Genomic DNA, 144,179 nt, shown 5'->3' on the forward strand with positions numbered 1-144,179 from the left:
ATTTCTCCAAAGACATACAGATTGCCAACAAACACATGAAAGGATGCTCAACATTGCTAATCAATTCAGAAATGCAAATCAAATCCACAATGAGGTATTACCTCACACCAGTCAGTATGGCCACCATCAAAAATTCTACAAACAATAAATGCTAGATAGGGTGTGGAGAAAAGGGAACCCTCTTGCACTGTTTGTGGGAATGTAAATTGATACAGCCACTATGGAGAACAGTATGGAGGTTCCTTAAAAAACTACAAATAGAACTACCATATCACCCAGCAATCCCACTACTGGGCATATACCCTGAAAAAAACATAATTTAAAAAGAGTCATGTTCCACAATGTTCACTGCAGCACTATTTACAATAACCAGGACATGGAAGCAACCTGTCTATTGACAGATGAATGGATAAAGAAGATGTGGCCCATATATGCAATGGAATATCATTCAGCCATAGAAAGAAACAAGACTGAGTTATTTGTAGTGAGGTGGATGGACCTAGAGTCTGTCAAACAGAGTGAAGTAAGTCAGAAAGAGAAAAACAAATACCATATGCTAACACATATATATGGTATCTAAGGGGAAAAAAAGGTTCTGAAGAACGTAGGGGCAGGACAGGAATAAAGATGCAGATGTAGAGAATGGACTTGAGGACATGGGCAGGTGGAAGTGTAATCTGGGACGAAGTGAGAGAGTGACATGGAGATATATACACTACCGTATGTATAATAGAGAGCTAGTGGGAAGCAGCTGCATCTCATGCAGATATGAGCTTGGTGCTTTGTGTCCACCTAGAAGGGTGGGATAGTGAGGGTGGGTGGGAGATGCAAGAGGGAGGAGATATGGGGATATATGTATATGTATAGCTGATTCACTTTGTTATAAATCAGAAAGTAACACAGCATTGTAAAGAATTATACTCCAATAAAGATGTTAAAAATGAATATAATGGATTAAAGAAAAATAAGACAACAGAATGTGATGAAAATTGAGCTGACAGAGTTCAGGAATCAAATAGAAGGGGGAAATTTCAGAAATGAAAGTCCTGTTAATAGCAGCAAAAAAGGGAATAGATACTCTGGAAACCACAGGAAAGGACATGGAGGACAGAACTGAAAAAAAGAAATACAAGTGAATGGAAATGAGTAAAAGGAAAATAATAGATATGGAATTTATATAAAGATTTAACAGGCACATCATTGGAATCAATTAGGAAGATAGTACAAATGAAACACTAAAAATTCCAAGTTATATAGAAAATATTCATGAAATAGATGAAATGATGGATTTACAGTGTGTCTAAAGATATACAATCATAAACACCAAGACACAGCTGGTAAAGTTATAGTACTTCCATGGCCAAGAGAGAATCCACTGATATAGGTACCACCCCCTCCTCAAAAAGCCAAGCCTCTTATTAAGAATCAGACTAGCATCATACTTAACCACAACAAATCCAGCATTAGAAGTCAATAGAATGCTGTCTATAGAGTTCTAAGGCAAAGAAAGCTTTATCAAGAAATTTTTAAAAGCCAGAACTCATTCCAATTAAGGCAAGAAATAGATATTTTACACATGAAAAAAGTCTAGAAATTAGCAATCATGAGCCTTTTAAAATGAACTTGAAAAAATTTCAGATACCTGGAAAATCAATAGGGAACTCCTGAAAATAGGTGAGGTGGTGAAAATTGTTCTAAATTAATACAGGCTAAGGCTAACCTATTGAGGGAATAATAATGTAGAAATAAAAATATAAGTAAATATCCCAAAATTTGAAGTAGTGAGGGATGAGGACAGAAGATAGTAGAAATGGGTAGATTTCCTCATCTTTCAGAGCAGAGGAGCTACATATACTGTTAAATGAGATACATCAAATAATCACTGTTTGAGTGTATTACTCTAATGTATAAAGGTAACCATTAGTAGAAATGAAATTGAGTGGAGGAAAAAAATGTAAGAAATGGGAGTGTCAGTGTACAAATCTCTTGTCTTCTATGTTTAAAGATTATAATTAAAGAAATACAGGTTTGAGGACATTATCCCAAGTTGTAGATATCATTACTAGAATTTATATAAAGAGACAAGAAATTTCTAAATTATCTGGAATAAACTCATAAACATGCAAATCATAATAAATATATACCACTTTGTGGGAAAGTAAGAACAAGGCTTAAGACTTTAAAACACAATGACAGAATTAAGACCAAACATATCTGTCATATACATAAATATTAACAGGATATACATATTAAAAATAAGTTGCTCTAGGGATTAATAAAGAAGGAATACCCAAGATATTATGTATAAAAGAGACATATCTAAAACAGTAATCTTGACCAAGTTAGGTTAATCCTATGAGCATATGGTTAGTTCCATGTTAGCAAATCTAACAATAAAAATACATGATGCTAAAAAAATATGGTCAATACCCATAGAAAACAAAACAAAAAAAAGCAATTGGTGAAATATCTCATTAAATATTGAAGACAATAATTTTAAAACTTTCTCTCCTTCTCCTTCCCTCTCTCTCTCTCAGTTATACATTTATATATCTTAATTAAAATCCAGCATTAGGTTTAATGAAAAAAAAGTCACATTTTCCTTAAAATTAGCCATACATAAGCCAACGGTGCCTACCATGCTTACTATAATTAAACGATGTCCCAAAATCTAGATGTACTTGCCAATAAATTAGACAAGAGAAAGAAATAAAAAGTATAAAACTTGAAGAAAGCAAAATTATTATGACATGAGGTAAAATTCTATATGTGAAGATTCAAAAGGAAAAAAATAACTATTAGAATTTATGAGAATTCAAAAAGTTGCAGATTACAAAATTAACACTTAAAAAAACTCTCTTGCACACTAGCAGTCAATTGAAAGAGAAGGCAGCATTGTCAATAACAACAAAAATGATAATATATTGAAAGTTTGGCTTGTTAAGGAATATTCAGAATCTATTAGAAGTCCCCCCATCTAGGAACATAAATTAATCTTGCATAAATAGAAATGTCCACTCTTTTCTATAGGGATACTTATTACTGTGAATATGTCAAGAGGAACTAAAAAAAATAATGTAATGAAAGTTAGGAAAAGAGATTTTTCACAAATAAAGGATGATCAAATACTGTCAAATACTGAGGAAGGACAAAATAAGATAAAAACTTTTTAAAATTCTTTAGATTTGAAAATTAGGTGGTTATTGGTGAACTTAACTTCAGTGAGAACAATGTAGAAGTGGGCAAGATCAATTTTAAAAGAGAGAGAGGAAGGATAACTGAAGAAGACAGGTGCAATCCTAATGGAAGAAGGTGAGAAACAAGAATCAGGGTGGAAGGATGCCTTGTCCTTTGAGCTAGAGGGAAAAATGGAAGAAGAATGAAAATATGGAAGTTCTCAACAGGTAGAACTGTGGCATGAAAACCAACAAAATAAAATTTTTAACAGGGCTAATGTCTGTATTTGGGATCAAAAATAAATTGACTAAAAAAGTTATGAGAGACAGAGTTAAATGAGAAACTCATTGCTTTTACTCAAATTGCAAACTCAAAGTGTGATAGTTGTTGGAAACATTTTTTTCCATTACATTTGTAAATGGAAGTCCATGTCTGAATCAAATATTAGGATGGTTTCATTGTATTGATACAATGACAAGTCATGCCACACTTGAATGTCTGGGTCTAGTTTGGAGCACTGCCCTTTACAAGTCTAAAATTGATGAACCTGTTCATCAGCTGTAAAGGCTGAAGCTTAGGCAAATGATGATTTGGGAAATTTGGAGAAAGGAACATTTTGAGAGAGGTATCCTGGAAGCCAATTTTAATATTTGAAGAGTTGTATGATTTCTTGTATCCTCTTTCCCCACCTCTGAGTACCAAGAGTTTTTTTTTTAAAGATTGAAGATATATATATATATATATATATATATATATACACACACACACACACACACACATATATGAATAAATCAATGTATTGTGGTCATGAGGTGTTGAGCTCCTGTCCACTGGGGCACTACTCCCAATTAGCCTATACTTTCAGGAAAAACAACAAATAGTCTATCATCTGGAAGTGAGCAGAGATTTCCACCATGCCCCTCCCCATCCTAGGCAACAAAAAAAGAGAATATTAACTCAGCAAAAGAAATCATTGAGTGGTTTCTATGTATCAGGCATTGTGCTCAGTGTTGGGTAGAATTATAGGGTGGTAAATTTCAAGTCTTATAAAGATGAAGCTTCTAATAATTAAGTCTGTTAATAATTGAGCTGCCTGCTTTAAAAAGTGATGTGATCTCTGTCACTGGAAACATTCCAAGAGGGAGCTGTGTGAGCATTTTCCAGGTGTGCTTGAGAAATCTTGTTTTAGGGAATGAATTATACAAAGTAGTATCTCAATTACCATCTAGTGGGTTAAGGGATGCTATGCTTTGAATGCTGTCATTGGGCAACGTACATGGACTGGGTTTCTGTAAACTCCTAATGGACTACTCCCTCCAGTCCATCTTTTCCTGTTTCATTACATCAGAATCTGAATTACTGTTCTCAATACTCAGCTTTTTGTGGTTGACCAGAAGTCATATTGTATGGCCACTAATTCCTTCCCTGTTCTCTGTAATCCTCCCCCAGCTAAATATTCACCTTTTTGTTTCTATTATTCCATTGGTACAGGTCTAGCATCTTTGTGCAGTGTTGGAAGGTAAGGTGAGTACGAAGTTACCTGGTGTCGAATTGTTAGCTCATAATTTATTTATTCAACACATATGTATTGATTACCCATGGCAGTACAGCCATGCTACTGGTATTTCTAGAGTTCAGTAACAGTGTTCACTTATTCTGCTTCATTTTTCCTCTGTGCTGGCATGTATGGATAGTTTTATTCACCCTTTATATCTCTTATTTCATGTCTTCTAGATCATCACTAGCAATCAGAGCCTTTTATTTTGATTTAAAAATAAGAGCTTTTGCTATTTTAGGACAGAATAGTTGTGTTATTATTAAGTGTGTATGTATGTATGTATTTTCCTAAGGTGAAAACTTAAGGTTTGGTTTTAATTTTATGAAAAGTACTTCTGGAGCACTCAGCTTTCTCTCTTATCACTGATTTCAGATAAAACCAAAAAAATCTTCATAAGCCCACTTTATTTACAGAGTTCCTTTCAGCTAACATACTTGAGCATTCACTCAATAAATACTTAACCAGTGCCATGCACTTTTCTAATTGTTATGGAAGCAAGAGTGAACAAGACAAAGTCCCTAACCCTCATGGAACCTTCATTACAATAAGGTTATCATTTATAGGAAAAATTCTGGGGTCATCTCCAAATTTTAAAGGATAAAAGATACAAAATATATTTATATCTGTATTTATGTTTATGTTTGTATCTACATATATATGTATAAATATCTATAGCCATCTACAGAGGAGGAAGAGGGGTGTGTGTGTGTGTGTGTGTGTGTGTGTGTGTGTGTGTGTGTTGCCTAGATGGTTTGAGACACTAAATCTAGGTGAGTTGAAGACTGTATTTTCTGTTGAGAAAATATGAAAACAAAGAAGAGGAGAAATACAAGAAGGAAGAAAAACTGAGTATTTTTTAGATAACTCTCCCTCATCATAAAGAAGTGAAATAGTATTACTAGTCTCCCAGAGGAGTTATCTTCATTCAAAGTCCACCTAGGCTTGGTGTCTTGAAATACACAGAGTGGGGAGAGAGGGAGAGAGAGAGAAAATCAGAAAATATCTGTGGTGGGGACTTCCCTGGTGGCCCAGTGGTAAAGAATCCACCTTACAATGCAGGGGACACTGGTTCAATCCCTGGTTGGGGAACTAAGATCCCACATGCCCTGGGACAACTAAGCGTGCGCACCACAACTATTGAGCAAGCTCGCCTCTACTAGAGAGAGAAAACCCACATGCCACAACTAGAGAGAAGCCCGCCCATCACAGCTAGAGAGAGCCCCGAGCGCTGCAACAAAGGGATCTTGCGCCGCCCCAACGAAAGATCCCGCATGCCAAAAAAAAAAAAAAAAAAAAAAGGCAACATTTTTAAAAATTTAAAAAAAAAATCTGTCATGAAGACTGGGTAGGAGAAGAGAGGACTTGGTAGTATAGAAAACATATTCTAACTGGAAAATTCCATTTGCTTTCTCCTCACCTATGTTCTTGAAACAAGACATGGAGGAAAGAAATGGCTAGTCCCCAAGAGCAACTGTACACCAGAGTATTGCTTTAGGAAGAGGAAGAGGAAGTGCAGGACCAAATGACTAGCCTGAGCTAGGCCTACTTAGATCTCTGTCGGGAATCACAGCTTGAGTTTTAGGCTGCCGAGGCTAAGGAGTTCTCTACTAGAATTCACAGGGTCCCTGAATATAAATAGGTAACTATTATATTTTCATTTTCACTAACTTCTAACCAGAATTTAGCATTTCCTTCTATTATAAATGTAGGAAAGAAATCACAATATGATTAGCAGAATTTATGGCCGTCATCAATAGAAATCACAGATACTTTTATACCACATTACAGTTGTTGCCGCTGTCTACAAATAACATTTGTGCTCATCACTACCTTGAGATTATGGTGGTTATTAGATCTACACTAGATCTTGTTATTTAATGTGTTAATAAGGACATATATGGTCTTATAGCACAATGTTTTCCTTAATTTGATAACTATCTCAATAAAACAAGTTTCCTTTGAAATTTACCCATTTTGGTTTTATATTTAAAAGCATTATTCTGAGAAGGGGTTTATAGGTTTCCCCAGACTGCCAGAGGGGTACATGGCACAGAAAAATTAAGATGCCTGTACTAGAGAGAAGAGGATACTACTAGAAATACCTGCACCAAAGAATGTACTACAGTCTGTCCAGTCATATTATTAACTCTTCATTTTTTAAAGGGAGGTAGAATAAGGAAGAGGTGGTAACATGAAGGAGAGGCTTTTTTTTTCCCCCTTCCACAGAATCGATACAATTTCTTTCTCTGAGAGTTTCAATCAATTATAGATCCACAGAATTAAGGAATGTCTTGGGAGAGCAGGCAGGGATATCAATGCTTAATTTCAATTTCATGTTGTGAGAGGGTTGGAATCAGCATCATGGCAATGGAAATGATGCAGAGGAGCCATTTTGTTCCTTGTCATTTTGGCACTTATATTTAAGCTCTCTTTTCTAAATACACAGTCATTCATTTGTTTATAATTAGTTTTTTTATTGAGGTATAGTTGATGTGCAATTATTATAGAAGTTTTAGGTGTCCAACATAGAGATTCATCATTTTTAAACATTATACTCCATTTATACTTATTATAAAACATTGGCTATATTCCCTGTGTTGTACAATATATCTCTGTAGCTTATTTATTTTATACCTAATAGTTTATACCTTAGTCCCCACCCCTATATTTCCCCTCCCCTCTTCCCTCTCCCCATTGGTAACTGCTAGTTTGTCCTCTATATCTGTGAGTCTGTTTCTTTTTTGTTATATTCACTAGTTTTATTTTTTAGATTCCACGTATAAGTAACATCATACAGTATTTGTCTTTCTCCGTCTGCCTTATTTCACTTAGCATAATACCATCCAAGTCCATCCGTGTTGTTGCAAAGGGCAAGACTTCATTCTTTTACACATTCATTTGTAAGGGTTTCAAAATTTTTAAAAGTGAGGTGAGACAAAAAGGTATAGTTCTACTAAACACTTCAAGAAAAGGAGTAGCTTTCTGGAGCATCCATGCTAAAGGAGCAATCCAAGTTTGATCAAGATAATAGACAGGATTATGCTGTGATGGTGGGTGGTGGTCAAAATGTAGCACAGGGCTTCCCTGGTGGCGCAGCGGTTGAGAATCCGCCTGCTGATGCAGGGGACACGGGTTCGTGCCCCAGTCCGGGAGGATCCCACATGCCGCGGAGCGGCTGGGCCCGTGCGCCATGGCCGCTGAGCCTGCGCGTCCAGAGCCTGTGCTCCACAACGGGAGAAACCACAACAGTGAGAGGCCCGCGTACCGCAAAAAAAAAAAAAAAAAAAGAAAAAATTGTAGCACAATACGAAGAGTTTTTGTCCCACCATAGAGCAAATTTAGGTTAGTATTTTAAAGGGGGAGGAAGAAAAAGAGAAAAGAGGGGCCTATAACTCAAAGGATCTCTGAACTAAATTAATGTGTCAAGTGTATTTGATTCATTTTGAGGCACACAGCATGTCAGACAAAGCTGGGAAGTCACACTAGCTTGTTTTAATAAGCTTTCCTTATTTGAAAAATGAAGGGAGTGGGACAGATAAGTTACGGAAGTCACTTCTGGTTCTAAGCTTTCTATGTTTAGAGCTTGTAAATTCTTTAAAAGTCAGATACAAGGCCTTATAACTCCTGTTCTCCAGCTATCCTCCACTTCCTGCCCATAGCATAGTGTGCTAAACACATTTCTCAGGTTGGTACTGAATGAGGGAAGCAGCACCACTGACTCTATAGATAACATGTATTGAACTACCATGTGCCTGGCATTGTGTCCAATGACTTTTTCTCGTGCCTCATTTAATCATCGTATGACACCCCTAATGGGTGGGTGCATTAATTTTAAAAACGAAGAATGAGACTCAAAGACACAGAGCTCTCAATAGCACAACCAGGATTTAAACTCATGTCAATCTGACTGCAGAACCTGTCTTAATCCCTATGTCCCCATGTTGGAGATGCTGTGAAAGGGGGCCACTTCTGAGACCAGTAGAAAAGAGTGGCCTCACTGGGTCCTTGCAGCCTGATGTTTGTGACTCCAGCCAGAACGAGACTCAGCTTAAAGCAGCTCTTGCCTGAGCCATCTAGTCCTCCTTGTGGACAAGTATTGGCTCAAGGTGACACTTCTAATGACTGTTCTGTACCCGGGAAGGCACCTGTTGTCCTGGGGTGGAAAATAATTTTGCCTAATAGATTATGGAGGCCCTGAGAATGAGGATGAGGAGGCTGATACTAAGAGTAGCCAGTTTCCTTGAAAAACTGCTAACATAAAGGAGATCTCTATTTATATGACAGCATGAATAAAATAGACTATTTTGCATTTATATAGTGTCTTTCCTCACAGAAGAGCCCAGGGGCTTCGCCAACACAGCCTTACAATGAAACACGGCCACCTCTGGGAGACCACCAGGCAGACAACTACAGCTGTGCAGACTTTAAGGCAGTGGGGGAGGTGAACCTGGAGCCGAAGGCCATCAGACGCCGTTCTGAGTTGCACTAAATTGAATGCTTTGATAACAATCTATGCTTTCAGAGCCTCATTATAGACACACCCTCATCAATTCTGAAACTTGCCAACAAGAAGTAGAGAAGTAGGTACTAAATGTTCTGTTTTGTAGATTAAACAAAGCAATTATTTTTTAAATTGCATTTTCAATTTAAGTTAAAATGGTATAATGTCACTTCTGAAATTATAGCTCATGTATATATCTGTATAAGTAGCTCTATATCTCTGCTTAATGTCTATATATGTGTGTGTGTGTGCTTGTGTGTTTGCATGTGTGCTTTTATGTGGTTGAGATTGTGTTGTGTATCATACATAAAAGACCTTCTTTCACTTGGCAGTCCATAAGCATTTCCGTGTATTTTGGAAATATCATAACTATAATGTAATGGCACACATTGTAGTTCATTTTCTACATGATAATCCCATAATTCACCTAACTGTTCCCTTTATGTTTTTTCTATATCCTCTTTATAAATAGTGCAATGTCTTTCTGTATAAAATTTTATATTTATTTCAGATTATTTTCCTGGAAGTGGAATGACTGCATGATGTGATGAGCATTTTTAAAGCTATTGATACACATTATCAAATCAACAAATTAATTTCCTGAAACTCGTACAAATTCATATTCTCAGGAGCAATGTATGTGCCCATCTTATTTTATCAATGCTGTATATTATCACTTAAAATTGTTTTCAAATGTGAAAAAATATATATCTATTTTAAAGTTGAGCAATTTTTAATGATAATTAACCATTTTTTACTGTTTGGTAAATTGTCCATGTTTCTATTGGAATACGGTGATCTCATATTGATTCAAGTTATCTTTTTCATATATTAAGGATATATTAACTTTTTCTCTCTTATTAGAAGTATAGCTTGTTGTTTTAGAGTACTATCTTTGGAATCATTCAACCTTGACTTCTAAGCTCAGCTAGCAGTTTACAAGCAATGTGATTATGGACAAGTTGCTTTCCCTTCCCAGCTTCGGTTTCCTAAATTGCAGGTGAGGATAATCAGAGGTAGATTTACCATAAAGCCAAGAAAGCACTTTAGAACTGTGTTCACATGGTTTTACATTTTTGAAAAATCTGCAAAAGTGAAATATTTGAACAATACTCATGTAAGACCACAATTTCATTCTATTCCAATTTCCCTTTATCACTCTTCCCCTCTATCGTACATTTCCTCTATTATACTTTGCCTTATGACACATTGCATTGTAGTAGCTGCAGGCATGTTGGGATCCAGCTAACAGGATATTGAGAGTCTGGGTTTGTGAGATATTTTTATATGGTTCACCACCACTTTCATGTATAGCTAGCCCTGCTAGTGGAGGAATGATTTCCAACAATTTTTTCTACTTGTGCCAACCTCCTGGTGTTTTGATACTAAGATGTATGGGTAGAATTTCTAATCCAATATGAATATGTTTTCTGGTGCTTACCACTGAAAGTGTGTGGTTAGTGGGGGAGCACCAAGATTTGAAATGTAGGAACCCAGAAATGAATCTGTGAAAATTTTCCAAATCTAATGGCTCATATATGAAAGAAACTTGATAGAGATTTTCCCAAAGTTGACAATAATCCTAGACACTTACATGACATTATCAAAAATGAGTTGAGACTCTGAAGAAATTTCTTTGAATTATCAATAATAAAAAATAAAATGGCTGTTTTTATGAAAAAGTAATCAAAGAGCATGCAGCCAGAACAGATATAGGGAGGAGTAGAAGTGTCAGACAATTTTTTAATTAATTTTTTTTCAGATTTCATATTTGAGGGCTCTATTAGCTTTTCTGAAGTTTGTATTTTGTTGTGATTTTCTTATCCTAAATTAATATTCCCTTTCATGACTAATTTTGTATTTGTAATATTGTATTCTTCTTGTTAAAGAGGACACTCACAATTGCGATAGCTGAAGTCCTTCAAAAATCTGGATCTGTAGGACTTCCCTGGTGGTGCAGTGGATAAGACTCCACGCTCCCAATGCATGGAACCTGAGTTTCATCCCTGGTCAGGGAACTAGATCTCACACGCATACCACAACTAAGGAGCCTACCTGCCACAAATAAGACCCAGTGCAACCAAATAAATAAAGATTTTTTCAAACTCCGGATATAGGCCTGCATATATACTTTGGGTAAGATAAAAATCCAATTTTTCTTTTTGACACATATCTAGTAAATTTCTGCAACACCATTCATTGACTATCACTCTTTCTAATTGATTTACAATGCTAATTTATTATTTGTTGATTATCTATATATCAGGAGCTGTTATTGGCCTATTTTGGTGCATTTTTAGTGCCAAGGCTTTAATAACTATATATTAACAGTGATATGATTTACTACCTCACAGGATAAGTTCTCCCATTCATGATAACTCTAGTTGTTATGAAAATGTCCATTCTTTCTTATGGATTATTCTGAATTAATTCTAACATCATTTTGTTTTTTCCTCCCAGTTTCTCTTAAAAACTCCATTGGCATTTTGATCAGAATTGCAAGAAACTTTTAAAATAATTTTTCTAGATTGATGTTTTTACAATATTATCTTTCCATCCGGGAACATCACATAGCTCCACAGTTACCCAAGTCTTCTTTTATACTTCTCAGTAATATTTTATAATTTCTTCAAAATATAGTTCTTTAAATACGAAAATTATCTTTCCTAGAAAGATCTGGATGACCTCAGAGTAATTCAGTTAGATCCAGCTGGACAGTTGCCTGGTTTATTTGGGGATTTGGGTTATTTTATAATTTTCTAGAGTAAATAAGGATCCAAAAATGACCTCTTAGGCCTAAAAAATGTCTTGCCAGTTATTCAAATTTATCAGGACTGCTTCATTTCACCAATTCATTTTTTCAATTATTCAATTATAATTTCGGTAGTAGTTTTAACATGTTTAACTGTGGGATTGAGAATCTGAACACCTTAATTTGAGTAAAATAATGCTGAATATTCCAGGATTGGAACTGTTCTTAAGGGTCTTTCAGGGCATCTTAGTTTTATAATATGTGTAAGATAACATCCTGCTCTGGATCTTTTGTACCTTTTTAAAAAACTTGTGATTATCTCATGAAATATAGTTATTCATGGGGAAGGAAAGAAGTCAAATGCAGACAAAGTCTCTTTGCTATGTTTGTGATAAAGGCTACAACACTGATTCTTTTCATTTACCGTGACCGTAGGTCATACTAATCATAGCATGAGGTCCTCATTACTGTTTTCATGACTGGATTATTTAGGCTATAAAGAGTGTGGCACTATCTTATCACACAGAATGACATAACCAATAGGTAAATTATTAAAACTTTCTAAAGATAACAAGAGTAATGTGTTAACCTTTGGAATACTTAACAGCTCATTTAAAATGTTATATAGCTGTTATTTCCATATTTTGACATCATTGGAAGATAGATGGAAAATTTATGACCTGTTACTTTTTATCCCTGGGAAAATAATAAGGTAATATAATCCACAAGCCACTTAATTACCATCTAAAATGAAATAGATAATGCAAAATGGGAAAGTAATACAAAATATTTCCTAAGTATATTTGTCTTTGAACACTACAGAAAGTTAAAATCATATAATGAAATCATATTAGGTACTCAGGGCCACACTCCTAATTAGTAGAAACATCTCACAAGTTATTGGGGTTTTTAATTGTATGTGTGGTTATATGTTGTAATTAATAAAATGTGCCTATATCAAATCACTAAATAATCACATGCTTCTTCAATTGTTTCTTTCTTTTTATGGCTTCTTTGCCATTTCTCTATTGATATTGCCAGGATCATTTGGTTTTTGCATCATGAGCTGTATCTATGCTTCTCTAGAAAAGAATTTGTCTCAATAAGCCATATTAGTTCATACTATCACAAAAGTAAGCATTATCTGTAAAAACTATTTTCCTAAAGAGTAAAGATCATTAAGTAGTGACTCAACAAGGACAGGGGAGAGGAGAGGAGCTAGGATGGATTAAGTCTTGGACAGAGATCTGTTATCAATGATAAGGCCATCACTTATGTTGGATCACTCAGAGGTTGCCACATATGGATAAGATGAACCAGCCACAGCAGTTGAAGAACTAGGAGTGTGGTGTGAAGGTCTGTGTATAAAGGTTGATAGTGGGGAACTTGTGGACCACTGGATCAATAATTTAGATACTATGGAGAAGCTGAAGAGCAAAGATGAGTAGTCAGACCTGGTTCTATAGAAAGAGGCAATAAAGATAAAATAGTGTACATTAGAGGACCCCAAAGTAGTTGAGATTAAAGTGTAAGTAAAGCATGTTCATGGCCAATGTTTTGGACAAGATTCTGTCAGACAAATGAATATTGATGCAATTGTCATGCTTGCCTCCAAAACTCCCCAAGGGCATCATGAGTGGCTTCTGATTCCAGGGATCTCAGGGAATCTCTGGAAGGCTTCAAGGACCTGTGAAAATTGTAAACTTGCTCTCATGCATGTCAATGAACTCACTAGAGGAACTTTTGCATCCCTTTCTAGCTCTGAGAGTCTACATTTCCCTTTTTCAGTCCAGCCCAGAGCTCTGTTGAAGTGGCAACCCAATGACAGGTAACACATAAACTCTTGGCTGGATAAACAGACAGATGATCCCTGCAACATGTTCTGTTCCAGTGATTTCATTTCCCTCAGATGGAACCTGGAGACAATCATTTTCACTGCTGAGTGGATGCACAAAAATACAAGACAAGGCAAGAAGAGGGCTGCAGCTTATAGGAAATGTTCACGTGTAAAATCTTTCTCCAAAGGCAGGTTTTTAATCATTGTTCTGGGAAATGAGAAAACAAACCCATGTAAATCTTCAAAATTTTAATTTTAATCCAGAGCATGTGGGGTTGGAGAAATTAAATTTTGCTCTACTTTTATTGATAAATTTGTTGCTAATAGGTAAAATGTAATATTGCCTTTAGAAAATTCAGGGATGTGGAATTTACTCTCTCTACTGAGAACATGGTGGGCACTTGTAACTTGTTATTAAAGCCGAAGCCTCAGGGTTGCTTGATCTTCCCTTTGTTTTCTTTGGTCCAAAGAAAATTTTAAAAATATCAGGAAATCAGAGAGCTCTCCAGCTGGGAAATTTTCATGTGGCTATATTATTATTGCCACAATTTCTTAGTATTTTCAAACATACTTTTAGGTTGAAAAGTGATAAAATAAAGCACTATAATATTAAAGTTCTTTGAGAGTATGTAGATTCTAAGTGACTCTTTACATATGAAGGTAAAATGAATGAATTAAATTCTTTTAATTTTATGAATAGATTATGTTTTTAAAACCCTGGTATATCCTTTGGCATATTAATTCATTGATCTGAGTGCTAACTTATTTATGTATCCACTCCACAATGTCTTCATTCTGACTGATTAAATTTGGAGAGAAGGGTAAAATTTTGAGAATAAACCCTAGATGTTTCATTTTGAGTCCCTGAATGGATCTTGTTGCCTTTAAGATGGAAAGCATAGGTGGATGAGCAGGTTTATGGCTAATTTGTATACTTAGCATATCTCAGTTCTGTCAGTAAATGCCATTACCCCACACTGTGCTCAATCCAGATCTCAGATGCATCCTTTATTCTTCATTCTTCTCCATTTGTCACCAGATCTAATCACAGAGCTCTGATGATTTGAACTCTCCAAAATCTTTTCTTTAAGTTGCGATTTTTTTAAAAACAACTTTACTAGGGCATAATGAACATATAATGAACTGCACATATTTAAAGTGTACAGTTTGATAAGTTTTGATGTATGTACACAGTCATGAACTTGTTATCACAGTTTTATGAAAGGACATATCCATTCCTCACAAAACATTCCTCTTGCGTCTTAGAAGTTCCTCCCTCCCATCCCTTCTTAACCCCTTTCCTTCCTCAGGTAACCACTGATCTGCTTTCTTTCACTATAGATTATCTCACACTTTATAGAATTTTATATGAAGGAAATCATACAGTATATTCTCTTTTTTCTGGCTGTTTTCACTCATTATGTTTATTTTGAGATTCATCTATGTTGCTGCGTGTATCAATAATTTATTTCTTTCTATTGCTGGGTCACATTCTGTTGTTTGGTTATACCACAATTTATTCATTTACCTACTGATACATTTATGTTGTTTTTAGTTTTGGGCTTTTAAAAATAAACATTGCTATGAACACAGTGTAAAATCTTTACGGACATATGTTTTATTTTCTCTCTGGCAAATACCCAAGAGTGGAATGGCTAGATCATTTGGTAGATATTTGCTTAACTATATTTACAATTTTTTTTTAAACTGCCAAATTATGTTCCAAAGCTGTGGCTGTGCAATTTTAGATTCTCATCAGCAGTGCATGAGAGTTCTAGTTCTTCTACTTCTTTGTCAACACTATTATTGACAAGTGTTTTTACTTTAAATTTTAATTTTAACAGACTTTATTTTTTAGAGCAGTTTTACATTCACAGCAAAATTGAGGGGAAAGATAGATATTTCCCAAATACTCTCTTCCCTGAATCATGCATAGCCTCCCTCATTATTCAGATCCCCTACCACAGTGGTCCATTTTTTACAGTTGATGAACCTACATTATCATCATCACCCATCATTATCACTCAAGTCCATAGTTTACATAGTTCACTCCTTGTGTTGTATATTCTATGGGTTTAGACAAATGTGTAAGGACATGTATCTATCATTATGGTATCATAAAGAGTATTTTTACTGCCCTAAAAATCCTCTGTGCTCTACGTGTTCATACTTCCCTCCACCATCCCCAATCCTTGGCAACTACCAATCTTTTTACTGTCTCCAGAGTTTTGCCTTTTCCAGAATGTCACATAGTTGGAGTCATATAGTATATAACCTTTTCAGATAGGCTTCTTTCACTTAGTAATATGCACTTAAAGTTCCTCTACCCATAGCTTTTCATTACTTGATAGTTTTGTTTTGTTTTTGTTGAATAATATACCATTGTCTGGATGTACCACACTTTATTTTTTCATTCACCTACTAAAGGTGAATGAAATTTGGTGCAATGCCAAATTCTAGATTTTGGAGATTATGAGTAAAGTTGCTATAAACACCCAGTTGCAGGTTTTTTTGTGGACATAAGTTTTCATCTCCTTTGGGTAAATACCAAGGAGCTTGATTGTTAGATTGTATGGTAACAGTATATTTAATTTTTGAAGCAACTGCCATACTTCCCTCCAAAGTTGATATAGCATTTTGCATTCCTACCAGTAATGAATGAGTATTCCTGTAGGTCTACAATGCTGCCAGCATTTGGTGTGGCCAGCATTTGGTGTGGTCAGCATTCTGGATTTTGGCCATTCTAATGAGCGTGTAGTAGCATTGTTGTTTTAATTTGCATTTCCCTAATGTCATACGACATGGAGCATCTTTTCATTTGCTTATTTGCCATCTAAGTATCTTTGGTGAGGTGTCTGTTAAGATCTTTGGTCCATGTTTTAATCAGGTTGTTTGTTTTCTTATTGTTGAGTTTTCAGAAAATTTGGCATGTTTTAGATAGCAGTCCCTTATCAGACGTGTCTTTTTCAAATATTTTCTCCCAGTCTGTGTCTTGTCTTCTCATTTTCTTGACATTGTCTTTCACAGAGCAAAACTTTTTAATTTTAATGAAGTCCAGCTTATCCTTTCTTTCTTTAATGGATCTTGCCTTTGGTGTTGTATCTAAAAAGTCTTCATCAGGACTTTCCTGGTGGAACAGTGGCTAAGAATCTTCCTGCCAATGCAGGGGACATGGGTTTGATCCCTGGTCCAGGAGGATCCCACATGCCACAGAGCAACTAGGGCCGTGCACCACAACTACTGAGCCTGCACTCTAGAGCCTGCTGCCTAGAGCCCGTGCTCTGCAACAAGAGAGGCCACTGCAATGAGAAATCCGTGCACCACAGTGAAGAGTAGCCCCCACTCACAGCAACTAGAGAAAGCCCATGTGCAGCAATGAAGACCCAACACAGTCAAAAATAAATAAATTTATTTTTTAAAGTTTATTTAAAAAAAATAAAAAAATAAAAAGTCATCACCATACCCAAGATCATTTAGGTTTTCTCCTGTTTGCTTTCTGGGAGTTTTAAACTTTTGCATTTTACATTTAGATTTGCAATTTTTTAGCGTTAGTTTTGTAAAGAGTGTAAGGTCTGTGTCTAGATCCTTTTTTTCCCCTGCAGTGGATGTCCAGTTGTTCTATCACCATTTGCTGAAAAGACTATCTTTGGTCCATTGTTCTGCCTTTGCTCCTTTGTCAAAAATCAGTTGACTATCTTTATGGAGATCTTAATGGGCTTTAGTTGCTATCCATGTCTTTTTTGGCAAAGTGTCCTTCAAACATTTTGCCCATTTTTATTAGTTTTTAAGTTTTTCTGATTATTCATTGTTAGTATTTATAAATACAATTGATTTTTGTATGTTGAACATAAAAATGCGATTTGCCTATCTCATTTATTAGTTCTAGCAGCTTTTTCGTAGAGTCTCTTGGTCATGTTGCTTGAAAGTAAAGAATTCTTTCTTTTTGATATTGATGCTTTTATTTAGTTAGTTATTTTTGTTTTCCTCATTGTACTTAGTAGAACCTATATGTTGCATAGACATGGTGAGATAGGTATCCTTATCTTTGACCTGATTTTTAGGGTGAAAACATTCAATCTTTCAACATTAATTATGATGTTAGCTGTAGGTTTTTTGTAAAGGTCTTTATCAGGTTGAAGGAGTTCACTTTTATCCCTAGTCTGCTGAGAAATTTTATCAGGAGTAGATGATGGATTTTGTCAAATGCTTTTTATGTGTTTATTGAGATGATAATTTCATTATTCTTTTTAAGTGTGTGAATATGATGAATTACATTATTTTATTTTTGAATATTCCTTTGCATTCTTAAGATAAACCCCCTCTGGTTATGATGTATTGTCTCTATATTTTTGGGTTTGATTTGCTAATATTTTATTTAAAATTTCTGCATCTATGAGCGATGTTGGTCCATAGTTTTTCTATCTTGTAATGACTTTGTCTTGTTTCAGTATCAGGGTAATGCTCATCCTATAAAATGAGTTGGAGACATATTCTCTTCTTTTCAGTTTTCTGGAAGAGTTTCTCTAGTGTTCCCAGATATTGTGAATTTTAGTTTGTTGGATATATAGGCACATACATATAAACATATATATCACACAACTTTATTAGTACTTGCTTTTGTTATCTTCAATTTTTTATATGAGAAATTTAAATTACAAAGAGGTTAGGGAATTGCCTAAAGCCATAAGCTGGTAAATGATGGGGCTGGGATGTGAAACAGGACTGACTCCAGAATTCATGTCCTTAACCAGTATATTCTCTCTCATTTACAACGAGATATTCTAGGTCTGTCTGATTCCTAAAGTTTATTTTATTTAATTTAAAATTTTTTTATTGTTTTACTTTAATTTAATTTATTTTTTTATACAGCAGGTTCTTATTAGTCATACATTTTATACACATCAGTGCATACATGTCAGTCCCAATCTCCAATTCATCCCACCACCACCCCCACCTCCCAACCACCGCTTTCCCCCCTTGGTGTCCATACATATTTTCTCTACTTCTGTGTCTCAAATTCTGCCCTGCAAACCGGTGCATCTGTACCATTTTCTAGGTTCCACACATATGCGTTAATATATGATATATGTTTTTCTCTTTCTGACTTACTTCATTCTGTATGACAGTCTCTAGATGCATCCACGTCTCTAGATATCACCAAATTTCGTTCCTTTTTATGGCTAAGTAATATTCCATTGTATATATGTACCACATCTTCTTTATCCATTTGTCTGTCGATGGGCATTTTGGTTGCTTCCATGACCTGGCTATTGTAAATAGTGCTGCAATGAACATTGGGGTGCATGTGTTTTTTTGAATTATGATTTTCTCTGGGTATATGCCCAGTAGTGGGATTGCTGGGTCATACAGTAATTCTATTTTTAGATTTTTAAGGAACCTCCATATTGTTCTCCATAGTGGCTGTTTCAATTTATATTCCCACCAACAGTGCAAATGGGTTCCCTTTTCTGCACACCCTCTCCAGCATTCGTTGTTTGTAGATTTTCTGATGATGCCCATTCTAACTGATGTGAGGTGATACCTCATTGTAGTTTTGATTTGCATTTCTCTAATAATTAGTGATGTTGAGCAGCTTTTCATGTGCTTCTTGGCCATCTGTATGTCTTCTTTGGAGAAATGTCTATTTAAGTCTTCTGCCCATTTTTGGATTGGGTTGTTTGTTTTTTTAATATTGAGCTGCATGAGCTGTTTATATATTTTGGAGATTAATCCTTTGTCCGATGATTCATTTGCAAATATTTTCTCCCATTCTAAGGGTTTTCTTTTCATCTTATTTATGGTTTCCTTTGCTGTGCAAAAGCTTTGAAGTTTCATTAGGTCCCATTTGTTTATTTTTGTTTTTATTTCCATTACTCTAAGAGGTGGATTAAAAAGATCTTGCTGTGATTTCTGTCAAAGAGTGTTCTTCCTATGTTTTCCTCTAAGAGTTTTATAGTGTCCAGTCTTACATTTAGGTCTCTAATCCATTTTGAGTTTATTATTGTATATGGTGTTAGGGAATGTTCTAATTTCATTCTTTTACATGTAGCTGTCCAGTTTTCTCAGCACCACTTATTGAAAAGATTGTCTTTTCTCCATTGTATATCCTTGCTTCCTTTGTCATAGATTAGTTGACCGTAGGTGCATGGGTTTATCTCTGGGCTTTCTATCTTGTTCCACTGATCTATGTTTCTGTTTTTGTGCCAGTACCATATTGTATTGATTACTGTAGCTTTGTAGTGTAGTCTGAAGTCTGGGAGTCTGATTCCTCCAGCTCCGTTTTTTTTTTTACCTCAGGACTGATTTGGCTCTTTGGGGTCTTTTGTTTCTCCATACAAATTTTAAGATTTTTGTTCTAGTTCTCTAAAAAATGCCATTGGTAATTTGATAGGGATTCCACTGAATCTGTAGATTGCTTTGGGTAGTATAGTCATTTTCACAATATTGATTCTTCCAAACAAAGAACATGGTATATCTCTCCATCTGTTGGTATCACCTTTAAATTCTTTCATCAGTGTCTTATAGTTTTCTGCATACAGCTCTTTTGTCTCCCTAGGTAGGTTTATACCTAGGTATTTTATTCTTTTAGTTGCAATAATAAATGGGAGTGTTTCCTTAATTTCTCTTTCAGATTTTTTATCACTAGTGTATAGGAATGCAAGAGATTTCTGTGCATTAATTTTGCATCCTGAAACTTTACCAAATTCATTGATTAGCTCTAGTAGTTTTCTGGTGGCATCTTTAGGATTCTCTATGTATAGTATCATGTCATCTGCAAACAGTGACAGTTTTCATTCTTCTTTTCCAATTTGGATTCCTTTTATTTCTTTTTCTTCTCTGATTGCCATGGCTAGGACTTCCAAAACTATGTTGAATAATAGTGTTGAGAGTGGGCAACCTTGTCTTGTTCCTGATCTTAGAGGAAACACTTTCAGTTTTTCACCATTGAGAATGATGTTTGCTGTGGGTTTGTCATATATGGCATTTATTATGTTGAAGTAGGCTCCCTCCATGCCTACTTTCTGGAGCGTTATTTTCATAAATGGGTGTTTTTAATAAATAAATAACCAAGAGATCACTGAAGAAATCAAAGAGGAAATCAAATTTTTAATATTGTCAAAAGCTTTTTCTACATCTACTGAGATGATCATATGGTTTTTATTCTTCAATTTGTTAACATGGTGTATCACATTGATTGATTTGCCTATATTGAAGAATCCTTGCATGTCTGGGATAAGTCCCACTTGATCATGGTGTATGATCCTTTTAATGTGTTGTTGGATTCTGTTTGCCAGTATTTTGTTGAGGATTTTTTTATCTATATTCATGAGTGATATTGGTCTGTAATTTTGTTTTTGTGTAGTATCTTTGTCTGGTTTTGGTATCAGGGTGATGGTGGCTTCATAGAATGAGTTTGGGAGTTTTCCTTCCTCTGCAATTTTTTGGAAGAATTTGAGAAGGACAGGTGTTAGCTCTTCTCTAAATGTTTGATAGAATTCACCTGTGAAGCCATCTGGTCCTGGACTTCTGTTGGAAGATTTTAAATCACAGTTTCAATTTCATTACTTGTGATTGGTCTGTTCGTATTTTCTATTTCTTCCTTATTCAGTCTTGGAAGGTTATACCTAAGAATTTGTACATTTATTCCCGGTTGTCCATTTTATTGGCATAGAGTTGTTTGTAGTAGTCTCTTAGGATGCTGTGTATTTCTGTTGTGTATTTCTGTTGTAACTTCGCCTTTTTCATTTCTAATTTTATTGATTTGAGTCATCTCCCTCTTTTTCTTGATGAGTCTGGCTAATGGCTTATCAACTTTGTTTATCTTCTCAAAAAACCAGCTTTTAGTTTTATTGATCTTTGCTATTGTTCTTTTTTTGTTTCTATTTCATTTATTTCTGCTCTGATCTTTATTATTTCTTTCCTTCTGCTAACTTTGGGTTTTGTTTGTTCTTCCAGTTCCTTAGGTGTAAGTTTAGATTGTTTTTTGAGATATTTCTTGTTTCTTGAGGTAGGCTTGTACAGCTATAAACTTCGGTCTTAGAACTGCTTTTGCTGCATCCCATAGATTTACATCATCGTGATTTCATTGCCATTTGTCTGTAGGTATTTTTTGATTTCCTCATTGATTTCTTCAGTGATCTCTTGGTTAGTTAGTAACGTATTGTTTAACCTCTAAGTGTTTGTGTTTTTTACATTTTTTTCCCTGTAATTCATTTCTAATCTCATAGTGTTGTGGTCAGAAAAGATGCTTGATATGATTTCAATTTTCTTAAATTTACTGAGGCTTGATTTGTGACCCAAGATGTGATCTATCCTGGAGAATGTTCCGTGTGCACTTGAGAAGAAGGTGTAATCTGCTGTTTTTGGATGGAATGTCCTATAATATCAATTAAATCAATCTGCTCTATCGTGTCATTTAAAGCTTGTATTTCCTTATTAATTTTCTGTTTGGGTGATCTGTCCATTGGTGTAAGTGAGGTGTTAAAGTCTCCCACTATTATTGTGTTACTGTCAATTTCCTCTTTTAGAGCTGTTAGCAGTTGCCTTATGTATTGAGGTGCTCCTATGTTGCGTGCTTATATATTTATAATTGTTACATCTTCTTCTTGGTTTGATCCCTTGATAATTATGTAGTGTCCTTCCTTGTCTCTTATAAGTTTCTTTATTTTAAAGTCTATTTTATCTGATATGAGTATTGCTACTCCAGCTTTCTTTTGATTTCCATTTGCATGGAATATATTTTTCCATCTCCTCACTTTCAGCCTGTATGTGTCCCTAGGTCTGAAGCAGATCTCTTGTAGACAGCATATGTATGGGTCACGTTTTTGTATCCATGCAGCAAGCTTATGTCTTTTGGTTGGAGCATTTAATCTATTCACGTTTAAGGTACTTACTGATATGTATGTTCCTATTACCATTTTGTTAATTGCTTTAGGTTTGTTTTTGTAGGTCCTTTTCTTCTCTTGTGTTTTCCACTTAGAGAAGCTCCTTTAGCATTTGTTTTAGAGCTGGTTTGGTGGTGCTGAATTCTCTTAGCTTTTGCTTGTCTGTAAAGCTTTTGATTTCCCCATCGAATCTGAATGAGATCTTTGCTGGGTAGAGTAATCTTGGTTGTAATTTCTTCTCTTTCATCACTTTAAGTATATGATGCCACTCCCTTCTGGGTTGTAGAGTTCCTGCTGAGAAATCAGTTGTTAACCTTATGGGAGTTCCCTTGTATGTTATTTGTCATTTTTCCCTTGCTGCTTTCAATAATTTTCCTTTGTCTTTAATTTTTACCAGTTAGATTACTATGTGTCTCATCATGTTTCTCCTTGGGTTTATCCTGTATGGTACTCTCAGTATGTCCTGGATTTGGGTGGTTATTTCTTTTCCCATGTTAGGGAAGTTTTCGACTATAATCTCTTCAAATATTTTCTTGGGTCCTTTCTTTCTCTCTTCTCCTTCTGGGACCACTGCAATGTGAATGTTGTTGTGTTTAACGTTGTCCCAGAGGTCTCTTAGACTGTCTTCATTTCTTTTCATTCTTTTTTCTTTTTTCTGTTCCGCAGCAGTGAATTCCACCATTCTGTCTTCCAGGTCACTTGTCCGTTCTTCTGCCTCAGTTATTCTGCTATTGATCATTTCTAGTGTATTTTTCATTTCAGTTATTGTATTGTTCATCTCTGTTTGTTCTTTAGTTCTTCTAGATCTTTGTTAAACATTTCTTGCATCTTCTTGAACTTTGCCTACATTCTTTTTCCAAGGTCCTGGATCATCTTCACTAGCATTACTCTGAATTCTTTTTCTGGAAGATTGCCTATCTCCACTTCATTTAGTTGTTTTCCCTGGATTTTATCTTGTTCCTTCATCTAGTACTTAGCCCTCTGCCTTTTCATCTTGTCTATATCTCTGTGAATGTGGTTTTTGTTCCACAGGCTGCAGAATTGTAATTCTTCTTGCTTCTGCTGTCTGCCCTCTGGTGGATGAGGCTATCTAAGAGGCTTGTGGAAATTTCTTGATGGGAGGGACTGGTGGTGGGTAGAGCTGGCTGTTGCTCTGGTGGGCAGAGCTCAGTAAAACTTTAATCCACTTGTCTGCTGGTGATTTGGTCTGGGTTCCCTCCCTGTTGGTTGTTTGGCCTGAGGCAACCCAACACTGGAGCCTACCCCAGCTCTTTGGTGGGGCTAATGACAGACTCTGGGATGGCTCATGCCAAGGAGTACTTCCCAGAACTTCTGCTGCCTGTGTCCTTGTCCTCATGGTGAGGCACAGCCACCCCCCACCTCTGCAGGTGACCCTCCATCACTAACAGATAGGTCTGGTTCTGTCTCCTATGGGGTCACTGCTCCTTCCCCTGGTTCCCGATGCCCACACTACTTCGTATGTTCCGTCCAAGAGTGGAGGAGTCTCTGTTTCCCACAGTCCTGTCAAAGTCCTGCGATAAAATCAAACTAGCCTTCAACGTCTGATTCTCTAGGAATTCTTCCTCCCTTTTCCAGACCCTCGGGTTCAGAAGCCTGACGTGGGTCTCAGAACCTTCACTCCAGTGGGTGTACTTCTGTGGTATAAGTGTTCTCCAGTTTGTGAGTCACCCACCCAGTGTTTATGGGATTTGATTTTATTGTGATTGCACCCCTCCTACCATCTCACTGTGGCTTCTCCTTTGTCTTTGTATGTAGGGTATCTTTTTTGGTGAATTCCAGTGTCTTCCTGTTGGTGATTGTTCAGCCATTCATTGTGACTCCAGTGTTCTTGAAAGAGTAAGTGAGAGCACATCTTTCTACTCCATCATGTTCTAAAGTTTTAAATAAAGCAATATCCCCCCCCCAACCCCAAATGAGTCAATGCTGTAATGATAGGCCACAGAAATATTCCTTTACTTCTTTTGGCTAGCTTCTCATCTCTTCCCGCATAAGTTTCCTTCACTCTACTGACATAAGTAATATCAGCTCTCAGCTTAACATAACACATAGACTTGAACATTAACTACTCTCTAAGCTTGCTGTGTCTGCCTCATAAATTGTTGGCAGGAGGATGCTGAAGTAATTAAGGTTTGCTTCCTTTATTTTTTCTATTTGATGAGAACCATTTTGGAGAGGGAAGCAGCTGTTGAGCTCAGTTTTTGTATGTTTCCTCTTCCCACAGCTGAAGATATTTGACTTCTCCCATTAGGCTCAGCACAACCCTGGTTTTTAGAAACACTTCTTGGAGTAAACAGTTAAAAAGACTCAGTATCATGTCACTCTTATTGTTATTCTGATGTATATTTCACAGTCCAGTTGTGGTGACTGAGCTCCTGCCATATTCCCACCTTATTCCTTCATCTGATAAGAACCTTATGTCCTATTCGTAAATGTATACCTGGTTGTGCCAATCTCATTCCACCTTTCTCAACCCCCTCTCCCCAATCTGCCCAATTCTAGAACCAGAAATAAATAACCACCTAGCTCAGAACCTGCCCTCCTGTTACAGAGAAGGCACTAGGTAACATTATGAATGGAGTCACAGTTCTGCCTGTGACTCTCAACCCTGTGTTGGTAATTCTACCACCTGCTGAGATATTTCCAGACGCCAAGTATTTGCTTGCTGCTTGACTCTCTGGCTTCATATGTCTAGCCCTCATGTAATTGTATGCCTGAATGAATACCTGCAGTCTCCTGCCAGGTTCTGTGAACATCATGCCCTGCTGGGAAGCTGTGTCTTCTTCAAATATGGGCAACTAAGTCTTTCTCCCTGGCATCTGTCTTGTCAAGTGGGTTGGTAGTTTTGGACCCTGGATTCCTTGATGCTCAAATTCTATTGTAGTAAACCTAGCCATATCAAGGCATGAATGGAATAAGAAACTCTCAGAGCAAAAATAGCACTTTTGAGTTTATGAGTACCTAACTCATTCAGCAATGTCCTCTATAACACTCCCAACAAGTCATTATCTCTGCTTGAAGACCTCTGAGGATGGAAAGCTGTCTTAGGAGCCACTCTTTTCTAGCAAGTTTACTTTGAAAAGTTATAATATTGAGCCAATTTTTTCTTTCTTTAGATTTTTATCTCTTATCAAAATCTCACCATCAGGCTTAAGGTCATTAGTTTTAACAAAAAAAACTAAACTCAGTGCAGTTAGATTTCAATACAATTACAAAGCAGAGGATGAGTAGAACTGGTAATACAGAAAACAACCTGCTTAAGCTTTAGGCATTAGTGGGCTGTTAATCACGGGCAAGTGTCTTAGCTCCATTTCTTTTTCTCATAAGATGAGAAGCTGAACTAGATCAGTCATTCCAAAATTGTTTACTGGCTTCCTTACATTTTGATAGACTTCCTAAAAAAAATTTTTTTTTAAAAAAAAGGTAAAAAGCACTCTTTCAAGTAACATTAGAAATTGCTGGGTTAAATAAATTAAATAGTTTTCTTCACTGGAAGATTTCTCAAAACCTTTAATAAATCAATGTGCTTTAGAGTCCAAGAAGGAAAAATAATAAAATAGTTTCCAAAACCACAACCTTAGTTCTTTTTTATTCTTCCATTAACAACCTATTAACAGAATTTCACTGGACACTTCAGGAAATGCTGTAACTAATTTCTAAGGCGTAAATAATGTGTGATTCTATAATGAAAAAATTGCCTTTGAATAGAAAGCTAATATATATATATATATATACACACACACACACACACACGTACACATGTACACATATATACGTATATATAAAAATAATTTGTATCTCAAGGTTTGAATATCAATTGTTTAATACACTTTTCAAATACCCCCTTTAAATCATAGTGTAAAACTTACTTCTTTTAAGAAGATTTCCTCAAGTAATACCTATGTATTCTGATCACTCCTGAACTCTGTGTATTCAACTGGAGAGAAATCTGTCTATGTTTATGACTCAGGCATACCCATGTGTATCCTTTTCTCCCTAACTAGACTCTTCAAAGGTATGAGTAATCTACTCAGCCTGTCTTCCTATTAGAGTGCCTAGAATAATGCTCTAAGCACAAGAGGACTGCACACGTAGACGGACTGTTTCATGATTTATTTATTTTCCAGTTTACTGATAAACCCATGTTTCTTCTCTTCAGAGCAATTTCTTTCCCAAGACTCTATTTAGTCTCATGATTTTTAGGAACCCATGTTTAGCAATTGCTTAAATAACTCCTGTCAATCTTTTAAGCTGCTCAAAAGATGAGTTGAACTTTAAGTGACATGATTTTCTGGAGAGATCTTTAGTCTCATTTAATACCATACCCCAAGAAAAATATGCCATGCCATTTCAGACAGATTTCAAACTTCCTGTTTATCCCTCGTCCAGTGTGCCAGTTCCTCTGCAGAATGAAATGTCTCCAAATTGCTGAGACTGTAATTTCCATGACAGTGTCGTCCATCTCATTTCTTGCCTGTCCTTTCAGTTTTATGAAGGTTAGAGACATTCTTCCTGGATGTTTGTTATATTGTTTATCTAGCCTGGAACCAGCTACCCATGCTCAGAATATTTTATGCAGATTCCCCTATCCCTTGTTGCTGGACGCCTCTGAAATCCAGCAGCCACCAAGCAGGAAGAGACACATCTTTGATGGCTGTTTCATGTTTAACCAAATTCATTCATGTCAGTTTATGCTGCTTACTCGTTGGGCTCAGAGTATGCTACATCAACAGACTAGGGCATTTCCTGTTTGGTCACAAGTCTGCTGTGTTTTCTGTCTCATTCCAGTTCAGTGCACACAGTGGATCTTTGGTTCCACTTCATCAAAATTCAAATCTGCAACAATCTTATGTTGTTCACATAAGAAAGACAAACATGTATATTGTCTCTCTCTCCTCCCTCGTTCTCTCCTATCTTTCTCGCTCTCATTTTGCAAGACATTTCATAAAAATGAAATACAGTTTCCCATACTGAACTTTTCCAAATATTTAGTGGAAAATGAATTTACATGGTCATTCACTGATTGATGCACTCCAGTTATTGAGCATGACCATGTACCTGGCATTTTGTTTGGTACCAGGAACAAAAAGACAAGATTCTTGCCTTTGAAGAGCTTACAAAATGTTTTGTTTGGGAGGCACCAACATGGTAGCAAGAAAAGGGGGTGGTCTAGTTAGTAATGGAACTCAATACTTCTTTGAAACCATTATGGCTAGAACGCCATAAATTTATATTCCAAAGCTGGTGGCAATTCTTTCATTCTATAGAGAAGATATTTGACTTTTTCTTTTAAGGTAAATTATCCTCTTGCATTTTGAGGAAATATACATTTTCGATGTGCAAAGGTGACTTTTTGATACTACTCCAGAATGGCAAGGATCCAGGCTATGAAAACCTAAAGCATTCTCATGGGAACATGGACAATTATTTTCTCTGTGGACAGCATCTCTGAAAATATACTGTTGGAAAGCCTGGCCTTAAACTTGGAATAAGAAGGAAACACATTTATTTCCTTCTGTTGGGTATCAGGAATGGACTTCCTTGAAGGAGACCATATATGCAAACAGTCATATTCAAGATGAAGATTTTTTGTTTTATTGCTTTTTTTTTCCCCAAAAAACTTTAGTTCTTCTCTTTTGCCCCAGGCTATTGGTCAAGTTTTGACTTTTGATAAAACTGGCCTTCATAGTGCTTTGGTGATTAGGGAGCAGGAATATATTCTCATTTAAAGTAAACTAGAATGTGAAGAGAAGCAGCAACTCTTTATGCAGTGGCAAGAGGTGATTATGGGAGCTGAGCAGAGAGGGTCATTAACAGTCTGTCCTACAAGATTATGAATGAAAACTAAGCTGGGTCTGTTTAACATGAAAATGTTCCTCACATTTGTCCAGAGATAGCTGGGGAAAGACATGATAAGGACTGGACTTCTTGTGGCCACATGGCATTAGTTCTCAGATTATTGCTGTTTGGGAAATGAAAGATTACCATTTCTGATAAGGGGGCCAGAGAAATTACAGATATTTTGCTATGATGCACTGAAGGGCCCTCCAGCTACATCCATAACTATACCTAAATATATTACAGCAAAACTACTTTTGATACATTTTTCAATGCTAGCACAAATAAAGGGAACTCCTAAGGGCCAAATAACCACAGTTTTGAAACACAGGGTGCTGAAACTACGGAGAGTAGCCATGAGGAGTAAGCAAGAACAAAAGCTAGGATTGCCCTGCAGTCATTGGAATAGGGAAGCTAAGTCTTGGACCCACCTCAAGATGAGGGAATTGAACCTGGTTCTAAAATTGTTTCCAGGTTAGTAAGTTCTCTACTGCCAGAAAAAGGAAATGCAATTCCTCTCTGTTAGAGGAAAGTATCTCCACCTTATACCCTCAGAATTTTCCCAGACTACAGTCAGTAACATGCAAGCACATAATAAAATTCTTTAAATATATAAAAAAAGATATCATGAGTAACACTCAGTAAAAAACAACAACAACAACAACAAAAAACCCACTAGATATACACCCTCTAAAACTTGAGAGTTAAATTATCAGGCACTTATTAATTAATACAATGTGTGAAATGTTTAAAGAAATAAAGAAGAAATTTAAAAAAGCAGGAAACAAGAGTATAGAAACAAAAATTTAAATATAGTCATTTTTAGAAATAAAAAGATAATTGTTAAATTAATATTAGTAGATGGTTTAAACAAGGATTCTAACTGGCTGAATAGAATGAACTAGAAAAGTACAGGGAAAATATACATAGAAATTATGAAAAATATGTCAAAATATGTAAAAATTGAATCAATAAGTTTAATATACATCTATTCTGAGACCAAAAGAAGAGACTAGAGGAAATGTAGAAAAGGAATATGAAAATAATACTTCAGAATTTTCCAGTTTTGAGTTTATGTGTACACACACCATACTCAAAACTACAGAACACCAAAGACAAAGAGATCATAAAAAGAGTCAGAAAGAAAAAAGATGTATCCTTTAAGGAATGACGATTAGATTGACAGCAGCTTTCTGAACAGAAACGTTTGGAAAATTCTCAGACATTTCTTAGAAAATGACTATGCTTACTCTCTCTCTCCTTTTCATCTGGAAATTTAATTAGACATGTGTTGAACTTCTCACTTTCTTTTCTATGGATCTTAAACTTTTATTCATATATTCTATATCTTTGTATTTCTTGCTGCATTCTGGATATTTTCTTCAAATGTATGATAGTTCATGAATTTTTCTTTACCTATATCATCTACTTTTAAACCTATCCATTCAGTTTTTCAAATTCAGTTTGGTTCTTTTCCAATCTATTTGAAGATTTTTATAGTCTCATATTTCTAACACATATATTCAATCACTTATTTTTTAAATAATTGAGTATACTTATTTTATAGTCTAGGTTTGATAACTTTAATATCTGAAGTTCTTAAGGTACAATTTTTATTTTTTCTGCTCATTTTTATTTTTGGTGCTATATTATTCTATATGTGTGTGGGGGTGTGTGTGCACGTGTGTGTGCATGTTACCATGAGGTCATATTTCTATAAAGCTAATCCATAGCGATACTTTTAAAATTTCATAGAAAGTAAATTCCTCCAGAAATAATTTTCATTATCTTCTACCAAACACCTATGGTATTATCAACTCATACAATTTTTAATTAAATTTTAAGATTGAGGCTTTTGAAAATACTTAGGTAGTAGGTATCAATGCCTCATATCTGTATGAAGGTCAACTTGTAGTTACAAATATTCAGAGTATTATTTTCTTCTCTTTTTTCAATGCTGATGTACCAGTGAACAATTTTCTTAAGAATCTTGGTAGGTTTGTTTCTTGTTTACCCTTACACAGAGCATCAAACACTGGAATCTTAATTTTATTATATATGATGTGGAGGTTGAAGTTCCTTTTAGATTTCATTTTGAGTGGATACTCAGATGGGGCTGGAAACTGGAAATTGAAGTTCATCCAAATTTGACAAATTCCTTCACTATGAAGCCAGGATTGGCTCTCTGCTTTCCTCTCTGGATTTCATTTAGTTTTTGGTCTCTAAGATTTTTTTCTACTTTATTACCAAATCAGTAATTCATTTATAAAAGATGTTAGTTGTGTGTTGCTCAGCACTTTAGTTGTTTTTAGGGGGTGCTTTATTTAGAGTATTAAGTTCACTTCAAAACAGGCAAAAAGGGAGAAAAAAATCAAATGTGATGAAGAGAAAAATACGGTAAAATAATTGTAAAAAGAACCAAATATTTTAATAACCATAATATATACAAATAGTCAGAATTGCCCATTAAAGACAGAGTGTCAATATTCATTTAATAAAAAGTCTATATATATTCTTTTCACTAGATACATATTTAAAACCTGAGGACAAAAAAAATAATGAAGTCAAGGAATGGTAAAAGATATGGCAGTTGAATACTAACCAAAAATTAATCTGGAAGTATACATCAACATACAAAAATAGGACAAATAACATTATTAAGGATAAAAATAGACACTACATAATGGTAAAAAGAGGTTCAAATCACTCAGAAAATACCATATATCTAACTTGTATGCCTTTAATAAAATAATCTCAAAATTTTATCAAAAAGTTGAGAAAAAACTATAGGGAGAAGTTGACTAATTTACTAGAGCTGATGTTTTCAATACACTTGTCTTAGTAAAAATGATATAAATTAGACAAAAGCTACCAAAATTATTGAAGATTTAAATAATAACATTAACAAGCCTGATTTAATGGGCATCTGTAACAATGCAAAAAACCACATTCTTCTCAAACATTTATAAAATGCATACAGTAGTTAAATAGGTATTAGACCATAAAGCAAATTTTGACAAATGTAAAAAAATTGTCTGTAGGTATCACATTCTCTGAAAATAATGAAATTAAGTTTGAAATTAGTAGCAAAAAGAAAGTAAAAACTCCAATTTTGGGATATTACAAAATCATTCTAATTAACTTGTGGGTTAAAGAAGAAATCATATTAGAATAAATTACAAAATTAAATAATAGTAAAAATACTATGTATATAAATGTAGGATGAAATAAAAGTGGCACTTCAAACTAAATTTATAAATTTCAATGCTTACTAATAAGGAACAAAGACAAAAAGTGAATGTTCTAAGTTTCTGATTTAAGGGTTAGGAAAAGAACAGCAGAATAAAGGACATCATAAAGTGCAGAAATCAAAAATATATATAATAGAGAGGCAAATAAGTAATAAAATAAGCTTCTGGCAATACTAGTTAAGAGAAAAAATTATTCTACCAAAAGTTCCACTAAATTTTCAAGTGTTTGGTAATTCCTGATTCATGCAGAGACTCTATTCAGAGGCTGGAATCAAATAGAGTATACCACAACTCATTTTAGTGAGACTAGAATAAGCCTGTTATAAAGGAGAGAGAGAGAGAAAAAGGGAGAGAAACAGAGAAACACAAATACAGAGACAGGGAAAGGAGGAAAGAGGAGAGAGATTGATTTATTATGAAGACATTGTTCATGTGATTAAGGAGGATGAAAAGTCCTACAATCTGCTGTCTGTAAGCTGGAGACCCAGGAAAACTTCTGTAGTGTAACTCAATCTGAATCCAAAGGCTGGAGAACTAGGGGAGGTGATGGTGTAAATCCCAGTCCCAGGGCAGAGAAGATGAGATGAGATGTCCTAGCTCAAATAGTGAGGCAGGAATAAAATGGGTGTATTTTTCCTTCGTCTAGTTTTTGTTCTATTCAGGGCTTCAAAGGATTGGATGTTGCCCACCCACACTGGGGACGGCAACCTACTTTACTGAGTTGACAGATTCAAATGATAATCTCATCCAGAAGCAACTTTACAGACACACTAGGAAGTAATGTTTAATTTGGGAACCCCATGGCCAATCAAACTGACACACAGAATTAAACACTACACTGGTTAAGAAAATCTGAAGTCTGTAGTGCAGACTATTAGGAAGGGAATAACTCAAGCAGGTTAGAACTCCATGGACGAAGGTTCAACTTGTTGTCTTTCTTTCTTTATCTTTACACACATTTATTGGCGTATGATTGCTTTACAATGTTGTGTTAGTTTCTGCTGTATAACAAAGTGATTCAGCTATATGTATATATTTATCCTTGTATCCCCTCCCTCTGGCGCCTCCCTCCCACCATCCCTATCCCACCCCTCTAGGTGGGCACAAAACACTGAGTTGATCACCCCATGCAATGCAGCTGCTTCCCACTAGCTATCTATTTTACATTTGGTAGTGTATATATGTCCAAGCCACTTTCTTACTTCGTCCCAGCTTACCTTTCCCCCTCCCCGTGTCCTCAAGTCCATTCTCTATGGCTGCTTCTTTACTCCTGTCCTGCCCCTAGGTTAATCAGAACCATTTTTTCTTTTTTTAGATTCCATATATATGTGTTAGCATATGGTATTTATTTTTCTCTTTCTGACTTAGTTCACTATGTATGAAAGACTCTATATCCATCCATCTCACTAAAAATAACTCAGTTTCATTTCTTTTTCATTTCACTTATTGTATTGTTCATCTCTGTTTGTTTGTTCTGTAAGTCTTCTAGGTCTTTGTTAAACATTTCTTGCAACTTCTCGATCTTTGCCTCCATTCTTTTCCCGAGGTCCTGGATCATCTTCACTATCATTATTCTGAATTCTTTTTCTGGAAGGTTGCCTATCTCCGCTTCATTTAGTTGTTTTTCTGGGGTTTTATCTTGTTACTTCATCTGGTACATAGCCCTCTGCCTTTTCATCTTGTCTATCTTTCTGTGAATGTCTCATTTCTTTCTATGGCTGAGTAATATTCAAGTCTATATATGAGCCACATCTTCTCTATCCATTCATCTTTCAATGGACACTTAGGTTGCTTCCATGTCCTGGCTATTGTAAATAGTGTGGCAGTGAACATTGTGGTACATGACACTTTTTGAATTATGGTTTTCTCAGGCTATATGCCCAGTAGTGGGATTGCTGGGTGATATGGTAGTTCTATTTTTAGTTTTTTAAGGAACCTCCATACTGTTCTCCATAGTAGCTGTATCAATCTACATTCTCACTAACAGTGCAAGAGGTTTCCCTTTTCTCCACACCCTCTCTAGCATTTTTTGTTTGTAGATTTTTTTTAATTTTTAAAGTGTTTTTAATTTTTTAACATCTTTATTGGAATACAATTGCTTTACAATGGTGTGTTAGTTTCTGCTTTATAACAAAGTAAATCAGCTATATATATATACATATATCCCTATATCTCTTACCTCTTACATCTCCCTCCCTCCCACCCTCCATATCCCACCGCTCTAGGTAGTCACAAAACACTGAGCCAATCTTCCTGTGCTATGCAACTGTTCACACTAGCTAGCTATTTTACATTTGGTAGTGTATATATGTCCATGCTACTCTCTCACTTTGTCCCAGCTTACCCTTCCCCCTCCCCGTGTCCTCAAGTCCATTCTCTGGTAGGTGTGCATCTTTATTCCCATCTTACCCCTAGATTCTTCATGAAATTTTTTTTCTTTTATATTCCATATATATGTGTTAGCATACGGTATTTGTTTTTCTCTTTCTGACTTACTTCACTCTGTATGACAGACTCTAGGTTCATCCACCTCACTACAAATAACTCAATTTCATTTCTTTTTATGACTGAGTAATATTCCATTGTATATATGTGCCATATCTTCTTTATCCATTCATCTGTCGATGGGCATTTAGGTTGCTTCCATGTTCTGGCTATTGTGAATAGAGCTGCAATGAACATTGTGGTGCTTGACTCTTTTTGAATTATGGTTTTCTCAGGGTATATGCCCAGTAGTGAGATTGCTGGGTCATATGGTAGTTCTATTTTTAGTTTTTAAGGAACCTCCATACTGTTCTCCATAGTGGTTGTATCAATTTACATTCCTGCCAACAGTGCAAGAGGTTTCCCTTTCCTCCACAACCTCTCCAGCGTTTATTGTTTGTAGATTTTTTTGTGATGACCATTTTGACCGGTGTGAGGTTACATCTCATTGTAGGTTTGATTTGCATTTCTCTAATGATTAGTGAGGTTGAACACCCTTTCATGTGTTTGTTGGCAATCTGTATATTTTCTTTGGAGAATTGCCTATTTATCTTCTGCCCATTTTTGGATTGGGTTGTTTGTTTTATTGATATTGAGCTGCATGAGCTGCTTGTATATTTTGGAGCTTAATCCTTTGGCAGTTTCTTTGTTTGCAAATATATTCTCCCATTCTGAGGGTTGGTTTTTTGTCTTGGTTATGGTTTCCTTTGCTATGCAAAAGCTTTTAAGTTTCATTATGTTCCATTTGTTTATTTTGGTTTTTATTTCCATTTCTCTAAGAGGTGGGTCAAAAAGGATGCTGCTGTGATTTATGTCATACAGTGTTCTGCCTATCTTTTCCTCTAAGAGTTCTATAGTGTCTGGCCTTACAATTAGGTCTTCAATCCATTTTGAGTTTGTTTTTGTGTATGGTGTTAGGAAGTGTTCTAATTTCATTCTTTTACATGTAGCTGTCCAGTTTTCCCAGCACCACTTATTGAAGAGGGTGTCTTTTCTCCATTGTATATTCTTGCCTCCTTTATCAAAGATAAGGTGACTATATGTGCAAGGGTTTATCTGTGGGCTTTTTATCCTGTTCCATTGATCTATATTTCAATTTTTGTGCCACTACCATACTGTCTTGAATACAACAGCTTTGTAGTATAGTCTGATGTCAGGGAGCCTGATTTCTCCAGCTCCATTTTTCTTTCTCAAGACTGCTTTGGCTATTCAGGGTCTTTTGTATTTCCATGCAAATTAGAAATTTTTTGTTCTAGTTCTGTGAGATATGCCATTGGTAGTTTGATAGGGATTGCAATGAATCTGTAGATTCCTTTGGGTAGTATAGTCATTTTCAAAATGTTGATTCTTCCAATCCAAGAACAGGGTATATCTCTCCATCTGTTTGTATCATCTTTAATTTCTTTCATCAGTGCCTCATAGTTTTCTGCATACAGGTCTTTTGTCTCCTTGGATAGATTTATTCCTAGTTTTTTTATTCTTTTTATTGCAATGATAAATGGAAGTGTTTCCCTAATTTCTCTTTCAGATTTTTCATCATTAGTGTATAGGAATGCAAGAGATTTCTGTGCATTACATTTGTATCCTGATACTCTACCAAATTCATTGATTAACTCTAGTAGTTTTCTGGCAGCATCTTTAGGGATCTCTATGTATATTATCATGTCTCCTGCAAAAATGACAATTTTACTTCTTCTTTTCCGACTTGGATTCTTTTTATTTCTTTTTCTTCTCTGATTGCTGTGGCTAAGACTTCCAAAACTATGTTGAATAATAGTGGTGAGAGTAGGCATCCTTGTCTTTTTCCTGATCTTAGAGGAAATGTTTTCAGTTTTTCACCATTGAGAATGATGTTGGCTGTGGGTTTGTCATATATGGCCTTTATTATGTTGAGGTAAGTTCCCTCTATGCCTGCTTTCTGGAGAGTTTTTATAACAAATCGGTGTTGAATTTTGTCAAAAGCTTTTTCTACATCTATTGAGATTATTATATGGTTTTTATCCTTTAGTTTGTTAATCTGGTGTATTACATTGATTGATTTGTGTATATTGAAGAATCCTGCATTCCTAGGATAAACCCCACTTGATAGTGGAGTAGGATGCTTTTAATGTGCTGTTGGATTCTGTTTGCTAGTATTTTGTTGAGGATTTTTGCATCTATGTTCATCAGTGATATTGGCCTGTAGTTCTCTTTTTTTGTGACATCTTTGTCTGGTTTGGGCATCAGGTGATGGTGGCCTCGTAGAAGGAGTTTGGGAGTGTTCCTCCCTCTGCTATATTTTGGAAGAGTTTGAGAAGGATAGGTGTTAGCTCTTCTCTAAATGTTTGATAGAATTTGCCTGTGAAGCCATCTGGTCCTGGGCTTTTGTTTGTTGGAAGACTTTCAATCACAGTTTTAATTTCAGTGCTTGTGATTAGTCTGTTTATATTTTCTATTTCTTTCTGGTTCAGCCTCGGAAGGTTGTGCTTTTCTTAAGAATTTGTCCATTTTTTCCAGGTTGTCCATTTTATTGGCATAGAGTTGCTTGTAGTAATCCCTCATGATCCTTTGTATTTCTGCAGTGTCAGTTGTTACTTCTCCTTTTTCATTTCTAATTCTGTTGATTTGAGTCTTCTCCCATTTTTTTCTTGATGAGTCTGGCTAATGGTTTATCTTTTTTTTTTATCTTCTCAAAGATCCAGGTTTTAGTTTTATTGATCTTTGTTATTGTTTCCTTCATTTCTTTCTGATCTGATCTTTCTGATTTCTTTCCTTCTGCTAACTTTGGGGTTTTTTTTCTTCTTCTTCTCTCTAATTGCTTCAGGTGTAAATTTAGGTTATTTATTTGAGATTTTTCTTGTTTCTTGAGGTAGGATTGTATTGCTATTAACATCCCTCTTAGAACTATTTCTGTGAATCCCATAGGTTTTGGGTTGTCATGTTTTTATTCTCATTTGTTTCTAGGCTTTTTTTGATTTCCTCTGGTTTCTTCAGTGATCTCTTGGTTATTTATTAGTGTATTGTTTAACCTCCATGTGTTTGTGTTTTTTACAGTTCTTTTCATCTAATTGATATCTAGTCTCATAGTGTTGTGGTCAGAAAAGACACTTTATATGATTTCAAAGTTTTAAATTTACCAAGGCTTGATTTGTGACCCAAGATATGATCTACCCTGTAGAATGTTCCATGAGTACTTGAGAAGAAAGTGTATTCTGTTGTTTTTGGATGGAATGTCCTATAAATATTAATTAAGTCCATCTTGTTTAATGTGTCATTTAAAGCTTTTGTTTCCTTATTTATTTTCATTTTGGATGATCTGTCCATTGGTGAAAGTGGAGTGTTAAAGTTCCCTACTATGATTGTGTTATGGTCAATTTCCCCTTTGATGGCTGTTAGCATTTGCCTTATGTATTTAGGTGCTCTTATGTTAGATGCATAAATATTTACAATTGTTTTATCTTCTTCTTGGATTGATCCCTTGATCAGTATATAGTGTCCTTCTTTCTCTTGTAATAATCTTTAAAGTCTTTTTTGTCTGATATGAGAATTGCTACTCTAGCTTTCTTTTCATTTTCTTTTGCATGGAATATCTTTTTCCATCCCTTCACTTTCAGTCTGTATGTGTCCCTAGGTCTGAAGTGGTCTCTTGTTGACAACATATATATGGATCTTGTTTTTGTATCCATTCAGCCAGTCTATGTCATTTGGTTGGAGCATTTAATCCATTTATATTTAAGGTAATTATTGATATTTAAGTTTCTATTACCATTTTCTTTCTCTCTGATTTTCTTTTGTTTCAAAACAAAAGTTTTGCCCTTGTTTCTGTAGGTCTTTTCATTCTCTTGTGTTTCCTGCCTAGGGAAGTTCCTTTAGCTGTTGTTGTAAAGCTGGTTTGCTGGTGCTGAATTCTCTTAAGTTTTGCTTGTCTGTAAATGTTTTAATTTCCCCATCAAATCTGAATGAGATCCTTGCTGGGTAGAGTAATCTTCTTTGTAGGTTTTTCCCTTTCATTACTTTAAATATGTCATGCCAGTCCCTTCTGCCTTGTAGAGTTTCTGCTGAAAGATCAGCTGTTAACCTTATGGGGATTCCCTTGTGTGCTATTTGTTGGTTTTCCCTTGCTACTTTTAATATTTTTTATTGGTATTTAATTTTTGATAGTTTGATTAATATGTGTCTTGGCATGTTTCTCCTTGGATTTATCCTGTATGGGACTCTCTGCACTTCCTGGACTTGATTTACTATTTCCCTTCCCATGTTAGCAAAGTTTTCAATTATAATCTCTTCAAATATTTTCTCAGACCCTTTCTTTTTCTCTTCTTCTTCTGGGATGCCTATAATTTGAATGTTATTGCATTTAATTTTGTACCAGAGGTCTCTGAGACTGTCCTCAATTCTTTTCATTCTTTTTTCTTTATTCTGCTCTGTGGTAATAATTTCCACTATTTTATATTCCAGGTCACTTATCTGTGTGACTGTTAGCCACACAGCTCAGAAGAAAAGGGAGAAAAAAAGAAAGAAAAAAACTATTAAAATAAAAATATTTAAATTATTAAAATTAAAAAATAAAAAAGTAATTAGAAAAAGAGAGCAACCAAACCAATAAACAAATCCACCAATGATAACCAATGCTATAAACTTTACTAAGATTACCATAAAAATCAGAAACAATCAGTGGCAAACAAAAAAACCCAAGTCTACAGTTGCTTCCAAATCCACTTCCTCAATTTTGGGTTGATTCATTTTCTGTTCAGGTATTCCACAGATGCAGGGTACGTCAAGTTGATTGTGGGGATTTATTTTCTGCTCCTGAGTCTGCACGGAGAAATTGCACTTTCTCTTCTTTGTTCGCACAGCTCCTGGGGTTCAGCTTTGGTTTTGGCTCCACCTCTGTTTGTAGGTTGCCCTCAGGCTTCTGTTTCTGTCCAGACAGGAGGGGGTTAAAGCAGAGGCTGATTAGTGGGCTCTGGCTCACTCATGCCAGGGGGAGGGAGGGGTACAGTAGTTATAATTGGAATGCAGGGCAAGCCTGCAGTAGCATGAGGCCGGTGTGATGTTACAACAGCCTGAGGCATGCCGTGTGTTCTCCCGGGGAAGTTGTCCCTGGATCACAGGACCCTGGCAGTGGTGGTGGGCTGCACAGGCTCCCGGTGGAGGCAGGTGGGGGGGTGCATGTGGATAATGACCTGTGCTTGCACACAGGATTCTTGTTGGCTGCAGCAGCAGTGTTAGTGTTTCATTCCAGTCTCTGGTGTCCCAGCTGATAGCCGTAGCTCATGCGCATCTTCTGTGGGCAGACAGGGAAAGAATCCCCTCTCTGCGCACTCCTCGAAACAATGGTCTCTTGCCTCATAGGCAGGTCCAGAGTTTTTCCTGGACTCCCTCCCGGCTAGCTGTGGCGCACTAGCTCCCTTCAGGCTGTGTTCACGCAGCCAACCCCAGTCCTCTCCCTGGGATCTGATCTCCAAAGCCCGAGCCTCAGCTCCCAACCCCCACCCACCCCAGCGGGTGAGCAGACAAGCCTCTCAAGCTGATGAGTACTGGTCGTCACTGATCCTCCATGCAGGAATCTCTCTGCTTTGCCCTCTGCACCCCTATTGCTATGCTCTCCTCCGTGGCTCCAAAGCTTCCCCCCTGCCAACCCCTGTCTCTGCCTGTGAAGGGGCTTCCTAGCGTGTGGAAACTTTTCCTCCCTCACACTCCCTCCCAGAGGTGCAGGTCTTGTCCCTATTCTTTTGTCTCTGTTTTTTCTTTTTTCTTTTGCCCTACCCAGGTATGTGGAGAGTTTCTTGCCTTTTGGGAAGTCTGAGGTCTTCTGCCAGTGTTCAGTAGGTGTTCTGTAGGAGCTGTTCCACGTGTAGATGTATTTCTGATGTATTTGTGGGAAGGAAGGTGATCTCCACGTCTTACTCCTCTGCCATCTGAAGATCTCCCCTCAAATTATTCTCTATAGTGAGAATTCAGTCTCTCATTTGGGAAAGCTTCAGCACTGTTTTTTTTAAATTAATTAATTTTTATTGAAGTGTTATTGATTTACAATGATTCAGGTGAAAAGCAAATTGATTCAGTATATATATATATATATATATATATATATACACACACACACACATATATATATTATTTTTTCAGATTCTTTTTCATTATAGGTTATTACAAGATTTACACTATGTCAAATAGCTCTGTTTTTTAAGATCTTTCAACTGATTATTCAGGCTCACCTGGGATAATCTCCTTTACTTAAAGTCAACTGGTTAATTGACTTACATCTGCAAAATTCCTTTACAGCAGTAAGCAGAATTAATGTTTGATTTAATAACTGGGAACTATAGATTAGCCAAGACATCACATCAAAAAGCCGTCACTGTCCTCCTTTTGTCAAATTGGCACCCACAGAACACATCTCCTTAGCCATACTTAATCTCCAAATAAAGACAAAGATAAAGACAGACATCCTCTTAACATAATACAACTATCCTGCATACAATTCAAACCATGCTAACCCTTTCCCCAGAAAAGAATGCCAAGTTCTTGAGTGTTGGTAACCCTTCTGTTTTGAAATGCTGTAACTTAAACATTGAGATATAAACTTATCCATTATTAAAACATATTATGTTTATTGATAAGTAGATAAAAGAAGGAAGAAAACAAAAATATTTGGTTAATTTGTATACAAAAATAGTTTATATCAAAATAAGGAAAAATACTCATAACTATTACTGTCCTCATGATGAAATGTAGTTGCAGCTGGTATTTATAACTACCTTTTTGCTGAAGCAGACAACCTCAACTTGTCATAGTTCTTTCTCTGGCATGGTGACCCAAGTCTTCATTGCTGAAAGCTCTGGTTATTATTAGTACTCCTGAGGTGGGTTGTGAGTTTTCATTGACCTTAATTATAGAACATAGGAAAACTAAGAGAGACCCTAAAGTATCTTCTATAATCCAGATATACTCCTCGATATTCCCATTGAATAATAACAACCCAACTTCCCTTTGGTAGTAAGGACAATTTGTCCCCAACAATAACCCCTTCTTTGCTTGTTGATTCAGAGACACTCGGAACCCAAAGTGACCAGGTGACAGTCTCTACTTCCAGTTCAGTGGAATTATTGTTGTGTTCCCTGATGGAAGAATTCTCCCATTAGGAACTAGAAACACTCTTCCAGCAAAGCTGAGGGTTACAGGAACAAGAAGAAAAACTTTTGCTAGTGTATCACTAGAAGTAATACTGAGAGGAGATGCTCCCTATTCTATACTATACCTTAATTCTCCAACCCATGAATACTGGAAAAGAGACAAACAGCACCATATGTTGGATACTGATTCAAAATATGTACCTCATCTGAGGAGAAATGGCCTCAGTTCTACAAAGTACTGCCACCTAGTCTTCATCGTAGCTGAGTCCTCAAAAGACCATTCTACAATTGTATCATCACACCAGCTTCTTCAGATTGATGCGGAAGATGGTAAGAATAGTGAATTTCATGAGCCTGAGTCCACTGCCATACTATCAGGAAATGAATTTCTTGATTAGAAACAATGCTGTGTGGAATATCAAGATAAGGCATTCTGAAAGTCCAAAGATGGTCATTTTGAGAGAAGCATCACAGGCAGGGACCACAAATTCATATCTAGAGCATGCTTCTATTCCAGTAAAAGAAGAGTACTGACACTTCTATGATGGAAGTGGTCCAATGTAATCAAACTTCTATCAAGTAGCTCGCTGACCACCCTGGGGAATGGTGCCATGTTGGGGGATCAGTGTTGGTCATAATGTTGGTAGATTGGGCACTCAACAGTGGCTCTAGCCAGGGGGCCTTTTTAAGTGAGAGTCCATGATGTTGAGCCCGACCATAACCTCCATTGTTGCCACCATGGCTACTTTGTTCATGAGCCCATTGGACAATTACAGGAATAACTAAAAAAAGAGACTGCCGGTAATCTATAGAACAGGTCATTATATTCATTTGATTATTAGAATCCTTCTCTGCTGAATCACTTTTTGATGAATATTCACATGGGACATAAATATCTGCATGTTATTTGCCCATTTTGAGAGGTTTATCCACATAGTTCCTTCCATAGGCCTTCTTGCCACTAATTTTCCAATCGTGTTCCCTCCAAGGCCTTGATCAACCAGCTAAACCATTGGCCACAGTCCATGAAATGGTATAGACTCATAACTCCAGCCGTTTCTTCTTCCAAGCAAAATAAACAATCAAGTGCACTGCATGAAGTTTTGCCCAATGGAAGATTTCTTTTCTTCACTGTCTTTCAGTGGTGTCCTAGAAAAGGACTGCAGAGATATTGCTGTCCACTTGTGGCTGGCACTTGTAATGTCATACAGGACCAGCAATGAACAAGGACAATGTTTTCTTTCTCTCCTACTTGATTTGTTGTGGGGAAACTGTCCATGAGGACATAGGTGGGTATAAGCTAATAGAGAGAAGGTAGTGCAGAAAGAGTTGGGCATGGGCATTTGGGCCACTTCCACATGAAACTTACTTATGTACTCAAGGTCTGCTTCACCCAATCTTACATACACCAATTTCATTTAATACTGCAGTCTGGAGGCGCACATCCAACTTTATAGTTTGGTGAGTTAGACAACATCCAGCTTAGGTTGTATGGTAACTTGGTGGTCCATGGTTAAGTATTCCATCTCTGCTAAGGGCCAGTAACAAGCTAAAAGCTGTTTCTCAAAAGGAGAATAGTTATTCACAGATGGCATGGCTTTGCTGCAAAATCCTAAGGGTCTGTGTTGTAATTTACTTATATGGAGCTGCCCAAACCTCCAAACACATCTCTATCTGTTGCTGACATTTCAAGCACCATTATATCTGCTGGATCATATAGCCCAAGTGCCAGGGTGGCTTGTAAGGCAGACTGGACATGTTGAGGAATCTTCTCTTGTTCTGGAAGCCTCTCAAAACTAGCAGCTTTCAGATCACTTGATAAATGGGTCAGTGTAGTACAGTTATATGAGGTATACCTCAAATGCAAAGAGGCCCACTGCAGGAGGTGCCAGACCAACAATTTATCTTTCACCTTGGAAAGGATATTTTATCCCCCAGATCACTAGACACCTAGATATTTTACTGTGAATTTTTGTGTGAATGGGTATTAAGAGAACAGAATCAAAGTAATTTGTTATGCAGCAATAGAAAACTAATATACCTAGGATCAGAACTTCAAAAGCTAAGAGAAATTGGCAAAAACAGGATGAAATGCAATGAGATTAGATCAAACTCAAAAAAAAAAAAAAAAACCCAGGAAAGGTAGATATGACATACTTTTACTTGGTTTTCCTAAAAATAATACAATGAAAGGAAACAAATATTTATAGTTATCATCGATGAAAACTTTCTTGAAATAAGACAAAAATCACAACACTCACATATTAACAAGGGTCAACTAAGTACCTGAGAAAATTGACACAGAATGGTCAACTCTGGGACATACTTTAATAAACTATTAGAAAAAGAAAAGAAACTACAAGGTCTTCAGGAATAAAAATTAAAAAAAACAAAAAAACTTAAAAAAGGTAAGAACATGTGATTGGCACCAGACTTCTTAAGAACATAGGGCAACCCTGGAAAACATTTTCAAGAAACTCAAAGAAAGAAAGTACCAGCCAAAAATTGATATCTAGCCAACTTACCCTTCAGAGATCAGGATATAAACTATTTTAAACACAGAAGGACTCAGGCAATACTTTATTTGAATGCTTTGTCTAACCCAGCTACTAAAGGATAAGATTTATCCAATCAAGAAATTGATGGCAAAAGAGTGTGATCATGAACATTTACTATATATAATTATACCTTTAAAATCAAAACAAGGGTAAAGGGTTAAAAGAGTAGTATGTAAACATTGTATGTGCTTACTAAATAAAACTATTACAACTAGACATGTGAGGCAAGGAAAAAGAAAGGAGAAAGTAGAATAAAATCATTTATTATGGTAAAGGTGATAAATAGGAGTCAAAGAATACTATGTAAAACTGACAAATTAGTTAGTAAAGGTTATATGAGGAAAAAAGGGGTGGTGGATTAAGGATGTTTTAAAATGTACAGAGGTACATGTAACTGTTAGAATCAAAATGTACACCTTAAATACCCACCCACTAAAAAAAGAGAACAGTGAAGACACATCTGTTAGAACTACTTAAAAACACAGTAAATATGATATAATATACATAGTAATTATAAGATAATATGAAAGAATCATATATTAGAAGAATTAGAAGGATCGAGTATATTAACCTTGTCAATAAAACTAAATGAGCTGAACTAGCATAGTAAAAGGACAAAGACTTTCATATTGGTACATACAGCAAAACCAAATTTATGTTGTATAGAGACACATCTAATACAAAGTGATTCAAAAAGACTAAATTTAAAGGGATGTGCAAAGATAGTCAAATGAGGGGAAAAAAGTGAAAGAAAATTTCATAATGCCATTACCAGGCAAGCAGACTACCAAACAAAAAGCATGAACTGAGATAAAATAGAACACTTTAAATGCTAAAAGCCATGACTCTAAATGAAGATATAATAGTTATGAATACTTCTGCACCATGTAATATTGCAGTGACCTAAAGCAGCAACTGCATGAGGTTAAAGGAGAAAAAAAATAGACACATTAATAAAAGGAGATGAGCATTACTGTCAGTATAACACAGGGCAAATGGACAAAACACTAATTGAGGATATTGAAGATATAAACCACATCATCATCAGATAAACCATATAGATGTGTGAGTGAGTGTGTGTGTAAAACACTGTGAAAACAGAGACTACATCTTCTCATTTGTACATGGAACAATCATGAAAATTGATCACAAAGAAAACATCAGTAATTCTCATAAAATTAAAATATTACAAATGAACATTTCTGATCACAATGCAACAAAAGTAGAAATTTAAAATATTATGTTTAAGAAGAGGATACTATCTAGAAAGTTAGAAATCTTTAAAAAACTCTTGGTTAAATGGAAAACATAAACAGATGTTTAAAAATAATGAAAATGGAAACACTATATATCAAAATTGAGGAGATTTAAAACTGCAATCAGAGGAAAATTTATAGACTTAAGCACCTATGTTAGTACAAATAAAATAGTAGGAATCAAAAATTAACTTGTTAACTTAAAAAGAAAAAAGAACAAAGTAAACCAAGAGAAAGAACAAAAAGTGGAAGAGTAATAATAAAACCAAATTATGAGGAAATAGGAAAACTGTAGAACAAATTAAATCAAAATCTGGTTTCTTTAAAAAAAAATAAACAAGATAGACAAACCACTAGTCAATGTAATTAAGGTATAAGGGAGAATGCACAAATACAGAAAATAAGAATTGACAAGAGAAATAACTATTGATACAGGGGAAATTTGTAATACAAAAGTCTGCTTAGTACAACTTTATGCAAATCTGTTTGAACACTGAGACAATTTCTTAGGCAATTACAGCATAACAAAACTGACTGCATTAGAGAGGAAAAACTTAAAAGACCAACTTCCACAGAAGAAATCAAGAACATTATGGAGAAACTATTCTACCACAAACAAAACAAAACGAAACCAAAACAAAGAAAGAAAAAAACTTACCAGACCCAGATCTTTTCAGAGGGTAAGTCTACCCATCCTTTAGAGACCAGATTGTCCCAATGCTACGTAAATTGTTTCAAAGCATTTTTCTATGAAACAAATTCTTTTTATGAAGCAAACAAAACATTGATATACCCAATGGGATAAATATGGCTAAATAAAGAAAATCATAGAACAAAAGCACTTAAGAAGATGATGCAAAAATCCTAAATAAAGTGTTGGTGAACAGACTCCAACACCAAATTAAGAAAATAATACACCATGTCTAAGTAGAATTTATACCAGAAATGCAAACATGCATTAGGAAATCTGTTATATAATGTATCATTTAAATATATCTAAGGAGAACAAAAATCATAATTATCTCCACAATTTTTTTTGCTAAAAAAGCCTTGGAATAAATCAACATATTCTTTATAAAAGGAATATTCCCAAGAATATTTCTTGGGAAAGAGGAATGGATGGATAACTTCTTCAGTCCAAAATCCAGCATCTTACTTAATGAGAAAACAATAGAAACATTCCAACTAAGGTCAAGAAAAAGGCAAAGATATCCACTATCTCCATTATTAACAGTGTATTGGAGGAATTAGCCAATACAATAGGGAAAGAGAGAACCATTAGAGGCATAAGAATTGCAAAAGAAAGGGAACTATTTGTAGATAATTTCATATTACCTGGGAAAAAACTAGACCTTGAAAATCAATGGTAAACCTAATTCAAACAAACAAAAAATAATTCAGCAAGATATGAGGATATATCCTCATAAATGAGGATATTTATGAGGATATAAAAATAATTCAGCAAGATATGAGGATATGTAAAAATTAATTGCCAGTTAGAAGACACAATGGAAGAGAAAACCCCATTTACAATAGCAAAGGCAACCACAAAAGTTTAAATGCTTAAGAATATACTTAAAAATGTTCAAAGCCTGCATTAAGAAAATTTAAAACACTTCTGAACACACAAATGGAAAAAACTCCCTTATTCTTGGATAGTGTCTCAACATTATCAGGATGTCAGTTCCCTCTAGGTTAATTTATAAGTTTAAGATGATCCCAATATGAAATAATACAAGCTGTTTTTATGAAGTTAGAAAATTGATATTAAAGTTCTTGTGGAAAAATAGCTACAAAAAATAGCTGGGAAAACACTGGAAAGGAAGAGGTATCAGATATAAAAATATTATACAAAGTCTTAATAGTTAAAACAGTATGATACTCAGCATATCAACAACCAACCAATGAAATAGAGAGAGAATTCAAAAATAGACCCAAGCGCCTAAGAACCTTTAGTAAAGGTGGCATCTCGAATCAGTGGGGGCAAAATTGGAACACTTTCATAAGTGTTTTGAGACAACTGAATAGCCATGTGAAAGAGGTAATACAGAACTATTTGTCATACTACACACAAGAATCAACTCTAAAGAGATCAGTGATCTTGATTTATAAAATGGAACTATAATTGTACTGAAGATAATGTGGGTTAATTCCTTTATAACTTAGGTGTAGGAGAGGACATTCTAAATAGGAGTCAGAATTCAGGTGCAAAATAAGAAAAGATATTTGATTATATAAATAAACAGCTTTTACATGGCAGACAACACAATACATAATTTCAGAAGTCAAATGACAAACTGAGAGAACATATTTGCAACATATGTTATGGATATAGGCTAATATCCATTGTAAATAATATCCATTACAAACACAACACATATATATGTATGTATGTATGTTATATATACATGCATGTATATATGTTATATATATACATGCATGTATATATTATATATATATGTATATATATATGCATGTATCTGTGTGTGTATGCTAATCTCTTTACCTTGTAGACTAAACTTCATGAAGTACTTTTTGGCCCTTTATATGTGACTGGATATGAAAAATACTAGACTCTGTCTTTGCCTTTTTTCTAAGAAGAGAATGTTTTCTGTTAAACATATTATATTACTTAAAAAATAACTGAAAGTAATTAATTGAATAAAATGCTACTTGATTTCACACAAAAGGTAATTGAACAGCCAATGTACCATTATTACATCTATTTCACACCACCCTTTATCACCCATTTTATTCACCTGCTAAAATTCCCAAACTCCTTTCAAATAAACTGAATTTTAACCTATTCCATTTACTAACTAACTGCTTGCCCAGTACTGATTTCCACAAGAAATTAAGACAGAGGCAGAAATAGAAGGATGGAAATTAGGAAAATAATACCACAGGGGGTAGCATGCCAATCTTGAAATAACAAATTGTAATTTATGTACTTTGCGATCCAGCCTCTATTTACCTTTTCTTCCTCGCCCTCCCAATCCATAATCCCTCAGAAACCTAATTTCCAGCCATATTAAATTCTAGTGCCCATGAATTGTTTCACTTCAGCACTATTTGTAATCATAATAGCAATGGTTAACATGCATACATGTAGTTAAATTCCCACTGTCTTCTGACTGAAAGGCCCTACTCTACCCTAGATCCAGTTTAAGCATCAATTTCTCTAGCCTTCTTTTCTTTCCTTAGTCTCTAGCGACCACATTCAGACCTTTAAATTTTAGCCATCTTATTCCTATAATTATTTACATGTCTGACTCCTCCAGGACTTCTCCAGAATACAACCTCTTCATCCCCAGAATGGTGCCCAATGTTGGACCCAAGCAACTGTTTAATAAACACTTGTTAAATGGTAATTGTAAATATTTGTAGAGTGCTCTACAATTTACAGCAGACTTTCATCTTCAGTCTCATGATTTTTAAGACTCCTTATGAGAAAAAAAGGGTGTCCTACAGCTGGGTCTACCTGCAATAGTGTAGTCCTTTTTAAACTTTCAGCACCAGACTGGGTGGCTACTGTTGCCATCCGCTTCACACATCCCACACCCTGCTTGCATTTGTACCTCTCTGTGCTGTAGCAGTACAGGAAGAACTGGGCTTTGAAGGGCAAGTTCAGCGAACATGTTAATTGTCAATCACTAATCCTAATGACAGCTAACATAGCCACTCTGTGTCAGGCCACATTCTAAGTGCCTTACATACTTTAACTCATATGTTCTCACATCAGCCTTATAATGGTGGTACTCATATATTCATTTTGGTGGAGAAGGAAACTAAGGCTGAGGAAGGCTAAGAAACTTGCCCAAGGACACAGGTAATAAATGGTAGAAACAGGAATCACACCCAGGCTTTCTGGTTTTACAGCCCACTTCTTTAATGCCTATTGCAATGTTTTTTAAATTCCAAATAACGACTCGGTAATGAGTTGCAAAATAATTCAGGGCTCGTGACTTGAATTTAAAAAGGTAGAAAATATTAGAATGCATTCCACAAAGTAAGGAAATTATTATTATTTTTTTGGTGTGAAACATTTGTTTCAGATATGGGTAGACATAACACAGTTTCACTGGTACAGTTGTGCAGTTTGGGTACTTCACAGAGGCACCCAGCTCTGGGGTCACAGGGGATAAATGCAGCCATCTTCACAAAGGTCAAATCATGTGCTCCAGTGGCTATGTCTGCAAAAGATAGCATCTGTTTCTACTTTCCCCACCCAGAGGGGGCACCTTTGAATAATTTTCACGAAGACATCTTAAAAACTAGCAGTGCCTCTGTACATACATATGTGTGTGCTGAATCAGGATGTGAAATATATTCCTTACTAAGGGCTGTAATCAAAAGAAATGTTTGAAAAAGCTTCCTACACCATACCATCAACAAGAAGTTATATGTTTTAAAAGAGTAAAGAAAAGAAGCCTGTTAACCTCATATCATTTATTCTAAAGGCAGGGCTTAACTAAAGCTCAGTGGAGGCTGACGATGGAACAGAAAGCTTCTCTGATATTCGTATGGTTTAGAAGTGGTTTCTTCAGCAGTTTCTAAGCTCTGATCACAGATACATATAACTCTTGTAAAAGTGCTTTCAGGACATGCATAACTTTTCACCATTTGGAATTTAGGGCTTAGCCCATTGAATTTTTAGGAAATTTAAATTTATTTAAATAAAATGTGCCTGGAATTTCTGTAATAATAATAACAATAAGGAGAGGGAGGAGGCAGCAGAGGAGGAAGAAGACAAGGTAAAGAAGGCAAAAGATGATGAATAGCAGCCGCTGATAGGTGTTGAGCAATTAAGTGCTTTGCATTTGATTGTCACAACATTATGAATAGGTCTTATTATCCTCACTCTGCACATGAGGCTACTGAGGTGCAGGGAGCTAAAGAGCCTGCACAAGGTCACAGAGCTAGTAAGGGTTAGACCTGGGAGTTGAACCCAATCTCTGGCTTCAGGGTCCAGATGTCATCTACTGTCCTATTCTGCAGCTGCCTAATTAGAAAGTTATTTTGGTCCCATAACAACTGCAGAAACTGGTAGGTACTATTCCAACTTTCTGGACTAGATTTCCATGAAATATCTGTCATTGCATGGCAAAATATTCTAAGTAATCCCGTCAGTGACTTCATAACACAGAGTGGTTATTCTACTCTCCCACTATGAAAAATACTGTTAAGAAAACAGGACGTGATTGTTAAATAATTAATAATTGCAGACTGCTCATCAAGCACAAAGTCAGGCATTGCCCTTGGGGTGTGACATCATAATGTTTGCTACCTCCACTAAATACAAGATTGCGCTTTTGATAGAGCAAGTCTTTAAGAGGCCAAAGGAAAAGAGTGCTGAGACCTCATGATCTTATTTCGACATATATGCCAGCAAGTGATAAAAACCTGAGAAGTGAAGTACAGAACTATCAGTTGATAAAGAAATAAAATTGTCTCTAAATGCTATGTCTTTCAAAGTTTTCCAGGATACATCTCTGTGTCTGTAAAGACAGCCTTCCCTTCTTTAAAGGCAGGGTCAGTCAAGGGCAGCCAGTCATTTATCTCAGAGGTGGCAGAAGTCTATAACTTAAGAACACCCCACTTGAAAATGACAGTCATCTGGAGACCCCTTTTATGATATCTTCTTCTTTCAAGCTGATAATAGCACAGAACTTGGTAAGGGCCACTCCATGCCATGAATCAAATCATACTTCACAAAAGTCATTTCCTATTGATGTTGATGTGCCTGTTCCTCATTTATATTGATCAGTGGACATTTGTTTGCCAAGATAAAACTAAAAGAGATTTCCTGGATGCCCTGTGACATTTTCAAAGGGGAAAATTCATTCTTTTCCACATTCTCTATATGACTGGGTTTCAGAAAAAGAGTTACAAATCTTCTTTAGAGATGTATGGATTGGAATGGGGAAGATAATGTTTCTGGGTCACTTCCTCTTTCCCAAGGGCCATCTTTACAAAGTTGGAGTATGCATCATTTTTTAAATGAAATTGGGACCATCTATTCATTCAATTCAGTTAGGTTCTAGGATTTGAATGCTTGTGATCAAAACTTGGTACTTATCACATACAGTGAGAATAGTTGGATTTCAGAAAATCCTTAAAGCAGTACAATTTTTGAAGATGAAACAATGGCTCATGATACCTACTGAATTAAAAGTCCTAATGTGTATTGTGTGTATATTGTGTGTGTATGTGCACATGTGTGCAGTACCCCTTGAAGCCGAGTAGAAAAGCTCCATGTTGATTTGGGCAAAATACTTGTTTACATTCAGTTAATAAAAACAAGTGATCAAATCTGTTACACTCAGAACATCGATATCTGTATAACTGTTATATCACAAAAAAGTTATCTGCATAAGCAGTTTATCAAAATCAAATATCTGCTTTAATTAAAAAGAGGCTACTTTGAGAAAGAAGCTAAAAGTCACAGATTAATGCGTTTAGAAATGGAGGCTCAAACCAAATGCCCATTAAGCAACAGTTACTGTATTTCATCTTGACAATAAAATGTATAAGGGCATTGAGAAATTGACCTTTTGTGGTAATACTCCATGACAACACTTTTTTCCAGTTGATCTTGGTGATACTTTGGGTCACATACAAATCTTTTATGACCACCTGAAGAGGCTAGCAATCAAACTCAATCACCAAATTGAGAAGAACAAGATGCTCTTTTGAAGGTCATTGCTAATCTTCTGTTTAGAAAAATCTGTGACATTTCCTCAGTTTTCATGATTTCTACATTTTCTTAGCTACTGAAACTAAAGATGACCCTTTTACCAGAAGCCCCCTTGCTTTTTCATGTTCCATGAAAATGTGCTCTCCATGTTTTCTTCTTTATATCCCAACACTTCCTTTTGTTATCTTCTCTTTGTCCTTTCCCAAATGACACTGAAATTTTCTTAGATTTAGTCTATAGCTTTCTCTTTTCTTTTCTTAAATCTCATGTCGTAATTTTGTTGTTTTTTTTTTTCACTTGAGGAAATGCCTGTTTGTACCACTTGTGCCATGATTTCTTCCTAGGCTTAGCCATATCTGACATTTATGCTGTGTTGGGAAAGTTAATATATTGTGTTCAAGTGGATCTATAAAGCCAGGTTACAGCAAAATTTTAGAATATTAGAGCAAGAAGATTGGTTCATTATTAAAAATATATTTTAAAAGACAGATAAAAATTTGAAGGCAAATACAAGCCTGTAAGAACAGTCTTAGCAGTAAGGGAGAGATTGGACAGGTATTGCTTCTACTTCTGTGGGAATGGATATCAAACATACACCACCAGTCCTGGCTGCTTCCCTGAAAGTTGATTCTAATTTCCAAATGTTTTCTTGATATCTTGTTAGAATGTCAAATACAACATATCACAAGCCAAATTTTTGCTAATCATCACCGAATTTGCTATCATACTTGATTTCTCTTTGTGTTAGTGGTAACACAACTGTACAAAGAAAAGTGTATATCTTCTTTTGCTTTGGAGAGACTCATATTTTAGATTAGATAAAATTCTTTGGCTAATGATGGATTTATCTGTCCAGCTCTCCTTCCCTACCAAGACTATTCTTCTGGTTTTGCACTTGTCGTTAGGTCATTATTCCTGTTCTTATATATGTCTTAAATAATCAACATATGACTTTATCCAAATATTCTAAAATCCAGTCCTTCCCAGGCTCTTTAGCTCCACTTGGATGCCATGTTTTGGCTTTCTCAACATTTTCTAATGCTCAGTTTGACTAGGCCTACTGGTAGGATCCTAGGCACAATACTATGTTCATTCCTCTGGGACATCGTTCCGTTTTTCATATACTGTAAATAGAATTATTCATCAACTCTATCTATGGACCCAATATACTTTAGTTTCTTCTAGTTAGCATTTTATTCATATGTGCATAATCATTTATTGATTAGAATTTATTACCTACCCACTCTTTGCCAGGTATCATGCTAGGCATTGGGACACAAATCCAGAGAAGACAATATCCTTACTCTTAAAGGGTTTCAGTCTCATGGTGTAGGGAGAAAAATAAATTAATAAATATAATCCTCTGTAATGAGGGACAAATCAAAGTATGCCAGAGATGTGAGACCAGAGAAGTAGACTTGTATCATCTAAATAAGCAGGGAATCAGTAAGGCTAGAAAACCTTCCTAGATGAGGGGACATTGGAGCACATGCAAAACTCCTGAGGCATGAAACTCACAGTCACAAAGTTCTGAATGACTGGAGCAGAAGGCATTCATCGAAACTTTATAGGGGATTATACATTATATATTATATATAAATATTATATATATATATAATATATATATATATAAATTATATAGTGAAAGGCTTGAACTAAACTGTGAAGGAACTCTGCTTGGGTGCTGTGCTAAAGAATTTGAACATTATCCTGAAAACTATGGGAACCACTAAATAATTTTAAGCAAGGGAGTGATATGAACAGATAAGAATTCTAGAAATATCACTTTGGTAGAAAGGTAGAAAATGGGTCCTAAACAGGCAAAACTGGAAATAGAGAAAGCCATTAGAATACAACAGCAATCCAGGAAAAGTATATTGAGAACCTGAACTCAGGTCTTGATATCAAAAAAGGAGAAGTAACAACAGATTTGGGAGACATTTGCCTGGCAGAATTACAGGTGCTGGTGAGTAATTGCATTTGGGGATTGAATGAGTGGGAGGAGAGAGAAGTCTATGATGAATTCCAGGTTTCTGATTTCCATGATTGGGTGTGTGGTTACATTTTCACTGAGAAAAGACATGGAAGAGGAGAAACAGGTGTTTGGGAAAAAAACACAGAATTAAGTTTTGTACCTGTGGAAACAGATGTCTATGGAACATTTAAATGGAAGTGTCTGGCAGAATAGAGTTCTGAAGCTTAACAGGGAGATCTAAGCTACAGATATACATTAGTAAGTCATCATACAAATGGTACCTCAAGCCATGAGAGTAGATAAGGTCATCCAGGTTATGTATGTAGTATATGATCAGGATCTTGAGTTGAAAACTTTAAGGGCTATTTGAAGGAAACATAAGGCACCACAGGAAGGAAGGAAGGAGGAAGGAAGGAAGGAAGGAAGGTAGAGTGAGAAAGGAAAATATTTTTCTTATAGTAGAATGTCAGCTAGTAAACATGAAAGGAATGAAATAATCAGTAGCTAAAATTAATGGGTAAATTTTGATGAGGGGCAGGATATCACATAGTCCCGAAATACCTCTCAACAATTTTATTAATTTACAAAGAGAAAACTGTAACTGTATAATGGACAAATCTGGTGGACACCATCTTAACCAGGGAGTCAAATTTTGCAATATCAATATTGGGACAAACTGACATCATATGCCTCTTAATATACTCAGAGAAAAACAGCACAGCACTTCTCTAGAAGTCCTGCAGAAAATGCATGAATCTAACCATGAAGAAACTTCAGAAAAACACCAGTGAGGGACATTCTATGAAATATTTAGCCTGTACTCTTTAAATGTAAAGAACAATAAAAACAAAAATGACTGAGGGACCATTCCATATTAAAGGAGATTACAGAGACATGACAACTACATAAACGTTTAATCTTGCATTGGTTCCTGGACCAAAAAAAAAAAAAAAAAAAAATAGCCCTAAAGATGACAATTGATAAAATTTGCATATGGACAATAAATTAGATAATAACATTATATCAGTGTTAAATTTCCTGATCTTGATCATTGTCCTATGGTTATATAGGACTTGTCCATATTGTTAGGAAATACACACTGAAGTATTTAGGGACAAAGAAACATGTTGTTTCCAATGTATTCTTAAATGGTTCAGAAAAAGAAAGAGATTAGAGAAATAGGTAGATAGATAGATAATGTTGAAGCAAATTGTCCATGTTATAGATAATTGGTAAATCTCTTTAAATGGTATACAGAAATTCCTTGTACTAGCCTTGTTACTTTGCTACTTTCCTCAAAGTTTGAAATTATATAAAAATAAAAATAGCTCAAAATGTACAATATAATATGAAAAAGACATTACACTGATAGTGGGCCAAACTATTTTTAACTTAGTGATGATGTCCTTTTGGTTGTCCTTTCCATTTTTCCTAGGCTCAGTTCCTTCTTTTAACATCTTTCTTCTACTCTCACATTCCCTGTCAATCTTTCATAGAGTAAAACCATATGGGCCAGTGGTTAAGAGTGAGGGCTCTAGAGCCAGACCATCTGGTGTGACTGTATGACCTTGGACAAGATATTTAATGTCTTAGTTCACTAGTTGTTGTTGTTTTTGTTGTTTAATCTATAAAAATAGAAAAAATAAAGGTGCCTATATTATAGGGTTATTATGAAGTTCTTAAAATGTTTCCTGACATACAGTGGGTACTCAGTAATTTGGGTCTTTGATGTACGGTTTTCTCCTCCTAACTTAAGAGAATGACTTCTACTTTGGATTTTTCTATTAATTGACAAAGAAACACAAACATTTAAAAAAAAGTTTTATTGGAGTATAGTTGATTTACAATATTGTGTTAGTTGCAGGTGTACAGCAAAGTGAATCAGTTATAGGTGTACGTATATCCACTCTTTTTTAAGATTCTTTTCCCATATAGGCCATTACAGAGTACTGATTAGAGTTCCCTGTGCTATATACAGTAGGTCCTTATTAGTTATCTATTTTATGTATAATAGTGTGTATATGTCAATCACAATCTCCCAATTTATCCCTCCCTTCCTTTATACTCTAGTAATAATGTTTGTTTTCTATAGCTGTGACTCTACTTCTGTTTTGTAAATAAGTTCATTTGTACCCTTCTTTTAGATTCCACATACAAGCGTTATCATATATTTGTCTTTCTCTGTCTGACTTACTTCACTCAGTATGACAATCTCTAGGTCCATCCATATCACTGCAAATGGCATTCTTTTGTTCTTTTTTATGGCTGAGTAATATTCCATTTTATATCTGTATCATATCTTCTTTATCCATTCCTCTGTTGATGGACATTTAGGTCTTATATGTGCATAAACATGGCTAATCCCTCCCATTGTTTAAATAGAGAATATAGTTAGTGAAGATAAGAGGACAAATAAGAGGGTCAATGTGAGCAAGCTAGGTTCAGGGGAAATAGGTCTTGTAGCCTTAACTTCTTTGGCACAACCATTCTAAGAGAGTATATTATGTGACAGGGCATAAATAAAGCAGTTTTGATATCCCAGTTTTAAAGTGGTTCCATCAGTAGATCAGCTCAAACTTCCCACTTTATTTTAGTTATCTAGAATTGTAAGCAAAATACTTCCAAATGCTTCTGCTCAACACACTATCATACTCAGTATCATATTGGGGCAGGGAATAAATGTGGGCTTTATTCTATTTATCCTTTAGAGGAATTTAAACATCCTCTGATCAAGGTTGTTTGAGTTTACTTTGTCTGTTATTGTTAAACATCAACAAAAATTGATAATGTGCAGAACCAAGTTAACAGGCTATTTCATAACCTCAGGTGAAAAATAATGGTGAAAATGGACTTCTAACTCACAGATATCCCCAAAATTTCTCTCACCATTCCAATAAATTGTAGGTAGTATTTTGGAAGTAGAGTACACAGGACTTGAATGGATTTGATATGGGAGCTCAAGGGATTAGAATCAAAGATGACACCTGGTGGATTCCCGGGATTCCCTGGTGGCGCAGTGGTTGAGAGTCCGCCTGCCAATGCAGGGGACACTTGTTCGTGCCCCGGTCCGGGAAGATCCCACATGCCGCGGAGCGGCTGGGCCCGTGAGCCATGGCCGCTGAACCTGCGCGTCCGGAGCCTGTGCTCCGCAACGGGAGAGGCCACAACAGTGAGAGGCCCGCGTACCGCAAAAAAAAAAAAAAAAAAAAAAAAAAAAAAAAAGATGACACCTGGTTTTAGGGCTTGAGAAACTGTTTAGACAATGGTACCATTTAGTGATATGGAGAAGAAAAAAACAGATTTGATCATTAGGGAAATAAAATTTTCTTTTGGGTCATAAATCACTAAGTTTATGTAATCCGACATTTGTGCAAATGTTATTTGCTTTTCACAGATTGACAAATGTATCAATAAGTAAATGAGTGTATTCTATCATTAATTCTACGGTACTAATTTAGCATACTTTCTTAATGTAACATAGTTTCTTAATGTAGAAAAAGCAATAATAATCTGTTAGCCAAGACATCTCTGTGTGATGTTTCCAGTTGTCATAGTATGACATGTGCTTTGAGTGGGCTGGAGTCTCAGTGACCCATCCATGCCCTGCTCTGTAATGTCCTGCCAAGACCAACAGAACACAAGTTCAGAGAGGAATTGAAGCCACATATTGCTCCCATTAACAGAGGACATTTATCAAGAAGCCCTCCTTATCTTCAGAATAAATACCAGAATATAATGAATTTGTGACACTGTCAAATCGAGGGCTCAGAGCCACCCTTGCCACTGAGAGAGCTGGCTTCACTAGGCTGTTGCTCCTCTCCATCTTGAGTTCAGCTTCAATTCCAGAGGACAGACAATCTCGGGCTACTTCACCTAGTAGAGCAGAAATATCAATAAGGTCTACTGTTTTATTAGGTATATCAAACAGCAGTATATGTGGTCTGCTGGCCAGGATGTGTGGATCTGTTATCATAACTCTATCCCACTTTATCTCACAGCAGTGGTCTGTGAATAGCATCTCACATCCATGCTTAAAATATGCCTGGCATTCCATTAAAGCTCTAGAAAGTCCATTCAATGTGCAATAGAGACAGGGACAGAGAATTGTACATACAAAAGGAAATAGATTATGGTTTGATCCTCTTTTTTTTTTTTTTTTTGTGATACGCCGGCCTCTCACTGTTGTGGTCTCTCCCGTTGCGCCGTTGCGCCGAGCACAGGCTCCAGACGCGCAGGCTCAGCGGCCATGGCTCACGGGCCCAGCGCTCTGCGGCATGTGGGATCTTCCCGGACCAGGGCACGAACCCGTGTCCCCTACATCGGCAGGCGGACTCTCAACCACTGCGCCACCAGGGAAGGCCTGATCGTCTTTTAACACTAATAAAATTAAGTTCTGGGGCCTTGTCTCTTTTCTAGAGAAACAACTATTACATTTGCTGTTGTCACATAGGGAAAGGAATTACTGGCCCTTGTGTAGTGTTTTAAATTTTACAAATTTCTTTCATATTTAAAATTTTATCAACAGCTTAAGTTTGTTCTAGTATTTTATACACAGGAGAATTACACAGTGTTAATCAATTACCTTGCTAAAATGAGGGCAGTTAGGGTGCAATCTTAGTAGCAATATTATGCTTAGGGGTATAATCCACAAAATGAAGTAGTGTATAGTTTACACATATGCTCTATTTTGTAGTGCAGCAAATATCTTTGTTAAATATATGGAATGCCTTTTGGTATGTGCCATTCAACCCCTTCTCATCATCACACTTTCAGCTTCATCATTTCCATGGGATTATGTAAAAGATCAGAAATATCGACTAGTGATCAGCTTTGCCTATCCATTGATTACATTTGTTTTCTGATTCAACTTCTAGCCATATATGACTTTACTTTCTCTACCTGGGAGTCATAAAATATTTTGTCTAGCCTTACAAACTACAACTTTTTCCTTAAGAAGCCTTCCATATCCCTCCTAGGCAGTCTCTTATCTCCTCTGTCGTGTTGACATTGCCTTTCTACATACTTGTTTTATCACGCACATCACACTGTTCTGCAAGAAACTGTAAGCAGGATTTTTTTCTTCCACTACATTCTGAAACTCTTGATGACTTTTTTTTTTTTTTTTTTTTTTGCGGTACGCGGGCCTCTCACTGTTGTGGCCTCTCCTGTTACGGAGCACAGGCTCCGGACGCGCAGGCTCAGCGGCCATGGCTCACGGGCTCAGCCGCTCCGTGACATGTGGGATCTTCCTGGACTGGGGCATGAACCCATGTCCCTTGCATTGGCAGGTGGACTCTCAACCACTGTGCCACCAGGGAAGCCCTCTTGATGACTTTTTAAATTTATTTTTGAATCCTGGATACCTAGCTTCATGACTTGGCAAAAAGTGGCTCTCAGAAGTAGTTTAAACCTGTTTTGTTAAATGTAATAGGATATTAAGATGAAATTCCAAACTCAACTTTGCCCCAAAGACCAGTACAAGAGAAATAAGGTACCGAAGTCATTGTGGAAAAGACTCTTACCCCCCACCAACTCCATGTAGAATTTACAAAGGAAATATCTATATATCTTGTAATCTACAATTCTTTACCCTTTAACAGAAAAATAAAATAAACTGAAGTAAAGATTTTGAAGAGAATTTCTTCAGAGCCCCAACAATTTGACTCCCAAAAAGTTGGGACATGATATGGGAATGCTAGCCTTTTCACTTGAAAACCAGAGTGTAGTTTATAGTTAAGAGGAAGTAAACAGTGTAGCAAAGGATGTAGAAGTAAGGAAGCATAAGTCTCAGATTTTTCAGGACAGCTCTAATATCAAATAGCTTGTCTTGTGGTCCCCCATAAGTATACTCATGCTGTCAGACCACATATTTCCATTTTTGTAATAAAATATAGTCACTCCACATAAAGTTGACTCAGAAATTTGAAAAGGTGATAAGATTTTGAGATTTTAGATCTGAGGAGCTTGAAAGAAATAATAAGGAGAAAAATGGTTTGGCAGTTCAGAGAAAGCTGGGTGGTTATGGGCACTTTTGATGATTTTTTTAGTCATAGAGATTTAGAACACTTAGAAGTTGGCTTCCATGAGGCATCTCCTAGCTTGAACAATCAGCCTAAACTTCTGCTGAGGCTGATAAAACTTTAAATATCTTTGCTTTAGTTAGAGGCAATCAAACCTAAGAAGAAAAGAGATTGGATCTGGAGGTGAACTCAAATCCCAGAATGTGCCTGGAAATGGGGAAGCCTTGATGGAAACTCTTCCTGTTTCTCATTTCTGCTTGATCTGCAAGTCTGTTTCTTTCTTTTCTATTTGAAGATTATCTTCCTCTGATCCTCACAAAATAGTATTGTTACTAGCTAACACTTATTGAGCACTTGCTCTGTGTTTCATTTACATAGTAACTAATTTAATGCCCACAACAACTTTAGGAAATAATCCCGTTTTACAGATGAAGAGATTAAGCCTCAGAGAGGTTAAGTAACTTTCCCAAACTCTTAACTGATAGAAGAAGGTTTTGAAAATAGGCCATTCTGACTCCAGGACTAATTCTATTAACCACTTTGCACATTCCTTCTACTTGGCAATAGGTACTCTCCCTCTACAAATATCAGGTTTACGCATAAGAGATCAAGGTACTGGAAAAGTATAATTCTAGCTCTTCAGGACAAATTCTGAGTCCTTGAGGGTCAACATCTTCCTAGTCAAGACTGAGTGAGATGGGAATTTCTGATGGGGCTGGTCATGCTTTGTAACCTGAGGGTGCATCCTCTAACCAGAGGATCTTGACTGAGGAGTGGAGTGGTCCCCTTCCTGAAAATGGAGACTCACGCACAAAAATATATCTGTTATATTCTCCTTTGGAAATGGCATTCCAAATCTCTTATTACAGGTTAATTTGATTCTATTCAACAAATATTTATTGAACACCTATTATGAACATGGTTTTATTTGGGTTGCTCAATTTAGCAAATAAAATATAGGACATCCAGCTACATTTAAGTTTCAGATAAACAATGAACCTTTTTTAGCTTATGTATGTCCCAAATATTGCATGGATAACGTGTATTTTATATGGCAATCCTGGCATTATTTTGTACCCTAAAGTTTCTAGTGTCATGAAGAATAAGGCAACTGGTCTTCGTTTTTAGTCATTTTAAACTAAATTCAGACAGCTTCATTTAGTGCAGACAGCCTTGAAGAGTATATTTTCTCTCTTTCGGTTTAGATTCACTCACAATATCAGCTATCACTTTCTTTTCTAGACAGAAGAGATTATTACCCAGGTTATTACCTGTGGGGTTATTTTGGTAGTTCTGAAAGGAATTAGCCCATTGAAGAGCCCTCCAGCCAAATATCATTAAAATCACAGATCTTTGGATTCAGCATAGGCACCTAAGATTTTGAATCTGTTCCCATGTCTTATTTAGGAAATTAATTATTTAGAAATGTTAAATGTGTTGGGAATGGCTGATTTAAGAAGATTAGTGGTCACTAATTAAAATCAACTTTATGTCCAGAAGAGACTTCGTGCAGGTGTGTGCACAACTTGGCGCTCCAAATATCAACTCATTAAAGTGTCTCCATATTGATCCTCTTCACCATTTCCACCCCTACCTTCCCTTCACAACACACACAGACCCATGCACACACATTCAGAGGTACACTCACACATGTACACACATACACATAAACACACACACACAGAGTTGAGTGCTAAGCTGGAAGGACTGCCCGGTTTTTGCTTAGAGAAAGGTGTTTATGACTCGGCTGTGTACACCTACAGTACTACATCATTCCCCAGCAAAACTCCTGCTCCTTTCATATCTGGCTCCAGACCACATCCAGTATACCTGAGGCACCGGCTGTGCTTTATGAAGTCTAAAATTTTCAACTGGTTGTATCTTTCCACGCAAACTCATTAGGCACTATTTACACCCGCTGCAGCTGCGAAGAGAGGGGTTCTGAACTCTGGCATTCTACAGTAGGCTTTGTTTCTCATTTACATTTGCATATTAAAGTGTTTGCCTGAAATAGGCTATTGAAATTAATTCAGGATTAATTGGTGTCTTTATCTCATTAGGACAATCTAATTTAAGGATGATGAAATTGTTTAGCCTCCCGTTTGCATAATTAGATTGCTTTGAATTGCTGTCATTATTGGCTCTTTAGCATCATCTGTAGGCCTCAAACAGACAAGAGCTTCAACCTCATAAAGACCAATCATGTGTTACAGCAGAGGGCTGTTAACCCTTTTTAACCCAAACTCACTTGGATTAGCAGTCACAATAGACAGGCCTTTGTCCCTGAGAGCCTTGAGTGCCCTCCTTTTAGAATTCTTGATTTTCAGATTAATAAATTTCCCTGCATTTGTATGTTTGGTTGTGGAAACTGTTATAGCAACTCTTCTGGGATCTAAAGTGTTCTCAAGACTCCTCTCCTTTGAGCATCACCCTCAATGCTGTGGAGACCTCCCTTCACTGTAAGTTTATCTCTTTTTACCTCTTAAGCTAATTGGAAATTCTCTCATGACCTCAAATGTGACAACATTCTTAGCATCTCCGAGAATGTTGGAATCTTTCTACCAAGCCCAACACTCTTTACTTGTCAGAATGCTCAGCGACAAGTACTATTATTTCAATGAACTTACAGAATGAGACACAGGGAACCATCTGACAGTCATTCAGTTATTTATTCATTCAACATTTAGCAAGTGTTTGAGCACTTTTGATGTACTTGATATCATGCAAGGCACTGAGCGGTCATTGGAAAATTTTACGGGTTTGTTCTGCATTATTTTTGGGGGGAGGAGAAAGTAGAATAAATGATGGGAGAGCTGGGTTCTGGAGCTAACTTAGTCACTGCTTTGGGAAGTCACAGAACCTCAATGAACTCTAATTTCTTTACTGTTTTGTTTTATCAATGAAGGGTTGTACCAGAGTAATGATTCTCATCCCTGGCTACACATTAAAATCACCTGTGGGCTTTTGAAAACCACCAATGCCTGGGCCTAAATCATCAATAAATTAAACAAAACTGCTCAGAATTGGTGTGGTCCCCCAAATGCTTCAAAATTAGTTGACTATGATGCACTGAAAGCCAGTCTCCTGAATGACTTTTAAGATTGTTTGTAATAATTAAAACAAACCTGCAAAAAAGATAGTATTTTCACTTTATACTAAACTGGTAAGAATGATTCCTGGAATACAAAATTTGACTTCAATTTCTTCAGGTATTAAGGAGAACTAACATTACAGAATGAAGAGAATATTTAGATTTCAAACTGAAAAAAGTAGTAACTTCAAACATCAATGCTTTATCTGAAGAATACATACTTGAGAAAATTAAAGTCACTTAAATTAAGAATAACAAACAATATAAAATAAAACAACAAAAACAGCCTATGTAAACATGTGGTAGCATTTTTTCCCCTGAAAAATTGAAGTGACTTATAGAATCCTTAATGCACTTAAAGATGCTTGATTCACATGTTAGCTGTATTTCTCATGTTTCTCTGGTTCTGCGGGTCATAAAAGAAGAGCTAGTTGCTCCAGATTATCAGTTAACAAAACAGCCCTAATTAAGAGCAAACAAGACAGAAAAACTTTAGACATAAAGTTATAAACTAGATTACCTTGTGGAACTTTTTCACAGGACAATTCAAAGAACCCTTTATGAGTATCCTTAGTCAATATGCCTTACCAACAATATTATGAAAGAGTGACGTATTGTTATCACCCAATTATATAAAAGAGAATGGAATTCAGAAAAAGAATGATCTGTCATGAAGGATTATAACATCTGATTTTTTTAATGTTTTTATTTCCATTGACTTTTGCTTTAAGTTTAGTCTGCCTTCAAATCTAAAGTGCAGAGATTATAATTATGTATTTATATTACATTATATTATATTATTAGTTTCCTGAAGAAGCACAACAATGTACCCAAACAGGAGACTGGAGCCTTGGGTATGAATAACTGATTGTATAATCTTGGATAATTTGCTTAACTTCCATGGCCTCAGTTGCTTCAACTTTAAATGAAGAGAATATGCAAAAGCCCAAAGGGTCTTAAAGTTTGCTATTTCTAGGACTACACATTGGAACATTTATTATAGTTGATTATATCCTAAAAGCATTAATCAAGTCCTAATAAGTTTGAAAGAGTTGGAATCATAAGTAGAATCAGACCATACGTCCAGGGGTGGGAGTAAGGACATTAGACAGACGTGCCATTTTTTCCCATTACTGTATACAAGGGACAATATCATGACACAACACAACACAACAACTGTGTTGCCAAAGAATGGCAATAAACTCCACACAGGAGCATTAAGTACCAGAAAATATCTGTGGAGTATGTGATAACTGCTACTCCATTATTCAGCTTGAAAAATATAATTGCTCTGGAAAGTGATTGACTTCAATCTGGACACCAAAGCCCCTCAGCTGAGTATGAAGAACTAAATGGACCACCAGCTTCTATGAGTTGGAAAGCAAGACAGAGCAGGAGAGAGGCGGCTTTATGAGTCAGTTCACGTTTGGCAACATCTGGTTGTGTCTCATCACATTGCAAATTTATGACCCTGGAAACAACATGTTGATGTTGATGATCCTTTACGAAGAGAAGCCTGAACTATAAGCTTATGACCAGAGCAGTGGCAAGAGGCTGTGGCTGCTTTCTCTGATCTGACAACTCTCTGGCTTGGGTCAAACAGATAAAGACTTGGACTACTGGCCCTTCCTAAACAATGTCATCGATGAATATTGAATGAAGAGGACTAGCTGACAGAAGAGCAGAAGGTTATGAAGAAATTAAGGCCTGACTTCCCCCAGGAAAACCTGGTGAAATTTAGCAGAGGCCAAACGACACACAAGTCAAGCAATGACCTATCAAAAACCAAGCCTGAAATATTTAACTCACACAATGGCAAATTCATCAAATTATAAAGCAAACCTCTTCTCTGAAAATACTGAGATTTGCTTTTTGATAAGGCTGAAACTCAGAGAATCAAAGACAAGCTGTCTGTGTGTGTATGTGTTACAATAACCTTAGGCTTCTCATCACAGCCATGTTACAAGATGAGATATATTCCAACTCTCAAACACTATGTTTTTAACAGCAGAAGAAAAGATCTTGTCCATGAAGGATTCTCCTTTGAGAAATTCCTTCCCTCAAATGAAACTGAAGACTCTAAAAATTTCTCACATAAAATACATTCAAAAATATACCACAATTTTTACTTGACAATCTAGGTAATGGAAGGATGATTTTATTTCTGTGTAATATTATGTTAAAATGTCTTATTTTTAAGACTGCTGGTAAAAGAAAGCAGAGTAAAGTGTTTATTCCATACCATTCCCTGAAACTGGCTCCACAAAAGCAAAAACTTTTTTTTAAAAAGAGAAAATTCAATTTTCCAAGAAGATAAGAAGAAAATCTGACAAATAGAGTGAAAATTGTACAATGTAGACACATTGTGAAATAACACATACTATTCCAAATCTCAGTCAGTGTGCATATTTACCTGCAATAAGTTAGAGTCTTGAAAGATTCAAGTAATGTTGATTTCCTTGGAGTCACGAGAAATGGTATATGTGTGGTAAGGAAGGTGGATACAAGAGTCATAGAAGGCATTCTTAGAGCAATCCAGTCCTACCCAGAGGAGAATAGGGTGGAAGGCTACTAATGGAAGTGTTTGCCCATATTTGCCAAATTCATTCACCTCACCTCAACCCAGAAAACATAAAGGGTAGAACATTAAGAAAGAGAGAACTGCACAGTAAACAACTCTGAAGTTGTTGGCAAGAGTCAACTGAACGGAGATACATAAAAACGAATGAAACAAACAAAACAAAATGAACAAAATATTTAGTGTGTCATGCAGTCTTCTTATCAGGGTAAACCATTCATCTCAAGAAGTGAACTTGCCATGCTCAGACTTGTTCACCAAGACTGAAGGATACAGCAAATTTGATGAAGGAGTTTTTTTTAAGGCAACATACTTGTATTAAAGAGATGATGACTTCCCCAGCTCATTTTCTCAACTCATCTTTATTGGCGGGCTTAGATGGAATTCTCCCTTTTAAAGAGGATTAAGGTGCAAAGAAAAATTATCCAACATGTTTCTTATGCAAAGAAAATATTTTAAACAGGAAAAAATATAAGTGAATTAAAGACACATTTTACAAAAAGAATTACAGGGGAAAATATATGAATTTCTTTTACACAATTGAATTGTAGAGAATATTGTCTTATTCAAAGAAGACTTGTAAGCATCCAAGTTAAAAAAAAATAGGATAAACAATAGAAGTTCTTAAAAAGTGACATGTCTAAGCTCAATATATATATAATCATATATTTTAAATTAAATATACATATATATTTGATTTTGGAAATAAGAACACATTAGAAGTACTCAGATTAGAATAAATGTTGCTTTAAAAGAGTGAATGTGTGAAATATGGCTTGGAAAAATAATATAAAAGAAAATAGAAAAGAGCAAAAAGCCATGAGATGATACTATTACAAGAGAGAAAATAGAGATCTGATTTGCATAATTGGTATTCCTGAAGAAGAGAATGGAACAAATTGAAAAGTAAAATACTCAAAGATATAATAAAATAATATTTTCCTGGAATAAAGAAAGAAATGAAATTATGGATCTCAGGGAAATAAATAACAAAAAATAGTTGAAAATATCAACAGCAACACAATTTGAAGAGAAGTTACTGAACTTCAAGATTCAAGGACAAAGAAAGAATTCAATCAACATCAAAGCAGAAGAACTAAGCCACCAAACACACACACACACACACACACACACAAATATCCTTGATAATGTATCAAACCAAAATCCAACATCATGTGTAACGTTAACACAGTAGAAGCAACCACACTGAGGACAGTGACAAAACAAGAGTCTATCACCATGACTATGCAACACTCCAAAGATGATAATTGATGAGATCAGTTTTTAAACTCAGATATTCTGATCCACAGAATTTATAGGAAGTCTATCTGAAATTAAAATTGAAGTTATTTTATGTCTGAACTCTAATTGCCTACAGTTCACAATTCTTCAATAAAATCTGTATAATTAGCAGCACTGATTTAGTGTTGTTATAAAAAAAGAAACAAAAAGGGTTACAATCTCAGAATTTTAAGCATGAGAAGCATAAAATGAGCAGAGTCTTCATGAGATGCAAGAAAGAGTGAGATGCACAGTAGACCTTACTCAGGAGCTAATATGAAAAAAAAAATCATCTTTTCAAATACACCAGAAAAAAATGTGCATATGGGGATGAAGTAGTTAGCATACTACTATTATATGGAATGAATGCTCAAGCATTTTTATTTAAACTTTAAAGGAATAGGAAGCCCATTATGGTTAAAGAATACAGAGAATATGTGATTACAAAAAGAGCAATGTAAAACAGATAATGAGATAGAAGACTCCATTCACATGAAGGGAAAAGTACAGCTAAGTAAATTAAAGAATGTGAAAGACATGTATGAAGAAAAGTTAATACCAGTGAGGAACATAAAAATATATACAATTTGGAAAGCAGTATCTTTTTCTTGGGTAGGAATATCTACTTTTGAACAATGTGGATTTTCCCAGAGTTTAACTATAAATTCAGTATGAACAAAATCAAAACATTAACAGGATTTTTAAAAACGTGTCAAAATGGTCCTGATGTTCACCTGAGAAAAATGCTAGAATAGCTTTTAAAAATACATAAAAAAGGTTATAAATGACAAATTATTCCTATCAGATATTAAAAATCATTTTAAGGTACAATAGTTTAAAAAGCACATGGTCAGTACAGAAAATATCAGGTTATTGGGACAAAAATAAATTCAGGGCTTCCCTGGTGGTGCAGTGGTTGAGAGTCCGCCTGCCGATGCAGGGAACATGGGTCCGTGCCCCGGTCCGGGAAGATCCCACATGCCGTGGAGCAGCTGGGCCCGTGAGCCATGGCCACTGAGCCTGCGCGTCTGGAGCCTGTGCTCGGCAACGGGAGAGGCCACAACAGTGAGAGGCCCACATACTGCAAAAATAAATAAATAAATAAATAATAAATGCAGATGACCCTGAACAACATGGAGGCCAGGGATGCTGACCCCCTGCCCAGTCAAAAATTTTCATGTAACTTTATAGTTGGCCCTCTGTATCTACGGTTCTGCATCTGTGAATTCAACCAACTGTGGATCAGGTAGTACTGTAGTACATATTTATTAAAAAAAAACTGGGATGTAAGTGGACCCAGGCAATTCAAACCCATGTTGTTCAAGGGTCAACTGTGTTAGTTCATATGTAACTATATTTGTTTATATGCAAATGTAGTAAGAAAAAAATGACTTTTCAAATAAAGGGGGGAAAAGTGGATTTATCAATTTTTTACAAAAAGTGTATTAATTGACCAGTCATTTGAAAGAGCCACATGAATCGTAGATTTATATGTAAAAATAAAATAATAACAGTAGTACTAAAATAGTTTTAAAATGTTATATTTATTTCTAAAAACATTTAAAAAGAAAATTCTTAGTGGTAAAAAATAAATACCATAAGCAAAATTAAAAGAGAAATGACATATCTGGAAAAAAATTGTAATATATGACACACAAAAAAGGCTGATTTCCTTTATATAAAAAGAGCACTCAAAGACCAATAAAAATGGAATGGCAGAGTGAGGACCTCAATGAACTTGCTCTCCCTGTAAAAGAATGAAAGTATGAACAAAAAACTAATGTCAACAATTTCAGAACTATGACTATTAACCAAAGCCAAAGAATGAACTAAAAATCATATATCTAAGAGACACTATTAAACATCAGTAAGACCACAGAGCCTATAATATTTTAACTTGGACTATATATATTTCCTCTTCTCACTAGCTCATTGGCATGGTAACCAAAATCTGTCCTCATTGCAAACAAAGAGATCTGATGGTTCTTAGAACTCTGTTAAAAGCCTCTTCCCTAGAACACAGTGAAAGAGTGGGAAAATGCCTACTCCAAGGATTAATTTGAACAATTGCAAAATGCTGGCAACCTCTCAGGTGACTAGGTCTGTGAATTCAATTAGGATAAAGAGCCTGGCCAGATCTATAAAAACAAATAAACAAATATGAGGAACGTTGAAAAGCTCTGAAATCCCAGGATTTTTATAAGGCTGTGCACACATGCCATACTATGTCCATGCCCAGGAAAGAAAGACACAGGAAAAGAGAAGTCATCAGTAGCTTGCTCATCTCTGACTTATCTTGAGGCCCTCTGTAAGGAGATGGAAGCTGTCGGAGGCTGTCATGTAAACTGTCTAAGTTTGAAAGAAGGCTTTCTCATACAGATCCCTTTGGCAAAAGTGAAAGCTACACAAGCATGTTAGTTAATAAAACTTTCTGACCAATCATTGGCTGACCACTAAATTATATAAACCCAGGTGTGACTCTTCGGAAGCCAGACTTAAAAATATAAACAAGCACTTAAAAAAATTAACAGAAAACTTAAAGTCTATAACTACAGAGAATGTGGAATACACAGAATTAGTCCAGGGAAGTCACTAAACAAATAAACATCAAGAAAAACAGCACAGACCTTGTAGGATGGGGAAATCTGATCCCATATATTATCTAAAATGTCTAGATTTCAACAAAAAATTTATAGAGCATGAATAGCAATAGTAAAAGTGCTTCATAGGGGGCGGTGGAGCCAACAGAAAATATCCCTGAGAGGGCCCTGATTTTGGAATTAGTAAGCAAAGACTTTAAATCAGTTATTATAAATATGTTTAAAGAACTAAAGGAAACAACATAAAGAAGTGAAGGAAAGGAGGACAATCATACCTTACCAAATAGAGAATGTCAATGAAGAGATAGATATTATAAAAAAGAACTGAATAGAAATTCTAGAGCAGAAAAATAAAATATCAGAAAGAAAAATTCACTAGAGGTACTCAACAACAGATTTGGTCTGACAGAAGAATCAGTGAATTTGAGGATATGTCAATAAAGTTTATCTAGTCTGGAAGCAGAAAGAAAAAGAATGAAGAAAAATGAACAGAACATAAGAGACATATGACATCATAAAACATACCAACATACCTATAATGAGAGTTCCAGAAGGATAGGAGAAAGAGAAAAAAGACAAAAATATTTGAACAAATAATGGCTAAAGACTTCCCAAATTTGATGAAAAATATTAGAATACACATTCAAGAAGATCAACAAACTCCTAATGAAATAAATCAAAGAGAGCCACACCTAGACACTTTATAGTCAAGTTGATGAAAGACAAAGACAAAAGGAAAATCTTGAAAGTAGCAAGAGAAGAGTGACATCATGTATCAGGACTTCTCAGTGAAATTAACAGCTGGCTTCTTTTCAGAAGTGATAAAGGCCATAATACAGTAGGATGACATCTTTAAACTGCTGACAGAAAAAACTGTCAAGAATTCTATATCCACACATGCTGTCCTTTAAAAACGAAGGAGAAATTAAGATATTTCTAGATAAACAAAAACTGAGAAAATGTGTTGCTAGCATATCTACTCTACAAAATTTGCTGGGTCCTTCAGGCTGAAATGGAAGGATATTAGAAGGTAATTTTAAGCCATGTGAAGAGAAAAAGGACACCGATAAAGAGATGACATAGTTATTATGAAAGAAAGCAAAAATCATTTTTGTTTGTTACATTTTTCTTCTCTTATCTGTTTTAGAAGACAATTGCATAAAGCAATAATTTTAAAAGTGTGTTGATGGGTTTATAAAGTATACAAATGTAATTTATATGACAATAGTAATACAAAGGGGAGAGAATGGAGGTATATTGAAACAAAGATTTTGTACACTATTTGAATTAAGTTAGTATTATTCTGAACTAGATTTTTTTGTTTTAAAGTTAAGATGCCAGATGTCATTCCAAGGGCAACCACTAGAAAAAACCCTCAAAAATATAGTAAAAGCAACAATATGGCAATTAAAAATATACTATATTAATTTCCTAGGGCTTTCATAATAATCATAAATTGAGTGGCTTAACAGAGATTTATTTAATCATAGTTCAGAATTCCAGAAATCCAAAATCAAGATGTTGGCAAACCACTTTTCTCCTGAAGGCTCTAGAAGAGAATTCTTCCTTTTCTTTCACCTCCTGGTGGCTCCTGTTGTTCCTTGGCAAGTAGCAGTGTAACTCCAATCTCTACATCCATCTTCACATGGTCTTCTTACTGATCTACTAACCTAGTAGAATCTCATCTTGATTCCTGCCTTAGTTACATCTGCCAAGACCCTATTCCCATAAAAGGTTACATTTTGAGGTTCCAGGTGGATGTGAACTTTTGAGGGACACTAGTCAAACCACTACAGATACACTAGAATATACCTATTTAACACACACAAAAAAGATAGGAATCAAGGAACAGAGAAGCAAAAAGATAGACATTTTAGGAAAAAAAAATGACAAAATTGCAGATGTAAATTCTATCTTATGAGTAATTATATTACATGTAAATGAATCAAAACAAAAGGCATAGATTGACAGAACAAATTTTAAAAAATCATCATTCAACTATATATGTCTACAAGAGAGACATTTTGAATTCAAAGAAAAAGAGTGTAAAAAAAAGTAAATGAATGTGAAAAGATATACCATCAAAGCAGTAAAAAAAAGATAGCTGGAGTGGCTGTGACCATACACAATAATTAACTCAAGTGGATCATAGATCTAAATGTAAGAAAACTATAAAATTCCTCAGAAAACATAGGAATAAATTTTCATGATATTTGGTTAGGCAATAGTTTTTCAGACATGACACCAAATACATTAATGACAAAAGGAAAGATAGGTAAATTGGACTTCTGCAAAATAAAACCTTTTTTGTGTTAAAGGATACCATTAAGAATGTGAAAAGGCAACCCACATAATGGGAGAAAATATTTGCAAATCATGTATCTGACAAAGGACTTGTGTTCAGAATATACGAAGAACATTTACAACTCAATGTTAAAAAGATAAATAATTCAATTAAAAATGGATGAGGTTGGGCTTCCCTGGTGGTGCAGCGGTTGAGAGTCCGCCTGCTGATGCAGGGGACATGGGTTCGTGCCCCGGTCCGGGAAGATCCTGCATGCCGCAGAGCGGCAAGGCCCATGAGCCATGGCCGCTGAGCCTGCGCGTCCGGAGCCTGTGCTCCGCAACGGGAGAGGTCACAACAGTGAGAGGCCCGCGTACCGAAAAAAAAAAACAAAAACGATGAGGATTTTAATAGATATTTATCTAATGAAGATATACAAATGACCAATAAACATGTGAAATAATACTCATCTTCATTAGTCTTTAGGAAAATGTAAATAAAAAATACAATGAGATATCATTCCATACCCACTATAATAGCTAAAATTAAAAGGAAAGTCAATAAGAATGTGGGGAAAAATGGAACCTTTATACATTCTTGGTGGCAATACAAAATGGTGAAGTCTCTTTGGAGAAGAGTTTGATAGTACCTTACATTGCTAAACCATGTGACCCAGTAATTCTTAGTAGGTATACTCAAAAGAAATGAAAACATGTCGGTACAAGAACTCGCACACAAATGTTTATAGCAACACTATTCATAATAGCCCCAAAGTGGAAACAATCCAATGTCCACCAATAGATATCCATGATGGATGTCTACCATGAAAAATCATGAGTGATAAACCATCTGCCATGATGATAGATAACCAAAAGTGGTATATCTGTACTATGGAATATTATTCAGCAATAAAAGATAAATGAAGTACTGATAACGTGCTATGTGTATTACCCTTGAAGACACAAAGGTAAATGAAAAAAAAAAGTCATAAAGACTTCATATGGTATCACATTTATGTGAAATATCTAGAACATGCAATTCATGCATTTAGAAAGTAAATTCATGTTTTCTTGTGACTGGGGAAGGGGTGAGAGGAGAAGGAATAGGGAATGACTGCTAATGTGTACATGGTTCTTTTGGGGGTGCAGAAAATATTCTACAATTAGACTGTGATAATGCTTACACAGCCCTGTGGATAAACTAAAAATCATTGAACAGTATACTTTAAATAGAAAAGTTATATGGTATGTGAAATATATATTAATAAAACCATTAAAGAAAAAAGTGCCATCAACTCAATAGGGAAAATTTTTGTAAAAACCTAAGGACACAGGTAAAGAAATACAAATTACTCATAAATATAATAGAGATGATGAACTATCTTCATGAAAAAAAGTCAAATTAAAACAAAACGCCATTTTTCATTTATTTTTGCAAGGATTAAAAAACTGGCAGTGCTCTTTTACACAGCAGGGGAAATGTAAACGTGAGCAAACACTTTGGAAGGCAATTTAAATAGATGGATAAGATTTGATGTAGGCATAGGCATAAAAAATATCTGAACGTTTGAAAATGTATATGTATATTAACTCAGAAACTCTGTTTTCAGAACTTTATCCTAAATATCATAAATAGATAAGTATACAAGAATATTTAACTCTCTATTGTTTGCCATAGTGAAAAATAGACATAATATACATATTGATAAATTGTATAGTATAGTTTAAATATATTTTTTCATAGAATTAAATATACTATACAGCCATTATATATGAAAGATCTATGATAATAATATGAAACAATGTAAAAATGGTGAGAGTCAAGTTGCAGTAGAATGGTATATAATATCATTTGAAATATAAAGTGAATATATTGTCTATAAGAGTATACAAATACCTTTATATGCATAGAAAATGCCTGAAAATATACACAAGCAACAGTTAAAAGTAGGTACTTCTGGGAATGTGTTGGACACCTTTGTTATTACAAACACATATAGGCTTATAATTTTATAGCAAAGATTTTATTAAAATGTTTGAAATATACATAGGATTTGGTGCCACCTTGTTGAAACATAAATGATATTTCATAGCTGTTGATGTCTACAAAGCAGAAATGTTTTTCTCTTAATATTTCCAGTATTTGATTTCATAATTTGCATTTGATAGGCATTACACCACTGGAATGGTAGATCCACAGTTACAGATGACTCAGACTACTGTGTTTCTGTCCTACCATCCTAGCAGATCCCAGACTTAAGATCACTGTAGAGTCCATGATGGAGCCTGGAGCTCCAGGCATCACACTCTTTTTCTTCAGTCCTGAGTCCTCTGTTTAAACTATGTTCAGTTAGAGTTGAATGTTAATAATCACTACCACAAGAAAATTACAAACAGCCAAGTTCTGTTGTAGTTTAAAGTCAGGGGTTAAAAATTTCATTATCTTTGGCTTTTTTTCACCAGTGTTTTGGCACCTCTTTGGGCTTATAATATAAAGTGAAACAAAAACAACACAAACAGTGAGGGGATAATTTTATAAAGGGACCTAACTACATCAAATGCATTTCATACTTTTTCTTGATATTCAAAAATATATTCCTTGTCTATTTGTCCCCTCAAAGTTCCTGTCCACTTAACACATTGTTTCCCTAATTCGCCATACTTTTACATCTAAATTCTGGGTGTTCCATAGCAGAACATTGAGTTTTGACAGTTTGTATATCATCTCTGATGTTTACATCTGGCAGCATTATAAAGTGACAGGTCTTTCATAATTTTTTTGAATTCACTCTGTAGTGTTAATCATAAGTGATGAACATTGTGTATTCTATGGACATAATGGGCAATTCTATATGACTGAGACTCTAATTTTACTCTATACTAATGGGCACTAATTGTAACAATCAGTGATTATGTTAGTTAAAGGCAGTGCTGATGGCAATTGATGACAACAGTGAAAGCCCTGACACCATTTTGGAACAGAACTTGGAGCAGCCATTTGTAAATAAGGGAGATCAAATTGGGTATCAGTCAGTTATTTTCCTACACTTTTTAATCTTATAATTTTCTTCATTTTTTGTATACTGTACAGCATGTTGTTCTTAAATACTGATGGCTTTCTGAACTCACTTTTCTACCTATTATAAATATAGTAGACACATCACTCTCAAAACACCAAAGTGACTCAAGAGATTTTTAAAAGAAAAATACCTCTTAAAAAGATAACTCTGAATAGAATTGTCTCTTAAATTAGGGGCAAATTATGGCTAAGGGAAGTGACAGATGACTATATAAACGCCAGTGGAACATCTGGATTGTGTGATGATGCTAGACTTATTGCCTACTTCCCTGTAAATATTCCATGTATGTTTACAAGTCCTCTGCTGCCCCTGAAGGAAGACAATCCTTTTCAGGGATAATTAAATTTGTGTCCTATCTAAAGGTAGGATCCTGTCCCAAAGTTATAAGATATTTCCAGAAAAAAACATTACTTACTGATTTGGAAAAGAACAAATAGTATTCATGGGCACAAAATGAAGTGGGAAAGCAATTCAAGTCAGTAGTAAAAAAGTACAAATTTTATTGTATATTTCATATTAACAGACACTACTTAAGGCACATAATCTGTGTTAAAACTAACAACAAATTTATGTAGAAACTGAGGTTAAGAGAACTTAAATATCAAGCATAAGTATTCAAGGTCACGCAGACCATTAGTAAGGGCATATCTCCTAAACATTCTTTAAGATTTAATTAAATTTGATGTCATATCCTTCAAGGACCCTTCTTTGACTACTTCCAGGCTGAATATGAATCTCTATCTGCCAGTCTCTGTAGTGTTCTGTGCTTCCCTCTGTTGTCATGCTTATCACAGTGCACTAAAATTTTCTCATCACTTGTTGATCTCCTTGGTTGAATTCTAACCCTTTAAAACAATGACCTTATTTTATTAAAATTTTTTAGCTCCAGGCCCTTTAGCATAACATTGGACTTATAGTAAGGAACTCAATAAACATGGAATAAGTGAATGAATGAATAAACAAATGAATAGAGAAAAGATTAATAAGACAAGGTCACTGTCTTAAGGAACCAAACCCACTGGAGGTGGTTAGGGAAGAGTTCAAGAACCACCAAACCATGCAACCTCTTAGCATTCACTACTGTTTTGTGCAGTGTGGTTTTCCAGGTGGATGCATTGAATTTCAGTGGTTCTTCTTGGATTAGCTTAATTAATTAATTAATTAATTTTTTTTGCCGTACGCGGACCTCTCACTGTTGTGTCCTCTCCCGTTGTGGAGCACAGGCTCCGGACGCGCAGGCTCAGCGGCCATGGCTCACGGGCCGAGCCGCTCCACGGCATGTGGGATCCTCCATGACCGGGGCACGAACCCGAATCCCCTGAATCGGCAGGCGGACTCCCAACCACTGCGCCACCAGGGAAGCCCTAGCTTAATTTTACATAACACTAGATTCACCATACTCCCTATACCACAGATCTCTATAAAAGCTTAATGAGACATTGAAATTGTAAAAGGCTTGAAAATCTTTACAAGAAATGTAATTTAAAGGTCAGTCACCTTCTTATAATTATTATTTTATTTATTTATTTTTAACTATAGTAGATTTACAATATTCTGTTAGTTTCAGGTGTATAGCTTCAGATTCTTTCATTAAAGGTTATTACAAGATACTGAATATAGTTCCCTGTGCTATATGGTAAATCCTTGTTTATATACACATATATATCACGTCTTCTTTATCCATTCATCAGTTGATAGACATTTAAGTTGCTTCCATGTCTTGGCTATTGGGAATAGTGCTACTATGAACATATGGGTGCATGTATCTTTTTGAATTAGAGTTCTCATTTTTCCCAGATATATGCCCAGGAGTGGGATTGCTGAATCATATGGTAACTTTATTTCTTCAGTTTTATAGGAACCTCCAGACTGTTCTCCATAGTGACTGCCTAATTTACATTCTCAGCAACAGTGTAGGAGGATTCCCTTTTCTCCACATCCTCTCCAGCATTTGTTATTTGTAGACTTTTTGATGATGGCCATTCTGACTGGTGTGAGGTGATATCTCATTGTAGTTTTTTTATGTTAATTTTTATACAGCAGGTTCTTATTAGTTATCTATTTTATACATATTAGTGTATACATGTCAATCCCAATACCCCAATTCATCACACCACCACCACCACCACCACTTTCCCCCCTTGGTGTCCATACATTTGTTCTCTACATCTGTCTCTAATTTTCTGCCCTGAAAACCGGTGCATCTGTACCATTTTTCTATGTTCCACATATATGCCTTAATATACGATATTTGCTTTTCTCTTTCAGACTTACTTCACTCTGTATGACAGTCTCTAGATCCACCCACGTCTCTACAAATGACCCAATTTCATTCCTTTTTATGGCTGAATAATATTCCATTGTATATATGTACCACATATTCTTTATCCATTCATCTGTCGATGGGCATTTAGGTTGCTTCCATGTCCTGGCAATTGTAAATAGTGCTGCAATGAACATTGGGGTGCATGTGTGTTTTTGAATTATGGTTTTCTCTGGGTATATGCAAAGTGGTGGGATAGCTGGGTCATATGGTAATTCTATTTTTAGTTTTTTAAGGAACCTCCATACTGTTCTCCATAGTGGCTGTATCAATTTACATTCCTACCAACAGTGCAAATGGGTTCCCTTTTGTCCACACCCTCTCCAGCATTTGTTGTTTGTAGATTTTCTGATGATGCCCATTCTAACTGGTGTGAGGTGATACCTCATTGTGGTTTTGATTTGCATTTCTCTAATAATTAGTGATGTTGAGCAGCTTTTCATGTGCTTCTTGGCCATCTGTGTGTCTTCTTTGGAGAAATGACTATTTAGGTCTTCTGCCTATTTTTGGATTGGGTTATTTGTTTTTTAATATTGACCTGCATAAGCTATTTATATATTTTGGAGATTAATCCTTTGTCCATTGATTCATTTGCAAATATTTTCTCCCATTCTGAGAGTTGTCTTTTAGTCTTGTTTATGGTTTCCTTTGCTGTGCAAAAGCTTTTAAGTTTCATTAGGTCCCATTTGTTTATTTTTGTTTTTATTTCCATTACTCTAGGAGGTGGATCAAAAAAGATCTTGCTATGGTTTATGTCAAAGACTGCTCTTCCTATGTTTTCCTCTAAGAGTTCTATAGTGTCCAGTCTTACATTTAGGTCTCTCATCCACTTTGAGTTTATTTTTGTGTGTGGTGTTAGGGAGTGTTCTAATTTCATTCTTTTACGTGTAGCTGTCCAGTTCTCCCAGCACCACTTATTGAAGAACTGTCTTTTCTCCATTGTATATCCTTGCCTCCTTTGTCATAGATTAGTTGACCATAGGTGCATGGGTTTATCTCTGGGCTCTCTATAGTGTTCCATTGATCTCTATTTCTGTTTTTGTGCCAGTACCATATTGTCTTGATTACTGTAGCTTTGTAGTACAGTCTGAAATCTGGGAGCCTGATTCCTTCAGCTCCGTTTTTTTCCCTCAGTAATGCTTTGGCCATTAGGGGTCTTTTGTGTCTCTGTACAAATTTTATATACAAATGAAAGAGATTTCTGTGCATTAATTTTGTATCCTGTAACTTTACCAAATTCATTGATTAGCTCTAGTAGTTTTCTGGTGACATCTTTAGGATTCTCTATGTATATTATCATGTCTTCTGCAAAAATGACAATTTTACTTCTTCGTTTCTGATTTGGATTCCTTTTATTTCTTTTTCTTCTCTGATTGCTGTGGCTAAGACTTCCAAAACTATGTTGAATAATAGTGGTGAGAGTAGACATCCTTGTCTTGTTCCTGATATTAGAGGAAACACTTTCAGTTTTTCACCATTGAGAATGATGTTTGCTGTGGGTTTGTCATATATGGCCTTTATTATGTTGAGGTAGGTTCCCTCTATGCCCACTTCCGGAGAGTTTTTATCATAAATGTGTGTTGGATTTTGTTAAAAGCTTTTTCTGCATCTATTGAGATGATCATATGGTTTCTCTTCTTCAGTTTATTAATATGGTGTATCACATTGATTGATTTGTGTATATTGAAGAATCCTTGCATCCCTGGGATAAATCCCACTTGATCATGGTGTATGATCCTTTTATTTTGTTGTTGGATTCTGTTTGCTAGTATTTTATTGAGGACTTTTGTATCTATATTCGTGAGTGTTATTGGTCTGTAATTTTCTTTTTTTGTAGTGTCTTTGTCTAGTTTTGGTATCAGGGTGATGGTGGTCTCATAGAAAGAGTTTGGGAGTGTTCCTTCCTCTGAAATTTTTTGGAAGAGTTTGAGAAGGCTTGGTGTTAGCTCTTCTCTAAATGTTTGATAGAATTCACCTGTGAAGCCATCTTGTCCTGGACTTTTGTTTGTTGGAAGATTTTTAATCAAAGTTTCAATTTTATTACTTGTGATTGGCCTGTTCATATTTTCTATTTCTTCCTGGTTGAATCTTGGAAGGTTATACCTTTCTAAGAATTTGTCCATTTCTTCCAGGTTGTCCATTTGATGGGCATAGTGTTGCTTGTAGTAGTCTCTTAGGATGTTGTGTATTACTATGGTGTCTGTTGTAATTTCTCATTTTTCATTTCTAATATTAATGATTTGAGTCCTCTCTCTCTTTTTCTTGATGAGTCTGGCTAATGGTTTGTCAATTTTGTTTATCTTCTCAAAGAACCAGCCTTTAGTTTTATTGATCTTTGCTATTATTTTCTTTGTTTCTATTTCATTTATTTCTGCTCTGATCTTTATGATTTCTTTCCTTCTACTAACTTTGGGTTTTGTTTGTTCTTCTTTTTCTAGTTGTTTCAGGTGTAAAGTTAGGTTGTTTATTTGAGATGTTTGTTGTTTCTTGAGGTAGGATTGTATTGCTATAAACTTCCCTCTTAGAACTGCTGTTGCTGCATCCCATAAGTTTTGGATCATCATGTTTTCATTGTAATTTGTCTCTAGGTATTTTCTGATTTCCTCTTTGATTTATTCAGTGATCTCTTGGTTATTTAGTAACATATTGTTTAGCCTCCATGTGTTTGTGTTTTTTACGTTTTTTTTTTCCCTGTAATTGATTTCTAATCTTACAGTGTTGTGGTCAGAAAAGGAGCTTGATATGATTTCAATTTTCTCAAATTTACTGAGGCTTGATTTGTGACCCAAGGTGTGACCAATCCTGGAGAATGTTCCGTGTGCACTTGAGAAGAAGGTGTAATCTGCTGTTTTTGGATGGAATGTCCTATAATATCAATTAAATCAATCTGCTCTATCGTGTCATTTAAAGCTTGTATTTCCTTATTAATTTTCTGTTTGGGTGATCTGTCCATTGGTGTAAGTGAGGTGTTAAAGTCTCCCACTATTATTGTGTTACTGTTGATTACCTCCTTTAGAGCTGTTAGCAGTTGCCTTATGTATTGCGGTGCTCCTATGTTCCATGCATATATATTTATAATTGTTATATCTTCTTCTTGGATTGATCCCTTTATCATTATGTAGTGTCCTTCCTTGTCTTTTGTAACATTGCTTATTTTAAAGTCTCTTTTATTTGATACGAGTATAGCTACTCCAGCTTTCTTTTGATTTCCATTTGCAAGGAATATCTTTTTCCATCCCCTCACTTTCTGTCTGTATGTGTCCCTAGGTCTGAAGTGGGTCTCTTGTAGACAGCATATATATGGGTCTTGATTTTGTATCCATTCTGTGAGCCTGTGTCTTTTGGTTGGAGCATTTAATCCATTCACGTTTAAGTAATTATCGATATGTATGTTCGTATTACCATTTCCTTAATTGTTTTGGGTTTGTTTTAGTAGGTCCTTTTATTCTCTGGTGTTTCCCACTTAGAGAAGTTCTTTTAGCATTTGTTGTAGAGCTGGTTTGGTGGTGCTGAATTCTCTTAGCTTTTGCTTGTCTGTAAAGCTTTTGATTTCTCCATAGAATCTCAATGAGATCCTTGCTCAGTAGAGTAATCTTGGTTGTATGTTCTTCCCTTTCATCACTTTAAGTATATCATACCTCTCCCTTCTGGCTTGTAGGGTTTCTGCTGAGAAATCATTTGTTAACCTTATGGGAGTTCTCTTTTATATTGTCATTTTCCCCTTGCTGCTTTCAATAATTTTTCTTTGTCTTTAATTTTTACCAGTTTGATTACTTTGTGTCTCAGCATGTTTCTCCTTGCATTTATCCTGTATGGTACTCTCTGCACTTCCTGGACTTGGGTGGTTATTTCCTTTCCCATATTAGGGAAGTTTTCGACTATAATCCTTTCAAATATTTTCTCAGGTCCTTTCTCTCTTCTCCTTCTGGGACCCATAAAATGCGAATGTTGTTGCATTTAATGTTGTCCCAGAGGTCTCTTAGGCTGTCTTCATTTCTTTTCATTCTTTTTTCTTTTTTCTGTTCTGCAGCAGTGAATTCCACCATTCTGTCTTCCAGGTCACTTATCCATTCTTCTGCCTCAGTTATTCTGCTATTGATTCCTTGTAGTGTATTTTTCATTTCAGTTATTGTATTGTTCATCTCTGTTTTTTTGTTCTTTAATTCTTCTAGGTCTTTGTTAAACATTTCTTGCATTTTCTTGAACTTTGCCTCCATTCTTTTTCTGAGGTCCTGGATCATCTTCACTATCATTTTTCTGATATATATATATATATATTTTGGAAATTTGCCTATCTTCACTTCACTTAGTTGTTTTTCTGGGGTTTTATCTTGTTCCTTCATCTGGTACGTATCCCTCCTCCTTTTCATCTTGTTTATCTTTCTGTGAATGTGGTTTTTGTTCCACAGGCTGCAGGATTGTAGCTCTTCTTGCTTCTGCTGTCTATCTAATAGGTGGAATAAGCTATCTTAGAGTTTTGTGCAAGTTTCCTGATGGGAGGGACTGGTGGAAGGTAGAGCTGGCTGTTGCTCTGGTGGGCAGAGCTCTGTAAAACTTTAATCTGCTTGTCTGCTGATAGTTGGAGCTGTATTCCCTCCCTGTTGGTTGTTTGGTCTGAGGTGAACCAACCCTTGAGTCTACGCAGGCTCTCTGGTGGGGCTAGTTGCAAATTTTGGGGTGGCTCATGCCAAGGAGTACTTCCCAGAGCTTCTTCTGCCAGTGTTCTTGTCCTCTTGGTGAGACACAGCCAACCCCCACCTCTGCTGGAGACCCACCAACACTAGCAGGTAGGTCTGGTTCAGTCTGCTATGGGGTCACTGCTCCTTCCCCTGGGTTCTGACGTGCACACTACTTTGTGTGTTCCCTCCAAGAGTGGAGTCTCTGTTTCTCCCAGTCCTGTCAAAGTCCTGCAATCAAATCTCGGTAGCCTTCAAAATCTGATTCTCGATGAATTAATCCTTCAATTGTTGGACCCCCGGGTTGGGAAGCCTGACTTGGGGCTCAGAACCTTCACTCCAGTGGGGTGGACTTCTGTGGTATAAGTGTTCTCCAGTTTCTGGTCACCCACCCAGCAGTTTTGGGATTTGATTTTATTGTGAATTTGCCCCTCCTACCATTTCACTCTGGCTTTTCTTTGTCTTTGGATGTGGGGTATCTTTTTTGGTGAGTTCCAATGTCTTCCTGTCGATGACTGTTCAGCAGTTAAATGTGATTCCGGTGCTCTCACAAGAGGGAGTTAAAGCACGTCCTTCTACTCTGCCGTCTTCTAAGGTTTCCTCATTGTAGTAGTGATTTGCATTTCTCTAATAATTAGTGATGGTTAGTCACTTTATTATTGTCTGCATTATTGTCAGTTTGAAGCTGAAAACAAATCCACCAAGAGTGTAGTTCCTTGATTCATTTTCATATTCTTCAGGATGAAGATGGTAATAGAAACTAACAAGTTGGTAACTACTTGCAAAAGAGTTTGTCATTAGTAAATTAATTTCATTCTATTTTGTGAGCTCAATGATATAAAAAAGTAATAAAATATATTAAGTGTATATAAAAAAATGTTTGAACATACAAGAACATGTGGCATTTTCTATGTGTACATATGCGTTTGTGTGTTTTTTTGTGTGTGTGTACATTAACAGTGGTTATCTTTAAGTGATTACTGACCATTTTAATAGTGTATCTTATCTTTCCTAGTCTTTCCACATTTTTGATAGTAAGCATGCATTACTTAAAGTAATTACAGTTATATCTAACACTTTTTGTGCACTTATTTATGACCCTGGGCTGAAATCATTACATGCATTATCTCATTTAATATTCTTCACAACCCCATAACATGGGTATCTACTTTATAAATTAGAAAATTGTGGTTTGAAGAAATGTATTTGACCCCAGAGTCCATTTTTTTAACTACTACATGTCGTATTCACTAGAAAAGAAAATGAGAGAAATAGCAAGAGGGAGAGAGATAGACAGGTAAACCAACATGGTCATTCATTTTATAATTGTTTTGCACTAATGAGACAAATGTGGTGTAGTGAAAAGATTGCTAAACTAAAGACATTGAGTTATGCATCTATCTGGATCCACCTTTTTCCCTAGGATGACTAATGTGTGCTTGGACCACATACACTCCAGTGTATCTTCCAGTCTTCAATGCTGACAGTTCAAAGCTCAGATAACTTGGGTGTTTGAGCATTTGATAGGCCTAATCAAAAGCTCTCTAATCTGATTCTAATATACACAGAGAAGACATTACTCTCACTTAGTATTAATCATGTTAGGAACATCATTGTATCTGTCAACTGCATGGGACATTTTGAACTCATGGCCACATGTCTCAATACCTTTAGAACCTGATTCTGATTTTTAGAAAACAATTTTGAGATGAGATATTCTCAGCACCCTCTAGACAGAGTAGAGGAGATGAAAACTGGGAGACAGGTTGGGTGAGGGAGAGGTAGAGGAGGGGAGACAGTGAACCAAACCATAACTACTCTGGGGTATACAAGGCTGTGGTTTGGTTGTTTTCTCAATGTGTTCACCATTTTCCAGATTCTACTGTAATATTTGGAAGACTCAAGTGCAAATATGTTTTCTTTGGATCCCACACCATTGGTACTGTCTTCTCACTTAAACAACAAAATGTTGAGTGTAATTGACAGTTTTGTCCACTTATCTCAGTGAGCTCTTTTCAAGATATAGAACATTAACATTCTCAAGGGTATTCTTTTATTGGGACTCTGTATGAAAAGATAATAAAAATATAAATAGAAGAGAATTGAAGCTCTTTTAATGTACTGCATACAGTTTATTATATGGATAATATCATAAAAATGAGTGTTTAACTAACCATAATTAATATACTTATGTGCCTATAATGCAGTCCCAGTGTTATTTTACAAATTCCTTACTCTTCTTGCTCAATTTCTTTTTGTTTTTCTTTTATAGACTGGTTCTCTGCTATCTGCCAAACCACTTGTGTATCCTGATCTATGTCTTATGCTGGTACCTCTTAGACTAGTTATTTTCTTATAATGGGACACAATATGAGAAACCAGATTCTTGTTTACTCTGTCTGCCATTGACCAAGGTTCAGTATCTCAGTTTTAAAGTCTTCAGAAGCTGAATGTCTATAAATCGACTTAGTTCTTATTTACAACACTACTCATCAATGGAACATCAAAGTTCTTTCTATTTTCCTCTAGGGTATACTTACTGAATATACCTAATATAGATGCCAGGGAGCAGCCTATGTATTTGTCTATCTGCTATGGCAAGTAGGGCTCACATGTTTCCCCAATATTTGGCAGTAAGAGAAAGACTTTAAGAATTAATGCTGCTGCAGATGGTTTTCTCCCATTGGTCAAGCAATTGTTCATCTACAGGTGCTTCTTGTTCATACTATTACAGATCTCATGACGGTTCTGGAGTTATACATTTTATGCCCAGGAATGAGTTGGTTCCAAATATAGAGTACTTTTATATTGCTCAGCTTTGTGAAGACTAGTTATAAGACTGTGTAATTAACTTGTTCTTCTGCATATGGTTTGGGTTTATGACGTAAAGAGGTTCCTACCAATAAAACATCTGTAGGTCTGTTTTTCTAACCTGTCTCTTATTTAAGGGGAACAAAGCATTTTATGTGTTTTTCTTTCTGCACTGAGAACCTATCTGAGGATGGTGAATGCTAAGACTTGACTCCTTAAGAAGGGCAGGGGGAAGAGGTGATTCTATAATCCATTTCACGCTCCAGTGCTTCATCTAGGAGGTGTGATCTGAGAGCCATGAAACTCAAAGTCATCAGAGGAAACCTTGATAAAATCTTGATAAATATTCAGACATTGTGTGGACTCCTTACAATCACCCAGACAGGAGAACAGCTCAGATACAGCTAGAAACTTGAGTAGCACAAGAAGTTTAGACCAACAAGTTTCACTCACTGCTTTTGCTAAAATTGAGGGGTCATAAATTAGAAAGATTTCTAGAGGTATCATTTAGCAGCCACCCATATAACATAAAACTGGTTTTTGTGACTCTCTGCATTTATAGGAAGAGATGCTGTGTTTTCATGATGCTTTAGAGAATTGTGAACAATTTGTGTGTATATCTGAACAAGTGGAAGGATTTTGTGTTAATGAGGATTTATTAAACATCAGAATGAAGGCATATTTCTATTTATCTCTTAAGATTTGAATAGAAATTCAGCTGTTTAAATGGTTTAATGTATAAGATTATGACCTTCAATCCATTTTTTCAAGTTTTCTGGTTTTAAATGTGCTACTTTATACTAAATTTATACACACATAGCATTTTATCTAGGTCTATATTTATTTTTACATATTTATCACAGGTTTGCTTCAAAGATATGTTATGTTTGTTACTCTAAGTAGAACTATTTACATCGGCCATGTATTTGATTCAAAAGTAAAGTTAAATACCTGAAAAAAATCCCTAGTTCTTTTCTTCAAGCATTTGATAGGCACCAAGAAGTTCTGAACTGGGTCCTGGATTAGAGGTGGAAAGAGAAAAGTGAAGAAAATAATAATTATTTTTGAGGAGCATTAATCTACTTGGATAAATAGATGGAAAAAAACACATGTGAACACCTCCATCTGTAATAGATGTCCATGTTCCTATTCAATAGCTCTAAGGACACATATGTATGAGAATTGGAGAGCATTTCTAAAGCAAATGTAGAAGTATAACAGTGTGTACAAAAAAATCTAAAAATCTCCACTGAGGAAGCAAGAATGAATTGATACAGAGAAAAGCAGAAAACAAATTCCAGAAATAAAAACTTGAAAATGGAAAAGATCTGATGTACTAATTGGCAAGAATTATTTGGAGGTCAGTGAGCAAATCGTTTTGGACACATAGAGAAAGATAAGCAAATGTTTGAATAAATAATCATTCTCTTCTATTTTCTACAATAAGCAAATTAGATGTAACTAGCACATCTCTGCCATTCCAGAGACCCAAATCTGCTCTGAGAAGAGCACAATAGTGCAGGTTGTGCCACAGACCAATGGAAAAGTTTTTGGTTGCTCTCCAGGCTAATCAAGTCTGAAAGGTGATCTACCATCTTTTATTCAGAGCAGTAAATTGAATTGTTTAAAATGGCAGTCAAGGGTATGGGATTTGTTGCTCAGTGTGGGAACAGTGAGTGAATCTTTTTCATCTTAGAGTCTTGTCATAAAAAATACTGAACTGTATTTTTTGTATCAGCAGACTGATAATTGAGAGGATAAAAAATTATGGAAGGGAATGACTTAAATTTGATGATGGAGGAAATACCACTTTGATTTCCAAATCTGTTATTTTTCAAAAACTGAAAATTCATTGGAAGAAATAAAGATAATTAGTGTGGGGAAGAAAACAAAAATGAGTAACATGGCATCAATATCAAATATAAAAATGTCCAATGAAATAGAAATGGGTTTAGTTTTGACTAGAGGGTATAACTAGAACCAATGGGTAGAATACACAGAAAGGCAGATTTTGGCTTAATGTTAGGAAGACTTTCAATTAGAATTTTCCAATATCAAAATAGGCTGTTAAATGAATTGGAGAAAGTCCTTCAATGGGACATATCAAAGCAGAATCTCTTTGATCATCTGTATAAGTGCTGATGAAAGGATTGGTAAATTACTTGGATGTTTGTTCCAGAATCTGATCTCTAAACGTCTTTTAATTTGAAGACTCTCAGCATAAGAAGAGCAATGGTTTGAGACTGCATTAACAACAATGTGGAATCATAGAAGGAGGTAGATTGTTTATAACTCTTTTACCCTGACCAGAGCCAGTGTTTGTGGGGGAGGTAGGGAAGTAGAATGATGCAGGGGCCACCAGGAAATGTAACTGTGAACAGTGATGGCAATACACTGGGAATTTGAATTGAATAAATAGACTAATTGTGATCATTAGTATACATAAACCTTCTACATATCCAACTTCTATACATTTTTCAAGGTCTAGTCCAAAGATCATCCCCTTAAGGAATACCTACCTAACCTGCTGCTGCTCCTCGGTGCAAGCACTGTCCCAGGCAATGCAATTCAAGCTGATTACATAAACAGTTGTAGTGTGATATTCCACTGAAACCCTGAGGATCATTTAATAAAGATTTAAAATACTAAGATGTCAAAAAAATATATTGCTTTAAAAGCTCTGCAGTTAATTTGCCTGATCATCAAATAGCATTTTCTTATTTGTACTTTTCTTTCCCTCAGTGGTCTCAGCTTTTAGATGCTTGATGATGGCGATTTCACTAAATCTTCTTCCTCTAAATACTTGTCCTTGTTGTTTGGGTGTAATTAAGTTTCCAGGTTGCTTAGGAAACTAAACCTAGGCAGCAGCTGCTGGGGCTTAACAATGAGGTCCCACTCCAATTCAGTTCCTTTGTCAAAGGTTAAATGGACAACTGTTATTATTTCAGAAGACATAATTTTTTTAAATAGTGTATTTAATTTAAATTCAAAAACATATTTTGCAAAGTAAATAATCCGATAAATCCTTTTTTTTTTTTTTGCTGAGAGTTGCTGAAGGAAGATAGAACTACATTACCGTTGCAACCATATATTCCAGGATATAATAAGCCATTGTATCAGATGCAGGCAGCATTGGGGATCTGGCTGGGAGTGAGATGGGAGCTATGTTTGCAGGAGTGCCAGCATCTCTGGACAGGCAAATGAAAACCACCTGCCAGAGCAATGATACCCAGGAGCCTTCCTCAGGCCAGGCAAGCAGAGTCAATTGTTCTTAGAAAATGAAGGAAAAAAAAAGAGTTCAGCCTCATAGAAATTAAAATCGGTCAAGAGATGAACAACATAAGGATAATGGCTTCAGCTGTGGCTTTCACAGAGTTATAAAGCTTTCATAGACACTTTTCCTGCATGTTTTATCATCAAAATTTAGTCATTTATTAAAGAGCTAGTTCTTTGTGTCACTTTCTAGACACAATATTAAATAAAGGTATATAGTTTTTTCCCTCAAGTCTCTTAACGTTATTGACGGTTATTTGAACAATTTGTGTCTGCATATATTAATTTACTCAATGAACAAGTGTTTACTGAATGCCAGTAAACACAGTGTAATAAGAACTGTGTCAGGTACACAGTGATACAAAGAAGAATAAAGCACAACCCCTCAAAGACTGCCATGCAGGAAAGTAATAAAGCTACATCAGGACAGATAATCACCATAAGGTTAAGTACAGATGCTATAGAAGCAAATATGACAGGCAACAAAGCCAAGATGGGATGATGGCTAGAGATGATTTTCCAGGGGAATGTAAGAGAAAGCCTGGAGATAATATTTGACTGTTTGTAGAAAGTACATATAGAACTGAGACTTCTATGTGGAGGACAGTAGCCAGATTAATGTTAATAAGCAGAGCAAAGGGCAAATTATGCAAGATTTTTTATACCATGTTTCTTTATCAGGAGGATAATAAAGGGTTATATAAGTGTTTTAGACAGTAGAATTAATTTGGTTTTGTTTTATAAATATTGATATTTCATTTTTATTTGTGGATTAGAAGTGGGAGGGCTAGAAGTACAGACTTGTGTGATGTAGTTACTGTAATCCAGTGATGAGATGCTGATGTCTTAAACTAAGGCAGCACCAATGGGTATCCAGGTAAGTGAATAGATTTGAGAAATATTTTGAGATAAATTTTACAGGATTTGACTTTTTGACATGGCCACTGAGTGAGAGAGAGAAGCAAAGATTCAAGCTGAGATTTCTGACTGGGCAGGTGGTGTGGTGCTAGGGTCATCCTTTGAGATAGGAGAACACCAGAGATAAAACAGACCATGGAAGAATATTTATTGAACACGAGCCATTGGGTCATATACTGTTCTACAGTGAAGAACAAGAAAGACAAGCATCCTGACCTCAAGTAGCTTACATTCAAGTTGAGAAAGCAAAGTAAACAAACGGCTAAATGCATAAATATAATAGTTACGTGGTGGTGAGTTATTGAAGTGATAAATGGAAAGTGCTAATACAAACACTGGTAAGAAGGAAAAGAAAAGGAATGTGATAGATAGTGATTGCAAGTTGGAGAACATAACGATTCGATGGTGGAGGAAGTCTTCTCTAAGAAAATGTTCTATGGGCTGAACAATGAGATGGAGCTACCCTTGTGAAGACCTGAGGACACACAGCATCCCAGGCAGAGGAGCCCATGAGTAAGAGGCTCTAAGGTGGAAATGAACTTGACATGTTTCAGAAATAAAAGATCAGTATAGTTAAAGCATAGTGAGCAGATGGGTTCAGGGAATCTGGGGTCATGAGATAGTACAAGTAAGCAGGGATCCCAACATAAAGAGACTTGTAGGCTTCAGTAATCAATTTAAATTTTATTGTGACAGAAATGAGAATACAAAAATTCTAAGTAGGAAAGTGGCATAATCTGACTTCTCTTTGGCTGCTGTGTAGTAAATGGATTGATTATAAGGGGATAAGACAACAGAATACCAAGTAGATTGGTAGATATGGTGGTGATTAGATGAGGCTGTTCCTTTCTTATTTCTATCATTTTATCAAAGTATTATGAAGCAAAGTGTCAGCTGAGGATAAGGGAAGAGGAAGGGAGTTTTGGAGATTTGAGGAAAGGCATGGAGCAATATTCTGCTGTTTGAGTGCAAGTGAGGAGTAGATATATAGTTGGATTTATCCACATTAGAATTTTGTTAAGCCAGCATTATGAGGTTAAAGAAGAATAAAATAGTGATGTTTGCAGTGCATGATTATGATATAGTATTATAGAATGGGTATGGATATGGGATGGATAGTGGAAGCTGATCAAAGGATTGGAGGTCCTTAAGTTGTTGGATGGGAGTTGGAGTAAGCTCTAAACAAAGGAGGTATTAGAGAGACAGAGACAGAGGGAGAGAGAGAGAGTGAGGGAAAGATTATTGAAATTGAGATTCCAGAGATAGTGCCATTGACTGTGACATGGAATTGAGTAAGTGAGTTGGGTGGAGAACTTGGTCAATGAGAATAAGATCAAGAAAATGAGAGGTTAGGGCATCAGATGGGCCATTCAAGTCATTGTTGAAGTTACCAGGGATCATGATGGAAACAGGAGTATAGACTAAAATGTGTCAGTTGCTAAAGTCATCAGTAAATGAAAGAGAAGTCACCAGGATCATAGCTGCAGAGAGGGAATCTAATTTGATTACATAAACTTCGAATGATCTTGAATGTTTGTAGAGGACAGGAGAAGAGTCACTTTGCTAGAGCATGTGACTTTATGATGACTTTCCCAGACACAATGAGTTTAGTCATTAAAGGTTTGATCTACAGAATAGCCAACAGGATTTTTAATATGGATCTGGAAGTCAAGGAACTGAGATGAGTAAGAAGTGAGAAGTTGATGGCAGTTGAATACATGGGATTGATGAGGTCAGTGGATGAAAATTTTGAGGGACTTCACTCTTTAGAAGAAACAGAGAAGAAGGAACCATAAAGAAGAGTGAGAATCATTTAGCACAAGTAATGCTAAGAAAGCAGGGAAAGAAAGCCCTTCAAGACAGAGATAGTGGTTGGCATTGTCAAATGCTGAGAAGATGTCTCATGAGAACTGAAAAATGTCCTTCGGATGTAGCAATGTGAGGTCAGTGATGACTTTAGAAAAGCAACCTGAGTGGAGTGATACAGGAAGAAGTCAGATTGCCTTGCTTTGAAGAGAGAATGGGAGTTAAGACATGGAGTCAATAGATGTAAATAATTCTTAAGAAAGTCTTATACATGAAGTCTGTGAAGGGAAGAAGAAAGATAGTTGAAGGGAGCAGTGGGGTTTAGAAAGGATTGTTTTTATACATATAAGCCCTATAAACCAAAAAATTCTCCCCAATTTGCACAAATTGTCTCTTATTATAGCAGTGAACACATTGAATTATAATAATTTTTCATGTCTACTCCCTACACGTTATTGTGAGCTTATCAAAGGTAGTGAACACATTTTATTCAACTTTCCACCCTAAATAGCTATCATAATAAGACGCATAAGCATTAAAAATATCCTTTTTGAATTTACTTCTACACCAAAACTATATTTTATTTTATTTTATTTCAAAACTGTATTTTAGGAAAAAAAAGAGAGATTAATGAAACTAAGATAAAGCAAAGAGAAAGGAAGGTCAAGTAATGGTTTATAGTGGCATGATAAAAAGTTTAATCTTTGTGATATTATGTTTTACAGGGAAGAAGATATCCCTAAAGAAATGTAGCCTAAATTTACTGTATGTGTGTGTGGGGATGGGGTGGGGGGAGATGAGTGATAAGTTTAGAAGCCATTGGAGAGAAGGGATAGGTTATCTTGAAGATAAAATGTTCAGTTGTCTTCCAGAATGAAGGAGAGAGGAATGTGATGGACTCTCTACTCAGAAAATAACTTTTAACTGGAGGAAGTTATTTAAAAAAAAATAAAAGATACTCTCATTTAAAGTCTCTGAGAATTGTCCTAAGAGCATACAGCAAATGGATGTACACTCACTTAAGCATATTTATTAAACCTCTGTAAGAACAGCAAGAGTCTGTGGCATTTGAGCCATGACCCATGCCCTCATACACCAAACTATGTTTTATGGAGACTACTTGGATAACTCTAATCCAGATAGGTGTGGTCAAGAAAATGGAGCTCCTTGTTTTTCTACCTCCAAATCTGGGACTAGAAATTTACTCTAGGAGGGGAAAGCCACTACTCTTTTTTATCTCTCCTAGCCCTGTGCTGCAGAAGCTCTATTCTGCATATCAAGAGGACTGGGATCTCTTCCTCCACCCAGTCTCCACTCATAGAGCACAAGGTCACCGCAGGTGCAGCAGAATAAGAACGCTCGGCTCTGATCCCTCCTGCCCCAGCTTAATGATATAGTGGAGGTTCCATGTTCCCAGCAGGTTCTTGGGGCAAGCCAAGAATGCCAGTGTCATAGCCCCCTCTGCTTGTAGAGCAAGGGTGACTGTGTGGTACTGGCATAAGAATACACATACAGATGAGTGGAATAGAATTGACAGTGTGGAAACAAATCTTTATATTTATGGTCAATTTATTTTTGACATGGGTATCAAGCCATTTCAATGGGAGAAAGGACAGTCTTTATAACAAATGATATATCAATCATTTGGATATTCACATGCAAAAGAATGAATTTTATCCCTTACCTCACACCAGACTCAAAAAGTAGCTCAAAGTGGATTATAGACCTAAATGTGAGAATTAAAACTATAAAACTTTTAGAGGAAAATGTAGGAGTAAACTTTGTGACCTTGAATTAGGCAACGATCTCGCAGATATGACACCTAAAAAAGTGAAAAAGAAAAAAAAATGTGTAAATTAGACTACATCAAAATTAAAAACTTTTGTGCTGCAAATAGTATCTCCAAGGAAGTGAAAAGACAACCCTCAGAATAGGAGAAAATATTTGGAAATCATATATCTGATAAGGGACTGATATACAAAATATATTTAAAAAAAAACCCTCATGCAACTCAAAAATAGAAAATCAAATAATCCAATTTTAAAATGGGCAAAGGATTTGAATAGACATTTCTCCAAAGAATGTATACACAAATGGCCGATAAGTATATGAAAAGACATTCAACATATTTAGCTGTTAGGGAAATACAAATCAAAAACCAAAAACCCATTAGGATAGCTACTATCAAAAAACCAGAAAATACCAAGTATTGGCAAGGATATAGAGAAATTGGTAACTTTACACATTGCTATTGACAATGTAAGATGGTGCAGCCATTTTGGAAGACAGTTTGGCATCTCTTCAAAATGTTTTACATAGTTACTGTCTGATCCAGCAATTCCACTCCAAAGTATATACTTACAAAATTTTAAAATATATGTCCACACAAAGACTTATAAACCAACAGTTATGGCAGCATCATTCATAACAGACAAAAAGTGAAAACACAAATGAAAACTACAATGAGATATCACCTTACACCAGTCAGAATGGCCATCATCAAAAAATCTACAAGCAATAAATGCTGTGGAGAGTGTGCAGAAAAGGGAACCCTCTTGCACTGTTGGTGGGAATGTAAATTGATACAGTCACTATGGAGAACAGTATGGAGGTTCCTTAAAAAACTAAAAATAGAACTACCACATGACCCAGAAATCCCACTACTGGGCATATACCCTGAGAAAACCATAATTCAAAGAGTCATGTACCACAATGTTCATTGCAGCTCTGTTTACGGTAGCCAGGACGTGGAAGCAACCTAAGTGTCCATCGACAGATGAATGGATAAAGAAGATGTGGCACAAATATACAATGGAATATTACTCAGCCATAAAAAGAAATGAAATTGAGTTATTTGTAGTCAGGTGGAAGGACCTAGAGTCTGTCATACAGAGTGAAGTAAGTCAGAAAGAGAGAAAAAAATACTGTATGCTAACACATATATATGGAATCTAAAAAAAAAAAAAAGGTCATGAAGAACCTAGAGCAGGATGGGAATAAAGATTCAGACCTACTAGAGAATAGACTTGAGGACACAGCGAGGGGGAAGGGTAAGCTGGGACAAAGTGAGATAGTGGCATGTATATATATACACTACCAAATGTAAAACCAATGGGAAGCAGCCGCATAGCACAGGGAGATCAGCTCGGTGATCAGCTTGGTGATCAACTTTGTGACCACCTAGAGGGGTGGGATAGAGAGGGTGGGAGGGAGATGCAAGAGGGAAGAGATATGGAGATATATGTATACGTATAGCTGATTCACTTTGTTATAAAGCAGAAAATAACACACCATTGTAAAGCAATTATACTCCAATAAAGATGTTTTAAAAAAAGTTAATATATGTAAGCAAATAAATAAATTGCCCTATACCTGCAAAAAAAAAAAAAAAAGTGAAAACAACCTAAATGCACATCAACTGATGCTTTGTAAGTAAAATGTGACATATCCATATAATAAAATATTATTCAACAATTAAAAAGGAATGAAGTACAGATTCATGTGAAAACACTGATGAACCTTGAAAACATGTTACATAAAGAAACCCAGTCACAAAAGGTGGCATATATTCTGATTCTACTTATATGAAAGTTTCAGAAAAGGTGAATTTATAGACTGAAAGTGGATTAATAGTTGTCTAAGGAAGGGGTAAAGAGGGATAGGAATGGAAAGAGACTGGTATTGGATAGGAGTTTCTATTGAAAACGATGCAAGTGTTCTAAACAGATTATGGTGATGGTTGCACAACTCTCTTAACACACTAAAACTGTGCATTATACACTTTAAATGGGTAAATTTTATGCAATTAAATTATACCTCAAATATGCTTAATAAAAGAAAATAAGTTGATGGAATGTTACAACAACAAGCAGAGAGACGGGATTGTGTAAGACAATTTCAAAGAATGGTTGAAATTTCAAAGTTGTCTAACTGGCTGGAGAAAATGATCAGTGTGTATTAGGGGTGATGAGTAGTGAGAAAGTAAATTATAAATGCAGGATGCAGCCAAATGTTTGCCTAGAGAAGTCACTCTGATGATGTCACTCCTCTGCTTAACAAATAATGGGGGTCCATAAAGGCTTTTGAGCAGAAGAGTAATATGACCCAAACAGTGCTATAAGAAAGTTGATTTTGGTATTTAGGATTTTTAGTTTAGTTACACATCATTCTTGCATTTCAAAATGCCATCTTTATATGCCAATATGATATCTCATTTTTTGTCAGTACAGTCCTTCTACAGGAAACAAGCTAACTGCTTTGCTATTTCTCATATTTAAACTGTGTATATCTTTCCTTATTCAATCACTCCAAGTGGAAGTCACTTTTCCCTGCCCTCTACTATATTTTGAGCTCCAGTCTGAAACACATTTCTCTAGAAATCTTCCCTTATTACCTCCCATTCAACCCTGACCATTTCCCTACTCTACATTTCTCTTTCAACATGTGTGCGTTTAGTGTGTGCTATACTGGTTGACATGTATAAATATTATATATATATATATTTAGTTATGTCATTTTTAATATATGTTTTCCCAATATAAACTGAAGGTTGGTGCTACTAATTTGATTTTGGTTGAATGTGTCCTGAGTAGCCATAGTATAGGATTTAGTGCCTAAAAAGTTACTCAAAAATTGTTCTAGCTAGCAAAGTCCTCAGGGAGGGTCACATTCTTTTGGTATACTCTTCATTCAGATCATTTGGCCAAATCTAATTTTCTCTGTGAGACATTTAATGGCTATATTCTTAATTTTCAGGATGTGCTGTCTATAATATATACTTTCCAGATGGTCTTATTGTTATAATAAAATTACAAAACATTTACATCTTTCTAACTTTCTCTCCTTCTGACACCTTCTGACTACTGATGCATCCTGATCACAGTGGCCTGAGTTGTGACATAAGTTGCTTGAAAACCCAAGTGCTATATTATTGTGACTCCATTTCAGGTGCTAAGAACAATTGCGTTAGGCACCAAGGGAGTTCTCATTCAGTATCGTACTCAGGAGATGTATACTTTATTGTATACCCCTTGATGTCATTAATAAACAGTTTTAGTTAGCAACTTGGTCTAAGGGAAAGGCCTTTTTATGAGTCAGAAGAATGGCCATCACCATCTTTCTTGGTACATGAGACCTATAAAAATGGGACTTAGGAGAAGAGTACCTCACAGATTTAAATAAGACCTGATACACATGACTGAGGCCCTAACCCTGTTCTACCTAAAGGAAGACAATACATAGGAAATTCATAAATGGACACAAATATCTTTTGTTCATTTTGACTAAATAATGAAGGATAAAATAATTTTTATGCTCATTTCCATGTCCATCACAATTTAACACTTTTTGAGAATTTGATTTCACTAAAAAAGAACATACCTTCTGGCTCTCACTATATGTTTATTTTGGAGCAATTTATATAAACTCACTGATCCTTGGTTCAAATTTTTAAAACAGGTAGTTATGAAGAACAAATGAACTAAAGCTAGAAAATTGACTTTCAAATTAAAATATTCTAGAGACAAAAGATAATATTATTTTTACAAGATGAAAAATGTCAAGTGTATATTTGAGTAAAAAACAAGTTCAAATATAAATACTGAGAGATTTTCTTAAAAGAAGTCTTGAGCAATTTAATCTTTATTTTCTTCATGAGAAAAGTCAACATAAAAGCACTCAAACTTACATATGATTTCTGTAGCCATACCATATATTAAAAAACATGGGAAGGCAGATTCTTTTTAAGTTCAATGAAATAATTTCAAATGGGCCAGATTTTGGGATTAGAAGTAAAGTGCAGCAGATGCTTGGAGAACAGATCCAGCTACAGGAGCTAGAAGGAATTCTTGTCAAAGGTAATGGTGATAGATAACAGGTAACACTCCTATGGCATGAAGAAGATTCAGCTGGCTTAACAGAGTGTACCTACAGGCATCCAACCCATAGCAAAGGGAAAAGATAATTTGTAAAATCAAACTAGTTCTGTCTACCACTAGTTCTGTCTAGTTGGCAGGGCCTCAGAAACTTGACAGGGGGTTGAGGGATCCAGTACATACCAACAAATGGTATGAGGTAAAGAAAGGAATAAAATCAAGGTAACATCTTTAACTTCGGGAATTAAGAAGTTTATCAAGACAGAATCTCAAGTCATAGGGAAATAAGACCAGGATCCAGTTGCCAAGGTTGAAACTAAAATGAGCAATGAGCCTCTGGACAGGCAGGGGTCCAATTATACAAACTGGGGTATAATAGTTATAATACTAATATTAGTGTGACACTAGTGAACGTTTATCATTTAATATATGATGGATATAGTTCTTTTTGATACATACATTATTTTATTCACTTCCTATTAAAACCTTAGAATTGAGTCTTACTATTGCCAGCGTTGTACAGATGAGAAAATTGAGGCACAGAGAAGTTAAACAACATGGTCAAGGTCAAAAAGAAATTCCTATTCAGGCATTTGGCTCTAGAGCCTTGACTTTTAACCACTGTGTTATACTGTCTCTCAATTCCATGAAAAATCCCAGAATGAGACTACCAATGAAGGTGACTCCATGCTGCCTAATGTCCATTATCACAGGGATGGATTCCCAATAGCCCAGAGAAAAAGAAGCTAAATTGGAGATTTATTATTGATTTTAGAGAAGTCCAAGTCTGAGCTATGAAAACAATTTCAGTATTAGGTCTAAACTATAATGAGGATGAAGAATCAGAGAATATGGGAAAAGATGGTATCAGGTAATATGGTGTGCAGGATAAGGTAAGCTCTAGAAATGGGTTGAGGTTTGAAGTCAGGATCTGGGCATTTGATGATGAGGCCAAGTCATGTATAGCAGGGGTCAACACAGCAATCCAAAAGAGAAGGGCTAGGCTGGAAAAAATATGTTTTGTGCTAGTTAAACAACTCCTGTCTGAAGTAAGGATTGGATGGATTGGGATATCCTCACAAGCAGGGAGAACAGACGAAGAGGACCATTGTTCTCCTCCAGGAAAGGCTGGGTTTGGTGATTATAAGTAATCTCTCTCTTCGGATCTCCTGATCTAGCCTAATTAACATTATTCTCTTTTAGAGATAGTTATGATTCAAAGTGAACATAGGCTCCCATCTTCAGATACGTGTAAGAATCAGACACAACATGAACTTCAGCTATTCAAACACTCTGGGACACACACTCTTGAAGAAACTAACTGGTAATTTTATAATTGTCCAGACATATCCTGGTGAGGTGATAAACATAAATTTTCAATATTCAACAATGTACAATAAATCATGCTTTGAAAGCTTCCGTTTCTGATGGCACATTCAGGATATTTCCACATTTACTCAAAAGGACTTCCAATTTCTCCCCCTTCTTTCAAAGAAGACTCTGACCCCTCCCCAAATGATTCTCCCTTTACATTTGCCTGGTCAATCAGAATCTTTGGAGTTGTTTTTGGACATGAGTCTTCCTTCTCCCCAGGTTGATAGCCCCCTAATAAAGCAATCTTTCCTTTTCCAACCAACACTTGTCCCTTGAGTATTGGTTCTCAAGTGGTGAGCAGCCAAGCCTGAGTTTGGTAACACTAAGAGGCTAGATAATAAGTAATATGGTTTCCAGATTATCCTCTTGGAAATCTTTCATTTGGATCAAAGAGCAGTCTGACTGTCCTGAGGCCACAGTGCTGTGACAAAGTCCAAAAAGGCCATGCAAAGGCCACATGGAAAGATGCTTAGACTACATAAGGAGAGAAATTCTCAGTTGATCATCTAATGTTCAGTTCACCCTATTCTTCTAGGTCTATCTCTAGCTGGCTGAAGCCATGTGTAAGATCTGAGCCAATGGACTTGATTGGCTCCTCCTGAATTTCTTACTCACAAAAATGTGAGGGATAATATGTTATTGTTTTGAATCACTAAGTTTTGAGACAATTTTATGAAGCAATAAGTGAAAGGAAATGAGAAATATTATTCTGGGAAGCCATATACACAGTTAAACATAGAGTTCAAATAGTAAAGGAAAAAGAGAAGAGTGGACATCAAGCAGTTCCTGCCACACTTCCCATGAATTTATCTAATGCGGTGGTAGGAACAATAGAATATAGAGATAGCATATTGTAATGTGGTAAAGTCCTTTAACCTTAGTGTGCACAGGGTGTGTGGATGTGGATATTTTTTTGAACCTAGTAGCTGAAGGAAGCCCTCCTTCAGAAGTTTAATAATAATAAAAAGAGCAATGATAACATTCGCTATTTAGTTAGCATCTTAGTGAGATAAATGCTTTAAATATCTAATCTCAATCCTTATAACAATACTTTGAAGTAACGTTCATTATCCCTGATGTAAAAAGGAATAAGTGGAGACATAAAAATCATTTATCTAGTAAATGGAAGAATTATTTTTTTTCAAATTCAAATCTTTTGACTTTAAATTCTAGATTTGATTTGAGTCCCAAAGAAGAATGAGAAGAAATTAGTGAGTGAGTAGTGAATGAAAAGGGAAAGAAAATGGCTTTGTAAAAGTAGGAAATTGCATTTATAATATAAGGAAGTAAGAACGTGTGTGAGACCTTCAATTTTGGAATTATTTAAGCACCAAATTCAAGGCAGGAAGTGGAAAAGGATATTGGGGAGTAAACAGGTACCAAATTATGGAGGGTCTTAAGTAGCAAGTTAAAGAATTTCTGCTTTATCCTTTAAATGATAAAAAACCATTGAAAGGTTCTAAGCAGAGGAGTTACAAGATCATAATTTTTAGATCAGTCATCCAGTTATATTGTGCAAGTTGGATTCTAAGAGAGCAAGAATATAGAATTACAATCAGAAAAAATTACACTAGGTCAGTATGAAGGAGCATGATGGGCTTGTTAGAATAATACACGTTGGATATGGGGGGATAGGTTCAAGAAATACTTAGGAAGTGAAACTGTTAATCCTTAGTTATTAGGGCTGGTGGGTAATAGACAAGAAGAAATCTCAGATGACTTCCTGGTTTTGGGATTAAGTAACTGGGTGGACTGAGACCTAGAAGACTTGCATGTCACTGTGGAGTGGAATAAAACTGTGAGTTTGTTTTGGATTTCTGAGTATGATATGCTTAGGAAGATATCTGATGACATATCCAGCAGGAAGTCTCATATATAATTTTGATGTTTGAATGAATGTCCAGCTGCACAAATATATCTTTGGTAATCATAAGCATGTGGTTGTAATTAAACCAGAGTTGATGAGGTCATGATCATAATACATGCAGAAGAAAAAGAGCAGTGGTTTGAAGTCAGACTCCTAAGGAGGCAGATCTAAGAAGGAGGCAGAGGGGGAGGTTATGAGAAGACTTGAAAGGGAAAAGTTAGAGGGGTAAGTGAAGAACCAGAAGGGAAGGGCTCACCAATAACAGATAAATAGGATGTTTTGAGAATGAGCAAGCTGCTAACATCAGATAGAGCAGAGAGGATACCTGCTGTATAGTCAGAACAGTCTGAAAAGTGTTTGACTGACTTGACTCAGATCAAAAGAAATTTGGTATTATCTTTGACGCTCTCTCACATTTAAGAAATGTTTAGCAAATCTCATAAGCTACACTTTCACTAGAATTTAACCACTCACATTGTGTCCACTGCTAAATCACCTCCTCACTTCCACACTTGCCTCCTTACATTCTACTCTCAAGACAGCATGGACAGTCATTCCTTAAGGAAGGAGTAAGATCAACTCACCTCTCTGTTCAAAATCCTCTAATGCCATCTCTTTTGGTATAACAGAAATTTAAAATTTTAATGTAGTCCTGTTTATTGATATTTTATCAATATTTTTCTTGTTGTTAGTGTTATTTATGCTCTTTAAAAATATTTTTCAAATTACCTCAAGGTTGTAATGACATTCTCCTATATTATCTTCTAGAATTACATTTAGGGCTAAAATCCATCTGGAATCTGTTTCTGTGTAGGGTGTGAGTTAGGTCAATGTTCATCTCTTTATCTGTCTATTTATCTATCATTTATCTATCTATCTATCCATCCATCCATTTGGCTCCACAACAGTGACTGAAACATTTAACTTTTCTCCACAACTATTCAATACCATCTTTCTTATAAATCAAGTGACCAAATATGTATAGGTGTGTATCTAAACTCTCTTTTTTATTGCAGTGATTTGTTTATTTTCATGCCAATATCTCACAGTCTTAATCTCTGTAAGTTCTTCAATTTTGTTCTTCCTCATGATTGTCTTGGCTCTTCTTGACCCTTACCATTTTGAATAGAAATATGATTAATATGTCACTAAATGTGTAGATCAATTTGAAGAGAAATGACAGTTGTATAATATTGAAATTTCTAATACAAGAACATAGCATATTTATTTATTTATTTTTCTCAATAATATTTCATAGTTTTCTCTGTAGAGGTCTTACATACTTTATTGTAATTACCCCCATGAACTTAATGTTTTTGGTGCTATTTTGAATTGTAATTTTCTTCCATTTTAAACTTCACTCTTATATTGTCTTTTGCCAGGCTTTCATTTTTCACCATAGCACTTTTCACCGTGCAACACACTCTTTGGTTATTCTCTATGTCCTTTCATTAGAATGTAAACTCCATGGAGTATGGGAAATTTTATTTGTTTTATTTATCAGTGGTACCCAGTATTCAGAACAGTGCAGAGTAAGGCAAACATATTGTATGAATGAATGAATAAATGAATATATTTTGAGATGCTTGACTAAGGAAAGGGACAGAAATGGGGTGGTAACTAGGAGGTTTGAGATTTCTGGTTTTGTTTTATGTTGATGTTATTTTTGATGAATATGTTAATAGTCTGAGGTGATAGAGCTAGTAATGAAGGAGAGGTTGAAGATTTAGGACAAAGTGGGCAATAAATGATGTCTGTATGGGTGCAGAAGAACATTGTAAAAGTGGAGCATCTTGTTTTAAGATGCAGGATAAGAAGACCGGAGGGAGGAAGTATGTAGTTCTTATTTAGATAATTTGCAGGTAGCTGCTCAGTGGTCAAAGCCATTTATTTCAGATGGCTTAAAGTCTCTGATGATGTTATATAAGAGCTCATCTGCTGAGAATAAAGAAAGAGATGGAGAAGCAGGGAGCAGGAAGAGAGAGGTGAAGGTTAAGAACAGTTACTGAGGAAAATGGGAAAGGAGACTGATCAAGGACAAGTAAGCAAAGGGCACAGCTAAGGTAAGAGACCATGGATTGGTTGTGGCCCCAAACCACACTGTTACACAGTTTTCCTTAAAAGTGCCAGTTGTTAAATTAAAGGAACAGAGACTACGTGGTGAATTGAGAGTTTAGGTTTTTCTGGGAAAGGGCAAAGGAAGAAGCAACAAGAGGTTGAAAGTACTCATGAGAGAGTATTTCCAAGGATCAAACTTGTAATCTAAGTTGATAACAGCAACTTTCTTGAGTGATCAAGAAAATTGAGACTCTGTGCTGTTGAAAAATAGGTTTTATAGTAGAGAGGTTGTTGACCTTTTGAGAACAAGTTTCTACCCATCTCTGCTTGTAATGTGAAGAGTATGAACAATTAGTTTCCCTCCAAACTATATCTCCTTCACCAGCCAACTAGCTCTCTGAAAATCCCCATACTGTTTTCACCCCCTAATAGCAAAGGAAAATAAGGTCACACGATAAACTGTCAAATATATCCATGCTTAGGTCTGTCCTAGAACATCTGGGAAGCTATACTTTCTCTGGCTATGAAACTCTGTGTTACACCAAGGATTTTGAAAACCGTTTCAATGCCTGGAGGCCTGGTGTTATTGAGGCAAATCAAATGTGCATATCTCACCAGGGTGAGAGGTAAAATGTGGATGGTTTAGGGGTGCTCTGATTTGCCTTTCAAGGAGAGTTTCCCCAAAGGAAGCAAGTCTGCCCGACCTCACTAGCTATAGCTCAATCTGGCTCTAATTAGGAAAGCCCTAGGGTTTCCGTAGCAACTATGCAGGACTTTCAGGGATATGCCCTGCTCTCTGCTTGGTTGCTAAGGAAACAACAGCAGGGGGCACTGGGGAAGCTGGGCATGGTGGCTCGCTGCTGTTTGTGAGGCACACATCCTGTGGGAAGAGCATTTCCGACTCCTTGGCTCAGTCTGGCAGATTTCACCATACCTTGATCACCAGTTACAAACAACAACAATGAAAAGATTCCTGACTTTAGCACCAAGGCTAAAAGCATGTTCTCCTCACTCACCCTTTCTCAGTCCGATTTGTGTGTGTGTGTGTGTGTGTGTGTGTGTGTGTATGTGTGTGTGAACAATTGAGAAACAATAATTATAAAATAATGGAATAAAGGTGATTTTCAGCTTAAATGATGAAGGTTACCTCTTGCAATGTGAGATACTTGAGCGGCATCTGGTCAAAGATACCACTAGGGGAGAAGCTCTGCAAAGTTTGAGGGATGTCTCCCATCATTTGTGTAGCAATATAGGAAAACCTCTCAGACTAAAACAAGAAAGGCAATTAGTTTCCTGTTTGGAAATAAAGAGACATCTGTGCAAAGTATGCTAGCATATTCACCAGGGGCAGGTACTGTACATGAAGAATATATTCCAGCTGTACATCTCTCCCCTTCTTCACCCAAACTCAAAAGCTCTAGTTAGTCTCAAGTAGAATTATTCACTGCAATCTAAGGAAAGTTACAGATGCATTAATAACTGATTCCCAGCCTTCTCAAAGGTGCAGGAAAATGTGTGCTATAGACCCTAATTACAATATTTGTATTCAAATTTAAAGGATTTTTGGAACACTCTGAACCTCACAAATTAACAGGATCCTAATTACACAGAAAATAAAACAGGTCTAGGGACATTAGTAATTTACCCAAGCTGCAAAATCGGTAACTGAGAGAAATTGAATCCATATTATCTGACAATATTAATTACACTACTTACTGAATACTTAATCTATTTGCCACCCTTTACATATATATTCTTATTTAATCCTCATGGTCATCCAAGAAAGTATGTATTATTATTTCTATTTCATAGAAAAGGAAACAAGCCCAGAGAAGTATTAAGTAAATTATTCAAGGTCACACAACTAGCAAGTGTTAGAGACTGGACTCAAATCCAGGTACATATGACTCTAAGATCCACGCACTATTCACTGCATGACTCACCCAGAGTCTGGGTATCTTGTATAACATGGTGGAAAGCTCCCTGGGCAGTTAGATATTCATTGTGGAGAAAACAATGTTGAACCCGTAAGCAAACTCTTGAATATTGTCTTAAAGACACAACTCTCTTCAGTTTTCTGCCCTATTGAGGGATTGTGAGTAGTAAACATCTACCCTGTCCCTCTTCTAACATGTGTCCCACTCTTTCTGTGACCCATCTTGAGCCTGTGGTTCAGACTTTGTCATGCTTTGTCCTTACCTCCTAACACCATCCCATTCCATATGTTGGGCCCAAATTCTAACACCCAACCCTCTTCCTCCTGGTACAAATTCTTTACTGTGTATGTTTCCCCCATTTTAATCTCTAGCATTATATATGGTTACCACTTTTTTTCTCTGTACATTTCTTTTTTAATAAACAAGGTCACCTGAGACAACTTGTACTCCCTCTTATCTGGTCTTCATCCTCTCCTGAATTAGTAAGAAAGCATTGTGTAGGTGACTGGTTAGGAAAAGGGATTTTAATTTATGCAAGGCTTGACCAAAAGCTGACTTAAAGTGAGATTGAGATGCATTGTCTACTCCCATGATGCCGATGCCATGTGAAGTCAACTAAATTTATAAAAAAATTTTTCTACCATCAATCCTTATCCCCCATCTTAGGAAACAACTGTTACCAGTGCTTATGGGGCTCCCCTTTCTAAAATCAGTAAATGATATTATGATCAATATTATAGACCCCCTTGCCTCTATGTTGATGATAACATAGTTTCTCTAGGCATTTGGCTGCTATCTGCTGGGCTCATTCATATGTCTGTGGTCAACTGGTTATCACAGTTTGGCCCTCCCATCTCAGGAGAAAGAAAAAAAATAACATTCAGAATATCTATTACATATTAAAGTACTTTTATAACATCTTTGAGGGAGGTTACTGAAGTATTGATGTCTATATATCTGCAGCCCTGTAAATGAAATGTGTCAGAATATCTCTCCTTCTCTTTCACCTATGTATTTTACAGTTATGTTTTTCGATACAACATGCATTTTATAGCATGGCTTATGTTGATCAATGGCACATTTACAAATGTGAACAAGCAGAAGCTTGAAAAGCTGTTGTGTTTTGGGACGTGCCCTTTCTTGTTGTGTTCAGAGCCCTGAAATCATTATTATGTGAAAAAGCCCAAGCTAGCCTGCTGGAAAGTGAGAGGCCATTATGGAGAAGAAATAAGGTGCTCTGGCCAACAGCCTGCCCACAGGCAGACACATGAGTGGAGCCATCCTGGATCATCCAGCCACGATCTGGCCTGCCAGCTGACTACAGATGCTTTAGTGAGCCCAGAAGAAATAGCCCAGCTGACCTAGACAAAAGATCTGCTCAGCCAATCCACAGCATCATGAGCTACATAAATGTATATTGTTTCAAGTCTCTAAATTGTGTGAGTGCTTATTACACAGCAAAAGCTAACCAATACAGTGGAAAAAGAGACAGTGATAAAGTCAGGATAAGGTCATAATCTCACTTTCCATGTATGTAAAATAGCAATAATTATACATCCCAGATTTGTATAAGCAAATGGGAATGATTCAGGAAAGAGAAAATTGTATACTGTGGAATGGGCAGTGGGGAATTTCCAAAATGATATCATTGAGTAAGCAGGAGAGGATGAAAACTTGCTCACAAGTGGAGCTGTGAGCCTAAAATAGGAATAAAGACAGTTGTATATTAACAAGCAAAAGTCAGGTAGATGCCAATAAATAAATAGATACATTTTGAGGGGAAAGCTTGTGGAGGTTCTTTTCTGAAATAATGAAATAAAAAGCAAGGTCATCTCCTGAGAATGAGGACGGAGCAGGAAATGTTGAAAACTTCAGGAGAGAGAAGACAATATTATTAGATATCTATCTGGAAAAGTGTATTAATGAAGAAAGATTGACAAAAATCTTATAATCAAAAGCAATATGTGTTAAACATAAGTGAATTTATAGAAAAAAATTGTGATATAACTATTCAATAAAATATTAGACTATTAAAATTATATTCTTTAAGGACGGTTTAAAGTCAAAAGAAAATACATGAAAATACTTGAAGGTCAGAATTAAGAGAAAACAGCAGGATACCAAGCTATATGTAGAACATTACCTGACAAAAATATTTTCACACAAGTAGATAAAAATAAAACTAGAAATAAATATGCCAACATGTTAATAGCAATGATCTCTGGGTATGAAAATTCTAGTAATTTTTATATCTTTTTTACATTTTCTGCATTTTCTAAATTTCTTACAAAGAACATGTTAAAAAAATAGGAAAAGAAACAATTGATGCTATTTTGATAACAAACTAACAATGGGAACAACAATTTCTTCCTTCCCTTCCCAAGCTTCTTAAAAGCAGATGTAAAATACTGGAAATTTCCAATATTTTACAAAGTGCAATGGAAAATAACAGAGAACATAGAAAATAAAAGAATTAGAGAAACACAGACCAGTTAATAAAGTATAGGAGCTTTGCTCTCCGGGCTGTCAAGCCCTTTCTTGTTCACTACTGTTCTGAGGTATTTATGTTCTATCCTCAAATGGTCGGCAGCTCTTTACATTTCCCTACCTTGATGCCGTAAGTCCCAGCCAGAAGCCTGACTCTGAGTGAAGGATGCAGGTATGTGAATTCCCCAGTCCAGTAGCCCAGCTGGGAAACCGTGAATTCCTTCAGGGTCAATACCATGGGAAGAAAGCCTCAGTCTATAGCACTCCTGGGCTTCCCTTTCATTTCTGCTGCTTGGTTGGAAGACATATTTCATAACTAACACTTCACCATTCAGATGAAACTCTGCCTGTACCCACAAATTTAATAATAGAATGACATTTTGATTATAAAATAGCCACATTCAGTAAAAAATATTTTTAACATCAACTATGATCTTGAGATACAATAGTGGACAAACTGAGTCTCTACCCTCAAGGGGTTAACACAACGTAGAAAAAGCATAATATACAGTGGCTTTCAAATTATTTTGACTGTGAGAAATACAATTTATACCACATCCCTTTACACACACACGTTCACATGAATGTAAAATCTAAAACAAAAGTTTCACAAGACAATAATGACTCACTTCATGTTATATTCTCTGATATTTAAAACATTTATTTTATGAGTCATGAATCGGTCACAAATCAAGTGCTGAAAAACTCTATTGTAATAAAAAGAGCAGAGGATTTGAAGTCAAAGAGACCCGAATTAAATTCCCAACTCTATGCCTGATTGGCTTTGTTATCTTAGAAGATTATTTAAACGTTCTTGGTGTCAGTTTTCTCATCTATCAAATTGAGATAATAGCACCTATCTTAAAGGGCAGTTCTTAGCACAATCCTGGTACAGAGAAAACATTTTCTATAGGACATTTGCTTAATAATAAGCTATTATTATTACTATTATTAGTGTTATTAGTATTATTATTCAGACATTATTATGGTGTGTGGTAGAGGGTGATTTTCATGCTACATCTATGTTACTTAGGTATGGGAGAGTGTAAATGGGTTATGAAAATAAGCACTGATCCTGCCAAAGGGAGATCATGTAATAGAAACAGGCAGGCACCTCACATCTATAGAAATAGTCTGTTGCTCTTTTCCTTTTTTCTATTGGTTTAAGAAAGTTATCAATAATGCAGCATATGATTTTTTAAAAGGTTATAGAAAAGAAAAAAGAATGTGTATTCAATGCGGAGGGTTCAATTTAACTATTTTGAGGATAGTCATATATCTTTGAAAATTTTTAAGGAAAAATCTGGCTGATTTCTAAAAACATTGGGACTCCAGTGTTTTTAAAACCCTAGAATTCGAGGGTCATGATGACTTGGGTAGACAGGAATACTCTTCCAAGGGGGAAAATGAAGTTCTGCTGAAGAAACTACCTGTGAACATACAGGAAAAGTTATTTGGAGAAAATAGCACACGATTTCCTGTTTTATATTGAGGCACCAACTGCTCTGACTTATATGACTCAGTGAATCTTGTCTACCTATGGAATAGCCCCGTAATTCATTTCTCTCCAGTAAGAGATGGTGGAGATTGGCTCTGTGTCTGTTAATTGACTGTCTAATAATTCAATATGAAAGTGATCATTAGAAATCCTTTTAAACGACTTACAATTCAAGTTGAACATTAACATATATATCTTCTCTGTTCAACAAAAACTTATTAACCAAAAAAAAAAAAAAAAAAGAAGAAGAAGAAGAAGAAAGAATATAGAGGCTAGAATAAAGGATCTCCCCACTCCCTCCCTTTTGGAATTATCCAACACATTTACATTAGCTTGAGTGTGATAAATGGATGTGTCACCTCGCTGAGAGATAAGAATCTCTGACCTTTCAATGCTTGAGTGAGCCTTTAGGGCAAATTATGAAAAAGCAAACTTCAGTACTGAAGCCGGGATTATCCCTCTTTGGATCTCAAATTCTCTATCACCAATCTTTCCTCTCTTTGTCTCCCTCCTCTTCTTTTGCTCTTTTATCTAGCTTTTCAAAACTATAATCCGGATGAATGGGAATTCATACTTGGTGATTTATAGTGTTTGCTTATGTAAGCTGGTAAATGATCCAAAAATTACTTAAGTCTCTTATCATGCCCAGACTTGGTGTTTCATGATCTGGATGAATAGGATGATGCCTTGGAAAGTCAGATGGGCAGGTGTACTTTGGAGCCTACTGAATCAACGGGCAGTTTCCATGAAATGTACTTGGTAGCTAGAAATTCTGCAAATAGAGAAACTCTGTGGGAGGTAACTGTCATTGCATTTTGAACTCATAAGAACAGTTAGTCAGAATTAAATCTGAGCCCCTCATCTTCAGTGAGGATAGAACGTCAAGAGGACTGAAGCATCTTGTCAAATGACACAAAGTTGGTGGCAGGCCAGGTCTCCTGATGCTTGGTCTAGTGCTCTTCTAGGGATACCATAATTCCACACCTGAGGAAAAATTTCTCTGACTTCCCTGATTCAAAGAATCTGGATAGATTTTCCCCCAATGTTTTTTATGATAATCAAGAAATTACTGAAATAATCAAAATAACAACAACAGAATTTCTTCACCCAGGGAACTATCTTGGAAAAGAAAAAAAAAAATACAAAAGCAGTGAGTGCATATAGATTATATCACCAGGGAGGGAAAAGCACAGTTCCAGAGACATTAATTTTCAAGGAAATTAAAATATTTTCATATGACTGGGTTAAAATGAAAACAAATCATGGTTTGTGGGTTGCATCTAAAGTCAGAAAATAATTTAAATGTCATTCTGTATGTTTGTGAAGACCTAATGCCCACATTTTTATCAAACCTGCAGAAGGGATATTTTCTAGTTTTTTTTCTTTTTAGTATTTTATTAGTTGTATTGATGTCCATTGTATTATTTTTCCTGTGGGAAAAATACAGGAAAGTGTGGAGAGAGACTAAAAAAGGGAAAATCAGTGGTGTTGTATAGAACAGGGAATGAAGTAAAGAAAAAGCAAAGTGAAGCGATAAAGTCAAGTTCAAGTTCAGATTTTGAAGACATTTATGCCCTTTTTATTAAATCATCATGTTACTCTCCTGATAACGAAGAAGAAATAAAATTATGGGCTTGTATTTCCTACCCAATAAAGTGGCTATTTACAACCTGTTATCAACTTACCTTTCCAAAACTGTACTCACTTTGTCCTGCATACTGTTTTCTGGTTAAAATCTTTTATTTATCATTTGCCAAATATATGATCCACTTTCATATCTTTCTATTTATGCTTGTAAATGCATGTTCAACCTGGAATGTCTTTCTTTCTCTTACCCAATGACAAATTTGACTTTTTCTTCAAAACACAGGACTTACTCACTTCCTCTAGCCAGGTTTAGTCCCACCCTAATCTATGTCTATATAACAGTTTCAATACATTTTAATAATATTTGACATATTTTCTTAGTTGTACATTGATGTGTTTATTTCCATTGATAGAATATGAATTCCTTAAAGTTAGGGATATGTATTATTTATCATCCCTGCATATTCCTGACACATGGTTACTACATGTCTATTGAAATGAATTTATGTATATTCTTATATTCTCTGCAAGAGAGTAGGGAACAGATTTCAGACCTCCTGACTGATATTGGAATCCAGTTCTCTTTATTGAACTGCACAGATTCCTTAACTCTCCAGCCTTTTTCATAGTGCCTCCTCACCCACCCCAGCTGGAGCAGTCATGCTCTAGTGACTCCAGATGGTTGGCGTGGGCCTTGGGCAGCTGGGTGGGGAACGCCCCTTCCATCTGATTGCACTCACCATGGGTGGGCAGGTGCCCTCTGTCAAGATGGCTGCAACCAGAAGCCAAATGGGTGGCTCACTGAGGTAAAGGCAGCAAACAGGAATTGCCATGATTCCAATCCCAAGGTTGACTTAAGCTAAGAAGATATTACGTTGTTGACCTTGAAGTAGATGGTCCTCCCCTATACGGGTCATTTTCATTATCATAGCCTAAGGGCTTGGCTTCTTCCTCAGATACATTTCCCTTCAATTCCACATCCAGCTTGAGAAATAAGTCATCAAGAAACACAATGCTTTATTGAGTCAGTTGTCTGGAGTGCTACCAAATTCTCCTTAGGTGGTAGAGATTTATAATGCTACAGACTATGTCCAGATGGGCAATTACAGGTAAACAAAGAGGTAGAAAGGCCAGCATTGTCCAAATAAGAAGAGTTCTCAGAAGGGCTGATAAAGCTTTTTCCCATCTGGAGCTTTCCCTACTGGGTCTGACCATTCTCACCATTCTAAGCCACCAGTATTGCTCCCTGGATATTGCTTTCTGGATACTGCAACTGATTTATTGGCTTCTGTCTTTATATCTCCTTGTATTTTCCTCATGGTAAAGTCATTTTTTTTCTTTTTTAATTGAAGTCAGTCAGGTCACTCCAGTGCACAATACCCTCCAATGGCTTCCCATTCCCTTCTGAGTAGATGCCAAAGGCCTTACAATGACCTATAAGACCCCCAGTAGCTTAGTTCCCATTGTCTCTCTGACCTCTGTCCCTCCCTTGCTCTGCTTCAGTCACACCAGTATTCCTGTGGATCCCCCAACATTCCAGAGCCTTTGCACTGAAGTTCAGTTTTGGCAAAATTTCTCTTTCTCTAGCTCTATCTTAGCAAACCGCATAATTAACACCTCACTTTCTTCAAGCTTCACCTGACCACCGTTTGTAAAATCAAAGCACTCTTCCCCAGGACACTGCTAATCACTCTTCTTGCTTTATTTTTGTCTGTAGTATTTTTACTCATTGGCATACCTATTTTTCTGATTTATTGTTTATATCTTTCCTGTAGAATGCACGCTCTAGGAAGGCAGGATGATTTGTGCTTTGTTTACTACCATGTCTCCAGTGGGCAGAGCAGTGTCTGGCACAAATAAGCAATATCTTTTGAATGAACACAAGACATTGAACAGATTAATTGCAGTGTCTACTCTACACACAACCCTCTTTTTTAATAGAAAAACCATTATCCATAGTCCTTACTGAGATAAGCCTTTTCTTCTTCAACAGTGACCATGCTCTGTACCACATAACTCTGTGTTTTACCCTCCTATATTTCTACCATAGTTGATTGGACCAGGGGTGGGCACATGACTCAAGGGCAATCACCCACAGACTTTTCAGTGGTCTGGATGGAAAGCTCTAACCTAACAGGGATGACAATGATTAGCTAGGTTTAGTAGACTCTTTCTCCTAGGACTCTGATGTAGGAAATAAGAGAAGAATTCCCCAGATGGAGCAGAAAGGGAATACAAAGGGGGGAAAAAGTGACTCCCATGAACATCAATACCCCATAACTGAGGGCAAAGAATACTTGCTGTTGAAGGAGTAATTCAGCTATGAGGATTTTCTAGAGTTCCCTGAGATTCCTGGCTTTCCTACTATTATGTGCAACCTCACAATAAGTCCTTCCAAATGGAAGAAATTGTAAAGTTTCTATCCCTTGCCTAAATCAAGCAATCTAAGATTATCTGGCCACAGAAGAAGCCTGATTGTCAAAGAACTGCTCTAGCTTATGTAGAAGGATCTTCCAGATTTGAATTTCTTAATAATATTATGCAAAAATTATTGACTCCTTACTATACATCCAGCATAGTGCTAATTACTTCATATACCAGCTAATAACATTAGAGGTAGGTATGTATAAGAATTCTGAAATCCATAAAATGTTACGCAAATATCCGAGTCATTGTTTTCTTATAACTGGACTACCAAAATGGTTTTCTAATTGGTTTCCTGGTTTGCATTCTTGTGCCGGTATACACTGTAGAGGAGACACATCAATGAGAGTAACTTTTAAAAGAGAATAACCAAGTTATACTAATCTTCTGCTCAAAACCAGTCAGGGATATTCTCATCTCATTTAGAACTAAATTTAGATTCCCTAGATAGCCACAAGGTTCCTGGTCCTCTAGTTCCTGCCTCCCTCTCTGTCTCATGTGCTCCCAATCTTTCTTTGTTCTGATATTGTCACCCCACTTTCTGGAGCTCCTTAATTTTGCTTGAGTTCTCTTGCAGTAGCTGGTCCTTCTCTCTGGCTGTCTTCTCATTAATCAGGTATTAGATCAAATGCCACCTTCTTAGAGAAGCTTCTCCAGTCATTCTCTAGACTGGCACTATCCAACACAGTCGTCATATTTTGGTTATTGAGCACTTGAAACGTGGCTACTCATAATTGAAACAGGTTGCAAATATAAGTGTAAGAAACCTTGAATTTCAAAGACTTAGTATAAGTCTTTACAAAGACTTAGTATAAGTCTTTATAAAAAATAATACAACTTATCTCATTAATATTTCATGTTGAAGTGATGATTTTGGGCATGTATTGGGTTAAATAAAACAATGTTAAAAATTATTTCACTTGTTAAACTTTTAAATGGAGCTACTCTAGAATACCTTAACATACATATAGGGCTTATATTACATATTTCTATTGGACAGCACTGATCTATACCATTACTCTATTTATTTTCTCCTTAGCACATATGACTCTCTGACATTATTTTACTTGTGTGTTTATTTTCTGACTCCATCACAAAAATGAAAGTTCTGGGAGGCTGGGACTTTGTTATGTTCACTGCTATATTTCAAGCACTAAAATAGTGACTGGCAGAGAGTGGATGCCAAATAAGATTCATGGATGATTAGTGAATAAAATATTGGGGACCTTTTTCATCAACTCTACTCTCCTTTCAATGGATTATGTTCAGCTGGGCACAGGTGTCTTCTGACTAATAATAATTCTTTGATATTATGACATTACTATTCATACAGACCAGGAATCAGCAAACTTTTTCTGTAAAGGACCAAATAATGAATATTTTAGGCTTGCAAGACAGACTGTCACTGTCACAACTACTCAAATCTGCAGCTATGGAGTGAGTGCAGTTGGAGACAATACATAAGCAAATAAGCATGGATGTCTTCCCAGTAAAACCTTACAAAAACAGATGGTGGGCTGGATTTGGCCCATGGGCAGTAGTTTTCTGGCCTATTATTCTCTGTAGACAGTCCAAAGATAACACTTTGGCTACAAAGAGTTTTGAATATATATATATATATATATATATATATATATATATATATATATATATATATATATATATGGAGAAAGAGATCTCTCTCTCTCTCTCTCTCTCTATCTATCTAGAGAGTACTTGTAATATACAGTGCCATGGGAAGCACAGAATGAGTACAATATAATCCCAATCTTCTGCTTATATATTAGCTATAGAAACCAGATATGTAAATGTTTATATAAAATTCTTAATAAATATGTAGATATTCAGGTCATATCCAAAGTCATACATTAAGAGTGATGACTCTTTCCATACCCTGATATACTGAAAATATTGAGTTGGATATAGAAAGAAAAGCTATGGAACTTGGACATTTGACTAGCAAAAGAAAGCCATCCCTTTAACCTAAGTACTATAGAGAAAGAGACACTTTATTCTCCTCGGCAACAGTAGAATAAGCCTGGAGTTCTACTAAAATCTTTTGAAGAGACTGCATCTTTGTGCAGGTTGATGATGCAGATAAAAATTCTCTGAAATGTTTAGCACAAAATGGTAATTCTTCAAGAGAAATTTTTTCCTAAAATATCTAAGTCTGACCTTTTGTGCTTCCCATTAGGTCGATTTAACATTTCCTTACAAAACATGGAGTAGAGAAGGCAAGACTAATGCCATTTGAATTTGACTAGCTCAGTGGACTGGGTTCAGCCAGTAACAAGATTGTGATTTCAATGTTTTAAACTTAGATGTCAGAATATCATGTTGTGTCTTCAGGTTCTCCAACATGTAAAATTACCCCGAATTTTCTAGTAAGTCCTAATGAGTATGAGAGCTTTCCAGAGAGAACTGTAAATTCTCCAAAGAACAGGTAAGATCCCACTATTTTAGAGACAACAGTCCATTTCATAATCTTATTGAATTTGTCACCTAATTATGGAATATTGTCACCTCTCCCTCAGGTAAGATCTTCCTTGACCTGGTGGTTTCGATTTCCTGGACACACTCCCTCCCTTTGTTAGGAGGATGGGAGGGAGAAGAGAGATGAGCTACAGCCAAACTTACTATTAGCCAAATTCTCTTTCCTTGTCTATTAATGTGCAAGGCCTATCTCTTTTTCCCTTCCTCGCCAAGTTGCTCCCTTTTATTATCTGTCGCACTGTTAATGCACATCACCCCTGTGGTTTTTCCAGGAAAGAAAGGTGATTACCAGCTGAATGACAATTGGGTTAAACAAGTCCACACTGGAGAGCCAGCTGCTGAATGTGACATTAGAACTACCAGTTACAGTGGCATTTCTGGAGAGGGACTTACATAGAATCATTGAAGTCACATTCTTTAGTGCATGTCTAGGCAAAAAGGATAAGGGGATAAAAAGTGGGGAAGAAGGAGAGATGAATGAATAACATTTGTATGGTGCTTTACAGTTTTCACAGTACTTAATATACATATATGATTTGGATATAATACTGTGAGAGTGTTCCCCCATTTATATATGTGTCACTTCCGCATATAATCATCCAGTTACACAGAATATCCTCTGTTAGAATCAACAAAAGGGGAGATTAAGATGGAAACTCAATGGACAAAAGACAGAGAAGAGTAATTATGATTTAAGGCAAGTGACATCCACTAAAGCCACATAACTAGTCTGTGGGCAGCTGGGACTGGGACCAAGGACTTCACTTCTGAGTTTCTGTCTCAGAAACTTTTCTCCCTAGAAATTAGGATTTAATCCTGGGGGTAGAGAAAACTAGGCAGATTTGTATATGAATTAGCTAGATAAGCAGGGGATAGATAACAGTCAGCACTGAGAGGAAAATCCTTCATTCAATGATCCTGCTTGCATAACAGGACCTCTGTTATGCATTCTCTGCATGGCACAAATCCAAACCAGAGATTCTCTATTAAAAAAAAAAAATCAAACTTGGAATTGTGAACCACAGGAATTTAAGAGACCTCTACCTCTCTCACTCTGATGCCTAATCACCATTTTGTATTTTGGCAGAGATAAGGAAAGAAAAGTAGAGAAATCAGAAAGAAGAGGGAGGAGAGGAAAAAATGTAAGTGAAGAATTGTTAAAATCTACTCAGAGTTTGGAGAGTAGAATTACTCGTCAAAAGATAACCTAGGTTTCTTTTTTTTCATTCCTGGTCTTCTTTTAGCTCAAATACTTACCTTTGACATTGTTCTTTGTGTGTCCCTTCCTCCCGCCACCCCCACGTTCATCATCTATTGCTTTTCCTTCTCTATTTGTATCTTTGCCTGTGTCCTAAGACCTGCCAAGGACCACAAAGGTACTTTAACTACCTTCCTAAACTGCCCACTCCACCCTGCCCCTATTCTTCTCACCCTATCCCTAAGCCATGGAACGGGGTGTGGTGGCAGTGCAGGTGATGGAATTACCCTAAGGTTTTATTGAATTCCACATTCATCCCTAATTTGTAAATCACAGGATTTGACTGGGTGAGGCTTCTAAGCACTCTGACCATTTTGCTGTTTTTCGAGCAGAGAGTGAGAGATGGAGGCGTCTTGAGAGAGATTTCAGCAGCCTCCTTTTAAAATAAAGGAGGTGGAAAAATAATCCCTCTATTTCTCCCATTTTTCCTACAACTTACACAAAGTCTTTGTCCAAGAAAATAATCAGGTCCTTACAAGAAGTCATTTCAAATCTTCCATGCGTCTTTGCGTAGCAAGGTGAACAGTCATTAAGAGGTACATGGCCCAGCAGGGTCCTATTCCTCGCTCTGTCAGGCCTGAGGGGCACAACACAGTAGGAGGGGTGTGAATGAATTAAATTAATGTTGGTTTAAAAGTAAGTCAGAAAGAGAAAGACAAATATCATAAGTTATCACTTATATGTGAAATCTAAAATACAACACGAATATATCTACGAAATGGAAACATGTTCACAGACATAGAGAACAGACTTGTGGTTGCCAAGAGGGAGGGTGGGGTAAGGAAGGAGTGTGAGTTTGGGATTAACAGATACAAACTGTTATATTAAGATGGATAAACAACAAGCTCCTACTGTATACCACAGGGAACTGTATTCAATATCCTGTTGTAAACCATCATGGAAAAGAATAGGTAAAAGAATATATATATATATATATATATATATATATGTATATGTGTGTATAACTGAATCACTTTGCTGTACAGCAGAAATTAACACAGTATTGTAAATCAACTATCCTTCAATAAAATTCAAAAAAAATAACGTTTTTTGTTTGGGATTGGAAAATACCAGCATGGTGGGGAGAGGTAGAGCCTTGAGAATTTTAGGTTAATTTGGAAAATATTTCTCTTCTACTTTGAGTGTTAGGTGAGTGCTTCAGAAGCTACAAGTTTCTAAGGACTACCTAATGGATGTTGGGTGCACCCATAAGATAACAATTTTAGAAAATGTTTTTAAAAATGATTCAAGAAATTCTTTAAGATGAATGAAAATAAAATAGTACTTCAAAATTAAATTTTATTTCATATGAATGAGAAGTATTTATCTAACAACAAAAATGTATTGAGAACTTATTCAATACTATATGGCAGACTCAGTTCTAAATGCTGGAGATATAGTTGTGAACAAAGCAGTCCCTACTTCACAATGCTTAGTGGAGGATTTATTGAGAGAAAAAGTGAGGACTGTGTGAGAAGAAGAGTGTTAAAAACTGATCTGAGTCAATTTGGTCATATGTAATATTTCGCTCATTCTCAGTAGATAATTGTTGCCACTGAAGAAGTCTAAAGTTGTGAAGGAAGAGTTTTTTCTTCACAACCTCACAAAAACATATCTGGTTATCATGAACAAAGACCTCAGACCAAATTCTACAACACACCTATTTTATTGGCCAAACACTCTTTACATGAGGCACAAAATATTTCCTACACTCACCCAGACAGATTTAATAAAGTCCAGCTCTCATATGCTGAAAAAATTAACTCTAGGTAGAAGGGCAACGTTTCCAAGGCAGGAGGCAAGATTCTGTGCACTGTAGTCAGAATCTTGCAATCAGAAATCCTAAATTACTGGCTGGACAGGGATTACATAGAGATCCAACCTCAAGGGCCCCATCCCTTGGAGCTTCAGAATATAGGCCTTCAAGGATAGAGAGAATCTCTAAGCTGTTTAACAATGTTTGTATGTTAAATGCTTTAATTTCACAAAAGACAGCCCATTTCTAACATCATCATGCAAACGAATAGGTTGCTAGTTTCACCAGTAAAAATCAAATGTGACATCCAGTATGCCAATCAGCAAAAGTTGGTTGCCAGTGAGACAGGGAACACATAAGGGCTTGAAGTGACCAGATCTGGAATGAGGTTCTGACTGATAAAAGTGCTGGTTGACTATGCCAGGACTGGGAATTCTTGATATTATGTTAGCTAACTACCTCCAAAATTCAAGCTTAACCTAACTGGGATATTTATACTATACCACTAAGTATATTTAGCATTCTAAAGTAAATTATAGATCTCAAAAAAGGTAGCTGGAGAGGTCACTAAGAAGATTTCAATGTTTTGGCCTGAGCAATGGAATAGAGTTGCAACTTACTGAGAAGGTACAATTCATAGGAGATTTAGGTTTGGGGAACAAATCAGAAATTTGCTTGAAGGACTTTGGAACATCAAGTGGAGATGTTGAGTAGAAAGAAAGTTAAATATATGAGTCTAGAACTCAGGAGAAATAAATAGAGGTATGAATTTGGGAAGTATCAAGCTCTTCATGGTAATTAAAGTCATAAAACTGATAAAATTGCTTAAAGAATGATGTGGATAGAAAAAATAAGAGGTTCTGTGAACCCATCCCTGAGTCCTCTGCAGCGTAATTGGTCAGAACGATAACAACGCTGATGGTGATATGACAAAGTCTAACATATATAGTGCTTTCCTTGTACCAGACAATAAGCACTTTTTTAAAACATAGACCTTAATTGGAGTATAATTGCTTCACAATACTGTGTCAGTTTCTGTTGCACAACAAAGCAAGTCAGCCACATATATACACGTGTCCCCATATCCCCTCTCTCTTGAGCCTCCCTCCCACACTCCCTATGCCACCCCTCTAGGTCATCACAAAGCAATGAGCTGATCTCCCTGTGCTGTGCTGCTGCTTCCCACCAGCCAACTATTTTACATTCGGTAGTGTATATCTGTTGATGCTGCTCTCACTTCGCCCCAGCTTCCCCCTCCCACCCCGTGTCCTCAAGTCCATTCTCTATGTCTACCTCTTTATTCCTGCCCTGCAACTAGGTTCATCATCCTCAAAACAATCTCATGAGCCAGATATTATTGTTCATTCTGTTTTATGGATGAGGACACTCAGAAGAGTTAAGTAACTCGCACAAGGTCACACACAGTTAATAAGACAAGGAGAAACCAATAAAGGAGACAGAGAAGAAGTAGCTAGTGGAAAAGGAGGACAGCCACAACAGAGGGATATCATGAGGCCAAGTGAAGAGACTGGTTCATGGAGGCAGGACAAATCTAGTGTCAAACGCTTTTAGGTCAAGTTAAAATAATTTAGAAGCATGGCTCTTGGCGACCTTCCTAAGATCCGTTTTATTGGAAGGGAGTGATAAAAGCCTAATTGGAGTTGATTCAAGAAAAAATGGGAAGAACAAAGGTGAGATAGAAAGTATAGGAAATCACTTTTAAGGGGTTTTCTGTAGAGGGGAATAAAATCATAAGGCAGTACATAAAGATGGAAGGAGCATGTTTGTACACAGTTAAGAATGACTAACTAGGTGGGAAATCTCGATAGCACAGGAAAGAGGGTAGAAAATTGAAGAGTGGTGTCATTTTAGAAGTAGATGGGTTGAAGTACAGAAAATAAATGGAGATAAGGGTGGAAAACGTCTAATCATTTAATGGTTGGGGATGTAATGTATAGGTACATGGGCAGATTGTTTGGTACTTTGGGTCATGGGAATGTAGAAGTTCGATTGTTTCTATTTTCTCAGTGGAATGAGAAGGAATGTTAACAGTTGAGAATGAGGGAGAGAGAAATTGTGGTGGTTTGAGATGTATGAAGGAGGTATGAAATATTAATTTAGGAGACTGAACAGTGAACTGACAAGAGAAATGTAGAAGGAGAGCTGGATTGCCCTAACGGTCTGCTTGAGGTGAGTGGTCATGAATTAAAGGAAAAGTATTGTTTGAAGTTGTAGGAAGTGTTAAACTGAAGCTTTGCCAAGAAACCAAGACGCAATAGCTGCAGAAAACCCAAGTGTGGGTCCAGAACAAAATGCAAATTTTCAAATAAGTGGCTGTAATATATGAGTGTTTTTGGTGGAACATATGTGACCCGCAGTAGAAAAAAACACCAGCTTGGAGATATTTTATGTCCTCCACAGGATCACCTGGAAATGGCAATGAGGTTTCAACAGAGAGATTCTGGATATAGAGTGAATCAGGGGATGAGGGGAGAAAGGCCACCTTAAGGAGAGTCCTGTCCCAGTTATGGAAGCTGCAAGCAAAAGGCCCATCCAGGGAAGTAGGCTGTTTAAAAAAATCCAAGACACAAGCCTCCTTTGGTCATCTGCCCGCAAAGAGCCCTAAGGCTGGAATGCAACTGCACTGCCCAGGTTGAACTGGGGCTTTTTCCCTTCATTTTCTCTCCCTCAAGTAAGGTTAAAGCAAGTATCAAGTAGGAGAGGAGAGGCAATGCTAAGCAAGGAAAGAGAAAAGAAGGACCAACCAACTCCTCTAGCTCTGTAAGCAGACGGTATACAGGGGGCCGATGGTGGAGAGATTTATCTTGAAATAAATTTTGGAATTTAATGACTGATTCATGAACTGACACAATGTTTATGAACCACAGTAACAAAGGGCTCTCTGTTAGTAAACAATAAACATAAGAGTCATGGAACTAACCCCACCCTCACCCTCGGCCACACACACACACACACACACATACACACACAAACACACACACAAACACACACACACATACACGCACACACACTTTTGTTTTTAAAATCCAGGGTCAGGGCTTCCCTGGTGGCGCAGTGGTTGAGAGTCCGCCTGCCGATGCGGGGGACGTGGGTTCGTGCCCCGGTCTGGGAGGATCCCACATGCCGCGGAGCGGCTGGGCCCGTGAGCCATGGCCGCTGAGCCTGCGCGTCTGGAGCCTGTGCTCCGCAACGGGAGAGGTCACAGCAGTGAGAGGCCCGCGTAACGCAAAAAAAAAAAAAAAAAAAAAAAAATCCAGGGTCAGGGAAGAAAACTTTTCCCTACACAATAAACCTTAAAGTCATAGTGAAAGGTCAAACCAAATTTATGGCTTGTTCAATATGTTAGTTATACAATTTTCACATCTTTTAACTTATTTTCTTACTCTTCTATTAATGTAAAAAATGCTAGTTTACACATATAGGTTACAGTGAAGAGTAAACACATTTTGGTGGTTTTGTCAGTGAGTTCTGGATGTTCAGATCAAACAAAGCCCAGAAATTCAGAGACATTTTTCATAACTCCTGGCAGATAATATAGTGAAGGTGAAGGACCCTTCGCATTAAAGGTGTGCTAAGGTGAAGAACCCATCGCACTAAAAATCTGGGAGGTTTAATGTTTCAGTCTTCAGTTTTGTTGAACTTGAAAGTATGTCTTCTCATTATTATTGTAGTATTTTGATTTAGTTTTAAAATATTACAGATAATGGCCAATTGATCTGGGCTTTAAGTTATAAAAATCAAACAGTGCCAAAAAGTAAAATTCTGGTGGTTGGTTGAAATATTTGCACCATAGTTTGGATGTCTTAAAATATTGCTAATATCTTAACCTCAGCATTTAAAAAATGTGAATGCTTTTACCCAAAGTGATTGGTACACACTTTATCCCCAAGTTAGACCACTAGAACAAGGCACATGAAGTCTTAGAAATGGTCTGTACTGACATGCTGGGGGAAAAAAGAAAGAGTATATGATGTGATCGTGTTCACAATTCACTATTTCCTTCAAAAGTGCATTATGATAATGAGTCATAGGTTGACCAACAAGTAGTCTCTGGAAATATGTATGGAAATATTGTATGGATCGGCCTTGCAACATTTCTATTTTATTTGCATACCTGTTTTTCTGCTAGTATTGATCCAATGTGTTATTTTCAGTTTATTTCCTATCTCACAAAGTAATCAAAAACATTATATTTCCTGTATCATGGCTCCTCAGTGATTTATGAAATTGTCTTCTAATCCTTCTCCTTTACCAGATACATGTCAGGATCTGTTTCAGACTCTGCACACCTGTCATTTAATCCACATATAAAGCAAAATGTCTGCCCCCAGACATAAATGATGGCATTTCCTTGTTCACTTTGTGTCAATGACATTTAGTAATGTCCAGATGGTGTCTTTTGATTTCAAAATTGCTAGTGCTTTATTCTGAGTTATCTCAAAGGAATCCCTTTGTCATTAATGTTCCACAAGTTTTACAGTAAGAGCATGACCTGAACCCACACAGGGTGTGTACTGATCCAAGGGGTGGCACTCTCAATCATACCTCTGGCATTTTCTTCTTTTCTGTGTTTCTGATAGCAAAGATTTCCCTCCTTTTTTACTGGAAACATTATTTAATTTTGTTCTGGGGGAAAACAATCAATTACTTTCCTAGAAAAATTACTATGTTTATTTCTGCAATCATGTAAAAACATCAGTGACTTTGTGCTATTATTTGAGAATAACATCTGCAGTCCAATAAGATCCAGTTTTTGGAAATTCATCTTCTTACTTGGTATTTGATCTTTTATTCTGAAGCCCCTTCAAAATAAAATCACTGCACTCACAGATGTACTCGTAGCAGCACATACTGAAGTCCTGTTGCAGTTTGTCTAATTTTGGCTTCTGGTATTCAGTGTTCCTACTTTTATAGATCTTTCCTATTTCCAAAAGATGCTCTTAAGGCTTTTGCCTATTTCTGAGAATTTTGGACACAATGCACCACAAAAGAATTGCAAATTTAACAGAAGTAAGCATTAACATGGAAATATAAAGACGATATTTTTGCTGAAGTGAACTTTACCTTGTTAACTGAATGTCAGTGGGGTTGAACTTCCCAACGCAGGCCCTGAATGCAGTTCAGATCTTAAAAAATAAATGTGTCTGTTTTAAGAATGCTACTAAATTCTTTGAAAACCATGTTTTTACATTTCAAATTTTGAAATGTAAGTGAAGAAAATTGTTTCATTGCTTTTTTTTCCTGCATCTGTCTAACTTCAGGCAACGTTCTGGAGGCCATTAATAATCAGTGGGCAAACTCTGTGATGCACTAGTATATAGCAAATATCTCAGAATTCTTGTTTGTCCTTGTGAGGTGTATGCATGCGTGTGTGTGCATGCATGTGCATACGAGGTGTATACATGCAGGTGGATGGGTTGGTGTGTGTATGAGAAAGAGACCTAATATTTATGTGTTGGACTGTAAGAAGAATAAAGAGATGTATTTTAAACTCCCATCAGTGAGAAAACGTCAAAGGTGACTGGATATGGAGTGCCATCTCTCACCCTGGAATAGTTATGGAACTTACACAAGCAGGTCAAAATGGACCATCTTTCCTGAACCTCTGAGACATCATTTGAGGTACAATAACACAGGTTTAGAAAGCCACCAGGAAATCCTATAGTCTGTGCCTTAAATATATAGGTGTGTACGGGCACATATATAGAAGAAAATTATTTCTCCTTTCTTCCACTATCATCTTTGTCCAGCCACCATTGTCTTTCTTTTGGATTATTGTAAGAGCCTGCAAATTAGGCTCTCTGTTTCTGCCTCTCTACAATATATTCTCAAAACAAAAGTCAGAGTTGCCGCATTAAAATATAGATCAGATCATAGTACTCCTCTTTTTAAAACCTAAGTCCTTACAGTAGCATATATAAGGTCTTATAGAGCTTTATATACATAGGTATATATTTGTTATATATGATATATAATTATTTATATATTTATCATATATGTACATATAAATATATTTATCATATGTATGATATTCATTATATATATATAATTACATATATATATATATGTATATATATAAATACACAGGAGCTGTTCCTCTACTTCACCTCATCTCATTCTGAACAATTTTTCTCTTTGCTCACTGTGCTCTAGCCACATGAGCCTCCTAGAACATTCTGGGAATTCTCCTATCTCAACACCTTTGCAATTTCATTCATTCAACTTAGAATACCCATCTCTCTCTATTTTTATGTGCTTTACTTCTTCACCTCCTTCAGGTCTTAACTTAAACGTCACCCACTCTGTATAGTCTTTCTTAAGCACCCTGTTAAAATTTTTATCTTCCCCTCCACGCCCGTATTCACCAGCTTTCTTGCTTGCTTTGTTTTACACCACAGAATTTATTTCCATCTTATATACTACACATTTGGTTTCTTTCTTTCTTGCCTATTTACCTTATTACAAGCTCCTTGAGGCTCAAATTATCATCTGTCTTTTCGCTGCTGTAGGGCCAAATGTGGATCATTATACGGCACATAGTGTTTGGCAGGAGGCTGGATCTTGGAATGAGCCCAACCTCAGTGACTACGAGGTAGACATCTCCAAAGGGGCTGGAAATGTGCTTGGTGAAAATTAAAAGGTGAAGACCAAAGGAAGGTACTTTTCTCAAAGAGAATTCCAGACTAGAAGGCAAGTTTCAAAACTGAGCTGTACACATGAAGCGTTTAACCTTTGGTACGTTCTCCTTAGACTATAAATATATGAATTGCCAGTTTTACTGTCTTGCTTCATACGATGTAATTCCCTTTAGTTTCACGCAAACATGGTGAAGTCAATAAAACCAAACTTCGCATGGTAGTTGTTTGAAGGAAAACACCCTGCCCACCTCCACAAATCTCCACGTAGAAGGGGCAGACCTGTGTCAAGGGAGAGTATGTGCTGGGATCTCCAGGCCATGTGCAGTTAAGTGAATAGTGCAGTGCATGGGAGCAGTGGTCAAGATCACAGCCTGGGAGCAGACATGAGACAATCCCCCCTCATTCCTAAATATGCTAGTTGGAAGTGTGGGGAAGGGGAAAACTGATACTCGAGATGCAGGTAGGTGCAGAAACAAACCCTCAAAAAATAAAATGACTTGTTTTCTTAGTCTTTTAATTCTGGATCTGGTGCTTGTTCTACAATTCCAGGCCACTCTTTGTATTTAGCTCATCTTTAGCTCAAACACTTATGGACCCCAATTCCCTAACCTACAGTATAGGCACAAAAACTCTTACACTTTAACTTATCTCAATTTATATGTCTTCCAATACTCTTGACTCCCTGGGTTTTACATGATTCTCAGAGCTTACTGAATCTAAATTTTACTAATTGTTAACAGTGGCTCTGCTTTCATCTACTTAGAATTTACTAATAATTCTAGTAAAAGACAATTAAGAGAGGAGAATATATGTAAAAGAAATGCTGTGATCTATGCAGACTGTTCTTTTTCTTTCTATACACAATTCCACAGCCAACACGAAAATATTCCCCCAAAGAAAACCAGACTGATATGGGTATTTTCTCCTCCTCCCAAATGTCTATATTTTCTAAGCCCATTTCATGTTTTAAGAAATGAGAAAAGGAAAAAAAAAAGTTTATATTGGTTTGAAATAATGTGTGTGATTTTGTCATTTAGAAATGAAGATAACTCTAGTGCTTTCAAGGACTCTTTGCCTAACCTTTGTTCAGTCCCAGCTAGCAGAGCCCAAAGTCTGGACAGGGCTATCTTTGGAAATATTGCCTGGCTGGGTGAAGTCACACGATATGGCAAATGTTCCACTGGGTGTTGTTTCTTTCCCCTACAATAATTGCCTTTCTTTTAGATTTCAGTGTTTCCCTTTTGTGTTTACGATAACAGAGGGATGCTTTATTGCATTTCACTAGGCTGGTTGCCATGGTGATCAGCAGTTGCTGTATGCTGTAAAAATAACCCTCCTTCCTTGATAGATTTCACTTGAGTGAAAATAACCCTTAAAAATAGGTTGAAATTTACATACTAACTCTTCCAGCAGGTTCAAGGGGGAAAAAAGAATGAATTACATTGTGATTTGACAAGCTATTAGGCTAGTGGCTATTGGACAAGATTTGAACAGAGAAGTCTGCTGTAAGCCAGTGTGAAGCCCACCAAATTTTAGCATAAAACCATCAAATTTTATTGGGTCTTTCTTCATTATTGTTGTATGATGTCTAAAATGGTATGTAAGGGAAAATTAAAATTTCTGTGGGCATTAGGGACTGTAAGAGTTTGGTGCTCAGGGATATTATTACAGGTTGGTTTAGACTAGAACATCATTTCTCAAACTGTGTTCCAGAGGACACTGTTCCAGAAAATGTAAATGAGATGCTAGTCCAGAAGATGCTAATAAAATACTCTGTGGTCAAATACATTTAAGAAACATGAACATACTGTACCTACAACACATATTATCATGTTGATGTGTCTGAGACATTGTAAAGCAAAAACATACTTATTTGTATTTAATAGATATTCCAACTTCATTTAAGCATGAATATTCCACTTACAACAATTATAAGAATTCTATTTTGGGAAACTTTTTAGAGCCTTTAAATTCTTTTTTTTTTGTATGGTTCTAAATAATTTCATAAAGACATCTTAGCAGACTAGAAAATCTTTTACCAACTCATTTTGTCATGTTTTTGCCCAAGAAAAAGAAGAAGAAAAAAAATTATGGTATGTGGTAGTGGTAAAGTTGGTGTAGATAAACTGGGTAATGATATACAGGGAAATATATATATCATGGTGTAGTCTCACAGGAATGAACAGATTGTAGAGTAAAATGTGTTTCAGAACAAAATCAGAATTATTTTACATACCTACTTTAGTAGTCTGAGGTGAATAAAGGTATTAAATATCGGCAACATATGCCCATAAATAATTCTTGGCTTTTAAAAAAGTTTATCTAAAGGGTTTTTATGTAACATACATTATATCTGTATCTTCCTCCAAGATGTGGAACCTATAGCTAATATATTGTTGTTTTCCCCTGGTTATGTTTCCACATCTGGGATCATATCCAGAATCATATGTCTCACATTATTATTGGATGTAATATGTTTTTTCCAAGCATAAATCAAAGTCTAATGATTTCTTTTTCTATCTACCTCCCAAGGATTTCTGGAGACAAATTGGTCACTTCTTGAGATGCTAGCCAAATCCCTTAACTCTAGGTGGGCTAAAGTCTTCTTATATGGCCAACGTATTCCTCTTGTTTCTTAGTTTATTGATCTGATGATATCAATTTTTACTAGCATGTTGAAAACTTTCCAAACTACTTGTTAACCTTGACCTCTTTCCTTACTCCTGGCAGAAGCAGCCATGGCCTGATGATTCCTGTACCCTTGGAAATTTAGTAGTTGTGACGAATTGTGTGTTTGTTCTATATGTATCTAAAGATAACAATATATCATGACATTTTACATATATGCACATTTACATATGTATATGAGCTCACACACACAACATATATTGAATTCAGTTCTCAGTGATGGGAAGGAAAATTTTCTTTCCCTTTAAACTTGACCCCCTACCTCACACCATACACAAAAGTTAATTTGAGATGGATCATATAAAGCTCTAAGAGGAAAACATAAGTGAATTCCTTTGCAAACTTAAACTAGGCAAATATTTCTTAGACAGGACATAAAAAGCAGTAGCCAAACAAATTAAAAATAAATAAATTGGAATTCATCAAAATTAAAATAAAATGCTGTCCATCAGAGGACATAATTAAGAAAATGAATAAGCAAGCCACAAATTGAAAAAAAATATTTGCAGTACATATATATGACAATGGGCACATATCTAGAATATATTAAAAAAAAAACCCTACAAATCAACAATAAAAAGACAAACTAGACAAACATCCTCTTAAAAATTGTCACAAGGGCTTCCCTGGTGGTGCAGTGGTTGAGAGTCCGCCTGCCGATGCAGGGGACATGGGTTTGTGCCCTGGTCCGGGAAGATCCCACATGCCGTGGAGCGGCTGGGCCCGTGAGCCATAGCCGCTGAGCCTGCGCGTCCGGAGCTTGTGCTCCGCAATGGGAGAGGCCACAACAGTGAGAGGCCCAAGTACAGCAAAAAAAAAAAAAAAAAAAAAAAAAAAAAAAAAAATTGTCACAAGGCTTGAACATATACTCCATGAAAGGGAGTAGAGGTATGGCCATGTGAAATGGTCTTCAACATCATTATTAATCAAGATAATGCAAATGAAAACCTTAATGAAATACCATTTCAGACCCATTAAAATGGCTAAAATTAAAAAGACTAACAGGGCTTCCCTGGCGGCGCAGTGGTTAAGAGTCCGCTTGCTGATGCAGGGGACACGGGTTCGGGCCCCGATCCGGGAAGATCCCACATGCCGCGAAGCGGCTGGACCTGTGAGCCATGGCCACTGAGCCTGCGCGTCCGGAGCCTGTGCTCCGCAGCGGGAGAGGTCACAGCAGTGAGAGGCCCGTGTACCGCAACAGACTAACAACCCCAAATGTTGGCAAAGATGAAGGACAAATAGTAAACCCCTTATTTATTGTTGATGGTAATTTTAAATAGCTTCCCATTTGGAAAACTCTTTGGCAGTTTCTCACACAGTTGAACATATATTTAGCCTATGTCCTAGCAACTCTACCTCCAAGAAAAATATAAATGTGTGTACACAAAAAGACTTGAACAAGAATGTTCATATTAGATATATCCATTATAGTAAAAAAAGATTGAAGCAACTTGTACATCCATCAACTGCTGAATGTTGAACAAATTATCGTGTTCTTTCTGCAATGGAATATTACCCAGCAGTAAAAAAAATTGAATTATTGATAGCATATAGCATGCTATTGCTATATGCAATAGCATGAATGAATGGCAAACACACCAGGTTGAGTGAATGAAGCCAGGCACAAAAGAATATGCATTGCATGATTTCATTTATATTTTCATAGACTAGGCAAAACTAGGTTATGGGGAGAGAAGTCAGAGCAGTGATTCTCACTAAGAGACAAGGCATTGATGGGAAAGTGAAATTTCTGGAGTGATGAAAATGTTCTGTATTTTTATTGGGGTAGTGATTATATGAACACATACATTTATTCAAACTCATCAAACTGTACACTTAAAATTGGAGCACTTTCCTCCATGTAAATTATATTCCTATTTTAAAATATTAAAATAAAAATAAAGAAAGGAAAAAGTGACCTTGTTTTTTAAATTTTATATTTCATTCAAAGATTTGGATTCTTTTCTCAGGGCTGCCCCTTCAGTTTCATGAACTACAGAAAGTGGAATAAATGAGTTTATTCAGGTGGTGTCTCCATTGAAGGAGACAATCAATAGCTTGAACCTTACAGGTCACCATCATTTTGGAGCCTGATGTTCATTTTTGAATGTTTGCCTTGGGATCCCAGGAAAGAGGAAACAAGTAAAGCAGGAGGGTTTTTAAATTCCCATTTCTAACTTTGTTCATCTGCTATGTTATTTATAACATACTGGTGTGTGTTTTCTCTCTAATGTTCTTCCTGCTTGAGGGAGATGAGAGAGAGGACCCAGAAAGAGGAATGGATAAGGCCTAGAATTTTTTTGTGAGATTCAAAAGGAATAATTTTTTCAAAGTATGAAAAATGAAAACCCTCACTTTACTTTTTGTTTCTAATCTTTATGTAGATTTAAATAGAAAAAGCTATTGTTCTTTTCTCTTTTTTTGGAACAAATTATTTCATTTTTTTATAGAGGTATAATTGACATACAACATTATATTAGTTCAAGGGTACTACGTAATGATTCAATATTTGTATATATTGTAAAATAATCATCACAATAAGTCTAGTTAACATCCATCACCACACATAGTTACAATTTCTTTATTGTGATGAGAACTTTTAAGATTTACTCTGTTAACAATTTTCAAATATGTAAATGCTGTTATTTTCTATTTTGGTAACTATAATGTAATTTCCTATGTAATCCATAATCTTTGTTTTTCCCTTTTTTATTTAGAAATTTATTTTTTGAAGAGAGTAAAATAATTCTGTTTGACCCTCTTGATGGTAGGGATTATTCCATATTCATCTCTACAATGACCAAACAAGGAACAGTGGTTAATTCAAAGGAGGTTCTCAATATATGCTGGTTGAATGAATACATATATGGATAAAATGTATGTTTTTAAGCAATGTCCTGTATATTACTAAAAATAATATTATCATAATTCTAATATCAGGGTTAGGATTTTTTATCTGTAATTTTACAAGGAGATAATCTTTATGATTCTCCCTAGAGAATTACTATCCGATCTGTTCTTAGTGTTTCCACCAGCATGAGGTATGCTAAACTAAAAATTACCCTTGGACTTAGCTTTGTGTAAGTAAAATTTATTTACTTTCCTATCTGGAGTGAAGTTGAATAAATAAATGTTTATAAAGCATTGAAATGTGCTGAAGAACTGGTCATCGCTGTTGTTGGATTTTTTTGGGAAAAAGGTCATGTAAAAAGCAAAACCCTTGTAAAAACCCAAGTAAAAACCCTTGACTATTTCTATTTGCTTGTTTTCTATTTCCATACAGAAAGTAAGAGATAATGAACTAAGACAATATGGCTTGTATTTTTGTAAAGTGAGTACATTGTTTTCTTTTGAGTGAAGATTCTATTGTGTACTTTGAGGCTGTGCTTGGAGAGAAGCAAAGCCTTTGTAATCAAAGGCAAAGACAATACATTTAAGCATTTAATGCTTGCATCTTGATGATTTCATTATTGACTTCTATTAAGCTCTCTCTGGGCTAAGAACCAAACTCCCCCACAGCTCTACAAAGCTGCGTGGCTGGATCTATTTGCTATTAAGTTTAAATCCTCATTTCTCCCCATGACACGCTTATTGGCTTGAGATGACTTCCTCCTGGTCTTATGGAGACATTTGCATATGCCGCATTAAATTTCTAACCCTCGAATCTCTCTACTCCCTCCAACAGTACTTTGCTGAATCTCTTCACTCACTTACTCTTGCGTGTGTGTCTCTCTCCTCTTTCTCTTTCTCTCTCCTTCTTTCTCTCTCTCTCCCTCTGTCTCTATCTCCCTCCTCTCTGCTACCTCAGTCACTTTCCCCTGGCCATGAAGGCCATTCTTAGTTCTGATACAGAACCATATTCTTCTTGCAAGGTGAGTCCAACCATCAGAAATAAAGTAATGAGATTATGATTAAAAATACACCTTGATAGTGGAGTATCCATCAACCTGTCATAGAAATCTTATCTCTGGAGCTAGTCTCATCAATCTGACCTTTCAATTACTATCCCCAGTTCATGACTCTTAAGTATATATAACTCAGAGATGGAGTTTGAGATATACAACTCTTTGTATGGTACCTACAACACTTGGTACCAGTCAATGTCTCTTTTGTGGAATCTGTAGCTTCCTTCTAAAGTAAATTTTGTCAGGATCAAACCTGGTCGTTTTTAATTTGACCTGTGTTTTAAACTGACTCTAGCTGCTCTAATATATAAAATCTTCAGTATCAGGAGCTAACACAATAACAATTTATTTCTATTCAGGTAGTAATCAAAGAGGGTATCTCTGGTTGGCAGCTGGCTTTCTTCCACATGGAGGTTCAGGGACTCAGGTGCCTCCGTATTGCAAATCTGCTACCCCTGCCCACCAGGGCCTGGGAGTGTTCTGCATTCAGTTAGTAGATGAGGAAAGAAAATGAGGAGACACAGCTAAACTGTTTCTCAATGTCCCCCACTCTGATGTGACACACATCACTTCCCCTCACGGTCATGAAAACATGTCATGTGACCTCAGCTGGATATAAGGGGAGCTGGTAAGTAGCATCTCAGTTGGGGCAGCCATATCCCACTCACAATTCCTTACTACAGAAAGAAGAGCAAGAACGTTTGGTGGAGTACTTGCCACAACCCCTTTCTGTAATTCAAATACATTTTAAAAATATTTATTTAATGCCTGCTTTAATCTTAGGAGACCATATTTTTTATTAAATTTCAATTTATACCCATATTCTGTTTCTTCAGATACATACTCCAGGAGAAAACCGTTCTTGAATTTGCAGTGATTATACCACATGAACTGAGGACATGCTACATGTTCATATGGAGTGTGATTATATGTTATAGGCATTCCACTTTGCAAGCTGGTGATTCAAAGGGATTGTTGACAAACACCCAAGCCTGACTTAACCTCAATCTAATACCATTTATTAAGTGTCTTTCTGTGTGTAAATAAAGCAGAGTCAGTCATAGTGCCAAAGATCCACCTACAGCTCATTAATGATCTTTCCAAAGGATCTGGATCCCTCTTTATGCAAAGACTACATATCACTCACACACCTCCGTGACCTTCCTGCTGAAACTCTGTATAAATCTCTGGAGGCAACAAAGAACTATGGGAAAAATACCGCCCTGAGCATCAGCACTCCAGTAATGGATTCCCTCATCCACACTCACCCACTGGCCAAGATTTTCTTTGCTTCAGTTTCTTCCTCACTCAAACCATGAAATTAAACCAGATAAGATCTTGATTTCTTCCACTGTTAATACCCTATGCTTCTTTATCCCTCTAATGTCAAAAGTCATTATTCTGAAATCAGGGAGTGAGGAGGAAAAATAGTGTTGTTATAGCTAATGTATCATGTGTCTAGTTTAGTAACCTTCAGAAGTAGCAGAACAGACCTCCTTCCCTTGGAGACTGGTAATAAAAGTATCACATAGAGATCTACTCTTTCAAAAGTTTGAGTAAGAATATTTACAAAACCAATCTATCACTTCACAACCATCAAATACTTCATATTCAGAGTTGCAAGCAAACAGTATGGCTGCTATTACTACAAAGAGATCCAGTGTATTTGTCATCTTATGCTTAGTTTTCAGGCTCACCTCGGTAGAGCAACAATTGATGCTGCCTTCAGACTTCAGTGTGCAAACACACACACACAGACATCTTGCCCAAGGATGGGGTATGCTGCTAATGGATAAGATTCGTTGTTATGTCTGACTACCAGCTGCCTGACACAGCAATTACTCCTATAAAATGCTTAATTTTTCATAGGGCATTAAACATGGTAGCAGCTCTTGGCCAGATGTGTAGCTGTGTTAAAATAATAGTGCTAAAGTGAAAAGAGAAGAGGCCGAATATTACTGATGGAAAATAAGCCAGAGTTCCAAGGAGGATGTTATTTTTACTTTAGACAACATAAACAATGCTCAGGAACTTTAGAGGAAGAGTTCTAGAAGTGAAGAGGACTTCTGTTTTGACTAACAAGGGAGATTGTCAATCCAACAGCTGGACAATTCCTATATTTCTGGGCTTCATAGTTACTACAGGCATCATCTCATATTCCTAACAGTACTTGGACAGTTCTTAGGCGGACTGTAGATTAATTGCTACTTATACTTTGAATAATGCTTATTGGGATGTGCTGAGAAAAGAGAGGAGGCATATAAGACATCCAACAATTTAAGTTTAAAATATAGAGAAACCAGCTTTATAATTTTAAATCCTGTTTAATAATAACAATTACCATAATTAGTGTCTATTATGTGCAACTTCTATAAAGGTTCTCTATATACTTACCCATTGAGTTGTTATAATATTTCTATGTCAGACGTTTTACAAAGAAACTGAGGCTTATGCCATTGTGAATATTTTCCAAGGTCAAAAATTTGAACCCAAATTTAAAGCCCGTGTTCTTATCCTAATGACCAGTGCTTTCCCCAGCATCTCTTCCTCTTTGTTTTGTTTCATTTAAGAAAACTGCTTGTCCTTTGTGTAAAGAAGAATCAAAGGAGAAAAGGATATAGGAAACAGAGAGTTAAATAAGAATTTAAAGAATACAGAATTAATATCTTCTACCTAATATGCCCATAAACTGGCAATTAAGACCTTTTGATGCTGAAATGATTGAGGCAGCTCTGTAAAATTTCAGCATCTGAAAGTTAGATCAAAACGAAAAGACTGATTCTTGCAAATGGAAATTGAATATGAGAAGTGGTTAAGTATTTTTTGAACAAGAATTGGGACAAATATTAAATGAAACAATTCTTGCTAATGGTTGGAAACTTTAAGTAGATACTAAACTCTAGATAATAGTTTTAAATTCCTTATATCTTGATTTAAATTGCATCTGCCTTCCCATCAATTTTAGATAAATACTTGTGCTATTTTAAAATTATTTCTTTTATAGAAAAATCATATATTTTATTTTTTGAAAAATCATATATTTTAGAAAGTGCATTTTTTCTTAGTTATTTGTGCCTGAAAAAAAATGGTAACATTGACATACTTAGGTACCACTGTCTATCTTGTAACAGAAACAGTTTATAAAAATATAACCTCCAATTTTAATTTTGCAAATTTAAACCTATAAATTACAGAAAATTGCATTATTAAGTTCATTTTCTAGGTCTTACCATCTCATGGGAATTTCTGTATTTCATTGAATCTCACAATTTTAGAATTCTAGAGACCTTACAACTCTTCTAGTACTTCGTTTCTCAACCTTTTTCTTTTTCTATTATCACACCCCTATGAATAAAAATTTAGTTATATTTAAATTCTTCCTAACAAGAGAAATATAATACTAAACAATATTATTTTGGGGGTTTGGGTTGAGCTTTGAAAGGTCACAAACCAATGTAGTAAGTAAGAATTTTCTAATCCTTCAAGAATTGATTTTTGCCTGCCAGGGGGCAATATTACCCCCCTTCCAGAATTTATAATCTAGTCCAATATTCTCATTTTGCAAAGGAGGACATGGAGACTTGAGAGGAAAGCAATTTGGTGGCAGGACAAGTTGCAGGACCTGATTTGGGGCCCTCCTGTCATGTTTCTTCCCCAGCTCTACCCAGCTTTCCCATTCCAAGACTGAGAGGGAAGGTCTGAACAGGCAGAATATGCTACAATGGCCCTTGAACCCCTCTCTGGCAGAAGCCTCCACTTGAACAATGTAGGACAGCACGGAGGCACAGTGGGCCCTTCATTTCCAACTGATTTGCACCTGTAGACTTGACAAAAAGAAAGGCTTCGTAAGGAGCAGGGCCTGGATCAACATTTATTGTTGCACAAACCACCACCCACTTTGAAATTCAGACCCAGTGACCATTACACCCGGGTTTGTTAGACAAAGAATCTGAAAAATCAATATCTACTGTTGACAGCAAGAGTAGTCCTTAAAACCAATTGCCTGCTCTCAGAATCAGCACTCAGAGGAGCCAAATTTCTAATACACACAAAAAATGAAATGAGTTTTTTTGCTATAAGATTGACCATCGAACATCTCTCCTTCTTTGGAGAGCTTGACTCTGATTGGATAAACTTTCTGGCTGCATCCCTCTGAATAACAGCTGAGTAGAGGCAGACTGGTACAGAACCATTTCCTGCTCCTCTATTTATGCTTGCAGGTAGTCCCATATGTTCTTATGATAAAGCACTTAGAATTGGATTACAGGCAAAACAGGTAGCATTCTCAAAGTGTGATAAACAAGGCTGATACCGAAAGCATTATGGTTATGGCTGAGAATTATCATGAAGAGTGGTGGGGGATTGAAAAATAAACTATTTGGATGTCAGGCTTAGTAATTTATTTAAATGTTATTGCTGCCTCTGCAAGTCCCAGTGGAGTTTCCCTCTCACATTCATAATATCAAATAACTTTGAACAGCCCATATACAAATTTCATAAAATGAAATAACTCATTTTTGCAAAGCAATCTTAGGATTTTCATTTGCTATCTGATAGCAGTAGCTCCAGGGTAATGAAGTGTTGGTGAGCACCTCAGTCCCAGCTAGCAGATTGTTCACCTGGTATCGGTGGGTTGAAGGAGGTCTTGCACAATGCCTAGGTGTAACAGTAGTCAAGGTCTTCTCATCTATATTGGCATGGAGGATAAAAGACACAAAGCAATGGGAAAAGAGGAGAGGAGCCATCTTTTGATCTTGGAGGCCCTACTAGTGCTGTTATCTGTGTACAGTGGAATTTAGAAATGCCAGTGGCGAGATTTTTCCATGTCCTAAACAAGAAGGGCACCTAATTTTCCTTACATATCAATCGAGAAAGAATGGCTGAAAGGTGCCTCCAGTTCAAAAACCAACATTTTCTTTTTTAGACAGGTTCCTCTTACAGTATTAAGAAACTCTTCTTTTATCCTCTGATTTCAGATATGGAATACTTTTTAATGATATCTCACTTAACACATAGTGTGAGCAATTTGTTTCTTAAACTCCTGTGACCTCATTTCCTAAATTGCATAGCTGTTTTAAAGGTGCTGATAGAGGAAACTGCACTCCCCAAATGTCCACATGACATTGTCCTGAATAGGTCATAGCTTGCTACAGTTCTAGGGTCTGCCATTGCTGATTTATTGATTCCTTCAGCCGTCAACTGGCCCGTGTGTGTGGAGGGAGGGGAAGCAGAGAACTTGGGCCATATTCTTACAGGCTCCTACGTGCCTCACAAATAGTATAATTTTCTGTGTGTTTCATGATATACAAAGGTTAGGAAACCCTGACCTAGGCCGTTGTGGCTACACATTTTCCTTGTTCTATCAAGTTTTAAGGATAGCAGTTCAGTTTGGCCCAAGAACAAAATGGATGCTCACACATAGGAGAGTGGGGCTGGAAGTGACGGCTATGTTTATTATATCCAGTGCGTCATCCAGCTCCGGGCTAGGAAATTCACATTCCGTGTTTCCAGTCATCCCTATTAACTGTATGACACATATGTGATTATATTCATGAATATAATCATGTTAAACCTTAACCCCAAAATAAAGGTTCTAAGAGTTTAAGCCTCTTGTTGTTCAAATTCACCCAATCAGTAGAGAGAAGAAATTTGTTCAAACCCAATTTTGTCGTATTCTAACAGCCATGATCAAACCATAGGCAAGGAATGGTAAGATACAAGTATCTGGCAAGGACCTTCAGCTACTTCTCCATCTAATTTCAAGCTTTCTGAAAGTGAGGCTAAGCCTCCATCCTCTTCAAATCCCTCAGAATACCAAGGTCATCTGATAACAAGTGATAAAATTGGAAAAAGAGTCTAGACTTTAGTATTTCATTTTTTAAAAAAGCAAAGCCAATGATTATAGACTGGAGTTTCTAAGTCAGATAAAAGCAAAGCTGATTTTTCCCAACACAAAATATTCTGAAACTAGTTAGATTATTTAAAATTAGATTCTATTAATTTAAAACATGACTAATTTGCAAATCCAGGAATATATTTCATAAAATAAGGTACATCCATCTTTCTGCTTTCTGTCTTTGGAAGAATGTGTGACATCTAGGTCCATGTTCTATATATAAAATGCAACCAAAGATGCAAAGGGGTTAGCTGTTAGAACCAGAATTCAGAAGGTCCATGTAGCACAGGCAATACTTTCTACCCTGCAAAGGTGAAATTCCACACACTGCCTTTGGCTGAGAAATCGAAGCTCAGTTGTAAATAAGACTGAAATCTAAAATAATGAATGAAACACACAGGGGAAATATGTGTGTGTTCAACAAAACCCAGAACTCTTTGAACACTCTTTAAATTCCAGGTGAGCTAATTTTAAAACATATGAAGAAAAAGCGGAACTTTGACCAGTATATGCCAAAGATACAGAACTCTTCTTTTTTTCTTGAGAGATAGCTAAGGCATAATCTTGGTGATGATTCAAGTGCTAGAATTCATAACTAAAGTCATTTAAGAGTGAAAGTAAAGCTAGAAACACCTTTGCACAGGTCTAATCTTTGGAAGTGATGTCTCAGGGGAAATATTTTGTTCATCTTTGTTCCACTACCACAGTAGAAAAGTAATGCTAGATGGACCACTCATGACCTTGGAGGTCTTTTGTGAGGTTGAAAGCCACCTTGACTTTTTTTCTCCATATGCCAGCATATACAAATACTAGACAAACACACACGCCACACACACACACAGGTAAATTCACAAAGAGCAGCAACTTCTCACACTGTCTGACTATTTCAGGATGGATATGTGGGAAGTTCCAATTTCATAGAAAATCAGGCAAGAATCAACATAATCACTCAACATTCTCCCAAAGGCCAGAGCAAGAGCAGTGGAGAATATTATGCTAATAGCATCTATAATCCCATGCTAATTTATTTTATCGAATTAAAGCAAAGGCTGCTCTTTGACCCCAGGGACCTTCCATTCTTTCTGTGGGTCTCCACAGTGAGCTTGAATCCGTTTAGTAGAAGAGTTTGCCAAGAATATAAATTAATAAAACAGGATTAAAGGGAGACATGATTATAACCAATTCCTTAATCCCAGTGAATAATTAATGATAGTGATTCATGGTTTGGCTGAATCATTTTTATATTTGAATAATAAATACCTTCAAAATAAACTTTCCATGAAAACCAACTGAGGCAAACTTCTGGTTTAGTGGAACCTTTTCTTGTAGGAATTCATGTCACTGAGGCAGAATCTGGAGAGGCTTCCTTGTTTTACATGCTTTTCAATTAATATTTCAGGGTGGAAGATTAATCTCACTAATCACGAAGATCTTACATATTTAATTATCAAAATGTGAGCAGACTATCTTCTGATGATGGCAAAATTTTAAAATACATTTTTGATAATTAAATATGATTTCAGTTTAAAAATCAGATCATTTAAAGCAGATTCTTTGGTCGCAGAATTATCTTTCTTCTTTATTGTGCTAGACCGTGCCACAGATTAGAGGCCCCTGCCCACTAAATGTCCATCATTTTCCACAATCATTGTGACAACCAAAAAAACACTCCTGCAGAAGATTAAAGGGGTAAAACAGGCACTCCCTAGTCTCATGAAGTTTCCTACTCAGTTGGGATAAAGCATATATAAAATCTTTAAAACCCTTGTCTCTACAAAAGTTCCATCAATTTTAATATGAATCCAAATCTAAAAGCAGTTGCTCATACAATTTGCCAAATAATCAGGTAGGTGAACAAGAATTTTGTACCTGAATTTCCAGCACGAGTCATTTTTTTCCCTTCTCATGGAAACAACATATAGAAGAGCTCAGAGTTTTGGCCTCCAGAAAAATTCTTCTTCTGAGGCCCCCGTCTATGTAAATAATTTGATTTAAAAATGTATTCCAAAATGCATGTACTCATGTGAGGTAGAGTGATTTATTAATGAAGTTTTAGAATAATGAGTAGAAAAGAGGTACTTAAATATTTGTTTCTTGTCCAATCAGTGCATGAGAAGATTATTTGCATCATTCAGGCATCATTTCTTCCTGTTCATGCCTAGGAATCATTTCTTTGTGTTCTTTATTGTGAGGTGTGCCATTCTTAACTATTTTCATGTCTCCCACAATGAGAAAAAGGTGAGAGATGTGAATCTTGGGAGGCTGTTTTTATTGAAACAATATAGGTCTCCTTGCCTGTACATTTTCCCAATACCATTTGTTCAGTACTGGTTACCTCATTATAAATGATGCGGCACTGCCCATCATGCTGCCTGTGAATACTATTGTCTTTCAAGCACTCTCCCTCATTGATGACAATTACAAATGCAAATCTTGTTTAGGATATGGAGGAAAATGGGCACAATAAATGTTTAATTTACCACTCAGAGTTTTATAGCACAAACAACAGATCTAACAGCCAAATCTACTCTTGAACACTTTAGGCAGGTGTCACTGCATTCTTAGAATGAGATCTCTTTCAGTGTTGACTCTGCCTCTACTTTCCACACATCAGCACCAATGGAGAGGGTAGGTAAGGAGAACAAAACAAGTGGCATATTTGCTCATGGAATGTCCCCCCTTTGTCCAGTATGGTGGGCTGAATAACAACCTGCAAATAGATCAAGGTCCTAATCCCTGGAAATTGTGCATGTGAATTTTGTGTTATACAACATAAGAAAATTTTCAGATGGATCTAGAGACTGTCATACAGAGTGAAGTAAGTCAGAAAGAGAAAAACAAATATCGTATGATAACACATATATGTGGAACCTAGAAAAATGGTACAGATGAACTGGTTTGCAGGGCAGAAATTGAGACACAGATGTACAGAACAAACATATGGACACCAAGGGGGGGGGTAAGTGGCTGGGGGTGGTGGTGTGTGATGAATTGGGAGATTGGGATTGACATGTATACACTAATATGTATAAAATAGATAACTAATAAGAACCTGCTGTTTAAAAAAATAAATTAAATAAAATTCAAAATTAATAAAAAGAAAATTTTCAAATGTGATTAAGTTATGAATGTTGAGATGAGAATATTATCCTAGATTACCCAAGGTAGGCCCAGAATGCAATCACATGTATTATAGAAGGGAAGCAGAGGAAGAACTGACTCAGAAGAGGAGAAGGCAGTGTGACCATGAAGGCATAGATTGGGTAATGCAGCCACCAGTAGTTGGAAAAGTCAAGGAATAGAATCTCCCTTAGAGCTTCTGTAAGTAGCATGACCTTGCTGACACCATGATTTCAGCCCAGTGAAAATGATTTTGGACTTCTGTCCTCCAGAAATATGAAAGAATAAATTTCTGTTGTCTCATGTCACCAAGTTTGTGGTAATTTGTTACAGCAGCCTTAGCCAATACATCCAGCATGGCTTAAGACTGACCCAGGAAAGCAAGATGTTACCACATTGGTTTGAGTCAACATAGGATATAGATTGGAAGGACCCATTGGCATTATGGAGCCACTGTCTTGAAATCCCTCAGAAAATTAAGGCACAACCACCTAGGGAATATTATCTGACACAGAGCAAATATACCACAGGGTTAGTGTCAGTAATAGTGTGCAGTATAAGAGATTTCTGTCATGACCTTCATCTCCCTCTGGTTCTGGACACTAGAGGCAGTACTTCCAGAACTAATGCAAAGGCCCCCATATGCAGGTAAAACCCAATGGTCAGAGAGAAATAATTAGTAGCTCAGATCCTTGAACTCATGTTCCCATGTGAGTGGGTGCCACCCAAAATCAGTGTGTCAACACCATTCTTGCAGTCAAATCTTGTACAATACTGTGAAAGAAATACCTCATCTACCAGGTACAGTAACCCACTTGGTGGACCATTCTCCTGGAACCAGTTCTCAGACATGTGGCCCTAATGCAATTCCATAGACATGAGTCCTGGAGCTTTGGGGCATCTGATTGATTCCACACAGGGGATAAAGGGTCATAGGGTGCCCCACATGGGAGAAAATGGGGCCAGAGACCATTTGGGTTCCAGCCTGGATTTGGGGCACCTTGTGAGGATGACACTGATGGTCCTAGCTTGTCCTAGGCATTGGAAGTAGAGTTGGAAAATTTCAAGGAAAGCACCCCATATCTACAGAAGTTGGGACTCTGAAGCACAGGGCCTGGGATAAAGGCTCTGCTTCTCTGTGTCTAAGGGCAGTACTGGAAGAATTCATTAGCATCCTAAAGAAGTAAAGTAAATGCTATAGAGGAGGATATATATTTAAATTTCTGGTGAAATTTTCAGTCTTCAGTTTAGATAAAGTTGAAATTGTCCGTGGCCACAGCATGATTCCTTCAATTGGCCTAATTCAATTTGAATCTTCATTCTGTGTATCAGTGTTAATTACTTAGGGTTTAATAATCTCTGAATAGATAGAATTTAGAGTTTCTTGAAGGTTTTTTATATATTGCAACAACAAATTAACTTCAAACCCTAATTATTTAATCAAGTGTTTGTTGAGATTGCATTGCATTTACAGCATTGTGTCAAATTCTTTGATTAAAACAAGGAAAATATTAAACCCAAATCTTGCTTTCAAGGAAATTATAATCTATGTAGAAAAAGTAAGAGGGGAAAGACTAATAAAATAATTAGAAGTCCAGCCTTGACTACGAGAAAGATTGTTTCATACAGTTAATTCTTCTGTGTGTGTGTGCACATGAGTGTGTGTGTAAACAATTTAATTTTTCAAGTAAGTCAGTCAAAAGGTGAAATTGTGAAGAAATTACTTCAACTTTTTTTTTTTTAAATCTATTAGCTCACATTTGCTTTGAATTATCTGGACCCTTGAGCTAGGCTTGGAAATGAAATATAATGCATATTTAATCCACAATTCTGTAAATTATAAAAAAAAAATGCAGCACTTAAACCCACTTAGCAATCATGCCAGGAGAAGCTGATGAGCTATTTCAGCGTGTGAAAACTTGCTCTTGCCAACTCCCCCTCTGTTCCAGAAAAGTACTGTCTATCTTAAAACTGCCAAACACAGGAAGTAACCACTCAGTAGAATTTTCTATTTTATACACTCAAAAGAAATGGGCTTTGAGTATCTTCCTTTACCTGGGAGATAAGACACTGATCATTTTGCTGACTCTCCTGGTTGGAAGGGAGCCAGGGAAATAATGGCTATCTGAGGATCTTCAAAGATTTAATCTTGGAGATGAGTTTGTTGCAGGGCTCAATTCCTTTTGCTTTGCCAACCTGTCTACTTTCTGAAATGGCTGTTAGTATACAGGTACCTGACAGAGGTATACACCCCCTGAAAGCCAAGTTACTGAACTACATTTCTGTAGAGCTCAGCTGTACTTGCTGGGGGAGGCTACAGTGCTGCTTATGATCAAGAACTATGCTTCCTGGGGTCTCTGCAACCAAGCCCAGACTTCATGTCGACTCAGCCCAGGCATCTGTAGAGCCCATAGACATATACTGTGGAGCACAGGTGGGAAGGCAGGAGGTACAGAGGGGGCAGGAAGAGCAGGTCTGAATGCAGTGCTCCAGTGGGAGGTATAATTTATTCAACACTCATTCATACACCCACCACTCAACCAGCCAGGTTTTTGAGTACCCAGTACATGCTAGGCACTATTCTACATGCCGGGATAGAACAAGGAATGACAAAAAGTTGCTCCCCTCATGGAGCAATTTTTACTGAGGAAAACATAAGCGAATAAAACAAAAACACATACAAGATCATGCCAAGTAGTGATAAGGGCTATGAGGAGAAACGTAGCAAAACAAGTTAGGGTAAGCCTAAGCTGCTATACTAAAGAAATCTGATACAAACTCAGTGGCTTAAAGAAGATAGAAGTTTGTTTCTCTCTCACTTAATAGTTTGAGATGAGTGTTTTAGGTTGGGGGAAAACTGGGCTCCACATGTCAGTTAAGGATCTAGTTTCTCCTTGTGTTTCTTCCCGATGCCCAGGTGCCTTGTTGTTATCTGTATAATTGTGATTGTGGTCATTGAGCCTTAGACAGCAGGGAGAGGAAAGAGGACAAAAAGAAGACACCCCCAGGGTATATGGAGCTGGCTTGGGACGGGGTACACACCACTTCCATTTACATTCCATCGGAAGAACTTAATGAAAGGTCACCAACTGCAAGAAGGGAGAGGCTCTACAGTATAGCTGGGCAGCTCTAATTCTACAGCAAAAGGAAAAGATGGATTTTTGCAAATAGCAGGCTCTACTGCACCGAGTGAAGGATAGAGTGATGGGGGCTGATTTTTAGATAGGATGATAAGGGAAGTTAGCTCTGTGGAGATGACTTTTAAAGTGAGACTCAGATGAATTTAAGAAGTGAGCCAGGTAACTATCTGAGGGAAGAGTATTCTAGACAGAAGGAACCCAAAGTACAAACAGCCAGAGATAAACAAAGCTCAAGAAGCTCGACTTTCTTGATGAAGGAGATTCATGTAGATTTAACACAGTTAATGAGGGGGAAGATAAGTTGCTTGGCGCCAGATCACGAAGGGCTTTGTCCTTCATATGGATTTTGGAGTTAATTCTCTTTAATGATGGCATTAAAGAAGAGGAGAAAGGACCTTGAAGTGATGTTGGCCGAAAGTGGAGCATAGGTAAGGGATTGAGAGCAGCTGTGAAAATGTTAAAACATCCTTATTCATGTAAAATGCATTGATTCTATGGGCATCAAATAGGGAAGAGAGATTCATTTTAAGATCCTGTCTTCCAGCTGTGGCTGTCATGTGCTTTCCAAGAAAAGAGGTTTTACTTCCTCAGTTTATGCTGTTCATTACCAAGAACAAGTATTGAAATGTTCTTTTAACTGCCATCATCGTTCAAGAAAAAGATTACAGAAAGTACTTTAGCCTACAGTATTTACAGCAATTCCTCACACTACTTACTTAACATCTTATTTACACTAATGAAAAAGCACTTTAATTCATTTGTATAGGTTGCTCTTTCTGAGAGATTGAGAATAATGAATATGTGTTATAAGTATATGCAAATGACTTATTTCATTATTCTTCTAATAGTTGTTCCTGATAACAGGAGTTTAAAATGCAGACAGATGCTCCGCTTTAACGTATTACAAAATTCACAATTTATATAGGTTTTCCTTGATAATGAATGCCTTTACCCATTATTATTTAAGCAGTTTACAAGTGGTTAAAAAATTAAAATCTTAATGTTTCTTTTCAATATTGAACATCAAGTTAAGACAGAGGGTTCTCTCCTCTTCTTACTTTAACAAGTATACAAAAATCAGACCTTCAAGAAATAAATTTTCCTGCTCCATTGTCCTTCCATTGCACCCACCTTGGCAAAACCCCAATTATAAGTGAACTTAATTATCTACACTATTTGAGTCTATATCCAGGACCCAGTACTAAGTGCTGCTGGGAAAGAGAACAACAAAAGCAAAAAATCCTGTAGATTGGGTCACTTTGGGACCTTCAGCAACGCCGAGGAATTCTGGTCCCTAATCAATTTTCTTGTATAATCTAAACCCACATGACTGTTTCTAACTTTCTCCATATTCTTCAGACATTTCAGCCTTATATATGGTTCCTCACTCTCAACAAAGACCTTCCCTCCTGACCAACATACAGAAACCCTAAACTTCCTGACACCATATTTACTAATCTACACACATCGTCCCACTTTTGTATTTTTTCCCACTTGTTAGGATGGAAGAGATG

This window comes from Grampus griseus (genome assembly GCF_964374135.1).
Source record: "Grampus griseus genome assembly, chromosome: 1".
Lineage (NCBI taxonomy): Eukaryota > Metazoa > Chordata > Mammalia > Artiodactyla > Delphinidae > Grampus > Grampus griseus.